The sequence below is a fragment of the Tachysurus vachellii genome, chromosome 5 (assembly GCF_030014155.1).
Source record: "Tachysurus vachellii isolate PV-2020 chromosome 5, HZAU_Pvac_v1, whole genome shotgun sequence".
NCBI classification, from domain to species: domain Eukaryota; kingdom Metazoa; phylum Chordata; class Actinopteri; order Siluriformes; family Bagridae; genus Tachysurus; species Tachysurus vachellii.
Window position 1 is genome coordinate 9,468,721 of NC_083464.1, and position 128,780 is coordinate 9,597,500.

General features: G+C 36.9%; 3 protein-coding genes across 3 annotated transcripts; 1 reads left to right on the top strand and 2 right to left on the bottom strand.

The window, feature by feature from the left end:
- Positions 1 to 70,244: 70,244 nt before the first annotated feature.
- On the bottom strand, positions 70,245 to 71,241 carry ccr12b.2 (chemokine (C-C motif) receptor 12b, tandem duplicate 2). The gene has a single exon (XM_060869174.1). The coding sequence runs from the start codon at positions 71,239 to 71,241 to the stop codon at positions 70,249 to 70,251; it is 993 nt and encodes a 330-aa protein (XP_060725157.1). The 3' UTR covers positions 70,245 to 70,248.
- Positions 71,242 to 72,120: 879 nt separating this feature from the next.
- On the bottom strand, positions 72,121 to 118,705 carry si:dkey-225n22.4 (collagen alpha-1(XXI) chain). The gene is made up of 28 exons (XM_060869404.1): positions 118,528 to 118,705; positions 114,499 to 115,059; positions 113,358 to 113,523; positions 112,011 to 112,236; positions 109,331 to 109,504; positions 108,553 to 108,630; positions 108,439 to 108,450; positions 108,254 to 108,352; positions 108,121 to 108,165; positions 107,961 to 108,014; positions 107,591 to 107,644; positions 107,317 to 107,370; positions 106,978 to 107,031; positions 105,794 to 105,847; positions 92,045 to 92,098; positions 85,445 to 85,489; positions 85,132 to 85,185; positions 80,880 to 80,933; positions 80,585 to 80,638; positions 79,214 to 79,285; positions 78,710 to 78,745; positions 78,364 to 78,408; positions 77,701 to 77,733; positions 76,527 to 76,673; positions 75,506 to 75,560; positions 74,767 to 74,958; positions 74,595 to 74,672; positions 72,121 to 72,858 (listed from the first exon to the last, which is right to left on the bottom strand). The coding sequence occupies exons 1-28, from the start codon at positions 118,703 to 118,705 to the stop codon at positions 72,668 to 72,670; spliced, it is 2,919 nt and encodes a 972-aa protein (XP_060725387.1). The 3' UTR covers positions 72,121 to 72,667.
- A 1,390-nt stretch (positions 118,706 to 120,095) lies between these two features.
- On the top strand, positions 120,096 to 120,821 carry LOC132845438 (uncharacterized). Its single transcript, XM_060869405.1, has one exon. The coding sequence runs from the start codon at positions 120,096 to 120,098 to the stop codon at positions 120,819 to 120,821; it is 726 nt and encodes a 241-aa protein (XP_060725388.1).
- The last annotated feature ends 7,959 nt before the right edge of the window (positions 120,822 to 128,780 follow it).

The following is a 128,780-nucleotide window of genomic DNA, read 5'->3' on the forward strand; positions in this document are numbered from 1 at the left end:
TCAGATTTTTGATTTTTGCCCTTGATATCCTGGTTGTTGCTCCTTTGACTGCTGTTTTTTGTTTAAGTTGGTCGGTTTGGTTAATGAACACTATACTTAGCTGCACTTGCATATTCTATCCTCTGTAAATACTATTAATTTAGGTAAACACAAATAATTGCAAAAACAATCCATTCATTTACCAAAACTGCTATCAGTTGGTGCTTTTTTTAGATTTTTTTTGTTTTGCACCTGTAATAGTATTTTAACCAGCATTTTACATCTGTGTTTTACAAATATATTTATTATTTGATTTATTTAGATTTTTCTACTTCAAATATGGCAGGTTTTTAATCTGAAATTAAGAAGTTTGCTTCTTACAGCAGAATCCATGGTGTAAACTCAAAGACTGATGTTTGCTAATACCTAGAGGGAAAGATTTGTTTCTCAGTTTGAAGCTACATGTACTTGAGAAGGCATGTGTACCTGCTAAGCTGATGTGAAATCTTTTCCCTGTAGATGTTCAGGCAAAATGTCAGCTTTGCTTTGTAGAAATGACTTTGATTCATCTTCCATGTTTGCTTCTAAACAATGTTTTGATAAAACATTGATGTTTGTCTGTTTTGAATTGGCTTTTTTTTTTTTTTTAACAGATATAGTCAAACTAGAATCTAGGGTTATAGAGCACAAATGATGAACTTGAACTATTGTATTCAATTAAATTAAACACTACATTTCAAGAATATGTTTTAGTAGGTAGTCATTGGGAATAAAGACAAATATTAGAATATTAATACATATGTTATGCATTGTTGCTAATTTGAAGCTTAAAATTGCCTTTTTTGTTATTGCCTGAAAAAGCAATTTGCTAAGTGAATTAGATATATTCAAGCTTGAAACTAATGGGCTTATTATATTTATACAATAATCATATATTATTTTGACCAAAGTATTTTAAAGGACTTTTAAAATTCTGACAAAGTGTAGGCTACAATTACTGCACAACAATATCTACTGCACTACAAGTCTGACAGAATACAGATTTATTATCTTTGTGGAGCCTTAGTGGGTAGGTATTCTGTCTAACAGCTCCAGGATCCACAGTTCAGTCCTGAGCTCAGATTACTGCCTGTGGAGTTTTACATGTTGGTGTGGGTTTCTTTATGGTACATTGATATTACTGGTATGATTCAGTGTATATTTGTAAGCTGAAGTACTGTTTTGATGATAGATAGATTGATAGATAGATAGATAGATAGATAGATAGATAGATAGATAGATAGATAGATAGATAGATAGATAGATAGATAGATAGATAGATAGATATGTAAATAGTATGTATGTCCAACAAATAAATGGCAGGTAGTATGTGCATAATAATATGTGAATATGAGCTAGTTGTATAGACGTATAGATGTGCAAATGTGATTTAGGCCTAGTAGGAACATTTTAGAAACGTATATGATTCTCTAATTTATGAGAATTTATGATATTTAACATTTCTAGCTCTTAACAGAGATTTTTTTTTGGACCTGTACTTTATTTAATAACAGGTAACAAATTTTAAACACACCCACACTCTTCATTTAATGGCTCTTCTCACAACAATGTTCAGATTATTAAGCACACTGTATGCAGCCAAATAATGACTATAATTGTTAAAGCTAATCTTATCTGATGTACAGCCTTCATTTTGCAGTGTGCAATAACATGAGAATGAAATGAGTGAATCCAGTTTTTATATGCTTACTTTTTATTAACCTCAGTAACACCACATCATCTGGAACCTTTATAGCTAAGAATTTCTTTATTATTTAATGGCCAAGGCCATGTTGGTTGTCCGTAGACTGCCTAACAGATAGAATCTTTTAGAAGCCAGTTTGTTTGTTCTGGTTTGGAAGTAAAAGATATACATGAACATATGCATGCATGTGGATTGGGATTTATATAATTTCAACCAAAATGCCAGATGAAACCTTATAATACTAATGTCACGATTTGTTATATTATGATTTAATTAAAAAAATTATCTAATTGATCTAATATTATCTTATTCAAGACATTTCACTTCCTAAAATATCACTTTCTGCAGTGTAGGAATAGGATTAGTTTTATATTAAGATTAGATCTAGGGCTATGTATTAGAAATAGGGTCATGGTCTGCGCGGAGTAAAAGAAAGTATAAAGAAAGGCTTGAAAAGAAAGGGATTTATTGTTCTTACAGAAAAGCTAAAAATGCAAATCCCCACCATAGAGAGAAACACTTGGATCACCTGAATTATCTGGCATGGGAATTATCAGTGTCACTGCGGGACCTGAATCTGCTATAGCATATGTACCATCTTCAGGCTTATTTCTGTTGAGGCAGTCCACGAAGCATAATTCTCCATGGAGGAAAAGGTCCAGAGAGGATTAAACTTCCCTGAAGCATTCCATCCCCAAGCTGGAAAGAACAACCTTTGAAATATGACCATCATTATTCTTTTGAGTTCTTTTGAAAACAATGAAGAGTAGGCACGTTTTATTTATCAATTGATTATGTTCAACAGACAGCAGCTTTCTGAGAGGTGTGAGAGAATTTGAACTATCTGGATTAAGTGTAACCTCTGAAATGATAGCCCTTTACCTGTATACTGTCGTTGTATTGGATAATATTAAAAACATTATACAGTATAGTGTGCTCTGTGTGAAAAGAACAGATTTTGACTAGAGCATGAGTTACAGAAATCATGGCCCCCGTGTTTATTCCTACCTTTTTGTTCAGGGACTTTGGCTCGTGTTGGAGTGGAAGCTGGTTGTTGAGTACGTACTCATTGTGAGACTGCAGCAGCTGGTCAATAGCGTTCACTCTGTTACAGAAACTGCACTCCATTTCTATCAAAAGTGTCCTTGCAACAATGGAAATTCATTAGTGCTCATTTACATTAGCATATTCTGAGGATTTGCATGGGGTGTAAGCTTATGTAAAGTTAGAATATTTTGTCGGAGAGGAATTGAGAAATGATGGAAAAGAGGAACTGTTCATCCTGCCTCCATTATTCATGCATAGATTCATTTAAATATGCCTGTAACAGGCAATAAATTAGAACATTAATGCTAACGCTGTTTATTTCTGTATTCTGTGAATGTCTGTGCATTTTCTGTGCATTTTCTATCCTGTCTAATATTTATTTTGTGGCCTTTTGGTAAAAAAAAAAAAAAAAAAAAAAAAAAAAAAATTCATTGTATGTTTTAGCCTCTTTTAACGAATTAGTGAAGTGGGCTGAGGATGACCTCTCAGAATAGACTAAATGAATAAGGCTATTATCTGACCCTCTCACCAAAATTAATGTAAAATTTGCTAATGTATTCCTTTCACAATGATATACACCACAATTTTCCATTCCCTTACTTGGCAAGGTGACATGAATAATTGTTTCTGGTACACAAAGAGAACCAACTAACCAACTAACCTTTTATATATATATATATATATATATATATATACATATATATATATATATATATATATATATATATATATATATATATATATATGTATATATATATATATATATATATATATATATATATATATACATATATATATATATATATATATATATATATATATATATATATGTATATATATATATATATATATATATATATATATATATATATATATATATATATATATATATATATGTGTATATATATATATATATATATATATATATATATATATACATATATATATCTGCAGCCAATAAAAAAAGAGTGCATTGCGTTTTATTAAGTTCTAGTATATATTGAGTTCTAAATTGAGTTCTAGTATATATCTGTTACCAGAGAAAAGCTTCAGAATAAACATACTATTTTAAAAAGGTTTTCATCTATTTGCTGTGTGCGACTTTTATGCAGAGGTGTGAATATAGTCCACAAACTTCTCTTGACTCTTCATTTATTGTATTACAAACAAGGAAATGCTGACTAAGAAAGAGAATTCACACACTTTACATTACGGAGATATGAAAAAGTCAGGGATTTTATAAAAGCTGAATAAGATGACTCCACCGTGGATTCATTCATGTAAAAAAAGAAACATTTATATGCATTTGATTATATAAATAAAAAGTTCCTTAAAACTGTTGTATTGTATAAAAACCAACAGGATATTTATTTATTTTTTGCTTGTTTGCTCATTCATTCATGCATGCATGTATACTGTAATGAATTCATTCATTCATCAGTAACTTTTTTAGCCAGAATACTGGGCACATGGTGGGAATGCACCCTGGAGGAGACACCACTCCAGGGGAAGGCACAATAGCTGTTACCTTGGAAGTCATTCAGATACTTGTAGACCTCAAGTGTTCAATGTTAAACTGCAGCCTTGCTATTGAATAGCAAGATAATTACTGTAGTCTTGTCCCTGAATAGCAAGAAAATAACTGCACCATTAGAGAATTTATTCATTTTGAGTTTGAGCCAAATCATAGGAAAGCCATTTTTTTGCATTTCTGCACACAGATTTCAATCATTCTCTCCTGGAATTCATTCATTTTGAAAATAAAACCTCTACAGAAGGATGCAAATCTAAAAGAAGTGAAGACAGTGAAGACACTACTGAGCACCCACAGGTTTTCTTATTCAATATTAACCTTGATAGATTCCAACAGTAAAGGTCATGAATTCCATTTAACTGACTGAGCAAAATGATTTTGCATTGAATAATCATGCACTAATACCTGAATTAATACTTACTTAAATATGAAATTGTAGAAAGTGATAACTGCACGAATCCCAAATTAATGAAGAGATAACCTAAACTTCATTCTGAATCTTATGAGTTCATGAATCAATAATGACCACCTTACATGTTAGGACATTTTTGTTAGTTATTGTATTCATTAACTCATAGGGGTCGACTAAATCAAACCTTCTCTATCTAAAACTAAATAAACACCAGAAAATGATCTTATTAAACATTTAAGAGTTAATAGATAATAGTGTGTACTAAATGAATAAATGTTGCTGTGTTAATTTCACCCTTGTGGGTCAAATGATGAACTCGGAATTTGCGCTCACCCATTAGTTCACTCAACTACAAACTGTTGTTGAAAGGACATTATTTACAGTAACATTATTTACTGTTCAGTGTCTGGTTCCTCTCAAGGGTTCTTCCTCATATAATTTCAGGGAGTTTTGCTTCATTTATTCATTTATTTACTTACTTATTTTTATTCTGTTTATATACTAATGTACAGTAAAGCTGCTTTGAGACAATGTTAATTGCTAAAAGTGCTATACAAATAAATTTAATTGAACTGAATTAAAGGATTAATAAGAAAACCTATTAAATAAATCAATTAAAGGTTTTAAAAAAATATATGATTTACAATTAATAATAAACTTCTCATATATACATATATATATACATGTACTTATTATTGCAATGGCCATGTTTGTTTGTTTGGTTTTTTTTTTTAGAAAATATTCCTTATGAAAAACATTATTTTGTTATAAATCATTTTACAGTAAATTGTAAACTGTTCATATGCAACTGATCTCTTTAATGATTTGTAACATATTTTAGGAACTTCAACTCTTTAAGTAAACTCTAACTTAATTTAGTAGTTATAATGTTTTTAAGTTCTTGAAATGATTTTTTTTTATTTACGCTTTATCCTTGCTCTGTAAATATGCATTAAATTGTTCGGTATAAAGCTAATCTAGAATTGGTCTAATCTAAAAAAAAAAAAATCACACAATCACAACTCTTCAGTTAATATAAACCAGGCCAAAACTTAAGTGAATCAAAAACCTACAAACATTTAATTCAAATCTCTCCCAAATCATCAATTAAAATAAAAACACGTTCAGCATTATGATGTACCACATCACATGTTAACCCCAGCACATAAAACCGAAACTGACACTATAAACATGCCTGTCAGGATCACACCCAGACTTTTTACCTGTCTGAACTTTAGTGGGCGTTGGAGCAGGTGTCTACTGTCCCACGTGTATTTGTTTAAGTTTTGTGTTCACGTGTCTATTTCCTTCCCACCTCATCACACCTGTTCCTTATGTGTCTAATTGTCTCCCCTCTTTTAATCCTCGTCTTTGTGCTGTCTCGTGGACTCTGTTTGATTGGTCTTGAGTTTCTGTCTTCTTTTCTTTTCCCCATTTTTTTTTTGTTATGTTTTATTTAATAAATCGTGTTTTTGCTATCCCTGCATTTGGGATCTGAATATTTTATCCATGAAGACACCCCCGCTAACCCCAACCCTAACCCTAACCCTAACCCTAACCCGCTCTCTGACAATTCCCTTATGAATTTGGACACACCTGACCATAAATGACAGTATATAAAGCAAACACTTAGCTATCCAAAAAAAAATAACGAGCAATGACAATAAAATAATCGGATGTGTCTGAAGTGAATTGTATTGATCATATTTAAAGTAATGTTGATTCATCAGAGTTTGAAATCAGACCAAAAATCCCTTAAATTAGCATGCACACAAGTTTTCTCATGTGGCTGACAAATCAGCAGTCTTATTGGACTTGAAAGTGTTAGCCTTGTGTGTGTTCTTGCCTTGACACCCCTCCCATGCAAACAAACACACAGACACAAAAGTTCACCGATCAGCCATAACATTAAAACTACCTGCCATACATAGTGTAAATCCCACTTGTCTTTCCAAAACAGCTCTGAAATATCACACATTACCTTTTATTATGTGCTGTGGTATTTGCCACCAAATAGTTAGCAACAGATACTTGATGCTGTCTGTAAGTTGTGTGGTGGGACACAACCACAGACTGCAAATGCTCAATCAATTGTGATCTGTGGAATTTGGAGACAAAGGCAACAGCTTCAATGCAGCTACATATCAGCTAGCTGTGATGCACTGTGTGTATCATAGCCAGCATGAATTTTTTCAGCAATTTGTGCTACAGTAACTCTCAGTGGGATCAGACTAGACAGGCTAGACATCACTCCCTATACGCATCATTGAGCCTTGGGTGCTTTCCAGTTCACTGGTTGTCCCTCTTTGGACCACTTTTTTGTAGATACAAACCATTGCATATCATGGAAAACCCCATAAGACCTGCTATTTTGGAGCTATTTGGTCAAAACGTGCAATTATTTAACCAGGACTTTCATTCTGCTGTTTAATATGATGTCTAATTTGTTGAAGTTGTTACTCATGGAGACTTGATTGCAAAACTGTCCATGACATTTGCAGTCCTGAAGCTATCACAGTTATTAAGCTATATAAGCATGGCAAATACCACACATGGAATTATGCAGTGAGCAAATAAAAGTGTTAAATTAATCTGTGATGGACAGCAGACCCAGGGAGTAGCAAAAGTATGCTTTATTTTGAACTTCAAATGGTGAACACAACGATAAAAAACAAAAGCTTGGTTCCAACAGCGATTCTGTGGCTCTTTTCTTTGGGCTGCACACTGACTGAGAGAGAGAGAGAGAGAGAGAGAGAGAGAGAGAGAGAGAGAGAGAGAGAGAGCACTTGTTCATATAAGTCACAAAGCAATAAGTTACAGGTGTTCCATGGTAATCAACCATACACTCCTGCTCCCTTTGCAGACTCCAGCTAAACCACGCCTACACCCCACATGCAGCAAAATCAATAATTTTTATTTTAAAGCCATGACAGTATTCCTACTGAAGCTTTGCCGTTGAAGCTTTGCCATGAATCTTTGCTTAATTCGTGTGGAGTTTTTTTATTCCATGTTTAACCAGATTTAACATCAGTTAAAAGTAATGAATGGTACTAAAGGGAAAGATTATTTTAATCAGTGCAGGGTTAAAAAAATTCCAACAGCTTTTATTGTTAGCATGACACCAATTGCAATACACAGAATTCTTGTCACTACCCACGCAAAAAGAATTGTAAAGAACAATCCAATTTCACAATCTTTGTGTGTAGCCTAGCTAAGATTTTTGTAATGAGCAATGTATCCTACAGAATACTCTCTTCTTCCAAAATATATATATTTTTTAAATTCTTGTTTTTACGATGTTCAATTGGGTTGAAATCTTTCAGTGAGCCCTCATGCCCTGTGTACGTTTACAGAGCCATTATGATAAAACATGTTTCAACACTGGGTAAAAGTGATCCTTCAGAAGAGCTTTGTATTGATCTGCAGTGGCGGTTCCATCAAAGGGGACAATTGGACATAAATAATGCAAGCAAAATGACTCCTGCAGCATAACAGCCACCATCTTTATATAAACTATATGTACATTTACTGACATTATACCTTAAATGTAATTTTTAACAATGTGACAAAAGAGATGTAAGAAAAAGGGAGTTATATAAATAATAGACAGATAAGATTATATACATGGATACCAATAGTATTATTGTATAATTATTGCATTATTAATCCAGAGAGCATTCAATTAAGTTTTCAGCATATAAAAACTGATGTATTGTTACCTGGGTGTATGTATATACTACATATACATTTTTTTATTTTATTTTTTTATAGTAATATATAGAGCAGTATTTCTAAACCCAACAATCAGCTTGTTAACAAGTGCTTACTGAGTTAAAATCAAGTCTTAAAGTTCAAATTGACATTGGTTCAAAGCAGCTTTACAGAACATAAACATAAAACAAAAAAATTATTTGAAGATAAATATGAAACAAAAATTTAAAATTACTATTAAATATATTTAAATGTGTTTGTATTTATCCTTAATGAACAAGCCTGAGGTAACTGAGGTGACTGTGTGGAGGAAAAACTCCCTTGAATGGTAAAGGAAGAAACCTTGAGAGGAACCAGACTCAAAGGGGAACCACATCCTTATATGGGTGAAACTGCAGGGTGTGATTATAAATATACGCTAATTCAATATACAGTCCGACAAATGTTGTATTGATGAGGAGGGTGTAGTCCTTAAAGACTACATGTAGTTGGCATCTCCTCTTAGTATGTCAGAATAGTTCATGTAGCTGAGTTCAAATGGAGCTGGTACATCTCTATAGATGCCTCAGGATCTTCATATGGTTCATCTCAGTGAAGGTACAAAATCTTCATGGCACAAAAGACAATCGGAGCTGGTACAATCTCTGGATGCCTCGGGATGGGTAGAAAGAGAAAAGCAGTGGAGAGGAATTAGCATAGCTGCTGTTCATAATATTAGCAAGCACTAGATGATCATGTGCATTGATTATTGGAAGTATTATGTGCACGCCTGACAAAAGAGAAGTTTTTAATCTACATTTAAATTGGGAAAGTGTCAGGAAGACACTATCAGGAAGACTATTCCAAAGTTTGGGAGCTAATAATGATAAAATTGGGGTTAAAAAAACATTCAAAAACAAAGCACTAACCAAAAGTACTGTCAGAATCAAAATGTCTTTCATTACATCACTTTGCATTGGATTTCTATTCATTATTAGACAAATATATTCTTGTAGATACTTAAAACTTGTGTTTGTGTGTAAGTATCATTTATCTCAGCTGCAAGATTGCCATGCAGACTGGCCTCTTAATGTCAACCTACCTCACATAAACACTCATGCCAGGTATTACACCTTTATCCCATCTGCCATCCAAATGGATCACCGTATGCTGGATGCCTTGTCACCACTTATTTCTACCTCAGCCTTGCCAAACACCTGTAGGCATAAACCAAGGGCACCTTTCAGACAGACCGACCAAGAGAGAGGGGTCAACGCTCAGTAGGAATCGATTAATCATTAACGTCCGCAGGCATGTGATTCGATCCCAAAGGATGTCAGTATATCTGCTAAAAAGTGAATGTTTTAGCAAGGAGAATAACTCTGACAGCATGGGTAAATATCATGTCTGAGACAGTGTAGTACACATAATGACCTGTACTGTGATTTTTAAAAAATGTGTTAAAAAGAAATTGTTTTTGCACTACTTTTTTTTTTTTTTATCAGCTCCAGTTGAATTAAACGTCAAGACGATTTCGGACCTTCATGGAGATGAGGCCAACCCTGTGAGGATCCTGAGGCATCTAGAGATGTACCAGCTCCAGTTTGACTCTGCTTTATGTAGTATTCGGACACTCTAAGAGGAGATGCCATCTCCATGTGGTCTTTGAGGACAACAACCTCCTCATCAATACACAATTGTCAGACTGTATATTTATAATCACACCCTACAGTGTCACCTAAATGAGGATGAGGTTCCCCTTTGAGTCTGGTTCCTCTCAAGGATTCTTCGTATTCCATCTAAGGGAGATTTATATTGCCACAGTCACCGCAGGCTTGCTCATTAGGGATAAATACAAGGACATTTAAATATAAGTCTGTAAATAACAATGTCCATTGTTAAAAGTGCTCTCACTCTCATTTTCTACCGCTTATACGAACTACCTCGGGTCACGGGGAGCCTGTGCCTATCTCAGGCGTCATCGGGCATCAAGGCAGGATACACCCTGGACAGAGTGCCAACCCATCGCAGGGCACACACACACACTCTCATTCACTCACGCAATCACACACTACAGACAATTTTCCAGAGATGCCAATCAACCTATCATGCATGTCTTTGGACCGGGGGAGGAAACCGGAGTACCCGGAGGAAACCCCCAAGGCACGGGGAGAACATGCAAACTCCACACACACAAGGTGGAGGCAGGAATCGAACCCCCAACCCTGGAGGTGTGAGGCGAACGTGCTAACCACAAAGCCACCGTGCCCCCTGTTAAAAGTGCTATATAAATAAATTTGAATGGAATGAAATTGAATTAAATATATGATTAAATATGTCATAATAGACTAATACAGTCCTTGAATTTTGGATATTAAACACACTCTACATACTTATACTCTACATCTTATTGGTCATATTGAGACATGAGATCAGCTTCAATCATGTATTGGTAAAGCTAAGCCCCATTGTAAAGCATGTTAAATATAGCATATTGAAATTTTTGTATTTTTATTGATTATGGTGCTATATTTTGCCTGGTGACATATTTTGAATGATGACATTCATGGTGGTATTATTATGAAATTTGAAGCTTTGGAATCTGTTTAAATAGAGTACACAAATGAGAAGGTGTGAGAGCTGGAAAGACTAAAGGATTAAGTGCTGCTGCATCTGTCTTTTTAGGCAGAGATGAAGCAAGTGCTAATTCTCACTGGAGTAACTATCAGCAGTTAGTCAAATGAATTGTGGGTTATATAGAAATCTGTTAACCAAAGTGAGAATAGATCGTTATGTGGTTTTAAAAAAAAAGGTTAACACAGAATTCCATTGCAAAATAAATATTGGAAGTTAAAACCGCAAGTTAATTTTATAGATTAATATGCAAATATACAAAATAAAATTAGTTGGTAATTATTTCAGGGCTCAAAAGCTTCAGTAATTGTTGCTCCAGAGATGCACAGTGTTTTTGTTTTATTTTTGATAATGGATTGCTATTCAAGGGCAATATTAATTCAGCAAATTTATAAATACAATGAAATCTAATAGTTAATTAATTGTATGAATTGTCCCTGTAAAGGTCAGCTTGAGTGCTTGGTTAGTTTAACAACTGATTCATTAAAAATACAAAATATCATAATGGATGCATTCTCAAGTAAACATGACTTTAATTTTGTATTTCATTGTCACACTAATTTGTATGTAACTTACTTGGAAATGTTAAAGAAAAAAAAAAGTTGGCACAGAAAAATTAAACTCCAGTCAGTTATTCTTTATTCAGTATTTCTCAACATTATACACACTTCACACTTTTCCAGTAAGTACAAAATATTAGATATATAAATATTAGATAATACAAAATAATATAGTAAAACAAAAGGTAGTTAATTATATGCTTGTACCGGCTAGTAGCAAACAAAAACAAACCCTTATTGTTGAATAGAAAAAATTGCAGTAATGACAATTAACATGATATTATAATTAGTATCATTCTAATATTTTATTGTAATATTCTAATAGTTTATGACAATTGGCCTTAAAGTATTTTCAATATATTAGACTAATATTAAAAGTTGACTTCACCAAAGAAGAACTCTGGTACCACTTTGCTAAGAAGAAGAGAAAGAAAAAGAAGGTGATGATGATGATGATGATGATGATGATTCTGAGGCTTAAACACCGTTATTTTGAAACTCCAAAATTCACACAGGTTATTTAAATGATCTGAAAGAACTGACCAAAAATAAAGAAATAAAAATAAGCACTGCTTTCTTCTAATGCTACAGTGGAATGATTACGCAGAACTTATTGAGTATACATGTGTAGATTTAAGATGTAATAACCTGATGCACACTTCAACAAGAGGACATGTCTATAGCAGGGTTGGACAAATGAGCAAGCAGATTTTGTGTCCTGGCATTTTTTTTTATTTATTTTTTTTTTAATCTATTGTTGCAGAAAAAAATCCTTATTGATATAAAGGAGGAAAAGTAAATGTTGTGCTCAATTCAATGCTGTAACTATAAAGCAAGCTTCTCTGGGTTGGCACTCCGTCCAGGGTGTATCCTGCCTTGATGCCCGAAGACGCCTGAGATAGGCACAGGCTCCCCGTGACCCGAGGTAGTTCGGATAAGCGGTAGAAGATGAATGAATGAATGAATGAGTTTATTAATGGATGATAGACATGCATAAAAGATTCTTTCATACTCAGAGTTTGGGAAGCCATTATACAGTACATTAATTATATATTGCACCATACTACTGTACTGTACATGCCACTGTATCGCAGTTAACTTACCCATTAACTTGCATGTTCTCCCCGTGCCTCAGGGGTTTCCTCCGGGTACTCCGGTTTCCTCCCCCGGTCCAAAGACATGCATGGTAGGTTGATTGGCATCTCTGGAAAATTGTCCGTAGTGTGAATGAGAGTGTGTGTGTGTGCCCTGCGATGGCTTGGTACTCCGTCCAGGGTGTATCCTGCCTTGATGCCCGAAGACGCCTGAGATAGGCACAGGCTCCCCGTGACCCGAGGTAGTTCGGATAAGCGGTAGAAGATGAATGAATGAATGAATGTTTTCCCTTCTGAAAAAGGAAGTCAAAATGACAAACTGCTTGACTGACATGCAGTACACAATAGCCTATAGCTTTTGAGATATACCACACCCTGTCACAATCTAAACACAAATTGTCAGTAGCTTAGCAACGAGTTAAATATGGAGAAAGATTACTGGGAGCCTTTTGCTCATTCTAACTTAAAGTGAACCCCGGGTGGTGTATAAATATGGAAGCAAATTCTCATTCTGTCTGAGGAAGTGACACATTCCAGCATTGAAGTGCCCGCACCGTGACCTTTTTACAAATTCTTCTCTCTTATAAATTAATAAACTTCAACCAATTTTTTACTCAAGCAAGCAATGATTGGAAAATGGTAAAGTCTGCAGGAAGCAAAAATCTCACGACAAGCCATGTCTGCTTCTAGCAAGATAACAAGCTGCTACTGTAAAGCAAGACACACCCTCCAGGGGCAGGACATAAAGTTCAATTTTGCAATCATAAAGTTATGCCTAGATATGACTCTTCACATCTTTTTGCAATGTTTACCCAGAAGTGATGAACTAGTCAATTACAATCAAAATATCAATTTGTACTTTTAAATATAGTCTATCAGAGTCCATTACACTAAGGGACACAAAGCTCTAAAACATCAATTTTGATTTCAGGGACATTTTAAACAAAAAAGACAGATGAAAATATATTTATTATTTAACAATTTTATCACAATTTATGCGCAATGAAATGAGAGAAGCCCAAATCTCATTGCTGAAATATTGGCCAAACCCCAGAGATGCTAAGCAAATGCACTAACCACAAAGGATATACGCTGAAGAAGTAATTCACATTTCAGCAAATTTGCTAGTTGTGTTAAGATTCATATATAAATAAAAGTAAAAAAAAAAAAGTCTCAGAAGAAGATCCCCCAATAGGCAAATATACTTCATGGCACACAGCTAAGCAATCTGAGTGAAGATGTTGATAGTACTGACACAGATCCAGTCTACCGTTTGATGTCACAATATATAGACATAAACGTATGTTGAAATCTCTTTCCTATCAGTGTTTTATTTTTAGACCGAGAGTGTAAAAGCCATGCAGAACTGGAATCTGTATATGGTAAAGGTCAGGTATAGTATGACCCAGACATTACGAGTTCAGCACTCAACACCGGTTTTAGTAAATGTGAAAATTTGAGGGAATGTGATAAAAAAAAAGGAAATTTACCTGTTTGTGTGTGTGTGTGTGTGTGTGTGTGTGTGTGTGTAAAAGTGTTGATTAATTTACTTCTCCAGAAACAATCTAAATGCAAATTGGACCTCTCTCTATCTGTATGTTCCAGGACATAATGAGGTTTGCATTCAAATGGCCTGCTTGTGTTTCATTCGCTGAGAGAACAAAGTTTAAAATTTAAGGGAATACCTCATCACAAACTGGAATTATTGCCAGGATAGATCGGAGAAATGGTCATATCTGTTGTCATAATAGTCAATCTAGTCTTGCATATTAGTATGCATATTGAAGGTATTAGTTATTCTTCAAGCCTGGATAATTGCCTATAGATTTGAATCTGTGGAAATGTAATAAGCAAATCACATTATCAATTTTTATTGTTTTGTTTGGTTTTTGTTTTCCACTACTGATAACTGATGCTGGCCCCAAACCCACAAATGTTTATTAGGCCATCCAGTCCATATTAGACGCAGATCCTAATTTTATTTCATGTGCTTTCTCTCTCTGAAAATGTCAATGTTTAAGACATGAAAATTCAAAACCCTGTCTAGTATTTCACCCTCAAAAGCTTTAATGTATGCTTAACCAGATTGGTGAGGTCAAATCCAACATTTTATTAGATTTTTGTCCATCTCCGAGAGTAGTCCTTCTCTGAAAAACCTCTTAACCACATGGGCATGAATGATTGTACAAGTCTGAACCCTAATGCCAGAGTTCAGCACTCAGGCCAGATCCAAATCATCACCTCTGGCTTTACTCGCACTAGCTATGATGTTCAAAGCAAAATGACATGAGAGCTTTCGCACTTTGGTTGACAATATAGAAAAAAGAATAGATGAATAAAGTTAAATGTCAGACACACTCTTAACATGCATAGACTGATAATCTAATCTAATAAATAGATGTACCAATAAAGAGATGTAATAAAGAACCAGGCTGACATTTAAAAAAAAATTGAATTATATTTGAAGAGGGTAAGGGCAAATAAAAGAGCAAATGTGGTGGTGAAATCTTTCCCGTCAGTACTTGAAAGTCTTGTTTATTAGAAAAGAAAAAAAAATCATTTACAGGAAGTAAAACTGTACACTCACCGGCCACTTTATTAGGTACACCTTACTAGTACCGGTGTGGTCTTCTGCTGCTGTAGCCCATCCGCCTCAAGGTTCGACGTGTTGTGCGTTCAGAGATGCTCTTCTGCATACCTCGGTTGTAACGAATGGTTATTTGAGTTACTGTTGCCTTTCTATCAGCCCGAACCAGTCTCTGGCATCAACAAGGCATTTGCGCCCACAGAACTGCCGCTTACTGGATATTTTCTCTTTTTCGGACCATTCTCTGTAAACCCCAGAGATGGTTGTGTGTGAAAATCCCAGTAGATCAGCAGTTTCTGAAATACTCAGACCAGCCCGTCTGGCACCAACAACCAAGCCACGTTCAAAGTTACTTAAATCACCTTTCTTCCCCATTCTGATGCTCGGTTTGAACTGCAGCAGATCGTCTCGACCATGTCTACATGCCTAAATGCATTGAGTTGCTGCCATGTGATTGGCTGATTAGAAATTTGCGTTAACGAGCAGTGGAAAAGGTGTACCTAATAAAGTGGCCGGTGAGTGTATATAAATATACCTGCAATAACAAACTAGCAGAGTTTATTTAACATCCACGAACATGTGTTTAATCGACTTGATCGTGAAAGTAGCAGCTATGGATTATAAATATAATTTCTTGCTGTTTAATTCTTGTTGCATATACTTTCACACCTACACCCCCACACACATAAAGGAGCTTGTATTGAAATACAGACAGCATCTATTTTAACAAATTACACTCTATTAATAAGCAGTTTTCTTTCTCAGTCTGTATTTAAGTTTTAAGGTCTATTCTCTAAATAAATCTGAGCACTGCCAACAAGTCCACTACTGGCAGTGATAATCAAGTCTATATAAAAACGTTATTAACATGAGATAATAGAAGATTTTCACACAATCTGAATTGTGACTTCTCATACAAGCAAAGGAAATAAAGAAGGAGGGGAAATGCCCCTGGATATGTTAGCATTTCTATTTGTTCTGCACACAAACCATAGCCTCCAGACACTGTTGGCCTTCTTAGATGGCAACCCCAGACTGTAAAGCCCAATTGCAATTGTACTTGATAAAGTGTTCATGTCCAAAAGGCTATGTTACCTGCAAAAATGCAATAAGTGAAGAAAAAGTGAGTTGAAATGTCACAAATGCAGCAGTTAGTGATCAAAGGGGAACTCTATAAATGGCAAAATCTCCTGAAATGCCATTTTGATCCCCGGCAGACATTCACTGAGAGGGGTTAAGACACATCAGCCCAGAGGGCTGGAAGGAAGACTGTTTCCTTTCAGTCAGAAAAGTGTTGAGCCATTTCAGCTAAAGGAGAGAACTATATAACAAGCGTGAAATTTTATGTGATTTCTAATCCTGAATAATGTAACATTTAAAATAGTGTATTTACTATACAGTAAAAAACATTAAATGTGATTAATGGGGATTTAATTATAGATAATGTACAAGTAAAGCAAACCATCTTCATTCCATTATACTGTATGTCTCTTCTCTGCCATGCCACAATGCCAGTTATTTGTGATGACGGTGAAGACCTTCCACACACCACAAACTGTCTTCACCTTCTAGCCCCAAGGAATCATCAAACAGCACAAGCCACTGGGAGAAGAAAGTAACTGTCTGATTCTATCTAGATGTCCAAACAGATACCCTGATTACTTGTTGCATCACTTAAAAGCACTTTGAGGTGCCTTGAAGCCAATAAGTGCAACCAATTTCACTCTCAGGGATGATTAGCCTCAGGCAGCATATGTACAAGTATTGCAAAAACCTGACTTTGGAAAGCATGAACCAAATAAGATATTATTAATTACGGCATATACAGTACACTATAGAGCAGATGTTTGTGCGCATCTGTCCATCATTCCCATTCGTGGTTCTTCAACAAACTGTTGCTGTTTCAGCATGACAATGCCCCATGAACAAAATGAGCTCCAATCTTCAACCCCATTGAACATTTTTGGGATGAACTGGATTGCTGATTGCACCTCAGGTCTCCTTACCTGACATCAATCTGGACTCACTAATGCTCTTGTGGCTGAATGAAAAATAATGACAAATCCCCACAGAGATGCTCCAAAATCTAAATAAAAGCAAACTAGATAGATCTAAAAAATTATAACACAAAGGGGGATTATATCTGGAATAAGATGTTCACATATGGTTTCAATGGTCAGGTGTAAACATTCTGTCAGAGACACGGGGGTAAAAACAGACCCAAATGCAGGACAGCTTAACAAAAAACAGGGATTTATTAACTCAAACACAAAACAGGAACACGGACTCGAGACAGGACCAAACAAGACGAAGACAACAGAGGATTCCACGCTGCACAAGGCAACGCGGCTCAACTAAGTAATACAAATAATTAACAGACATGAGGGACAGGTGTGCAGAGGCGGGGAGGAAACGACAAGGGCGGGGCAGACACGTGAACACCAAACATAAACAAAAAGGCACATGGCCAAAGTCCGGGCAGAGTCCTGACACATTCATTCATTCATTCATTTTCTACCGCTTATCTGAACTATTCTCGGGTCACTGGGAGCCTGTGCCTATCTCAGGCGTCATCAGGCATCAAGGCAGGATACACCCTGGATGGAGTGCCAATCCATCGCAGGGCACACACACACTCTCTTTCACTCACGTGCTGACACACTATGGACAATTTTCCAGAGATGCCAATCAACCTACCATTCATGTCTTTGGACCAGGGGAGGAAACCGGAGTACCCGGAGGAACCCCCCGAGGCACAGGGAGAACATGCAAACTCCACACACACAAGGCTGAGGCGGGAATCGAACCCCCAACCCTGGAGGTGTGAGGCGAACGTGCTAACCACTAAGCCACCGTGCCCCCAAGGTGTAAACAGAACATATATTTTTAAAGATATTTTGGCATTTCTTTCTATGACAAATGTGAACAGTGAAGTCAAATTTACTCAAAACAGTTTTTACTTGGTTAAATTGGTTACTTGATTGCATTGTTTACTTAATTAGATTGTCTCAACTTGAGAAAAGTTTTCTGTGTGGAGCTCCTACTGAACCTACTGGAGAAAATGCGAAGAATGTGTTAAGAATTTAAAACATGAAGTAGTTTTGTATTATTACAGTGGAATTCTCAAATCTGATTGGTCATAAGGTGCTAGCTAATTATAAACAGTATAACAGCAGCTCTCAAAAAATCTAATTAAATTGTTTTGCAGTCATAGTAGCAGAGTAGCTGAAAATTCACAGGCATTTGTATGAAGGACACTTTGCATAATCTATGCCTACTATGTTTACTGTATGGATATGTTTTTGATTTATGAGAGATTTATGTAAGAAGTCTGTACTGTCAGCCTTTTGTATCTGTAAGGCTGTAACCTTTTAAGTGATATAATGCTAATTTGTTTCATGTAGGTTCCACAATATTATAAGTAGTATAATATTATAAGTAGTATACTAATATAAGTAGAATTGGTTGGTTAATATGTATGATAATGTATGATGAATGATATGAAAGTAAATGAATGAAAGAAAAAATGTAATGTAAACCAACTGTGGTGGTACAGTATAAAAGAAAAAATATATATATAATTAATTTCCAATAACACTACTGCACATTGTGTGTTATTCCTTGGTCTTAAAATACTTTTTGTTCAGTGCATTTTCCATATGCATTATTCCATAGTGTTTTTTTTATTATTATTTAAAATAGTAGCAAAGGCTCCCAGGTGGTCCCATCGCTGTGGTCCGGGTTTAAAAAAATGATAAATTTTAAATGTTAAAAGATCATTTTTATTCATTTTATTCGAATTATGGTACAGTTTTAGAAGTGCCATTAGATCCATGGGCCATTGTAATTCATTAGTTGCTTTTTGTGATGTTTTGTGATGTTTCTCCAAGATATGATTACTAATGAGCTTAGAAACATACACCAATAACCAAAATGTATGTACTGTGAGCAGATCCTATATTTTCTTCAGCAGCTGAAATCTGTCTGACTGCTTCCTCTTTCCCTTTGATGCCTCTAATACCTGTCTCATGGGCTCTGTCCACCCTCTCTCCATCCACTAAAGCTTAGGCACCTTCGTTAAAAGATGACGTGAAGGCTCTGCCATGGGAGGCAAACTGACTGACTTCTCACTTCATCTTATCTTGTTCTATTCCTGTCTGACAGCCAGATGGGAGCTGCAGAATGTGGTCTGATTCTCTAAGATGGCTCATGTTGTTTTGAAAGAGAAATTACAATATTACAGATGTTCATTTGAGCAAGTGAATGTTCAAATCCAGTTGAGTCTGAGTTTTTTTAATGGCTATGTACAATATGACCATAAGATTTATTAGAACTTCCTATCATTTAGATATACTATAATATGTATTTTTTGTGTATTATACATTATATAATATAAATGTGAGCATTTTATTGGACATCTGAACACTAGAGGGCAGTACATTGTACTAGAGGGCAAACATAACACCTGCACATTGTGTTATGTTTGCAAGTAGTTTTTGACCCCAGGGATGTCCAAGGAACAATCTCTGGTCCACCTTAAAAATAGTAAATTGCACCCTGTGAGAAATTGATCCAAACCTGGGACTTGGCAGTGAGTAATGTAATGCATGAACTTGTGATCAGTCACATTACTTCCTACTTCAGGTTTCAATATTGCAATGAGGTGTGGTGTGCAGATGAACCAGAAGGCCTCCTAGCCAATAAGTCATCAAATAGAACTTAAGTTTTCAGAAAACAAAACCATTTCTCCGTAAACTATTATGCACGTAGCTTTGACTGAAATGCTGTACCGAAATAATAATAATTAAATGAAGGATAGATCAGTATGGTGGCACAGTGATGTAGTAGGTAGCATTGATGCAGGGACCCTGTAGCTATGTCAGTGTGGCTTTTCATACAGTATTTCCCTTTGCCTGCATGGGTTTCTTCTGGGGTTCTCATCCTACCTCCAAAAACATGTCAGTAGGTGGACTGGCTATGCTAAATTACCCTTAGGTTTGAACGAGTGTGAAAAGTGTGTATGTGTGTGTCTGCCTGCATGGTGCCTTATGATAGATAGACATACTCCCATCAAGGTAGATCTGGACCTTATCCCTGCAAAATGGTTACTGAAAACGAATCAATGAACTATTTTCCACAAGTTAGGAAAGTTTAATTCAGTCACGTCTATTAGGCAATCACCTATGCAATGTTGACACCTTCCTTCAAATGCACCCAGAATCAGCCATTCAGGCTAATTGTGAAAAAAATTCTTCGTAGTGCTAATTTTCATAATCTCAGCCATGTTCTCAAAAAATAATTAAAAGAAGAAGTCAAATGTAACATTGCAAGGACTACTTTCTACATGAGCAGACAGCGTGGTATGGAGTATAAACTGGCCCTTGCAACATGAATATTCACAGTAAAATGACTTTTTGGATAGAAGGTAGACTCTTATAAACCCATTTCAAGACTACTCTGCATATAGACTAGGTGTGGACACAGTGAATGAGAAAAAAATGATTATTATTCGAAAGTCTTAATCATGGGTTCTTAGTTCTGTAGTTCCAGTAAACGTGAGTTCCTCGTCTGAGTAGATATTTTATTAAAGGCTGCCAGTATGTGAACCAAATATTCTAAACCATGTCCTATAAACTTCCCTTGGATTTAATTATGCACATATAGTATCGTTAAATAAAATAACCTCAAGCTGCAAATTAATCACATGGAGGTGATAAGCTTGTGCACATTCATGGCTTATTGGCATTCAGACTATGCTGCATCATGAAGCCACGAATACTCACCATGCTTAAAAGACAAAACAAGTTTATCTTTGGCACATTTGCAATGACTCGAAGCTAAGAAAAGCATCAAAGAAACCAATATTTGCAATAATGATGCATTCACATAATTAATACAACCACGCACACAGCAAGGAGTCCAGCACCCATAGTGTCGATTACCCTAGGAAGCTTTCGCAGGACCACATTGTCTGAACTATACAAAAATAATCACAGAATGAAAAATAGAATATATTCTCATATATGTAAACAAAAAGAGAAAAACCAGGAGTAGTAATACAGTCTCAAGAATCAGGCTGTAAGAATTCCCCAACATTTATTACCCATACCAATAACTAAAAGGAAAAAATTGGTAACATCGCGGTCTACCAACAAGCATGGCTAGGCCATATGAATAATTTGAATTTAGATTTTTTTTTTTTTTGGTATTTTAACTATTTATGTATTTTTAGATCAATAACCTGAGTGGTGAAAATGCCTACTTCTTTTATAGATATATTCACAAAGCAGATTTAGAGAAACTGGGTATGATTTTTAGATGAGCAAGCAAAAGCTGACAGAAGAAAAATCGCTTCGAAACAACTTGAGGAAGAAACCTTGAAAGACACAGATTTTCACCAATATGAAAATTTCAGACTGAAATCGAAATCAAAATGTATTTAAAATGATTAATTTATTATATATTCAGAGCAAGGCATAATTTAAAATTGTTTAACTGTTTTTCATAAAGTCAGCAGGTCAAATGTTTTCTAAATAATTTTTTAATAACATTTTAATTAAAACAATTTGTTTGTTTTTAATATTAATATTTTATATAGGGACAGCACTAACTTAGATTTTTCAAAACGTATAAATGTACATGAAGAAAAAATCAATACTCTACCAGAGCTACTGAAGTTTGTTCTTCCATCCTGAAAAGTCTTAAAAGACTTTCATATTTAAAAGTGAATTATTTAGTTTTCAAGTCACCCATATTCAATATTATTGCAGACAATTTTACACTTTCACTTGATGACTAGACACTTTTAGATCTAATTTTTGCTTTTGTTGTTATATAAAGAGACCTAGAGTACCACCAGTATTGTTTTTCTTACTTCGCAAATATAAACTTGGTCAATTAATGTTATGAGTCAGTGTTTTGCAATGTTGTCCTTGCCAGTGGCTCTTAATGCACTCCTGCATGGATATGAATAACACTAGCTGTCAGTCACAGGCCCTGATTCACAGTTTCCCTTGCTGTCAGCAATAAAACAGTGAGATTTCTTTACCCCTGCTAGTCCATCCGCCCCCTCTCAGTCTGAATATTTCAGTAGAAGGTGTCATATAAATCAATGCTTCACTTAAGGAAATCAATAGCATTTGATTAAGGTGGGGAACGAAGAGGGATGTGTTTCAGGTTCAGGCTCGGTGTGCATGGCATACATATTTGCTTATCAGTTTCCGGGTTCTGTGGTAGTTTAAGAGGTGAAGGTCTGTAAATAATAGCATTCATGAAGGTTATTTAAGCTTCTACTACCTCAGAATCATTTTTAGCAGCTACCTAAAAGGCAGACTATAATATAACCACCTGGCAACCAAAAAAAAAAAAAAACAGCATAAAAGTCATTGTAAGAAATTGTTTAGCTCCCAAGAATAGTTATTTGTGAGATAGTGCCAAAAGGCAAAATGCTACCTACAGGCAGTACTCAAAAAAGTACCCAAAAAAGCTTCTAAAATTACCCACAATCATATAAAGAAATAATATAGGTCGCTCACTGAAATCATTGTGAAACAGGACAGAAGCTGTTAGTAGACGAAGCTCATGGGAAGCTCAGCCTGGAGGATCTCATGGTGCTGGTGCTTCAGAGGCTGGTGTGACAGAGCTATAACTCACACTGACAGCAAGCTGGATTCTGTAGCCTGGCACTTTGTGGGCACTGAGCCGACTGGTGCCAGTGGCAAGAGTGTGTTCCTCCTCACATCAGCTCAAGCCAAGCAACAATATGGTTTAGTGCATCCAAAGGACACGGTAGTTATTCTGGCATGCTGCCCCATCTGCATAGGAGAATGTGACACTACTAAGAAACAAAATTATTACGTTCTCATTTTCCAGGAACACATCATATTCAGTTTTACTTTTACATAATTTCCAGAGGAATACATTTCCTTTGTTAAAAAATTATACCACTGTGCTGCTGAATTCTATGATCTAATTTTTCAGAACGTTTTGATTAATTTGCTATAACTGCAGCTTTGACAGTAATTCAAATTGCAGGTTTACTGTATAATAATGCACTCAGTCTTATACATTATTCTTTCTATAGTAACAACTCATTTACAGATACTGTTATGGTGGATGGTGCACATAGCATAGGTTTAATAAGAAAGAAAGAAAGAAAGAAAGAAAGAAAGAAAGAAAGAAAGAAAGAAAGAAAGAAAGAAAGAAAGGCTGATGAGGGAATTATTATTTATAGCTGGTATAATGTAAATGTGTCACACAACAGTTAAAGGAACTATTACAGCTTAAAATGTATGACATTCTTAAATAAATTAAAAAACGAGAAATAAAGGACTTCATATATGTGGATTATAGTAAAATAATCTATGAAATCTATGTAGTGGTAACAGTAACCCCTCTTCATATAGGGCTTCATCACACCACCCTGGCACTGATGATTTTCCTATAAGAGCATGTACACAAGAATTTAATTCCAGCCTTACAGACAAAAGTAAGCCTATATCTATCTGCCTCAATCTGTCTGCTTTTGTGCTTCAAATTGTAGACATGTCTTAAACCTGGTAAACGTTCACTTTTTAATGATAAATCTGCGTTCATAAGGTGGAGGCACTGTCAAAATTAATTATCTTTATTCCAATACAATATGTAAGGTCATGGGGCATTTTAGCATTTTAAAGGAAAATGTTCAAATACCAAGAAAGATTTTTTTTTTTTTCTTTTTTTCAAATGCCATAGAAAATATAGCCTTGGGAAGCAATTAAATGTAAGTAGTAAGTACTTTATACCTCTTTTTTATTTAGGACATTCTAATTATCTTTAAAATGACGACTAGTGCATGTCCCTGTATTAAATCAACAGAAATCTGCACATTAAAATATAACCTTATTCTAGTGCAAAGATTACTGCGCATTTAAGCCAAGAGCAGTTAATTCCTGGTAGAAATAATCACTGTGGGTATTACTATGAATACATTTGGGAGGGTCACAAATTAATGTCACAGATTTCTGTACTGATGATATCGCTGGCAAAAATCTATATATTTATATTATCCATAATATTCCATATATTCCATATCTATTTAACTGAGGTATGTTATAAATGGTGCAAAACAAAGATTTAAGGATATTATAAACAGAAAATGTTTGGATTTATGTAAGCAATATGCCAAAACTTTCTCAGGTCTTATAGAAGCTGCCATGTTTGCCACATTAGCACTATTTTTTGAAAAGAACAGCCTCTGTCATTTGTGTGGGCCCTCAGTACTACATTCTGGCTTTCTGAAAAGAACTGGTATCATTATATTGCACTTTTCATTTTTCTCAATCAACCTCTCCATCAGGAATGCATTCAGCCATCTGAAACACCATGTGGCCTGCTTAACAATCCCACCGGGACCACAGGCACACTTTTGTGCTTCAAGTAATTAATTTCAACGAAAAAGCAGCAAACTCGATTGAAGATCTGCGGAAAGATAGATTAGGCTTTTGTGTGTGCACTGCAGTACTGGCGAATGGATGTATGGCCTTGGTTTTTGATTTGACGGAGATGAAGCCAGCTTTTTAGAATTGATTGAGTGGGTAGATGAGGGCAGCTCCATCTATGCAGATAAAGATGATAGCATTGTTTTAACCTCTTCAAAATTGCCTTACAAGAATAGAGTGGAAAAACAAATTATATACTACCAAACCTGAATAAATTCCTAGCCTCATAAATATTGTAAATAATCTTGGGAGACATTTTCCACACATAGCAATGCATACACTTTAAAAAGTCAATGTTATGGATGAATATTATTTATACACAATAAGCTTTGTAACAATAATATGTTGAACACCAAGATATATATTTATTTGTTTGGTTGTTTATTATGCACTCGTCTTCTGTAATGGTTCTGTAATGGCATGGCTCTGGTGTATCTGGATGCCATCCCAGGAACACTAGGCATTAGGTATGAATACACTTTGGATTGCCAGTATGAAAGAAAGAAAGGAAGGAAGGAAGGAAGGAAGGAAGGAAGGAAGGTAGGAAGGCCTGAGCTTGGGTAACTGTCAGTGAGGTGTTCCACAACTTGCACATATGTTACATTGGCTGTAGGTGGGAATGAGGATTTAAATGTATTTGTGAATGATGCCCCATAAAAAACTGGTGTCCCTTTCATCATGCATTCTGTTTTGCCAGGATTGACTCTAAGCCCATGACCCTGTAAAGTAGTTACAAACTAAAAACAAACAATTTCCTTCATATAATAAATATTATATTGTATTATTATCCATGTATCAGCCATCCATCCATTTTCTGTACATTCACACACTACAGACAATTTAGAGATGCCAATCAGACTACAGTGCATGTCTTTAAACTGGGGGAGAAAACCAGAGAACCCAAAGGACCAGAGAACCAACTATGCACTGGGAGAAGCATGCATGCAGAGGGTGTAGGTGGGAATCGAGCCTCCAGTCCCAAAGGTGCAAGGAAAACTTGCTAGCCACTAAGCCACCATGACCCATGTACATAATAATAATAATAATAATAATAATAATAATAATAATAATAATAACAATAATAATAATAATAATAATAATAATAATAACAATAATAATAATAATAATAATAATAGCAATAATAATTATTATTGTTATTATTATTATTATTATTGTTATTATTATTATTATTATTATTATTATTATTATTAATAGTAGTTGTAAAAGTAGTGGTTGTAATGTTTATTTGTATAGGTAATTTATTTGTCTGTTTGTTTATTTTTATTGATTTTATTTTATTATTATATTCCAAAATATTCTTCAAAATGAGTTTCTGACATAATTAAATGTATGTAATTGAAAATGTAAATCATTAAATACTTGATGTGTGTGTGTGTGTGTGTGTGTGTGTGTGTCACAAATTAGCAACTGTAAAAAATGTCTTTAAATTCACTGAATATGCTACTCACATTCACATTCACATACTCACATGTGACTTTTTTACAGTTGCCAATTTGTGACACACATATATACACTCACACACACACACACACACACACACATTTACCCCATATGTTGTATCATGGCAGCACATGCTGTTCATTATACAAGAGAATCTATAGAGGATATTTGGATTTTTTGAAGGGAATGAGGATATTTTTCATCAATGGCAATGGACTGTTGAAAATTTCTTCATAACATGCGGCTTTACCACAGCTGGCAGCAGACATGATGCTGCATGGCCAAGGCCTCATCATCGTCAACATTCTCTCCCATCTCAGTTTCTCACCACAGGCCTGCCTCCTACGAGACACACTCATGAGGCAATGGTAAGGCACACCGTTATCTGTCAGATTTCCTCCATCTCCTCACTCCACTGACTACAAAGTAGTTTAACCTTGGGTTCAAAGTCCTTCAGTAAATAGGTGTAAATGCTGAAGAGGCGTCTGCACGTTTCACTGAGCAGTTTTCAGCATGAGTGAAAACGAGCCACAGTGTGCCAGGTTCCTGTGTCTAATGTTTTTTTTATTTTCCTCGGATATGTGCTGTTGCTGATGATATCTCCTTTGTATGTGTGTTGCTTTGGGTTACTTTTTGAATACATTACCAAATCCTTAGCACCCCCACATGTGGCAGATTGCTTTGAACATCACCAGCCAAAAAAAAAAAAAAAACCTGTCTAACATGATCAAATGTATTGCCTGCAGTCTTTGGCTCTCCAGCAAATTTTCCCATCTCCCAACCCTGTATTCTATTTCCAGCTTAATATGCAAGAAAAATACATATTACATGTGAGACCTGTTTGGGTGGCACTGCGCCGCCAATATGGGGAAAAATAGCATTGTCTTACATCCGACTCCAGCATGCGTTGTGGGTGGAATGTCTATGGAATGTGTAAATAATGCAACAGACTATTTTTGGACCATTGTCAGAGTTTAATTGGATCTTTAGCATGCATAGTCAATTTGTTTGGTTAGTTATCTTGTTTATTGATGAAATGACAGTTGTCTCAGCAACACAGATTTCTCTTTTTCTTAGGCAACCTAATGGAAATTTGATGGTGGACTTTTTCATTCAGGCTGCTTCCATCTGTCGCTGTGTGAGAAAAGGGGTGGAGTGGGTTGATTCTTTCATTGCCTGGCAGATGCTACATGTAGGGCAGTGGCCATAGCTCACTTTCAGCATGTTATACCGCCTTCCCAGGAGTCTGAAGCTTTGGAGGCATGGCCTGGCTGTGGGATGCTGCTTCTGCTGCTGCTGCAGGCTAAATCAGAGCAGTCAGCCCTAAAGATGGCTGGCCCATCCCTCTCTCTTTCCTCTCATCTAACGTAGTGACAGAGCTACAGATCAATCTGTATCTTTGAAGGCAATCTTTGAAAGCAAGCTGGAGAGACAGCTTCATTCCCTTCTCAATTCTGCACACAGGGCTTTGCCAGGCCTAGAATGCATCTCCAAGCTGTCTCATTAATTGTCAAGCTTCTCTTCAGGTCCCACTGTGCAGGTGGAACCAAATTCCAGTCACTGGCATCTTCCAATAAAAGTTCTTCCCAGGCTTTATACAGTACTGTCTAGCTTGTCCAATTTTTAGCATGCAACAACATTCAAATAAAAGAAACCAATCAAACAGACCTATGCATGGATATTTAATATGCAGGTGCATAACTGTGCTTGATGTCTTTGCGTTAAAGTTGCGTTTGAAGTCTATTTTTAGGGACTAGCAAGGTTATGTGTGCCTACAAACAGAATGTAAACGAGATACTGTGAGATTAACATTTAAATGCACTTTGATTGTGTACTGTTTTGATAAAAAATGTGCATCAATTCTTAATCATGATCTTTGCAGTTTAGGTTTAGAATTAATAACAAAGACAATTTGGAACATGATTTTCAGTAGCCCGAGGTTTATGCTAATGGGCATGTAGCGACACTGGCATGCAAAAACATTTATTAAGTTCAGATCACAATACAATATAAACACAGCATTTTTGTTTAAATTACATTTAAGTTTGATGCAGGTGTAATGTGCGTTGCTTCATACTATCATTTGATTAGCAAATCAATACATTTTCATAAGTGAAGCAATGAAGGGCACCAACACTCTCTGCTATTTCCTTCTGAATATATTTTTCTTCGTAATGTCTCTGTACACGTTTAATGAGAGGTCATATATCACAGGATACAATGAAATTGCTGCCTTTTATTTTGTCTGTCAAGTGTGTGTCTTGTGTTACTTCACTTGTGTGTGAAGTAATTGCTGGCAGAAATTAAATTTGAATGACACTTCAATTAATCTTTACTCAGATTAAAGAAATATTTCAAATGTGAAGAAATTTCAGACCAAAAGCATCTCATTCAAGCCAGGTGTATAAAGTTATCCCTATACCATGTCGTACTAATTTTGCATAGATTTGAAAAAATTCCAGTTAAATGTCACTTATCGCTTTACGTCACTAATGGCTGAAATCGTGACGCTGTGATCCACATGTAAAAGGAACATGGCTGTCTGCCACTTTGTCTCTTGCTATTCTGAACATAGGGTTAAAGTAAGTCAGATACTGGACATCAGAAATGTAATTACCAATGACATTGGCAACACTCTCAGCTTTCACTGTCTTCCTCTCTTCCCAGAATCTTAAAAGTGTCCTGTGACATGATTAGATTGACCATAATGCACCCACCAGATAAATGAGTGTCCAAAATTTGTTTAAAGAACACTCCACTGAATTGCATTGCTAAAAATGTTAGTGAGTATCTTTGCATCCAAAATAAAAAATATCTTTTGGCAGAATGTAATAGTAAGTGTAGGAAGTTGTATTTAGTATGGTTGTCATTTTGCCTGCTAAGTGACCTATCACAGAATGCAAAAAACCCTGCAAGTTTAGCAAAGTTTCCTCAGGGAGAACGTAGGTGTGTACAAACTGCTGAGTGAATGTCACCTCCTCTACACTTTGCCTCTGGGACTTTTGTGGAAGTAAGCTGAAACAAACAATTTGTTTCTCTGACCTTTTCTGATTTAAATTGTGATTCAGCACATGGCACACTAGTGTGTGTATGAGAGTTTCTACAGAAGGAGGTAACGGGAGGAAATGGGCTTAGGGATTGTGGTGTTAACAGGGGCATTGTGGCAATTGTAGTACAATGATGTCATGAACTGGACCCCAATGAAACACTGTGTACTTACCTGGGAACTCGAATAAATGACTTGAGAACTAGAAAAACTCATATATATATATATATATATATATATATATATATATATATATATATATATATATATATATATATATATATATATGTGAGAATAATTGCCTAAAACAATCTTTTCTGGTAATGTTGCAGACTGTCTGTAAAGAGTACATTGATCTTTGTCCCCCACACACAGATATACACCCCCCCCCCCCCCACACACACACACACACACACACACACGCTCTTGTCCCTTAATTCTCTTGTTCCCTAATTAGTCTTAAAACAGATGGCCGTGCCATAATTATTCCTTACGTTACCAACTATGGGAACTAAGGGAGTATAGGTTCACATGCCTATAAGACCTGACCTTATTGGGGTAACTGAGAGGTCAACCTAAACATAGATGCTCATACACATAGCAACACACAGACCCAATACAACCTCCCCATTCTTGAACGACTATATATTCCTGCTTTTCCTAATAAACTTTGGAACTTCTCTTTGAAAGACTGACGCGTGTGTGTTTCATTGAGACTTCCCCAAGGCCTTGTGGAGAACAGAAATCGAGCAGAGGAACGAGAGGCTGAATTTAAGGTTATCCTGCCCAGGCGGCAGATGAAAGAGGGTTACCCTGTCCAGGCGACAGATGAGAAATTCCTTACAGTTTTGGGGGCTCGTCCGGGATACCAGTATTCGGGTAAGTGCTGATTTGGTATCTTGTCATACCTGTTAAAGTGTAGGCACTTACCTCGTGTACTGGTATTTATATTGGGGGATATCAGAAGGATGGGCAAGTGCTGATTGGTATCTAGTCATACCGTTCAAAGTGTAGGCACTACTGTGCTGATATCCATATCCGTGTATAGTTAAATCGATATTGTCGAATGTATGCACGATGTGTAAGGGAATTCGTCACTGATTATTGAACCAGTGAAAAAGCGCGCGCAACGTCTCTAAGGTTAGAGGCTATAAATTTATTTGATCGCCCTCTCTGTCTCGATCGCTGGTCTCCAATTGTGTTGTTTGTATTGTTTTGTTTGTGTGTAATAATATTGGTTGTACCTATAGTTGGACATGGGTAATTCAGGAATAAAATATCCTAAACCAGACCACGAGGAAACTCCTCGTGACTGGATGAACCGTTGTGGTCTAGGTTGTTATACTACCCCCTGGCTAGATAATTTAGCAGGATGGACCGAATCACAACCTCAGTTTTTGACATATCCTCGCGGTGGTATTTTTAAACCTGAATATTTGGCGTCTGCTTACATTAAAAAATATGACGGCTTCGGTGACTCTGATTAGGATTTTCAGTACATGACAGACGGTTATAAGTAATGGTTAGAAATGAAACTAATCTGGGATAAATATCACTCTATTCCAAACTCAAAAAAAAAAAAAAAAAAAATCGCTAATCCTTTGTTCCTCACAACCTTCATGCATAATTGTAGATTTGAGGTGCAGAAGGTTCTTAAAGATCAGTTCACAGATCATGGCAATATGAAAGTTAAAACTCTATGGGAGAGAGTGCGCACCATGGAAGGCAATGGTATTTTAGAAAGTAGACAAGTAGTATGCCTCGCTGTGGCTGAAGGAAATGTATATAATGGTGACTCGGCCCGAGGGAGAGCCCGAGGGAGAGGCCGAGGGAGAGGCCGGGGAAGAGGAGGAAGTAATTCATACTCCCGAAGCCCCGGTGCCTGCTTTTATTGTGGTAGGAATGGGCATTGGATGAATGAATGTAGGAAAAGACTTAGAGAGATGGGAGATGTTCCCGTAGGTCCCCTTCCAGCACTACCTTCAAAACCACCCCAAGCTGCACCCCGCCCTTTCACCGGGATGCAGGCAAATCCCTATCATGCATAGAGATGCCCACAGAGCGCGACCCTGACCATGCTACATTGTACATATGAATCACATCTGGTAAACGAAATGCCTTTTCTTGAGTTATGTGTAAATGGCACAGTGTATTCTTTCCTATTTGATACAGGAGCTACAATGTCAGTAATGGGGAAGCAATACAAGGGTCCTCTCTCAGGGGGATCCGTTAGCTCTGTGGGAATAGAAGGGGTCACAAAAGAAACGCCTTTTACTCCAGCCCTCCTCGTCACATGTCCTTCTGATCCTGACATTTTTTTACATCACCGATTTGTTTATATGTCAGAGTGTCCTTTTAATCTTTTGGGGAGGGATCTCATGAGCAGGCTACACGTTTCTATTAGCTTCTCTGGCTCTAAACTTGTCGTTTCTGTTCCTGAGTCTGCTCCACTGTCACATTTATCTGATATGAAGTTTAACGACTGTTTTCTCTCTACCACACAGAAATCACCATCCCCATCTTTTGCTTTACTCTACCGCCCTCATTGTGGGCTGATCATAAGAATGACGTGGGTCTTGTGCAGTGTACACCCTATGAGGCTAAGTTAAAACATTTAGACCCTGTGTTTGTTAAACAATATCCTTTGTCTGAAGCTAAATTGCAGGGAGTGGATGGAGTTTTACAATCTCTTCTTCAACAGGGAGTAGTCAAACCATGTGTGAGTTCATACAACACTCCTGTAAATCCCGTCCCTAAACCGGATGGGTCCTGGCGCTTCACACAAGATTTGAGGAAAATTAATGACATCATCATCCCTGTGGCACCTGTTGTGCCAGATGTGGCCTCAATTCTCACCTCAATTCCATGTGAACATACTTTCTTTTATGTTATTGACTTATGTTCTGCCTTTTTCAGTGTTCCTGTCAAAGAGCAGACGCAGCCTCTCTTTGCCTTCACACACAGGGGGCGGCAGTATATGTGGACATGCCTACTACAAGGGTATATTGATTCTCCGGCAGTGTTGTAAGGGATGCATTATGTGATCTTGTTCTCCCCACTGGTTCTGTTGTCTTGCAGTATGCAGATGACCTCTTAGTCTTCGCAGCCTCTGAAAAACTCTGTGAACAAGCCTCCCTCCGCCTCCTTGGCCATCTAGCTTCAAAAGGATTCAAGGTTTCAAAACCCAAGTTGCAGTTCTGTCTGCCCATGGTGAAATATCTGGGGTTTGAACTCTCACAAGGCAGTAAAAAACTCTCTCAAGACCGTATACAGGTAATCCTCAACACATGGTGTCCTGACACAAAACACGCTCTCATGGCTTTCCTGGGGCTGATAAACTACTGCCGTCAATGGATACCTGACTGTTCTTACTATGACAAATGCCTCCGGTCTGCAATCTCCCACAAGGACCCAATGCAACGTCTGCTGACATGGACTCCTGAAATGCTCGAAGCGTATGACGCTCTGCGGACGGCTCTATGTTCCGCTCCTGCTCTGGGGCTCCCGAACTATGCAAAAGAATTTCATCTCTATGCCTGCGAGCATGAGGGCACTGCCTCTGCTGTCTTGGCCCAGGAGCATGGGGGGGGGCATGAGACCATGTGCATTCCTGTCTAAAACACTTGACACTGTTGCCCAGGGCTTACCGGCGTGTCTCCGAGCTGTGGCCGCCTGTGCTGTGATGGTACAAGATGCTGAGAAAATTGTCCTGTCTCATCCCCTGATCTTACATTCACCACATCAGGTAAAACAGGTCCTTCAGAACTTACAAACTCAACATATGACGGCACAGAGGAGGTCAGGTTATGAAACTATCTTATGTTCAACCAGTAATCTAGAAATTAAAGCCACCTCCTCATTAGATACGTTAGGTCACGCTCTTGCACGTCTAATTAGAACTCAGGATGGCACACTGCACGACACTCCTCATGATTGCTGTGCTGAAATCATTCACTCTACTAGCATTCGCCCTGATTTAGAATCCACTCCATTAAATACAGGCGATTTGCTATTTGTTGATGGCTCTTGTTCAAAGCCACATGATGGTCACTTTCTGTGTGGGCATTCTGTGTGTGCTCTGCCTGATGTTGTTGTTGAAGCTTACTCTTTACCTTTTATGTCTGCACAGGCAGCTGAACTTTTTGCTCTGACTCGCGCATGTATTCTCTCTGAGGGTAAGGATGTAACAATTTACACTGATTCACGTTATGCTTTTGGTGTCGCCCATGATTTTGGACGAATTTGGCAAACGCGTGGTTTTCGCTCCGCCGAGGGGAAACTTATTTCCCACTCATCACTGGTGCAGGACCTTATCACTGCATGCCATCTCCCTCGTTCCTTAGCTATTGTCAAAACTAAAGCACACACACGTGATGATACTGTTGAGGCCAGAGGCAACTCTCTGGCGGACCGGGTAGCTAAACAAGCGGCACAAGCTCAAGTGCCCTTTCTGTCACTTTCTACTCCTATTAACACCTAATTCCTCTCCTCCACTCTCATTCCCGATTTAGATCTCCTGTCTGTACAATCTTATGCTACACCTAATGACTCCACCTACTGGCAAACGCAGAATTCGTACGTCGCCTCTGATGGCCTCTGGTACAGCTCTGATGGCCGTCTTTGTCTCCCGTCTCACTGCCTTCCCTTTCTCGTGCGCGAGTTTCACGGTGTTACACATCGCGCCCGAAGAGGGGTATGGGAAGATATGAATAAACTCTTTTGTGTAGCTAATTTAAAAGGTACAATAGACTCAATCTTATCTAGATGTCTGACCTGTGCTCAAAATAATCCTACTAAAAGCACAGCTAAACATGAAAATCTTCCAATACCAACTGCACCTTTTTCTGAATGGCAAATTGAGTTTACACATATGCCACCACAGGGGCCTTTCAAATATCTCCTGGTGATGGTAGATACGTTCTCAAGGTGGGTAGAGGCTTTCCCCTGTCAGCGAGAAAATTCTAAGGTTGTTACACGTATTCTGGCCAAAGAAATCTTGCCGAGGTATGGTGTCCCACACGCTATTGACTCAGACAAAGGAACGCCATTTACTTCTAAAATAACACAAGATCTGTGTAAGTACCTGTCTCTGTCATGGCGCTTTCATATTCCTTATCATCCCCAATCCTCAGGAATAGTGGAAAGAACTAATCGAACAATTAAGGATAAGTTGACTAAGGCTATGCAGGCGACGGGTAGCAAAAATTGGGTTGATTTGTTACCCGCTGTTCTAGCAGAAATGAGAATGACACCGCGAAAAGATGTCCATTTATCACCACACGAAATTATTTTTGGTCGTCCGTTTCCCACACCCTTGAAGAAGGGTAAGCCAGCTATTGGTACAACTAATCTTGATGTGCACATCGCTGAGTATTCCGCTGCCCTGATTGACACTTTATCAAAACACTATGAACAAATTTCAGCAGCTATACCTGTCATTTCTAAGGTGCCGACCCATCCCTTTCAAGTGGGAGAGATGGTATTGATTAAGGCATTAAAACCTAAACCATTGGGCGAAAGTAAGTATGATGGGCCAGCGGAAATAGTCGCGATAACGCGCACAGGTGTACTAACTGATCTTTTTCCACAGTGGATCCATGCTACCAGGGTGAAGAGATGTCCTCCAGGGGTCGACTCCGCTGTAAATGCATAAAAGTGTTCTCTGTGTAACACAATTTTCTTTATGTTACAGAGATACAGCCTTTTAACCCTTCCATGAGTTTTCTAGAAGGTGCTTCCAATCTCCTGGTTTCTCCTATCATCACTCTACGATGCTCAGCAGTGACCCCACAGACCCTTCTGTGCTGGTTCTTCGGACATCATTAAAGCTGCAGGAGGTGACGGAAAAGGCTGCAGAGAACTGAACGACCACCTCTTGTTGAGCACAGGACACACAACCAGTGACCAGTATGGTTGTCATCCTCCTCATCTTGATCATCTGCCTTGGGACAGGGTTACCCGTCCAAGCGCATCCTCATGACAACGAATTCTGGAAATTCGCCAATTGGACGGCCAGGCAACATACTAACGAGTCGTGTTATGTGTGTCAGGTGTTCCCAACGTCTGCCACCACAACTAGCCTGAAACCTCGAAATGACACTCTTGACACTACCCTCACAGTGATGGCCCAGATCTGCATCTCCGAAACGTGCATATCAGGAAGAACGACAGAGAAAGGACACAAAAATCAGCATATAAGATATCTAAAGAGAACTGGTGCTAGATGGTGTGCAAACAACACAAACGATGAGTTCTTTTGTATAAACGCATTAAGAACAGCACTGAAGATGGACCAGAAAGGCACTGCTTTTGTGAAGGACTTCCAGGCCCTCCAGGGACCTAACCACCAGTATACAGTTTGTGTAACAGCAAGGGGAAACATTTTCTTAGGAAATCTGACAACAAAAAGCTGTAACAAAACCTACACAGCATGTGAATTAGGACAGGAAAATGCAAGCACATGTTCCCTGATCTACCCAGGTGAAACCGGCACTACGTGGAAGCAGGACTGGTACTGGGTGTGTGGAAAAAATGTTTACCTGTATCTACCCAAAGGGTGGGGCGGAACATGTGCACGTACACAATTTGCTTCACATTTATCTATAATCAAGGGTAATCGCACCCATAATGTTCGTCACAAAAGGTCTACAAATGATTGTTCCTGTACTGTTTATTTTGCTTTTGTTGTGCCTTTGTGGCCCTTGTATTCTTCAATGTCTTCAATCAATGTTACATCGTATGATTTCTGGGTATCAACTTATCCCCAGAGTATCAGAGTATTATCCTATTCCTATGCAAGGTAAATAGATGATGTATGTATTTAGTATCTGAGAAGTGACTGAGGGTCTGGCCCAGGCCAGGGATGCAGTAATAGTGATTACTCGCTTAGCCCGGCTTCCAGAGAAAGATAGATAATCATATATGAGTTGTTTATCCATTATAAGTTTATCATGGATAAAAGAGGGGAATTGTGAGAATAATTGCCTAAAACAATCTTTTCTGGTAATGTTGCAGACTGTCTGTAAAGAGTACATTGATCTTTGTCCCCCACACACAGATATACGCCCCCCCCCACACACACACACACACGCTCTTGTCCCTTAATTCTCTTGTTCCCTAATTAGTCTTAAAACAGATGGCCGTGCCATAATTATTCCTTACGTTACCAACTATGGGAACTAATGGAGTATAGGTTCACATGCCTATAAGACCTGACCTTATTGGGGTAACTGAGAGGTCAACCTAAACATAGATGCTCATACACATAGCAACACACAGACCCAATACAACCTCCCCATTCTTGAACGACTATATATTCCTGCTTTTCCTAATAAACTTTGGAACTTCTCTTTGAAAGACTGACGCGTGTGTGTTTCATTGAGACTTCCCCAAGGCCTTGTGGAGAACAGAAATCGAGCAGAGGAACGAGAGGCTGAATTTAAGGTTATCCTGCCCAGGCGGCAGATGAAAGAGGGTTACCCTGTCCAGGCGACAGATGAGAAATTCCTTACAATATATAAAAAAACAGAATCTTTCACTTCAAGTTAAATATTATTGACCAGTCAAAACGCATAACCTGTTCACAATTTTCAAGTGATTAATGGATGATGGGCATTGTTAATGGTGGTATAAATCACAAGCCTTGCTTCTTTAATAATATTTAAAAATCATTTAAATCTTTTCAATAATTCACCCTTTATTTCTATGTTTCAACTGTGTATAAAGTGTACATCATACATAAACACAGGTTAGTCATTGCAAACCTTTTCTGAAACTATGGATTTTAATGATTGTGGTGGTGCATAATAATACATTTATAAATAAATAAATAAATAAATAAATAAATAAGATCAAGTTAGGGTTGCTTACTAGTTATCATGTTTGCCATGACATGCTTGCCATGCTTTCGGAGGTTCTTCAGGGTATTCTGGTTTCTTCCTCAAGTCAAAAAACTACATTGCAGATCGACACTAACTTGTTCATTAAGTGAACGTTTGTGAGAGTTTTGTGTGATTGTGCCATGCAGTGGATTGGGACCCCATCCAGGGGGTCTCCCTTCTTGTATCCTGAGTCCATTGCAATCTGCACTAGACTTCTAATGACTCTCTATATGATAAACAAAACAGAAAATGGATTGATATTTAGTGATGTAATTTCCCTGAGAATCGAAATTAAGCATGTGATTTCTTCTGCAATTTTTAAATTAAGCTGGAATTTGCTACCCTAATGCATTGGTTCTCAAAGTGGGTGTCCAGAGCCACTTAGAGGTCTGTGAAACATAGTTAGACGTTCCGTGATTTAATATATTTTTAACAGGAAACCACAATTTACCATTATGAATGTCATTGTTTTTGCATTCTCATAATCATTAGTATGATTTGAATTGTTTTAATCAAAATATCCATAACTTCAAATGACACGGGCCTATAGATAATGTTCATTTAGGTCTATTGTGTCTAATGTTTCTGAAAGAAAAGTGCTCTATTGTCAACCTAAAGAATCAGAATATTATTGTACAGATTCAAATGATGTGCATAATATTTCAATAGTGGGATTACAAGCATTTAAAAAAAGCTAATCAAACTGAACTAATAAAAATTTTCTAATTTCACAAATTGTTTAGCAAATAGTCATCCTTATCAAATTAATACTGTATGAAAATACTGGAATTGTGTTTTAAAAACATTTCTTAAAATTGTTTGGTAGGCATAAAGGTAACTGTTACGTAATTGTTCGGTTTCTTTTTTTTTCTTTTTTTTAATAATGTATCTTTTTTTTTTATCATGGGCAACCCAGTGTCATACTTACAATAATTGACATGCATGGAAACCTCTTTGCAAAAGTGTTTCAGGTTGCACAATCCAAAGCCCACTGCAGTCATATCACAATATACATACATTTATTTTCTACTTTAGTGATAGCTATCAGGCTGTAAAAGCTGTTTAGCTGAAGTGGTCTCAAAATTGCTTACAGGAGCAAGCAGCTTAGTCCATTGATCCAAACACAGCAGTTATCTTTAAAGAGGTATTAGAATGTCTTATTGACGTATGTATTGGAAATAGTTTGCTTGGCTCTTGAGGCAGGCATTTTCTCAGGTAAATTAAAACTGACATTATGAGCCAATGAGTGCAGAAACACATGACTCCAGACCTTTTTTGTAAATACTCTTATTATTTAAATTCTATAAGCTACAGCTCTCCAGTAGCTTTAATGGAAATAAGGCCAAATAACTTTTAAGAAAAATATTAGTCAGTGTGAAATATACAACAATTTCAAAATCCACCTTGTATTTTCTATTTCTTTTTCAAAAATAATCGAATAATGATGCAAATCAAAAAGATTTACACTGTCCTAATGGGTGGTCAATGATATTCACATATACAAAACATGGAAGAAAATATAGACTCTTTAAAGAAAGAATCTATCGATGTTTTAAAGATTTCATTCCTTCAGCAGATCCTTAAAGAAACACCAGCCCAAATCTAAAATTTGTCTTCCATCAATGCATGTGTAGTAAACATGACTATTCATGTTTCATAGCACTGATGCAGTGAGCACTGGAGCGAGTATTCCCACTTTGAATACTGATAAAACCCCTTCCCAAATCTCAGTATAACTTGAACAACGGTTATGGTGGATATTTGGGTTGTTATGTGGATATTTGCAATGCGGTAGTCACTAGATAATGGTACATCCAGAGAGGCCAGATAACTAGCTTGCTACGGTTAAAACACAATGACTTTGCTTGGTAAATAAATGATTGCGATAAAGCAAATGGTTTACCTAAGTCACATAGATCACTCAACAGATAAAGTTTTTTTTTTCAAAATGACTCTTACACTGTGACAATCAAATATGCATCGTCAAGCCAGAATATACACCAGTGAGAAGAGTAAAAGGACACAAGCGGAGAGCTGGAGCTGTAGCACTCAAATATTACACTAAGCCAAATAAATGAAGTTATCAACATTTGTAGCTGCTATAATGTTAGCTAGTGGTTATATCTTACATGATTATTTAAATCTGTTTTAACAATCTTATTAGCCATCTTAGTAACAGTTACTGTACATGCATGAAGTCATGTATTTGCTACAGTAGCAGACATTAGTCAGCTTTCCTTCCTCAGACTGGCTTCTTTTGTTCTGAACATCTGGAGCTTTCCTGCTGTTCATTTTTTATTAAATACACATGGATTTTTTTAGCATTTGTGCCATCAGAAGGCCCAGAAACTCTGCTTTCTAATTTCTTTTATAGACCTAAGGTCGAAGTACTGGCTGCACAGTTAGAAATATACATTATTTATTGGTAGTGTATAGACCGTTTTAGTTTCTGTAAACAATAGATTTCTAACCCAGATTTGCCAAGGTTAGAATCTGACTGATGTATCTATCAAAAGGTTTTAATGTTATTATCTAAGCCATTATGCTCCATATGTGTGAAAACATATAGGTCTTAGTATATATTATACTATTATTATAATATATTATGTAATATAAAATTATCATTTAGATTAAAAAGATTACTCACTGTTCATCCCTGATGGATTAATTGCAAAAACAAACAAACAAACAAATAAATAATAAAAAATAATAATAATAACAACATTAGTGGGTTAATCCTGTTTTATTTTTTATTTTTTTTTACTAAAAATTAGCTATTGGACATTGAACCTGATATGTAATCCTGGGGCTTTTAATTTTAGTTCCATAAAGAAAAACATGCAACTAGAAAAGAAACAGTAAGATAATAAAAGCAGAATGCCTCAAATGGTGAAATCCTTCAGGCATACATGTTTATCCTCTCTGTAAGAGTTCACTGCCTTGCAACTTAAAGTGAAGCTTCTAACAAGAGCTCAGTCACTGAAACAAATATTCAGTTCTCGAAACACTTAACCTAAAAGCGTCTTTTGTCTACAGCTAATGAATTATTCATGTTTGTATACCATATTTTTTTGGCTTTTATTCAAAGTTATTCCATGCTTTCAAGTAAGTTTGATATTGGGGGACTGAGCTACAGTTTTTATATTGTACGTAACAATGGGTGGAAGCTTTTGATATTTTGGAGAAGTTAATAAAACATGTTAAATATTTCAGTGGGTGTGAGTGCATAAAAGACATAATTATCTGCATATTTCCCACAGTAATCTCTAAACACATTCTAGCTGGATGTTGCAGGGTTGTTTGTATTCAGAAGTATAGACTTTCTTTCATGTAATGAGGCCAGAAGTAAGGAATTGTTTAGACTAATGACGTTTCTTGCTTCGTTTCTTCCATCAGTCGAGATCAGGCTGTTGTGCTAGAAGTGGTGTCAGGAAGTATCATATATTTAGTAGAAGACAGCATTAGGATCGAAGGCATCAAGCAATATTTGAGCCCTGTGGAACACACAAATCAAGTTTAAGCTCAATCAATGGTTTGCAGAAGTGGACTCAGATGCATTATGGCATTGATCTAGACAGTTTCAAGCTTTTAAATTGGTCTGATTGTAAAATTTAAATTTCAGTAAACTACAGTAGAAGCAGAATAAAAAAGTGCACTGAAATTATTCAAAATTATAATAAACAGCCATTGTATTTTTTCACTGTTCTTGCAGTGTCTGATCCCTGGCACATTTCTCACAGATGTACTCATATATTGAAATGTGTATGTATATTTTGAGAAAAATTGATTTTTTCTCAAAATATACATACAAAAAACATAAGATGCTCATCCTGTTAAAAATATACAGTGGTGTAAAAAAGTGTTGGCCCCTACATGATCTTTGATTTTTCTGCATGTTTGTCACACTTTAATTTTTCAGATCATCAAACAAATTTAAATATTAGTCAAAGATAACACAAGTAAACACAACATGCAATTTTTAAATGAAGGTTTTTATTATTAAGGGAAATCAAAATCCAAACCCACATGGCCCTGTGTGAAAAAGTGCTTGCCCTTAAACTTAATAACCGGTTGGGCCACCCTGGTTGGGCTTGATTGAAGCAAGAACTGCAATCAAGTGTTTGCGCTAACTTGCAATGAGTCTGTTACAGCGCTGTGGAGGAATTTTAGTCCACTCATCTTTGCAAAATTGTTGTAATTCAGCCACTTCGGAAGGTTTTCGAGCATGAACCGCCTTTTTAAGGTCATACCACAGCATCTCAACAGGATTCAGATCAGGACATTGACTAGGCCACTCCAAAGTCTTCATTTTGTTTTTTCTTCAGCCATTCAGAGGTGGACTTGCTGGTGTGTTTTGGATCATTGTCCTGCTGCAGAACCCAAGTTCGCTTCAGCTTGAGGTCACAAACAGATGGCCACACATTGTCCATCACTGATTTTTTGGTAGACAGCAGAATTCATGGTTCCATCTTTTTCTGAAATGCAGTTTTAATTTTATGCCAGATGTAATGGGACACACGCCTTCCAAAAAGTTAAACTTTTGTCTCGTCAGTCCACAGAGTATTTTCCCAAACGTCTTGGGGATCATCAAGATGTTTTCTGGCAAATCTGAGACAAGCCTTTATGTTCTTTTTGCTCAGAAGCTGTTTGTGTCTTGGAACTCTGCCATGAAGTCCATTTTTGCCCAGTCTCTTTCTTATGGTGGAGTCATGAACACTGACCTTAACTAAGGCACGTGAGGCCTGCAGTTCTTTGGATGTTGTTGTGGGGTCTTTTGTGACATTGTGGATGAGTCGTCACTGTGCTCTTGGAGTAATATTGGTCGGCTGGCTACTCCTGGGAAGGTTCACCACTGTTCCACATTTTCTCCATTTGTGGTTAATGGCTCTCACTGTGCTATTTCACAAAGGGCCATTTGGGTTTGGATTTTGTTTCCCCTTAATAATAAAAACCTTCATTTAAAAATTGCATGTTGTGTTTACTTGTGTTATCTTTGACTAATATTTACATTTGTTTAATGATCTGAAACATTTAAAGTGTGACAAACATGCAAAAAAAATTCAGGAAGGGGCAACAAATTGTTTATTAATTATTTATTTATTATTTTACTTTGTTCTTGGTAAATTAATTGATAGGTGGATAGATGAAAGGATGGAAAGATGGATAGCTGGATGAATATAAAATACAAACATAAATTGTCAGAACTTATAACAGCTTAGAACAGCTGACCAAAAGATTTATTTATTTATTTATTTATTTATTTATTTATTTATTTATTTATTTGTTTATTTATTTGCCAAAAAACTTTTTTTATGTATCTTTCATTTGAACATATTAGCCATTTTAAATTCCCACCCAGCTATTCTTTACAGCTGAATTGAAAATGTATTCATTTAATTGCTATTTTTATACAGTAGCTAAACGAATTTCATTTCCATTTTAAAGTTCAATAAATGTACATGACTTATTATAAGGTTTGAGAACATGATTTATTTATTAAAAAACTCCAAAGATGTCACATGACATTTAATTCAATTTAATTTTATTTCTTTAGCAGTAATAACAATGGAGATAGCAAAAAGCATGCTGTAACAAAGCAGCAAGATCTAAATTCAGGATACAAATTCTACAATTTAAATGTATCTCTAATAGACACAGTAGGAATCTTTTTTGAGACTATGTTTTTGGGTTTGCAGTCAAGGAATGAAAACTTTGCTGTTAGTACTGCACACGGAAACAATCATACAGGAACATTCCACTAGTTCTGAAGGAACCTGCGCTTTCAGTCTGGAATGAGAAGTAAAGGAAGTAAAATATCACTCAGAAATGGAAGAAGCACCGGCACAAACAGTAGAAGAAACATGAGCAGAAAATGCCAGAGAGCTTTGCAAAATAATCTTATACAAAGAGCAGGAGAGGCAGAGGAACACAGCTGTCAGGATGTGTACGGTGGTGTCAAGCTGGTACACATAAACTGGGGAGAACTGCATAGAAGAACATGTAATAAATTATTTACCGGTGTGTTCATTTACTTTGCACTTTTATCGTGTGCAAGTGAGAAATGGACTGTACAGGTATGTGGCTGTGCAATATATGAAATTTTGATTGAATGAAAGAATAAATAAATAAATGAATGACGATATTATATAAATATAAAATAAGCCCACTAATTGATTATGGAATTTATTTATATATATATATATATATATATATATATATATATATATATATATATATATATATAAAACAGCTGTCAGCAGTTTTATTGCTGCTATTAGTCATGTATTTTTGAATTTCATTCATTCATTCATTCATCTTCTACCGCTTATCCGAACTACCTCGGGTCACGGGGAGCCTGTGCCTATCTCAGGCGTCATCGGGCATCAAGGCAGGATACACCCTGGACGGAGTGCCAACCCATCACAGGGCACACACACACTCTCATTCACTCACGCAATCACACACTACGGACAATTTTCCAGAGATACCAATCAACCTACCATGCATGTCTTTGGACCGGGGGAGGAAACCGGAGTACCCAGAGGAAACCCCCGAGGCACGGGGAGAACATGCAAACTCCACACACACAAGGCGGAGGCGGGAATCGAACCCCCAAAACTGGAGGTGTGAGGCGAACGTGCTAACCACTAAGCCACCGTGCCCCCCTATTTTTGAATTTATACAATATAATTTTTTTTAATTGTCCTACTCCTGTCGATGTTAAGTGAGCCGTTTGTAAACATCAGCAACGTTGGTAGCGTAGTGACATGAAACCTTAAATGATGTTAATGTAATGCTGTGACAACCGAATACTCAGATAAATGCACGTTACCCTAAAATGTCTTCTTTGAACAATAATAAATGTGCAGTAAGCATTGCATTGACTGACAGGCTTAAGATTATTTCTCTGTCTTCATAAAACTCTATTATTTTTAGTGTTTCAGTAGGTTTAAAAAAAAAATAAAAAATTTAATGAGATGCATAGTTTTGGAAATGAAGTCTAAAAGAAATTGGTTTGTTCCCATAATCATGTACCACCAAAATCATAAAGCATGCAAGAGCTTGGATTGGAGCAGGCATCATGCACAGGGGGTATGTTTTTTGCCAGAATTTTGAAGGCACAGATAGTTTGCTTGTATTAGAATCCCACTTGTGTCTGGATGCTAAAAGCATGGAAAGAGAAAGAGAGGCACTGATTGATGATGTGCACAGATGCCCAGCAATGCTCTAGTCATTAATGCTCTATTGATTAATGTCTGTTGTGAGTCCTTGTGGTAAAGGGGTTTGCACGTGTCTTCTTTCAGAATAAGCACAAAACAGGTTTGGACAAGTCAAAATTTATCTATCGGCGACGGCTGGTCGTAATATTAAATGAGAGGACTAAAATCTAACGTCTATCAATAGCTTGGCAATTAAACTATTTGGGTTGAACAATGCGTTCTATCAAAAGGTCCTAATGATGGCATTATAAGGATAATGTGGGGAAAATTGCCTTTAATGCCCTAGTGGGTTTGTGCCATGTGCCTCAATGAACATGGTACACAGAATAGCTAAATTAGTGGAAACAAGAAAACAACAAAATTAACATATTTGTCTGCCTGTTTGTACTTTTGAATAATTTGTGTAGTAAATAATTCACCATGACCATAGTTTCGCATTTTAAAGAGTGAAATGTGAAGTGGGCTATAAAATATCATCTCAGATGGAGTTCACAGTGACTGATGCCTTTTTAATCTTCAAAACGCAGGATTTACAGCTTAGCCCGGCTAGTACATTTATACCAGTTGCCACTGAATGGTATTGATGTTAGAAAATGCTAACGTCTTTATATCTTAACTTAACACATCTTAACGTCTAGATCTAATAACGATAGTAAATGTGATGCTACATACCACATCAACCTTTATCCCAACAACAAACTTTTGATTAAAGGAAACAGAATAAATGTCAAGGAAAGGTCTATGATCAGCATATAAAGGTAGAGTTGTGAAAATTTTACACAGAAGAAGAATAATCTGTTTTGTTGACTCTTAAAACCTCTGATACCAAATTCACCTTGTTACTGCTTCATGCATTTATTGATTATGTACCACAGTGCAGACAGCACATAATATTCTAGTTGTTTATTCTTTGAGGTTAGTAGATTGACATTTGATAATAAGCCTTAGAACAAGAGTCATAAATTATGGAAAGCCAAAGCTTGTGGATAAACAAAGCTACAGCTTACCTTGGAGAACCCTGAGCCATAATGAGCTGATAATGTGTCTGGTACTTTGCCATGGCTCATCCAGGTCAAGTTTCTTATCCAGAGTTGCAGGGCATATAAAACAGATCTGATGTATAATAAGATGGAAATAAGGAAGATGAAGATTTGAAAAAATCTTGTCAAATTTGTTACAGAGTGAATGATGTTGATACTACAAGTCTTCATTTAGACAAAATGTAATAGAAATGTGTCAATTATTATATTGGACAGCATTTTGTCTTATCATTGGCTCACACCAGTACATTCTGAGATTAGAAAAATCACTGAAATACATCATAGCTAAGTATTTTTTTTATTATTATTACTTCTTTAAAGAATTGCTTGCTGCCATTCACCATGTTCATGCTCCTAAGGCAAGTATTATATATTTGCTTATTTGCAAACAATTAATCAATACGAATGTTTTATATCTTATTTTTTCTAATTTGACGCTTTAGAAAGTACATGAACCTTATTAGAGTGTTTTTTTGTTGTTGTTTGTTTGTTTGTTTTAAAGCTAGGTGCATCATTTAGTATAAATCTAAAATGCCTTTAGGAGATGATACAGTTGAGAATTGAGCTGCTCTATACACTGCCCTCTATCTGGCCCAGCCATACTCTAACATTAAAGCCGTATTGATTAGAATTAATGATGCTTGTCACACACTATACAAGTATATTAACAGCGAACAAAAGGCCTAGTAGAAGTGATAAGTGTGCTAGTGAGAAGCCTTTGCCATTTTGGCAGATTTTAGACAGACCTAAATAAAAAAAACTGGTTGATGTCTGTTTTTTTCATGAATTGTTGTAATATGTATAGACTCCTGTATTATCAGTTACAGTATATAGAACCTGTTTAAATTGTAAATAATGAACATACTCTAAATATTTATGACAGGAGGGCAGTACTCTAGGTTGTAAATTGTGTGTTTGTGTGTGTTTGTGTGTGTGGTGCACTGTGATGTGCTGTTACAATCATATATTCTAGTCTATGTCTGCAATACAACCAGTGTTCACAGGGTTCACTCTTACACTAACCAGGATAAAGTGACTACTAAAGATGAACGAATAAATGAAGTATATTTTCTAGTAATATAACACCTATGTGCTCGGGGATATGCCCACAGCTTTCTCAGTCCCCAGAATGATGACAACTTATACAGTAGTTATTTTTTTCCTTTTCTTAACGACTTGCCAGTGTCCACAAAGGAATCTTGGACATTTTTCTTTTCATGCTATTCACCAATCAAATGTACTGCATTTGTATGGTTGTTGCACTTACAATGTAGAGACAAAAGGCCATAGCTTACTTTTTCTTATTATCTAATCCCTTTTAGGCTGCATTTTAGTTTTTAGCAAATTGCCTAAATTGTCCAAAAACAAAGACTTCTTAGAAAAGAAAATGAGAGAAAAGTAATGCACTTTATGGAACTTAAATAGCATTTCAAAATGTGTCATTGTTCATTTAAAGTGCTTCCTTTTTCATCTCTCCTTTGGGGGGGTCGTAGTGTCCACTCCAAAACGAAGTCATCTATGTATCGACGGCTATAATAGCAGCCTCTGAGGAATGCTTGACCCTTTGCCAACATTTGCTTATGCCCTAAGGTTTACATTTTTATTTTGGGCTTCCCTTATACATTAGAGAGACCTCAAAGCCGAACACATGCATTAAAATCACAGCAGTGGTCTGTGAGACGCTTGCTCTTTCACCTCCTCTAGCACTTGTTTTTTTTTTCCTTCTGCTGGAGCATCTGACTCATTCTTGTTGAAACATACATGTGCAGAAGACACCAAGGTAATCATAAACAGTATTTTTCTTTTTCTGTTTCTTTATTTTTTACTTAAACTTCAAACACAGAATATAAACAAGTGAATTAAATATACTATATATATATATATATATATATATATATATATATATATATATATATATATATATATATATATACTATATATATATAGTTCTAATGGAATGCCAATACAAGTATATACATAACCACTGGGTGCCATTTTCCGCTCTCAACTTTACATTTACATTTCTGGCATTTAGCAATCATCCTTATCCAGAGTGACATATTTTTTTATTTCATATTATACAACTGAGCAATTGAGGGTTAAGGGCCTTGCTTGGGTGCCCAGCAGTGGCAACTTTTTGGACCTGGGATACAAACTCATGTCCTTCTGACCACAAGTCTACCACATCCTCAAGTGATTCAAAAGGCTACACTGAACAACACTGGAACAATTTTGCTTGGTTGTGTCTCATGCAAAAGTGATATTTGGATTAGAATGAGGTTAAACATATACTTAGAATACCAACAATATACTTAGAATAGAGTGGTAAGTAGCACTGTTACCAGATGATTTTTCACAAGCTGCAGGCTTACTCTGACAAAGAACACCTTCTGTGCAAGAATTGCCTTGTAAATTGTATTCACAGAAACAATACACCGATTGGGCAATTTAGAAAGCTGGTTGCCAGAAATACAGTTGGAAGAGATTTTAACAGGATACAGATGACCAAAAAAACAACACTTTTTTCTATTATGGCTATGTTAATGGGAATGGCTCATGGCAAATCACTGATTTGCTTGAAAGTAAGTTTGTGAAAGAATGAGTGAAAATGAAGAATAAAAGTCTAGGATTTCGTGATTGCGAAAATTGTAGCAAAATCAAACACCAAGAAATATTGGAGGAGCTTGAAATTTTTCAAAAAATCCACAGATTGTCTACAGATTTGGGCCAATGTGCGCAACATTCGTGTACATAAGTACACCTATCACAGAAAGTAATAACATACAGTATGTGTAGTTTATAGGAAAAATCCTGTGCTAGTTTTCTGCGAAAAGAAAAAGGGAAAATCCTTACAAGCTGAATCATAATTCTTCAAAAATGATCAAGCATTTTAAAAAAATCAACAATTTTTAGCTGCAACAATCACAAAAAACATGAAATCCTTGAGAGACTGAAAATAAGAATAATTGTAGAATGATATAAGACTCTGCTGTAAGTTAGCTAAAGTTTATTGTGTCATTTTAAGTAACCAAAGCAATAACTGTACTGTACATGAGAGGATGCAGGGATAAACTGGGATATGGATGATGTTAAAGTCTAAAACTGTACTCTGTAATATTTATTGTAGCTGGTATGACATTAAACTTTAGAGTGCCTGTCCTATCAGGCTTACTTGTACTAAGGAATAATCTGTGGAAGATTTAGATCATCTCAGGAAACATATATTTTATGGTACATGTTTTAGATGTATGGTTCTTAAAGTAGGATTAGGGGATCTCTAGTGGTCTGTGAAGTATAGTCTGGGGGTTTTAAATACCTTAATAGAAATCACAACCCACTGTCATAAAAGGTATTATAGAAATAATAACTTTGATGACAGTAGGTTGTGATTTATAACATATTTATATTGTTCACAGTGTGATAGTGGTGATTTTTACTGATTTTTATTTATTTATTTAATTATTTATTTGTTTGTTTGTTTGTTTGTTTGTTTGTTTGTTTATTTCAGCTGAAGTTGTAGAAAGAAATCATGAAAGAATCCATGTAACATTGATAATTGTAAGGTTTGACAAAATTGGGTTTGCCTGCTCTTATTTAGTGAATGTGCAAGTCAGAGCATTTGTTTAGACATGCAGAAAAGAACACAGTTTGAGCAGCTCTGTCAGAAGAAGTTTCTATCGAGGAAAGATAAAAGGACGTTTTTGCGATATGAACTCTGAAGCTGTTTTTAAGGTCATGTAAATACAGTACAAATTTCATGAACAATAACTATCCAACTATCTAACTATCTTTTTTTTTTTTTACAATTACACATATTCATAAAACATACTGTATATTTCAGAAAAAAAAAATATTATATAAATGCAACATTTGGGGATGTAACAACAACTCTTTGGTAGAAATATGTTATCCCAAGATAACTGCTAAAAACTTTTAACATTGCTTGTGTTTTTTTTTTTTTTTTTTCAGAACATTTAAATATTTAGAGTGTTAGAATGTGGCTTAAGACATGATCTAAGCATTCCAAAGCAAGCAATCAACTCTATAATGCCTCCTCATAATGTCAAAGGTGTTATAAATACATTATGAATATCAGTGGTACATTATTATACTGAATATTAGTTACATAAGTATTCAGATGTTGAGTAAGATGTTTGACTTCTGATCTGAAAGTTGTGAGATTGAATCCCAGGTCCTCCAAGCTGTCAATGCTGGGCCCCTAAGCAAGGCCCTTAACTCTCAATTGTATAGATTGAAATAAAATGTAAGTTACTTTGGATAAGGGTATCTGCTATATGCCAGAAATTAAATTTTTTTTGTATAGTACTAATTTTCAGAGAATCAGGGATTGATACTTATCCAATCACACATTGTAAACTTTTTATTTGTATTTTATTTAGCAAACTATATTGATTTCCCACTTTTGGGCCAATAATAAGAGCTAATTTGTGTAGATCCATGTAAATTCCAGGTTGTAACAGTACAAAATGTGAAAGACTTTAAGGAGGTGAATTCTTTTCTAAGGTACTGTATGTAATAGTAAATTCATTCATTCGTACTTCTCCACATCTTCTGGTGGGAGCTGCAATGGCAGCAGTCTGAAAAGGTCAGTCTAGACTTCTTTTCTCACCAGCCACACATTCCCATGCCATGTGAGATATAATCTCTCCTGAGTCTGCCCTGAGGTCTCCAGCCAGTGGAACTTACCTGATACATCTCTTAGCAGAAGCCAACCAGGGCCAAACCACAGGTTCATCTTAATTCAAAAGAACAGCCACTCTACTCTGAAGCTCTCCTGGCTTGTCAAGTCCCTGACCCTATCATGGAGAGTAAGCCCAGCAATCCTGCAGAGGAACCTCATTTCCATCATCTGTACATGTGACCTTATTTTTTCAGTCACTACCCACAGCTTGTGACTGCATCTGACGATAGGGGTGTAGATTAACAAGTTTTGTCCAAAAACCCCTGCTTCTAGGTGAAAAAGCAGCATTTTGTTAGGCAATCTGATCGTGTCCTACCTAGCTAATGGTAGTCGGCTGGCTCGCTGCTATTTGCTCAAGCTTGGGGCATGACGAGACACGATGTATGACATATCTGAAATGACATGATGTGTGCCTGAAATCTTCCACTGCATCGAAATTGATGGCTCTAACTGTGAATTATCATACAGTCTTGCAAAGGTGATTCAAAAATGCCATGCCATCGCTTCTAGCAATGATTAAAAAATGTATATTTTTTTCTATACCAAAAGGAAAAACAAGCTATAGCTTAAAATAGCTGAAGTAAAAGATTGTACAGATAAACTAAAAATAAACATGACTGTACATTTTATGATGTTTATTACATCTTAACACCATATGTAGGGCATGTGGTAGCCTAGTGGTTAAGGTGTTGGGCTACTAATCGCAGGGTTGTGAATACAATCCCTGGTCTACCAAGCTGCCACTGCTGGGCCCCTGAGCAAGGCCCTTAACCCTCAGTTGTATTAAAAAAAATAAAGAGATAATGTAAGTTGCTCTGGATAAGAGCATCTGCCAAATGCTGAAAATGTAAATACACTAATAGTTTTACATAGCCAGGAACATAATTGTTTTTCAATAGACTGAATATATTTCTGACAGACAAAATTCGCTTTTCAGATTTCACTATTGTACAAAATCACTATTTGTACAAGCATATACATTTTTCCATCTTCTGTTAGAGTGCAAAATGGATGTTATTTTAACCTCTGGGTGCTGCATTAAGCAAAATATTGTCAAAAGAAAAGTGGGGAAAGTTCTAAAAATACAGGCGTTACTGTATTATAAAAAAAAAATTAGAGAACAAAATCCTAGTAGCTGGTTCCTACACTTAAAACTTTTCTTTTATGTCTACAGTACCAGCATACCGCTTACAGCATTAACTACAAAAATAATATGAGCAAAGAAATCTTCTTACCACTCAGGTTTGACTCCTAGCACGTCCAACTAACTAATCCATTAGAACGAATGTTTAATTGCATTCTGGTAATATTTTAGCAAGAGGGCAATGGCATGAAGCTTGTATTATTAAAAAGGCTGCATCATGGTGTGGTGTTTTCCATGTGGAGTTGCAAGATGGTTTAAGCACTGAGAGACATTTGAATGTCAGCCAGTGGCGCACAGTAACTCAAAACAACAATGAGGTTTTATATTTTCTGCAGCAACTCAATTATACCACAATGACAAAGGTCACATTCGGTGCTACTTCATTCCAAACAACAGGCACCTCCCTCGAATAAGTGAGGACTGTTTGTCCCTGCACCCTGGAGCAATGAATACATTCCCTGACACCATTTTGAAACACTCCTGCCGCTGCACCAAGCCACCCTAATGATGTCGGAGATGCTGGAAAGATACCTGAAGCCCTCAGGCAAAGATTATCCATTCAGAACTGGCCTTTTCAATATTTTTTCCTTTTGCATATAACAAGTGTCATGTTTTAAACATCACGTATTGTGAGTTGAAATCACAATGAGGGTGAGATAAACACCCCCTGATCTCAGTAGTAGTATATAATCTGATTTAACAACTGAGTGTTGTCAAAAATTCATGTGTTATCCTCAATGGTTCATCATTTCTTTGTTATGTTCTACACTATTCACTATAAGCAATAATATTAAGAAATAATATTACCAAGTAATAAAGTGATTGTGAGTTTTTTAAATAAAAAGGAAACACTCCGTAGTATAGTTTAATGTCAGATCAGTAGAAATAATTAGGAGAATAACTGATTATTTTGTTAAAATATTAGTAGACCTGAATGATAGCAGTCGCCGATTAATTTCAGGGCTTGGCATATATTTTCTTGTTTCTGTACCAAATAGTGACAGTCACGTGATGAACAGCTTTGTTTGGTTTCATAAGAAAATGGGATTTGGGGATAAGATATGATTTAGTCAGGTTAAAGAAGATTTAGTCAAGGTGAAAGATCCTGTTTTTTTGTGAGAAACCAGACAACTAATCACAAGTTTTACAGTTATGTGGCAAGAGAGCAGTACAGCAGTTCTGTGATTTTGAAAGTCATGTAGTGTGCACTCAGCTTAAAGTGTAGCTGCATCTCTGTCTCTTTAGATAAAGATGAAGCGAGGGCTAAATCCTACTGGCACCATTATCAGCAGGTAGTCAAATGACATTGTGGGTAATGTGGCAGACAATTAACCAAAGTAAAAATAAACCAACATGGCAATGAACAAAGATTAAAAACATCAACTCACATTTTCATTACAAAATAAATTTTGGACTCCACTGAAGAATACAAGCTGATTATGAAGATTAATATGCAAATCATTTACGGTAGATTTTTTTCCTTTGATATGTAAAGGTTCCAGCACCATCCTTTATTGGTCCCTGTCAGGATCTATGATGATTAAAAATTCTCCTAATGTTCCCCTTAATGTTTCATAATTTGGTACAATATGCCTTTCAAACATCCTCAAGTTGTTCCTTAGCCACAGCGTAAACAGTTCAGACGGAAAGGAGTAAATAAAACGAGAGCTGAGTGCTGCCTGAGTAGATTAGCAATTGAGAAGCAACAGTGAACCTCCACATGTCCCAGTTAACTCTAACACAGAGACGCGTGACAGCTATGATACATCACCGACGGAAACCAACGCTACCTGAAAGCAATCAATCTTCACTTTAATTCAAAGCTGCTCTCTTCATCATATTGTCAAAGAGCTCGGACGCTTAGCGTAATGCCCAGGCGCACTGATGGCTAAAGGAAGCTGGTCCCAGAAAAAAAGATGATTGATAATCTGAGGGCAAAAATGCTGCCATTAGAATCTTCTCATTTGTTAGAACGCTAACGATGACTTTGATTCATTTCTGTTGACATTTTACAAGAAGCAAATTTCACTCAAAGTGAAGGGAAAAGGTCCTAAAGCGTTACACTTTTGTCTCACTGAGGATCTCCACTGCTATTTATGGCGAAACATTACAGAGAAACATTCTACATTACATTCTGAGAAAACTAGTTAGAAGCCACTGTGGCTAATTCTGTAACTGTTGAAAATTTTGTTTCAATATAGTTTATTCAAATTGACTGGAAAATTATTTTATTTTGGCTGATTTCTTGCCTTGCCATTGTGTCTGTTAGCAAAAAATAACATCCTGAAAGGTAACAGTAAATCTGTCAATCTACCTAAATATATCTTAAACCTTGCTAGATAATGAACATCATGATTGGATTAAGTTGTTGGATAATAACATGATATACAGTAGTGACAGCTAAGCAGTTCAGGTTGCGATCAGATGCAAGCCATAAAAACATCAGCAGGGCTCCTGCTCAATTACCTCATCAACACCTCAAAGAAAAGCGCTTATTCTTGATGACGGAGAAAAAAGTATTAAAATAAATATATTAGCGAATATAAGTAAATTAATACAAGATATGAATACGAAGATAATGCAACAGAACAGAACTTGCCCACAGATGCTTTTACAATGAAATTGGTACATAAACACATAGTCATCTGGAAACATTCTTTTTTTCATCACTGGAATAACATGCCATCACTTCATAATCAGACAAGAGAAAGCAAATCCATAAAATTCCCTTTCTTGATGAGCTGCCTTCAGCTAAATATTTTACATAAATGCCACAACAAAGAAAATTCTACAAAAGCCACCAAGGTCCATGATTGGAAATCTGTTGTTGCAGAATTATAGTCATTTCTCCATATATTCTGCTACGGCATTTTTTTCCAGTATTTATTTTTGATTGTGTCTGCATCCAGACCACTGACTGCCAGCTGACAAACTCTGTAGTATGGGATGATCGAGATTTACTACTGTTTATGGTGTATGAGGAGACATGCTTTTGCCAAGACACGATCAGCTCCACTGAAGCAGGCTTATAGGTCTTAAACAACAGAGATTCCAACACACCATTTAATAGCCAGTGCCACCCAAGGAGAAAATGAGAAGATCTGAAAATTGTTCAACATTATTAACTGATGGGAAATTTAATTGAGAATGTGAGATGAGAATTCAACGCAGTGGGGTAGTGATTAATGTATTATATGCAGAACTTTTGTGATGTAATAATAGAAACGACTAATAATTCATAATGTTCTTGTTGTGAATTCTACTTTAAAATCCTGGTAAGAGTCTTGTGCAAAATAATAAATCACACAGTTAAGACAGTTGCATCAGACTTGATCTCAAAAAAAAAAAAAAAAAAAAACTGGAGTGAGTGAATGGGTGTGAGAGAGCATGTGTGTGTCTGTGTTTACCTAAGCCATAAGCCCAGAGCACAAACTACTTTAGTAAACATGCGCTTGATTTATTGGTTCAATTATCCTTCATTTCTATTGAACTGATCAGCAGTGTAAAATATTCAGAAACGTAAGGCAGAGTTTAATATAATTTAGCACAGACAGGAGACATAAAAAGTCTGCTCTACATTTTCCGTACTAGGGCATGATATGTGACTCATAGAGGAACGTTTATGGCTGAATACATGAATAAAATGCTCATATGACTGAATGTTTCTTCGTAAACAATATGGTGCTCTCAAAAGACTAAAAGGGGAAGTGAGAGATTGTACTGGTACTGTACTGGACTTTAATACATGTTCAATTCAACTCAATTACTATACAAAATTCATTTTTTTTTTTTGTATTGTATTACATCGTAAGTGCAGTCAAAAAGAATTTCTTCAAATCCTTGGCAGTGGCACGGAGTCGCAATGTCAAAGAAATAGTTTAGCCAAAAATTGTATTTATTCTACCTTTCCGAAAACAGACCATGAAAGGCTTCACTGAGCCCAAAAGGCACCACGTTTTAGAAAAAATCCTGGCTTTCCTTAAGTGAAACTCATAACACTGGTCATCTGGAGCCAATTTCAAGTCAATGCAACAGCGCTGTTTTTCATAGACTGCTGAGGAAGATTTTTTTTTATTATTATTTAATGAATTTGCGGCTTACGTCACAATACAGGGCAAAAGTCATACAAGTGTTTTGCTTTTAGAAAGCTAAAAGTAAAAGTAAATGTTTTCCCATTATACGGTATAATTTAATATTGATCTGCTTATATATCAGCAGAATCGCTTGCTGTAGTAACTTCTCTTTAAAAAGGTTTAGCTTGATGGTATGCTTAGACCCTGAACTATTCAACTAGCATGAGGATTTGTTTCTGATGGACACCATTGAAGCAGGTCTGTAGGGTTTTTTTTTTGGATAAGAGTGTCTGTTGAATGCTGCTGTAAATAAAACACTGGCAAGATATTCTAACAAACAACAATAAAATTTGATTATAATTTATTAGCCATCCTTTTTGGATAGACAGATAAGATCCATGAATTGTTCACGGCTTTGCATATTCGTTGTATGTGGCTCTCAGAAGCCTTTCTGATGAAGGATAAGCCAGATATAATAAGTAAGGATGTAACGGAATACAAATACGTATGATGGAAAATTTGACTAAGAAGTTGTTTGTGAAGTTCTGACCTTCTGTGTGCAGAACTAGAAGTTGTTTGTGGCTAGAAATTGTTGTTAACAGACATTGTTTGTGTTAAATATTAGAGGGTCGGAATGAGCTGGAGACAAGATTGCGATACTCTGGCTCAAAAACAGCTTAGGCAGATGTTGGTATGGTAATCCTTATCTGAAAATGATCAGGGTTTTTTATTGAAGTGATGATTGATTATTTTTTCCTTTCTTCAGTGTTTGAATCATGTTTATAAAAACTCAATGTAACGAATGATCGGGGCACTTCCTCTCTCATGCTACTCTTGACCATGCCAGCCAGTTTGCTGTTTTCTCAAACCTTGGATTGAACAGAGCATAAACAGTTACAAATGCACCTAGAAGAAGAAGGTACACTATTTGTTAGATGTTGTTAAGCAACATCATGGATAAGTGCAAACAAATATTATTGAAAAAAAATTAACAGATATGCTAATATCTCTTGAGTGAAACAGAGCATGGTTCACATAAACAATTGTTAACCTGAAAGCTGTCATGTAAACCAATGAAGAACACTGAACCTGAGACTACCTGTAGGAGGTGGTGTGAGTTTGTTTGCGCTGGAACTGTGCAGTGATTCCCATGAAAGTAAATGCAACTTGTACTCGGGTCTGCACTCTTTCAGGTAGTAAAGTAACCTGCATGTGTGTTTTAGCCCATTGACGACGTCTTTAGTTTCCACAAAACAGGTGTACTGTGAGTGGCAGAGGAACATGGGACACAGAAGATGTGTATAATATCACTAAAATAATATAACATTGCGTTCTTCATGTGCATTTGTGATGATGTAAGATGAAAGCAAACGCACCAGGGATCGATAGAATCGAGTCTGAAAACCAAACCAGCACTGCAAGGGCCACAGGAACAAACACACTCAGATTCAGACCACAAACATTCATACCAGTGTAAAAACCTCCTCTCACAGCCAGAATTCACAGACCTGTACTAGTCTAACAGTATCTGGAAACCATTAGTTAACAAACTAATTGACATCCTGGTAATATACTTCTATTGCACTTCTATGACTTTGTGGGAGTTTATTTGCTTAATGTTTTACACAGGAAAATATTCCAGAGTACTGCAGGAAGTATAAATAAATAGCAGAATTACAAAGAAGGAAGAGGTTGACGTGTGTGTGTGTGTGTGTGTGTGTGTGTGTGTGTGTGTGTGTGTGTGTGTTTGTTTTAAAAGGACTCAGTGTGTTTACACCCAGCACATGTCCCCATGGTAGTGCAATACTTTAAAATCTTTTAGCTTTGTGTGCCTCCACAGCATGAGCAGTGTGAAAACAGGGGAAACAGACTAGATCGTAAAAATAAAGAATTAGAAGCTCTGTCAAGTTGTGTTTGTCGTAAAAAGCAGAAAACTGCAGGTTGTACGTGCTCTCTGAGGCTTACTGGGGATGTGAGGAAACTGTGCACGTGCCAGTGTATTGCATGTTGTGCCTACAATGCCAAAATCAGCCAATTTGAGTGATTTATCCATCACTGGCTTTTGTGAATAGAGAGTATGAAAAAATTGTCCCTCAATCCACAGGAAATGTTGCTTTTAGCTGACCTTGGAAAGCCAGAGCTTTAAAAACATGCTAGATTGATGTGGTGCTACTATGCTACTATCTGCTAAATGACAGACCTTCTGTTCAGAGCTGGTATGTACAGTACTGAGAGACAGAAAGGGAAATAGAGAGCCAGAGAGGGCTTGATTTAAGCAAATGATTCATCAACCACATTGCATAGAGTGTAGCATTATAGTCAGGGCTTTATTCACAGCTTGTAGGTTAAAGTTATTTTATACAGTAGGACTTTGGAGTAATGCACACACACACACACACACACACACACACACACACACACACACACACACACACACACACACACACACTCACACACACACACCACACACACACACACACACACACACACACACATACTGCCTGTATGAGAGGTAAAATCACCGGGGCAAGCGAGTGTAAACGTTTGCACATCCTTAAGATAAAATAACATTTAGTGTGTTAATGGGAAAATGTTTTTTTTAGTATTTTTTTAATGAGTAGAATTAAATTACTTTTACTTGTGTGTTTGTTAAAGAAAACATTCAACTTTGTTATAGTGTAACAAATAATACACTTAACTCTTATATTCTGCAATGCAATTAAATTACAGTATGTGCAAATTTTAAATAATTTTGAGACCCAGTCAAAAATAAATCAGTTATTTCAGGCACCAAATGCTTAGTCAGCAGCAGCAAAGTCTGAGGCAGTGGAGACAAATGAGCATGTCTTGCCCAATTTATGAAGTATCTTCAGTTTCAATGTTTCAAAAGAAATATGATAAATATCTGCAAATTATTCAAGCCAAAATCCATAAAGACATCGACATTTCACAGCTCCAACGTCCAACATGCAGATGTATCTTGATGTAAGCTATTATAGTAGCTAGCTTAATGAGCTAAACTAGCTAGCCAGTGTGAATTAACATAAGCTATCTAGCTAATCCTGGCAAGTTTCTGAAAACTCAGCAGCATGCTAACGTTGCTTTTGTTTAGATGTTTTTGATAGTTCACTTGGTTACTTGACATAATTGCTCTCAAATATAGATTTTTAAGATTAGTTGTGTCATAATTTGTGAAGCAGTTTTTTAACAGATTACTTATTTACTTGTCTGTGAGTAGATCTTGTTACTTTTATTTACTTGTGCATGCTTACCACATATTATAACCCAGTGATTTAATAGCAATTATAGAGCATCAAGTGAAACAAATCCCTGTGCTTATACATTCAGTGTATTCTGTGAGTGTATTGTAATTAACACTAGAGTTCCAACAAAATGTTTGCTATCAGTATAAAAAAAGGATTATTTCATTGCCACATGCCTGATGTAAAATTAGTCAGGACACTTTTGGCTTCAGTGTAGGATGTATTTTGTGTTTAGCTGATGCTAAGCAGGGTGATGAGAAATGGAGATAAGAGATGGGGTGGGGTTTGAGCCCCATGCTGGGCAAATAAGTCACACCTCTCCACAATAACGCTGATACAAAGACAACTCAAGCCTGTTCCATAGTAAAACATACACCCACTGCAATAAAATGTTAAGATTTAAATGATATAATCTGTCTTAAATGTTAACTTTCACCCAAATGAGAATGTTTTTCCTTCTGAGTCTGGTTCCTCTCAAGGTTTCTTCCTCTTATCAACTCAGCGAGATTTTCATTGCCTCAGTCGCCTTTAGCTTGCTCATTACGGAAAATTGTTAGAGATATATAGTAACCTAAATTTCAAACTTTAAACGTTTGAACTTTTAAATAAAATTTTCTGTTTATACCTCTAGAAAGCTGCTCTGAGACAATGTGAATTATTAAAAGCGCTATAGAAATGAGCTGAATTGAAAATTGACTTTAAACTTTCCTGTTTTTTCCTGGATTTTTAAATCGTGCTTATTTTCATCATTACATAATACATTAGTGTTATATAAAGAAGTTCAGTGTTAAAAATTGGCATCCCAAATAAGATGGAAATCTTTTGGCTTCTGGTAAAAAAAAAAAAGCTTGTTACTGTAAATGCTCAAAATCCAAAAGTAACCTATGTATTTGATTAAATGAATTAAACAGTTGTGAGTGATTTATAACCTAGACTTTATAAGCAATCAGCCAAGATACATTTGTTGTCCAAAATCTGCTTCTTTAGTATGCTCTGAAACCAACATTGCTAATAAATCAAATCTACTGTAAAGGCAGCTTTACGTCAAGCTTTAATTTACAATTTTTACTTCACCTGTGCCAGGCCTTCATTCTTTATTAGCATCCAGGACTGGTTTGTTTGTCTTAATGTGAAACAAGTGAAAGAAACCAAAAAAATAAAAAATAAATCACTATATGAGAAAAACAAATCACTATTGTGTGCTAAGTCTTTCAGTTAGAATAATTTGTAAAGAATAATTACTTTGCACATCCTTTTACTTATTAAAATGTATCAGTAGAACTGTAATATTAAAAAACTAATTTCAAAGAGTGCCGTGCAAATGAACTTTGAACTTTTGTAAATTCTCTTGACGAAATATACTGCCTTGTGTCAGACATTAATTAACAAATGCGCAACAGCACCAAATGTACATCAAGCCCATAAAAACCAAGTTGTAAAAATATGACATGGGTGCAGTATTTGGGAGCACATCCTACTAAATCAATATGATCAAGATGCTACATTAGGAATGAGAACTATACAATGCCTTGTCCTTTGACACAGCACAGTCACTGTGGAAATTGTACAAGCCAGCTTCTTCATCTCCTATATACAGTACAGTAAACCAGAGCAAGGAGCAGAAAAAGATGTGTCCGGGTTTGAATTAATATAACATGCCTGGAGCTAAGATGGCTGATTGAAGCTCACCTAAGTTTTTAGGGGTGTTAGCAAGGTTAATTATTGTTTGTGACCTCTTTTGTTTTTCGTTATAACATGCTGACACAATGGTGATGTTTTTGATGCTAAACATCTGACAAGGTAAATTGGAAAAATTATATTTTCTAATATATTAGCACTACAATCAAATGGAACACACCTCAAATGCATATTAAGAGGAGCATGAAATTTATCTTAATGTTGTAGAGTGTGTGAACCTCTGCTCAACAACACACGCATGCATGCACACCCACCACAGTATTTGACAAGTGTTGACGAGTGTTAAAGGAAATGTAGCTGCAAGTGTACCTGTATTTATTCTTTAAAAATATTTTTGCTTTTTTTGGTTTTTTTTTTTTTTTTTTTTGAGCAGTACCCATTAAGATTTTTTACAGTTATTTGGACGTTACATTTCAGATATTTTTTTCACTCAGTTGATCCCAGTTGACAGATGGTTGCTTGTTTTATACTGCGCACAGCTGTGCTGTGTTTCCTGTGGCATTTTCGGTAGGCTTCTTTTGTTCTTTATCCCTCTAACTAATTATCAGCAGCTCTCAGGTGCCTCATCTACACCATGCAGGGTGATTTGCTCAACGAGTGTGTGAAAAGTATAACTGCTACACTGACAGCGGTTGTGGATCCATACTTTCCCTAAACCCAATAACAGCCACAAGGCCAAAGTATGATATTACATAGCAATTGGGTTTCTGAATGTGTGTGATACTTAACCAGTGTTGTTAGCTGCTTGCTGCAGTAGCCTTCATGTTAATTAAAGGCAAATACTAATTAGCCTGAAAGCTGAACGTAATTTTTTTATTGTTTTGTGTTCAGAGGTTATGTTCTGTAAATAATTATTATAACAGTGCAAGAAAATGTCTTGAACATCTTAATATAATAGATTATTCAATCTAAATATAAATATAGGAATGAAATAATCTACAATTTGTCTCATTTTAAGCATTTATTTCTAGAAAGAAGCTTAATTTTCTGCCAGGTTAGTAAAATAAAATATTGTCTAGAAATAGGATTAATCATCTAATTTTTAAAAGTACTGTATTTGGTTGCTTGGTAATACACTAAGGGAAAAGTACTTTTTTATATTCTGAATATATTATTCAGAATTTTTTCACGTTTCATTTTTTGTAGTGTATTTATATTTTTTTTCTTCTATGACTAACTTTGGTTTGTTCACAAATTATTTTGTTTATTTTCTTGGCACAGCCCCTAAACTTTCAAATAAAAGGCCAGAAAAGGAACAGAAACACATGTAAGATTCTTATTTCCATGCTTCTGCTTGTGTACTATAATTTTGCAGGCTAATACTAATTAATTGTTATGCCTAATCCTTTTGGTTTCTACCTTTTGGTTGCATTCTAAATAAAATATTAATAGTTATGATAGGAATTAATAGTTAAATTCAGGGTATATTCAAGGTGGTATTTTGGTATTTAAACTTGCTAATATGTCACACCAGGGGGTCAGGGGTTATGACATTCTAAATCTGCCAACACAATTATATTTTTAGACCAAATTTTGCCTAAGAATTAAATGCACTGCCACCTGCCAAGATCTAATCTTAGGCTACTCAGCAGCAATGTTATAATTGTATTCCTCTGATTTAATCTAAAAGACTAATATTCCTCTAATATTTTTTTTTGTAAGTACACTATGTTCAACTACATAAAATGAAATGATCATTACTTATGTACCTGTAGCTCTGTAAATCCTGCTAATGGATTTGAAGTGGTGAGAATCACCTGAATACCTTCTTATGTATATTATATGTGCACATATAACCATAATTAACCATAGTGCTAACTAAAAAGTTGCTTGGAAATGACACCATCAGTACTCTGTGAAACCTCATTGAATCCCTTGTAAACCCTGAACAAACCCATCATAATGTGGCATGACAGGGAAGGGACCAGCCATCCATCCATCCATTCTTACATAGTGGTAGAACCTGGCATTTATCCCATAGAATTTAGGGCACTAAAGATCAACCCATTGGGAGGCAAAATCACACATGCGCAAATACTATGGACAATTCAGAGATGCCAATAAGCCTAGAATCCAAATCTTTGGACTCGGTAGGTACCCAGAGAAAACCTTCTAAGCATGTGAAGAGCATGACTATCAACACACACAGGCCAGAGTTGGAAATTAAACCATCATTCCTGGAGGTGCAAGGAAAACTACTAAGCCACCCAGTTCCCTGGGATACAGCTCCGTCTGCTAATTGCTAGCAAAAGTCTATTTTTAAAGCAACACATTTTAGTTGCAACATTTTACATGAGCTTTTAAGAAGCGCCTTAAGGGACAAGGTAGAGATCTCATGTCAGACTCTTGGGGAATCGTGGCAGACTGAGGCACTTTGCCCTTTTTCAGAAAGGTCTTTTTAAAAAGTTTCTAAGCAATGATAGAGTATATTCACAGTGTTGTAACATGATGCAATTTCTCCAGTTTGTGTAGATGGGGACTTGCTGATATCTAGCAGTCACTGAAGACAGTTAGTATTTTGAAAAAATCCCATTGCACCGGATCCAGCCACAAACAACCCCTGTGTACCAGGAGTGCTTGAGTTCAGGAGTGCTGGACTGTATAAAAAATACACTCAGAAGATGGCAGAAGAGCCATGGAAAAAGAGATGATATGAGCCTAACAGCAGCTTTGCAGGACAGGTTACAGGTAACTCTGGCCTCAGTAACAAGTTAATGGAAAGCTACATATAATTTATATGGCCTCAGAATGGAAGAAATCCAAATGCAATGCACATTATATAAGGGAGGTTATTATTTCTACTGATGCCTTTTTGACTACACAAATGAAGGTAATTAAACTTTTTGTTTAAACTGAACAAATCCAGTCCATTTTTACAATTGCAGGTGACAAGAATGTATAATTTTATACATTGCTACTGTAATACATTAATGCCATAATCATATAGTAGCTTAAAGAGATTAGATTAGTTTAGATTAGATTAGCTTAGATTCAACGTTATTGTCGTATTAAACTGTTTAAATCTAAATAAAAAAAAGAAAAATAGAAAGCATTTAAAGCAGAGCATTTTAACATGATTTGCATCATATTACATACAAGTAGAGCTCAGTGCCATCAGGACAAGAAAAAGTAAATCATTTTTATTTCAAGTGCCATTGTTCATTCGTTCTTTTAATAAATTCTCAGCAACTTGTCACCAACATGTAACCTGTCCTGCAAAGCTGCTGTTAGGCTCTTATCATCTCTTTTGCCATGGTGAGTATATATTTTCATACAGTCTAGCACTCCTGAACTTAAGAGCTCTTGATACACAGGTGTTGTACAGTATGCTATTATTTGGACTGTTCCACAGATGGTGATTGTGCAATTTATATTTTATAACGATTATAAAATATCCTACCGATGGACACAAGATACCATCTTGTAAGTGTTATATGTGTTTAAAATGTTCGGGACATGGACCTATATTCTCTAAAAAGGCATTAAAGTATTGCCAATACTGTAATAAATGAAATAAATCTCTAAATGTTTTCAAACTTTAAGAGAATTTATTAAAATGATAAACAAACAGAACGAATAAACATAATGAACAGTGGCACATTTTTTTATCTAAATAGCAAAAACAAAATTCTTGCTAGTTTTTCTTTAATGAGAGACAATCACAAAATTTTCATCAGACTTTGTAGCATTTGATGAATATATTAAAGCTAACTTTATTAACTTTATTGTTCTGTAGTTGTTGACTCCTGTCTTACTCCCCAGCAGTCCTGACTGCAGTGTATTCAACAGTGAAACTGGCCAATCATCGCCTTGCCTTAGGATCTTGTGTGTCTCCTATGCCCACGCGTAGACTAGCACAGACTGTTCAAAGCCCCAGGAGACATACATACACTTATATCTACAGGCAAGAAGAGAGCTGATTAAAGCATGGCTTGCTTTCTGTACACTCAAGCACACCCGGGGAGAGAAGCCTTATTTTTCTGTCTGTTCTGTGCTGATTGTGGTTTTTTTTTTGTTTTTTTTTACAGAAAAAGGGGTTGGGGTGGAGATTATCTAAATGTGAAGACAGTTTAATGAGTTCTAAGTATTAGATTTTAAGATTCCTTGTATCACCTGATTGAAAGGTATAAGTCAAGCTACAGCAAAGTGAATGCAATTCATATAAGCAAGTCTTTGGCAGCTACAATAGTGTGCAAAATAAAGAAAAATATTAATTAATAGATCTCTGATTCAGATAAATACTTAATTGAGACTGTCTGGGACTTTCTGAGACAGAAGCAAGTGAAAATGAATGTCAATTACAAGCCAATTTTTTGTAAAATTGAATCACACAAAAACCGTATACCTTTTTAGTTAAAATGGGTTGCTCACACCAAATATTCCTTCATATTTTTGTTTATTAAGAATGGTAATAAAACTTTTTAGATATCTGTTGCAACAATGTCATCTTTTATTTCATTGTTGGATTCCCGTCCATCGTTGTTGTATAAGCAGATGCTGATTGTCGCACCTAAAATCTGCACAGGGAGAACAGAGCCAGATTGCAATCACAGAGTTGACCAGAATAAAATCTGATGAGCTTTAGGGTGATAACCAGGCTAGCATCAAACATGGTGTGCATATCAAACCATAGCACCAGGGCTTGAGCCAGTAGCAGGAGTTTACCCACAAACAACAACTGATGAGGTTCTGAGCAGAGCTCGGAGAGAGCGAGCGAGCAGGTTGGTTCACTTCAATCACTGCACTGCGCCACAGCTGATTTGTGTAAATTTGAGCAGCTCAAATAGTTTGTCTTCAGGTTAGCATATAACTGCATCCATGCATACATACATAAATAATGTATTTGTTTTACTATACTTTGTTTCTCCCTCTTTAATCAAATGGAAGAATAAACATGAAATTGAAAAGATAAAAAGAAAATAATAAATAAATAAATAAATAAATAAATAAATAAAACACATTTTTGCTGTTTTTGTTGCCACTATTAATGTTTTAGGCTTTTTAAAGCACCGCCTGTATATGAATCATCCCTAAAATGTCATTCAACTCCATTTATTTTCAATTCCACAAATTTTCCACTGACATTCTTGGATGTGACTTTTCGAGGTAACTTGTGTCACATCCATCTATATCTGTCCATCTACGTACTTTAAGTGTGTTTCCACATCCCCTTACTAACATTACATTTTGTTTCTATGTGAGTGTTGCCTATGCCGAATATATATCTGTCAAATGAGGAAATATTGCTAGGAAAAATTGCTAGGCTTTAGTCACTGAATGAACCTGACCTGTTATTGTAATGGAACACTGATGGAGTGTGGCATGCAGATATGCCTTTATAATTTTCCCTATATGCGCATGTCAGAGGCAGCGTCATGGAATTTGCCAGTAGGTGCATGCTTATTTTTCAGTGATTCTTAAGAACCTACTCTTTAAAAAAGAAAAACAACTCCAAAGCGAAAAAAAAAAAAAAAAGAAAGAAAAACGGAAAACAGCTTTGAGCCTATGGTACATAGGATTCAGGATCTGAGTGGAAGAATCTGCTGAACATGAAATTGCAGTCCATTGTGAAGCTACAGGGCACTGTGCATGTCAAGGTGCATGCCAGTGTAATTAAGTGAAATTTCGTTTAGAAATACGAAAAACGAAGACAGCATGACAGTTCTATTAAAAATAAGAATGGAATACATTAAGGTGAAGTGAGCTCTCCTTTTGTATTCATTCACAAGGAACATTTTATGACCTTGCTGAATTCTGGTTTTTGTTGAGAAATGCTGTCTTCAGCATAATGAATACAATCATTTGGATTTTTGGGGGGTTCCCAAATGCCAACTATAGGTCATTGTGGGGAAAAAAATAATGAACAAATGGTGCATAGTTATGACAGACATAGGTTAATGACTCAATGACGTAAGAACTGCTGCTCATGTACTGTCACCAAGTGGTGTAAGACGCTCAGAGAAACATGCTATCTGCTTCCTTCTGCATGTATGAGCTCAGAGATACCCATATCTGGTTATTGTTATTGTGATTGACAGGAAAGGGATTATGGTAAATTTCGTTCTCTTGGACTGGTGGGATTTGAACTTTGCGATCTTCGGACAATAGAGCAAAAAGCACTTTTTTGTTTCTGCTCTAAGGAACCAAATAAATGACTTTTTAGACCTTTTAAGCATAAGAACTGCTGCTGAAAACATGTTGTGCTCATCCCAGGACTCCTGTAAGAAATCTGGATTCGTGTAAGAGGCAATGCAAATAAATACAAATACAAATTGAATTTAATAGACCTCAAATTACTGCCTAGTCCTAAACCCCAATTGCTCTGTACAGTTTTAAGTTTTCACTGCTCAAAACATTCCTTTTATTTTGAGCAATTTCCCAAATTTAAAAGAAATAGACTATAAAAAGCAGCTGAGAGTAGCTCACGGCATTCGCCCTGCGCCAGTTCACAGTTCATGCTTGGTGGCATACTGTATGTGTGTGTAGCAGGCTCTGCCAGCTATGTCACACACACACTCTCTCTCTCTCTCTCTCTCTCTCTCTCATTATAGCAGTCCCCGAAAGCACAAAGAGACACAAATAAGTGAACTGGCAGTAATAAGACACAAAGCCGCTGATTCAACCTGCTTCCTCTCTGTCCTCAGCTGGATACTCGACCACACCCCTGGTGCAACAAAATAAATCAAGTGTTGCGACTCAGTTATATAAAACGTTAAAGGGTTAAAGGTATTGACATAAGAAGATAGACTGCTTATAAAGCAAAAAGTGACAGTTATTACTGAAATGTACAGCAGCACCGTTAAATGCTTAAGTCTGATCGATCAGAAGGTGATAATTCATTTTCTATAACAGCACGACTTACACAATAGTTCAGGCTGCAAGGCGAATCCCAGGTTTATACAGTATATTATTGCAATATGTTGTCTGTTCTGTTTGTAACAGGTAATTAACAAGCAATTAGGGTTTTTTTTTTTTTTGTGGGTATTTTTTGTTGTTGTTTTTGGACTAGTCTTCACTCAGTATTTTGTAACATTCATAGGAAAAGACGTAACTCTTTTCTGTCATTGCAACATCCTCGTTGCTAATTTTGTTAACATGTAATTCAAGAGAAAGAAGAAAAATGCTGAGAAGGGAATAACTTTTTGTAGTTGTTATAATGTAATAGGAACAAAATTAATGTAAATGTATGCAAACAGATAGATAGATAGATAGATAGATAGATAGATAGATAGATAGATAGATAGATAGATAGATAGATAGATAGATAGACTAATTTGATAGACTAATTTGATAGATAGATAGATAGATAGATAGATAGATAGATAGATAGATAGATAGACAGACAGACAGACAGATGTGACGTATGCGATTTATGCTTTGAACTCATGCAGATATTTGTGAATGTTTCCTACTTAATATTTGTATATATATATATACAATGAATACTTAGATAGACCCTGTCCTATTATGAAGAAGTCATTTGTGTAAGAGATCACTTGAAAAAGGTCACTTAAAAACTTCTCAACTAACACCTGGGTACCAAAAGTGTGTGGTTTGCAATTTACAATTGACAGTAAATGTTGTGGAGGCCTATCAGTTACAGGTCTGGAGATGTCCCTGCATTGCTTAGTCAGTAGGACATTGCTTTCTAAATGATAGGCTTTTGCCTAAGGGTAGAGAGCATGAGCAATCCAAATGGGAAACACAAGTTTATTGACATGGTGGAGTTGCAGTTTCTGTAGCTTTCCACACTCAGTGTATTTATGACTCTACATCATATGCTTTTTGGCCACTGACTGGCCTGAGACACTTTAATCAATTTTCCTCATGTTCGTGGAAAATGATCTTGGCCAAACAGTACCCTTTTTTTTTACACCTTACATGACTTTGTATCATCAACCAAAGTACTTCTGTACTTTAGACTGTACCGGTCTAATGATTCAGCTCTACTTCTGCTTCCTCAATATGAAGTTCCCATTTTGAACACAGCCCTTTATTGTGGTCTTCTTTGCCCCTGATGGGTTCGGTTCTCATTCCTTCAAAAGAACCCTTAGGTCCTGTAATCTGGAACAGACAGACAGTATCTGATTTGTTGTGTTGCTCACTGTGGTTTAGTACCTGCAGTGGTATGATTTTAGCAGTTATGAAATATGTCAGTTATAGACAGTGCATATAGTAGAGAAATAAAATAGACCTCAGCATTGTAAGTGTTTAACCTGTTTAACATTCAATATCCAGTGCTTCAGAAAACAAGATAAAGTTGAAAGAACAGCACAATACACTTTGTGCAAATGCAGCATTCAGTTAATTAAGTTACAAGAATATATTAAGATTGCACACCAAACCCTCACACTGTCAACAGAGCGCTATAAAGCTGTCAGCTTTCCTAATTAGGACAAGTTAAACCTACTCGTAATTGGACATATTGTAGCATTGGAGTGAATATACATCAACAGAGAAACAACCACATGACATTAATTTGGATCAGTCAAACCTGTAGCAACTTGATTTGCATTATATCCAAAGCAGACTGCGTAAACCATGTAGATTTTAGTATGAAATGTCATTTTCAGGACAAAATCACATTTGCACACAGTTTCACACAGAGATGCACAATTTAAGGTTGCTAAACATTCTACCTGTTTTGGGGAGGTTAGAGGAAACCAGTGAACCCAGAGGAACACAGTAACCTGAGGTCAGGATCGAACCATTGACCCTAGAGCTATAAGCTGTTCCTCCATTCCTCTGTAGCTTCTGGTGCATCAGGTATAAACACTGAGTCTATGTATTTTGTATTATCAAAAATTCTTAATTCTTACATTCTATTTTTATTTAATGAAATGTTACATTCAAGAACACGCACACACACAGATTGTGTTAAATCCATTAGCAAACACTGAATAACAAATTTATAAAGTTATAACATGGCTCACAAATCAGTGCGCAAAACATCTATTATAAGCAGACATTTTCATTATCAGAATTTCTGAGTTATTTTCAGTCTACTCAGAGCTCTGTCGACATATGCGGTCTGTCAAAATAGTGACATTTTATTTACAGTTTTTCATCTTGCATTAGTTCATTTTATTTTCATCTCCCTCTCTCAATTTCTCTCTCTATCTCTCCCTGTACAAACACACAGCTGAGAACAACACATGCATTGCAACTATAAAAACATCTTAAACCCAGCAAGCACTTAACAAGAAAACATTGTCAATCAATGCACAATAACCAAAACCCCCCAATAACAGATGCTGATTTTTTTGTTTCATTTGTTTTGTATGATAATTGATTTTCCCCTTTGGTTAATATAAGCTTTTTAAAAACATGCAGTTACAAACAAAGTCTTTTGGTAATTGTGAAAGATTCATCCTAGAATCAAAGACATACATTTAAGCACAACAGAAACATTTTCTCATGATCTTTCTACATCTTGCATGGCTAAATTATAATAAGTACTGCTTCAGGGAAGTTGACTCCATTTGAACTTGTCTCTACATATCCCATGGTTTCTTTTGCAAACTCAAGCATTTCACAGATGTTATCTAAAAACGTTTATTAGTTCAGGATTAGTGGTATGATCTTCTCGCACAATCAAGGATTCACACAAATTGTTATTAGCTTGTTAACCCTCATAACTCGAATGTACTTAGGTTGAAAGTGAATCGAGATTCAGAGAAACATGGTCGTAGATACGATGGTCTTAGAAGACAAGCAAAAAAACAAAGCGTATGGATTTTAAAAACGTTCACTAAATACACAGCACACTTATATTAACTGCGTGAAAAGTTTTGGAAACAAGAACTGTACAGAGACTAACTACAAATAAGTGTCGCAAATATTGTAAATGATAAAATAACTAAATAAATTTACTGCTAAAACAGATCGGAACAGAAATAAATTGTTCTTATAAACTTTGCAGTGTTACATTTCCATCAATAATCCTATAGCTATTTAGCATTCACCTAGAGAATGATCTGCTGTTTTCACTGACATGCAGATGATTCTTTAAGCACGGGATCTCATCCACCAACAAGCGGCGTACATGATTTTGGAATTTTCTACCCAAAAAAGTGTAGAACATCGGATTGATACAGAAGTATAAATTAGCAATGCTGTGAGTGACATACTGCAGATAGACAAGACTGTAATCACAAGGGTCTCTGTTATCAATTTCTGTTAGCAGCAATATGACATTGTATGGGGTCCAGCACATAAAGAACAGAACCACAATGACAAATATCAGCTTCAGAGGCCTTTGTTTGCTCCTCATTCGAGTTGAGAGAACCCTTAAAAAGATCCTGATGTAGCAGTACAAGACAACAACTAAGGGGAAGATGAAAAAAAGTGCAAACTGGAAATAATTGCCCATTATCTTCTGTTCAGGGTCACTCATGTAGGTGCAGGTTAACCCCTGAATTAGGTCTTCTGCTATATCGTAATTGAGGAAGGTCTCCAGACTAGTAAGGCAACAAACAAACCACACAATAGTGGCTGAAATGTAGGCATAGCAGCTCTGCCTCCATTTCTCTGCAGCAACTGCATGCACTACAGCCAGGTAACGGTCAAAAGTCAGAAGAGTGAGGAAGAGGACAGAGCTGTAGAAACCAAGGTGGTAGGTACCATTCATCAACTTGCATCCCATTTTGCCAAAGGACCACTCCGAGCTATGGTACACAGCTTGGAATGGGAGACCAACGGTGAATATCAGATCAGAAACCACCAGGTTGATGAGGAATACATTAGTGACTGTGCTCATCTTTTCAAACTTGAATAGGATATATAGAACCAATCCATTGCCCAGCAAACTGATAATGAATATTGCAATGTAGAATGGTGGTAATAAATGTTTACTGAATTTAGATATGTCCGTCAAGTCACATGGTGGCATATAAGTCATTGAAGAATTTTCTAAATCGTAGTCAACAGTGGTTGATGTGTCCAACTGGTCCATTTTGTATGCAACCTGTTATGAAGAGCAAAGTTATACCTACAAATATGCAAGGTAAAGTAATAATAGTAACACCAAAGCGTTTTAAGAGATAATAAATTATACTTACGACCTACAGATGTTCAGAATGAAGAGTTGCCTTTTGTGCACAAAACACTGGTCTGTGTCAGAGGACTAAACTGACTAAAGATGGTCAGTATAAAGATAACTTTAGAAGAACTATAGGTGTGTGTGTGTGTGTGCGTGTGTGTATGTGTGTAATCTTGACTCATTCCAGGCATCATCTTCTGCTTCCTCAAAAATGTTTATTTCACAATTACTCCCTTAAGCCTACTACTACAACCATGTTTTCCTTTTTGTTCTTGGATCTGAATCTTTATTATTTTTTAAAATAATTGATTTGACTAATCTTCAAAAAGGACATACAAACGTAACAGGATCAAAACATTTTAATCAACTCCAATATCTCGATATCTTTAACACAAAGAAAAAACTTCAGCATAAAACTGTATAAGAAAATAAATACAGATTTTGACCAGAACATTTATATAAGATTTATCCACCCTTATCTATACCATTAGAAAAAAAGGTTCCTTGAGGGTTCTTTAAGTTATTTTAAGGGTTCTATGCGTAGCAAAAAATTCCATTTGAAACGGAAAAAAAAGGAAGCTCACTGAAGAATCTTTATGGTTTCCCCTGAGAAAAACAAACAAACTAAAGAACCTCTTTAGATATTAGATGGAGCTTTTTATTCTAAGGGTTTATGATTTGTTAAACAAAGAAAAGTGTATTTGTTCTTTACTCATTGCTTCAGGAGAATAAAATATATTAAATACATTACATTTTTTAAAATTGGATTACATTTTGAATATGGTATGATTTTGACATTTAAAGATAAGCAGCATATGAATACACATTTAATAAAAGGATTAAATACTCTATAAAGTGTATAAGGCATATATTTTGTCTTGTATAATGTATGTTCACATGGAGGTAGCTTCTTTTGGGCAGTGCGAGTGCATACCAGAGTCCAAACATATGTCTTTTAAAAAGTCAAAGTGTATGGATTTTACTCAACACCACTACAATTAAAATAATGATCTTACCTTGTCTTCAAAATCACCTCAGGTGGGTCAGTCGAGTCATCTTGTGTTGCATGCAAGCTTGATAGGTGGGTGATGACAAAACGGTGTCTCCGTATGCGATACATACTGTACAACAATTAATGCCCTCCATATCAGTCAGAACAAAAGGTCACTGAATCTGTTCTGCTCTGATTTTCTCTGCCACTGTCCTTACAGTATTGCTGCATGCATAAGGCCTTTCATGTACAATTGGATTCAGTCCTTTATAATTATTCCCCTAAATGCCATTGAGTAAAGAACTGATCATGTGCAGATATGGTCTGTGTATGTGTTTGCTGCTTGAGTCAAAAGTTTGGGCCTTTGCTGTAGTGCTCTTCCCTGAGGTTGTAGGCTGGGTAGCAGATGGACATGTCACACACTCCAGCTGGCCCTGGGGCACCTCGCTTGCCTGGAAGTCCTGGAGAACCAGATTTGCCCGGCATTCCCGGAGGACCAGGAAATCCAATTCCATCAGTGCCAGACAGACCCTGGATCCCTGTTGTTGCAAAAAAAAAAAAAATCATTTAAACAGGACTAAATTAACAAATACATTATTTTATAATAATATAACTCTATTACTGATGATCAGCCATGTAACTATTTTATTTTTCACATTCCCATGGTGTTAGAATCTGGAATTGGTAACATGCTATTGCAATCTACTTTCAAAAGAATATTTCACAATGTGTGGTGTCATGAGTCAAATGCTGTAGATTTCTTAGCTGCAAGTGCACAGATTCAGAGAAACTTCAGGGCTGTGTTACAAACCACATACGTAATGGCAACAATGGTGCATTGGTAAACTATTTACAGTAGTATGGTAGCTGTAGATGGAACTCCAATCTCTGTGCATCTGAAAACATCATTAAATTCTGTCATTTTCTCAATATTACACAATGGCTGAGATTAAAACATCTTTATTGTGCACATTAATTTGACTGTCACAGTTAGAGAGTAGAAGATGAAAAAGCAAAACCTTTCAGTATCTGTATAATCACTTAAATCACATGGAATCTGTGCCTAGTTCTCATCGATCTATTTGGGAAATGGCCCCAAACATCTATAAAGATAATAGTCCACCAAGTCCAGTTTGCTAGCTAAAATAAGGGGGTGGGGGGGTGGGGGGTGGGGGGATCGATCATGTGCAGTCGCTCCTAAGGTATGTGTTCTATTACCCTGAATCACTATCACAATCACAACTGGGTAATGAGGATAAATCGTCTGAGTGCAATTCAGTATATTTTAACCAATTGAATGTACAAATAAATGCATCATTTATTTCAGCAGCAAAAGCTACAAATTCCAGCAAGCCTAAATCTTTTTCTGCTTATAGTGTAATATCACACTTTCTCACTTACTGACTCTCGTTTAATTTGTTTACAGAATCTCTCTCTCTCTCTCTCTCTCTCTCTCTCTCTCTCTCTCTCTCTCTCTCTCTCTCTCGCTCTCTCTCACACTTTCTCTGTCTTGTCATATTTATCATATTATCATATATTAGAAACAAAATTCCATTCCCTGTAGCTTTAACATACCTGATCCATTTTAATTATGCTTTTAGAAGGACTAAATGTTAGAGTCAGACATGTTGAAAATGAATTATCCAGGGTGTTAAAATCAGAGAACTAGGCTTTGACTGCAAAAAGAAAAAAACAACGAAAATGGCAGTAATTTAGTGGTACAAGACTGACATATTGCTAGGTTGCTTGAGTTTACAACCGTTTACTCTGTTCTTTCCTAGCTGCTATTTTTGTGGTTGTAAATGAACACATCTGTGCTGATGTGGGTGGAACGGCGTGAGAGAGAATGTGATATTTGAAATATGGGCCAAAATTCAGCTACGATTCCCACCTGCTGAGATCGGAAATACAAAGCAAAAAAACCCTGTCCTAGTTCTTACAACCTGGCTATGCGAACAAATATTATTCTGCTGCCCTAAATAGGATTTACCCAAATGCTATATATAAATGTACAATAAATCTAAATGCAATTAAAAATGATCAAGACTTGTGATTAATTGATATACAATAAAATCAGCTCTTCTAATTACACACAGAGATGAGGAATTACACTATAGAAACTTTATGATGGAAATGAGCTTGACAAATTTGTTTTTAATAAGCTTGCTTGAACATCTCTAGAGAATATGTTAGCAGACACAGTAGCACTGTGAGCTTATATGTCTTTATGCAGTATAAAATGCGTCATAGATTTATCATGTCTCATCTCTTTTACCTCTTTCTCCAGGGGGTCCAGGTTGTCCTGACCTGCCCTCCCCTTTGTTGCCCTTAAAGCCCCTTGGTCCCATGTCCCCTAGAGAAATGACACACAGAATATGCATGTATTTATTATGCGACCTCATAGACTCTCATACCAGTTTAACAGAGATTTAGTAAGGCTCTGATACCTTTGACCCCTGGGGTTCCTTGTAAGCCAGGTGACCCTGGGTAGCCCTGAGAGCCTGGCCTGCCTGGATATCCCTGCAGTCCAGTTGAGCCTTTAGGACCCTGAGCTCCAGGTGGACCCGGGGGGCCTTTCACCGTCTCACAGGGCTCACAGCTCTGAGGATTCATCATCTGCATCAGCCGGGGGAGCTCCTCTGAGGGACATGAAGGAGAATCCTGAACATCCTTACACTGATGGGTCATGGCAGTCACAAGTTACACTGCTTCTGGAGTGAGAATGTTTGTTTAGTCTTAGAAAATTTTATAATAAATGTATATTTTGAGTTCAACGTGGTTATACTGATTAAATAAATGTTTCCTGTATTACACAATTGAAGTGTGAGTCACTACTAAGTTCATGTTGTCAAGAAATGTTTACATAGTTAGTGACAAAATTTACAATTAATAAATTAACAATTATTTAAATACTAAGATCTATGGAAGATCTATGGTCAAAGTTTTTTGGAAGATTTTTATTTATTCTATAAAAGAGAAATGCTAATTTGCAGTAAATACCCCCCAAAAACCTCTAACAACCTTTAGCTGGTATTGGCATCACTTCCTATTCTAGTTTCCTAATTCTAGCAGTTATAAACATCCTTCTTCTGGTTTCAACACAAACTGCAACAGAGCATAAACTGATGTTATTAAACCTACATATCTCCAGCGTTTGCTTGCGAAATGTCTAGGTTTGTTACTTACGTCTTAAAACATCTCCACAGAGTTTTTTTAACTGTTCATCAGAAGGAGATTTCCCCTGAAAAAGATTTGTCAGTCGGTCAAACTTGAGGTATTATTTCTTCTTTTATTTAGCATAGCTGTTGCATAACTGAGGGGATGTGGTAGTCTAGTGGTTAAGGCGTTGGCCTACTGATTGGAAGGTCATGATTTTGAATCCCAGATCCGCCAAGCTGCCATTGCTGGGCCCCTGAGGGCCCCTAACTGAGTTTATTTCTAATCATTCTGATTGTGTGTCTATTTATCAAAATAATATGAGAAACTACAGTCTAACTCTGCATATGTATGCACTCATATACACCCCTTTAAAGATGTGATATATATGAACACGGACCCAGTATACATCTGTAGGACTTTTCAAATGCATGTCTTACATGTTTACACTGCACACTGTGCACATTATAACATGCACATCATTTTCTCTCACTCATCTTCTACCGCTTATCCGGACTACCTCGGGTCACGGGGAGCCTGTGCCTATCTCAGGCGTCATTGGGCATCAAGGCAGGATACACCCTGGACGGAGTGCCACACACACACACACACATTCACTCACGCAATCACACACTACGGACAATTTTCCAGAGATGCCGGAGGAAATCCCCGAGGCACGGGGAGAACGTACATCATTTTGTTTCTTGCATTTAGCACTGTTAGTAAATTTGCGAATTTATAATGTACATCTTGTGTCTTCTTTCCTCATGTCCTTGTATTTTATGTCATAGGCTGCTGGGGGGATTCAGAGAGCAATAAATTCATTATATGGTGTAGAAGACTGTAACTGTTTCCTGTACATATGACAATAAACTCTTGAATCTTGAATCTGTTTGTTCATCTTCAGTAATCAGATCCTGGTCAGTCTCATGGTGGATATGAAGCCTAGTCAGCCTTCATGGCAAACCAGTCCTATATAATTGTGCAAACTTTCATTCAGCTATCAGTCATCACATTGATATTTGGAATAGTGAACTTCTAGAAGACTCACCGGTTTGCCAGGATATCCTGGAAGCCCAGGATGCCCTGGTAACCCATCCTGTCCTGCAGAACCACGTGGTCCAACTACTCCTATATGTCCAATGTCTCCTTTCTTCCCATCAGGGCCTCTAACCCCAGGATCTCCTGAAGTACCTCTCTACACAAGAGGGGAAAAAGCCTTTGTGTTACACTGACAATCAGAATCTGTTGATCTGGTCTTTTTTCATCAGTTTTTTTTATTCCTTGATCTCGGTTACTGTTTCATGGTTTCTCTGCTCACTCAGATCTCATTTATCACTTTATCTCTTTACAGGCTTTGATATTTTACGTCCTTTCAAATATTATAAGTTCGGTATGCAGAAAAATCTCTGATACATTTTTTGTCTTAATACAATTTGGATTGAGATTATATATAAATTAAAAAGTATAATAAATATAATATTTAATATAGAACTTTATATGTATAATCTGATATATTCATTGTTAGGTTGCTTAATTGTGCAATTAAAAACAAGAAAAAAACAATGATTATATTTTTTTCAATTTTTTCTGCTTTTTTAAGGAAAAAACTTCCTAAAAGAAATACAAGTGTATATGTTTGTCTTGTAAACCTCCCTGCACTTTAACTGACAGTTTTGCAGGCATTGCACAATCCTCTTTTGTGCCTCCTTCTACTCTTGTCTTAGGTTTGTGTAGCTGGTTAAACACATCTGCCTCCCAAACCTCACAATCTGACTCCTCACAGCTTGTTTAGCTTCAGGTCAGGTGACTGGGCATGCAGTTTCATTCAGCACTCCCTCCATCCTCTCAAATAGCTTTTTCACAGCTTGGAGGCATTTGGCTCATTGAAACTCAAGCATAAAAAAAACAACATGTCCCCAAAGGTTTGATGGGCAATCTAAGTCCTATTCATTCTGCATTTTTTTTCCCCGCAATGTCACTGTAAGTGATGGAATAGCACTAGTGGCTTCAGCACCCTCCGTGCACCCTGCACTACAGCTGAAGCTCACTCAGCCTGATACCCGTCAACCTGTCAAATCTAAAAAAAAACCACATGGACATAACTATCACTCCTCAAAAATGCATAACTATTGTGTTCCTTCAGCAGTAGGAGACGGTGTTGTTTCCTGTGGAAAACGAGATCGAACAGATTAAAATCAATTTGTGAGTCTAATTCTACAGACCTCTCCTTTGCCTCCACGGAGTCCAGGTTCGCCCTGGTAATAAGAGACGAAAAGAGAAAAAAATATGCAATTGTTAACAGTTCTTACATTAATATCAAAAGGAAAACAGTCTGCTTTATTTATTTATTTATTTATTAAAGTAATCTCTCAGACAGCTGTCCATGAGACTGAAGAAGACGAGGAGAAGTAAGAGTGAGGTGAAGGTTATGTAACCTTCTGTTAATGTCTGTTATGTCTGTTACTTAGTTTATGGTCTTACATGTTGATCTGGCATACGTACTTTTTTTCTAAGGATGCAAGTGAAAGCTATGTATTGATTATATTGTCACAAAGAAAAAACTTGTATCTTCTACCCTTGCACATTTATAAGGTCTAAAGACATTTTTTTCCACTCATGACCTAAAAGGATAGAAGACAATAACTGCTATGCAGTTAAGAGATATTGTTTCCATTTTCCAAATATCTATTCAGTGAATGTGTATGTTCAGTATTTTAATTTTCAGCAATTTTATTCTGATTAATTTTCATTAATTTAAACATTAATTTAAACCAGCTTTTGTAACCAGCTATAGCTAGGTGATAAATCTCATCCTGTCTCTGTCAGTGTCCCATTCACATGCATTATGCTGCCCCCTCGTGGACACAATATGAGTGCACTCTCACCGGCGGCCCAGGCACACCAGGTGTTCCCTCGCTTCCTCTTTCACCCTGAAAGAGAAAGGTGGTCTCTGTTAGGGGGTCTCAGATATTAAAAGGGTATCATTAGCATTTAATACTCAAAAGCATCCTGAGGCTAAGAGCAACATTTTGGAGAGCGTGCTGTGCAGAATTAAACTGGTGACAATAATACAAATCTTATCACAGGAAATCACCTGGCAACTGGTGATGGCAACACTAGTCTTTTGGTTGAAGCATGACATGTTTTTTCTAATGAGCTGACATAGCCACTGAATTCATGCATGTCTCATTTTAACTTGACAAACAAGATCAAGGATCAGAATGGCTCTACCTGAGCGCCTTTTGGACCAGGTTCTCCCATTTCTCCCTGTGAAACAGAATTAATATTATAATAGTAAGTTGAGAGAGACCATGTCAGTGGGAATTTGAGAACAGGCTGTTCGTCTCATCACTGACCTGCAAATGACATTGCAAAGTGGATGCAGTCTAAAACTTTACTGAACTGTACCGAGCACAACACACACACATACACACACACGCGCACCACAAATCAGCTGTATGGATTGCAATGCCCCACACCAAATACATCTATCATATCCATCATTTTGTCCTGCACTGTTTGCACCAGGTTGCATAGATGCACTTCATGTACCTAGGACTAACTTACTAAGTCCTTAGTTCTGTCTTTGTTTTATGTAGCATCATGATCCTGGAGAAACAGTCTCATTTCAATGTGTACTGCAACTGCTACAGTATATGTGGTTGAAATGACAATAAAATGACAACTCTGGGCTGATTTACTGATGATTTCTCCTAAACATTTATGTGGACTTACCTTATGCCCTTTAAAGCCGGGAAGACCAGCAGCACCTTGTAAACCTGGAAAACCTGGTTCTCCTTTTGATCCCTGTTAACAATTATACATTTCCAATTGAGTTTGAGAAGTCAAAATCTTTATCATGAACATGCTCGGTATATTCAAACTTTAGAATAATTACAGTGGATTGAGGAAATAAAACATAAATACTGTTTATTAAAGAAGAAGCCATGTGACTGAAATTTAATACTATTCCAAGGCAAGATATGTAGTCACAGACATAGCTTTTTAAGGTGAACTATTGATATTTAATTGATTTGGTAACACAACTAACAGTAATAACACTTCACCAATATTAACTACTAATGAACACTGGTTAATTAATCACTAAATAATAATAAACTACCAGCCGAGTACCTAAGTCTTAAGTTACCTATAAAACCTAACAGTACTGTGATGTGTTGCTCATATTTCTAGACTTATAGAAACATATCATTAAAAAATGATTAGGTTTTTCTCTTCATTTGCATTTTCTAACCCAGAAATTAGTCAGAGTGGTATATATAATGATAAGTAGTTAATATATGAGGCTTTCCCAAAAGCAAAAAGTGAAAATCCTTTTAATTTTCACTTAAACAAAAAATTAATAAACAACAACAACAAAAAAAATGTTTAATAAAAAAAAATTATTTTTTAAAATTAATTATGGGGGCACGGTGGCTTAGTGGTTAGCACGTTCGCCTCACACCTCCAGGGTTGGGGGTTCGATTCCCGCCTCCGCCTTGTGTGTGTGGAGTTTACATGTTCTCCCCGTGCCTCGGGGGTTTCCTCCGGGTACTCCGGTTTCCTCCCCCGGTCCAAAGACATGCATGGTAGGTTGATTGGCATCTCTGGAAAATTGTCCGTAGTGTGTGATTGCGTGAGTGAATGAGAGTGTGTGTGTGTGTGTGTGCCCTGCGATGGGTTGGCACTCCGTCCAGGGTGTATCCTGCCTTGATGCCCGATGACGCCTGAGATAGGCACAGGCTCCCCGTGACCCGAGGTAGTTCGGATAAGAGGTAGAAGATGAGAGTGAGTGAGTAAAATTAATTATGTTTAATAAAAAAAATTAATAAACAACAACAACAAAAAAAATAAAAACAAATTATAGTTAATAAAATGGGGCTGTGGTGGCTCAAGTGGTTAAGGCTCTGGGTTGTTGCTCAGAAGCCAAGCAGCAACTTTCAGGCCCTTTATCAAGGCTCTTAACCCTAACAGCTCCGGGGGCACTGTATCATGACTGACCACAACCTCCAAGTTGGGATATATGAAGAAAGAATTTCATTGTGTTGTAACATATACTGTACATGTGACAAAAATAAATGCTTGTATTTATAAATTAAATCTCACCTTTTGGCCTGGAATACCCAGATGACCAGGTGATCCAGAGAGTCCTGGACTTCCCTATACATGTAAACAGGAATAAGGGTTTGTGTTGGGTTTAGAAATTACAGAACAGTACAGAAATTACTGTTCATGACGGTCACAATGTCCTTACTGTCAGGCATTTGTTAGTAATCTATTTGATAAGAATACAATTTATGGAGGAGAATATACAGTATGCAATTTCTATGTAACCATTCCCACTGGAGATACTCAGTGTATTTGCATAATTGCTGAAGGTGATTTTTAATCCAAAACTAACCTTAGGGCCGATTTGTCCGTCTGCTCCACGGGACCCCGGTGGGCCCTGGATGCCCTGAGATGTTGAAGCAGAAAGGACACAGAGTTAAATATTTTGTGACTAGTGTGGTGGAAGAAGATAACACGGTCTGCTGACTTCATGCATTACAAGATGGCCATAGTTACTGAATGCAATTATGGCAGCAGCTAAAAAAAAACACAGACGGTTGGCATGGATTATTATATGCCATTTTTACATCATGCATTTGCTGAAGGTGAAGCAAAAATGGACATGGAGAGTTTTCAGAAATCCCATTATCAAATATTCTGTTTCCTGGCACTAGAAATGAAATGAAACATGCAATAGAACAAGAAGTACAATATCCATATCCATGATTAAAGGGTTCCTTTTAAAGGGAATTTGGACCCTTCTGTATGAGTCATGTGAATAATCACATGATTCACGTGTAAAAAATACACACAGTAAATACACATATGGGTTTAAGACACTTGAAATGTTCAATATTATTAAATTGGTTCACATGTGATCACATTTTCTCATTCATTCATTCATTCATTCATTCATTCATTCATTCATCTTCTACCGCTTATCCGAACTACCTCGGGACACGGGGAGCCTGTGCCTATCTCAGGTGTCTTTGGGCATCAAGGCAGGATACACCCTGGACGGAGTGACAACCCATCACAGGGCACACACACACTCATTCACTCACGCAATCACACACTACGGACAATTTTCCAGAGATGCCAATCAACCTACCATGCATGTCTTTGGACCGGGGGAGGAAACCGGCGTACCCGGAGGAAACCCCCAAGGCACGGGGAGAACATGCAAACTCCACACACACAAGGCGGAGGCGGGAATCGAACCCCCAATCCTGGAGGTGTGAGGCGAACGTGCTAACCACTAAGCCACCGTGCCCGCGATCACATTTTTAATCTAACAAAATAATGTAATAAAATGTCTTCTGTCGGCAGTTTTTAACTAATTACTTTTATTTGCAGGTCATATGGGTAGAAAAATTACGCCATTTTAGCATCGCACTATTGTGGCTTGCAATCCAGTCTCTGACCACCAAACACTGCAGCCACATTAAGGCAAAATTTGAGTCATAATTTGAGACTGGATCTGTGGACAGTAAAGACAATTCAGTTTGTCACTATGGCATGTCTCTTAGTCTACCTGCCTGGGTGTTCTGAAGATTTTCAGAACTGTCGGGTAGTAATAACTGTTTTTTCTTTAATGCCCTGTTTTAACAGTATTACATAGATGGAAAATAAAATTACACAGCTGAAAACCACATTATGTAGCTAGAAGTAAGGAAGCACATGCCCTTCAGGTTTGAATCAAACGAAATTTTGTATTTAAGGTGATTACTGGAGACAGTAGAATTTTATACAATATTCTAGAAAGAAATGGAATGCTATCAGTTGAAAAAAGGACAATCAAACCTATATATGTGAAACATGAAAGCTGCAAAAAATTGTACAATGTTTATCATTAAACTATACTACAACGACTCATTAATTTATAAATCTAATTCGTTTTATGTTGCTATCAACGGTGTGCTCATGCGTAAGGCATACGGTCATATTTAAATATGGCATGCAATCAAAAATAAATAAATAAAACATTCTAAACTGCAATTAGTAGAGCTCTATACTCATTGACCACTTTATTAGGAACACGTGTATATCTGCACATTTATGCAGTTACTCAACAAGCCAATTTTCAGTTAAGGTTCTGAACAAACATCAGAATTGGTAAAAAAAAAAAAAAAAAAAAATTGTTCTTTGTGACTGTTTGTGACATTGATGTTTTAGTATGGTGTGAAAAACACTGAGCATTATCTTTATCATAAGGAAGGACAGAGGGAATTTTCCAGATTACCTCTATCACTTTTCAAACCATGCTGAGCAGAAAAGCATCTCAGAATGAACAAAACTATGAATCATGAGGTGGATTAGCTACAAAAGCAGAAGACCACATTCCACTCCAGTCAGAGAAGAATAGGAATCTAAAGAGTACAGTTAAAGAGTAGGAAAAAAAAAACAGATATAGTTTAGTTTTCAACTGGGCCATTGGGTGACTCTGATTATTGCTCTTGGCTTAACGAAGTGGCACCTGATGTGTTCTTCTGCTGTTGTAGCCCATCCACCTCAAGTATTGATGTGTTGCTCTTGCTGAGATGCTTTTCTGCTCACCACAGTTGTAAAGATTGATTATTTGAGTTGCTATAGACTTCCTGTCAGCTCAGACCAATCTGTTTGTTCTCCTCTCATCTCTCTTATCAACAAGGTGCTTCATCCTGCAGACCCTCCACACACAGGAGATTTTTTTCACCCTGTTCTGCATAAACTCTAGAAACAATTGTGTGTGTGAAAATATCAGAAGATAAGCAGTTTATGAAACATTCAAACTAGCCTGTCTGGTAACAACAACTGTGCTACTGTTAATATCACAGTGATCACACGTCACACTGATGCTGATGTGAATATTACCCCAAAGTCTGGATCTGTACCTGCATGATTTTATGCATTATGCTGCTGCCACATGATTGGCTCGTTAGACTAGTGAATAAATCCTAATTAAGTGTACAATGAGTGTATAACGATAACATGTATTTAACATTGAATCAGAATATGAATGTGGTTGGCAGATTTACTGAAAACTATTGTTTTTTTTATATTCTCTCTGGTTCTTTTGTGCTCATCAAGAGTTATAATGTTAATATACAGAAACTTATCTTAATTCAGAAAATCATTTGCATTCTCTGAGAGGTGCTGAATAATGAAAGACCCTGTTTACACCAGGTTGTCTCATGAATCTTGTATCTGCATTGTATCCTGATAATGTTATGCATCATCCATCTGCATTGGGCAACCGACAACCTGTGTTGTTTCTTGTTTCCAGCTGTTTTATGCAAACAATGCTACAGCATTTTCATATTTTTAATTTCTTTATCCCTACATTTTTGTCTTTAAGGGCTAGATAATTAGTCAAGGTATTTATCATAAAGTGTATTAGACAGTTATTGCTATAATTTATAACTACAGTGAACAAAAATGTATACTTGTGTATATATACAGTATATATATATATATATATATATATATATATATATATATATATATATATATATATACAGTATATATATATATATATATAAATCTGGGTCAAATTCTAGTACATCTATAGCTGCCAAAGACGTAAAAAAAAATAAAAACAAAGTGTATAAAAAAAAAATCAAATCTATGTTACTTTAATAAATGCTGTATGCTCTCCTGGATATGTGATTGAGAACACCACATTTTAATCATATAAAGATTATAAATAGATGAATATAACTCTTTTTACCAGACTACTTTTTATTATTATTTGAAAGTGAACTGCAAAAACTTTTATTAATGAACAAAGGCTTAACCATTAATTATGGCTTCTGCTTCCAACACAAAAGCTCTGGATTTTGTTCTTGGATTTATTACCGGTGACTCTTTCTGTAGTCATTACTGTCAGCTATGCACCTGAAAGTGGCCTAGCCAGCTATAATGAGGATACAGCATGGGAAGTATATTACAATGGAAAATACTTTATCTGCCTTTAATAGTTCATTTTTCTTTATACGGTAGGCCAAATGATTAAGCTGCTAGGCATTTGGGTTAATTCCAAAATGTTTAATTAAAAATTCATATTCATTAAATATTCATAATCCTTTCTAGCATTTTCATATTTTTGGTTCAGGCGTTTATTTCTATTTGTACTTTTGCACTTGTATTTTGTTTTGCTTTTTATAAGGATATATGGTCTACAAGAATTAATTTAATCCAACATAAACCTGTCGTTGAATAATCTTGATCCCTCTACAAATAAGGTGTTTCACAATTCTTTATCCAATACCACAAGATGGCAGCAATGAAATCATTTAAATGAATTGAATAATCATTAAACATTGTGATATTCTATATTGGCCAATAGAGGTCAGTCAAGGGTCAGTTTTTTTCTGCCTTTCTTTCCTTTTCTTTTAGAAATCAATGCCCTGTTATTGTTTTAAGATTTCTGTTACAAATTTTGCTTAGGCTGTGTACAAATTGCCTTGTTCCACTGCAGTTGCTTAAAGAAGTAGGTTTTAGACTGAATGAATGTGAACCTGATTTTTTTTTTTTTTTTTTTTTTTACAAATTGGTCAGTGGTCCCTAACAGAAGATCAGGTAAAGAGGGAAAGCTGCAGTGCTCAGGAGATATGTTCACTTACGGGAGGTCCTTTAGGTCCAGCAGATCCTTTCGGTCCAGGTAATCCTCTAGCCCCCTAAGCTCCAGACACAAAGCTAAGATCAATACCAATGTGAAACCAACATGACAACAACAACAGAGACTTTGTGGGCATATATAGTAACTTTAATGCAGAATATTGTGTCTAGGATAATGTGCAAAGAAAATCAATAACCAGTGGATAATGTAGCAAAGTGCAGGATTTCAAGTATATAGTATACTTGCATATAGTCTATTTACATAAAGGTAGCAAAGAAAGGATTATTTTGAGTTGCAAAAGCTGCAAACTGTTGTACCTGAGGTCCACTTGGCCCCACCTCTCCAGGAAGTCCACGAATACCCTAAGAAAAACAGGCCAAATCCAGTTTACTGCTGTTAAATGCTAGTGTTTTGAATGACAGAACTGATGATGCATACTGTGAAGAACAGGCCCCATGATGGCCCCGTCATTAATCACAATCCTCTTCTCTAGTTTCCCTTATTACATTCATTGCCATTCCACTTCATTACCATTAATGACACTAAATTATTTCTACATTCTGGTTAAGTTATTAAAGAATGGGGAGCTTGCCAACAAAAATGACAATTACAGAGATACACACACACACATATATATATATATATATATATATATATATATATATATATATATATATATATATATATATATATATATATATACAGTATATGTGTGTGTGTGTGTGTGTGTGTGTGTGTGTGTGTGTGTGTGTGTGTGTGCATGTGTGTGTGTGTGCATGTGTGTGCATGTGTGTTTGAGTGAGTGTGTGAAAGTGCTGATACAACTGCACACGTGAAATAGCAGTCAGGTAAAGTCAATATAAACTCAACTCCACTTTTGTTCTGTTCATAGAATAATAAATACTGCTAGAAACATGGTTGGCTTTAAATGTATGGGGATGATCCATAGTTCTATTATAATAATTTTACCAGACATACTGTTCATTTTTGTTATATTGTCTTTAAAACTGTGACTCAGTTTGCTAGAACTTTCTGAGGAAAAAATAACAGGGATCTTAGGAGAAGTATGTTTGTTAAAGTTAAGTAGTTTCTGCAGGTGTTTGATTTAAAATGCTCAGCTTAACTCTCAAAGAGGTCTCAAAGTTGTTTCTGTTGCCCTTATAGAAGACAGACTATTGGTGTGGCATAACACAAGGGCTAAGAAAGTCATCATCTATCATGGAGTAATATAAAAGCAGTCATTAAACACATTAACATTCACTTTTGTTGTTGTTTTAAAATAAGTATAAATCTTTTGTATTTCCACTCAACCCTAAAAAAAAAGTCCCTATAGTCGATAGTTCAAACAAGTGAAGACAATCATTCCATTGAGGACATTTATAAAAATCACTGTATCCAAAAAGACACCATGCATTGCAGCTGACCCCTTGCACCTTTCCTCCAGATACTTTACCTTTCTGTCTTTGTAACAGCTTCTTCCTTGAGGCTGTCATGCTCCTGAATACCCTGCTGCCAACACCCAACTGATCTGAACTGAACCTGGCATATAAACCAGCCAGACTATTTACACTTTCTAACAAAGTGTCATCTTCTGGACTGTGCTCTTGTCCTTACAGATGATTCTGCTTGTTTGCTGCTACTACAATTTGCTGCTAAACAAATACTGCACAGTTCTGACAGCTACTCAGAATATCCTCATGATGCTCCTGTTCTCCTTTGTAGTTTGTACTGCATAATATCCAGTGTATCTGTAGTATTGTTCTGTTCTCTGTATTTATTTTCTAATACGATACAGTATCTTATTCTTTGTGCTGTGTTGCCCCATGACCCTAGAACAAACATTGAGATAGAAATATAAAACTACCTGACAACTTCAACTGACATAGTGTAGAGAAAAATACAACCAACACATGCCTCTAGAGTCATGGTTATTTGAAATGGTTAGTGACTTGCACGAAACCCTGCATCTAGTGGACTCAGATAGTGACAGTTCTGTAATATATTCTGACTTAATGGTAATTTAATGGACCTAATGGACTCTTGAGATATTAACACCTGTAATGACCCTGACCTTCAAAGTATCTCTCAAAAAGCTCTGATGTACAGCATAAAAAATCTTCAATGATGTCACTACATTTTAATTAAGCTGTAGAAAAAGAAGGAAAAATCCATCCATCCATCCATCCATCCATCCATCCATCCATCCTCTCTCTCTCTCTCTCTCTCTCTCTCTCTCTCTCTCTCTCTCTCTCTCTCTCTCTCTCTCTACTGCCTGATTAATGTGAGGCTCAAAGGCCCATTTGATTAATTCGGTAGCTCAGGGGTTAAGTCATTGGGCTATAAGGCTACTGATTGTAAGATCATGAGTGCAAATCTGAGCATTGTTACTCTGCCTGTTTTGGGCCCTTGAAAAAGACCTTTACTTGTTTAGTTGTATCCTATTTCAATTAAAAGTCGCTTTGGATAAAAGCATCAGCCAAACAAGCAAATGTCGATGTCATACTGACACAGCCCGCAGGACCTGCCTGATTCATTCTCATGTACCTCTGCTTGGTGCATATTGCACTTGTAACTCGTTTTTTAGATTGGTGTATAGTCTCACATTAGTTTATGCCTAAATACTCACATTTGTTTAAATGTATAAAAAACATCTGACAATTGTAGACATTGTAATACCTGTAAACCATACTGCAACACACAGTTTTAGAAGAGTGATGCAGAGTGAACTAACCAATAATAGAATATATCCTTGAAGAAAATAACAGTTAGAAAACAATGCTGTAAAACAATGCTGTATTCTAGTACATACATACCATTAAGTACCATAAGTACATACCATTAAGTACAAAAGCCTAATAACACTGCACGTTGTACTTCTTAAGCATGCCTAAAATAAAGTGGTCCTTACCATTATATACTGTAGGTTCAGCACCTGCTGTCTATAGTGATCCAACATAAAATGTTTCTCATAAACAGGGAATAATGATCCTTTTAGTTACATGTAGAGAAATGCAACATGAAACATGGGCCCGCTGTGCCCATAGCAAAGTTTCTAGCTTTAGGTTAATTAAGCATAACAGATCAAGAGACGTAATTTTTTTAGGGAGGAAACATCAAGAGTTCTGTTTGCTCATCGAGCATTCGAAAGGGAATGTGAGCAGACGTGTCACTTTGAAGTGATGCCTCCCACATAACATCTCACTTAATGAGTCATTTTCTGGTGAAAGAAGTGCTCAGATTCCTCTTAAAGCCTCTTCCAAATGAGGCAGGATCAAATAGGGAGACTAAAGAGATTGCTGGGGGAATGATACTGAGAGGTAGTACTCTGTCAAAGTGTGATAGTGAGAGGGAGTTTAAGGTCAGGAATTAAATTACGTGAGAGAAATGAAACTCACCATATCTGAAGAGTACAGCATATGGCATAGTAATATAATATTATTATACTGTGAAATTACCAAGATATCCTGACTATGACTCATACTGTATACAGCCATACAATTAAAAAAGATATATACTGCTTAATGCCCCTTATTTATCAACTATGTATTGTAAAGTATCTTAATAAGTAACTACAGTGAAAAACAAAATACAGGAACACTATATTACCAGAAATATGTGGACACCTGACCATCACATCCATATTGGGTTCTTCTCCAAACTGTTGCCACAAAGTTGGAAACACAATTTTATAGGATGTCTTTGTTTGAGGTAGTATTAAGCCTTTTGGAGACAAAGGGGCACAAATCAGCATTTCCATTAGCCGGTAATTACTGTTTTTGCCCAAATATTCCAAAAGCTAGTGGACAATGTTTTGCTCCCTTTGTGCTATAGCTCAGGAAGGAAAAATGGAGATAAGAGCATCAGCTACATTTGATTCCATGTACAGTAAATGTTTTTTTAACAGGCTACAGATGTAACAGTTAACAGATGTTTTTATAATAGGCTACTTCTTAGCCGGTTAATGTTGAGGTTTTGTCTGTTGTTACTGTTCATTGAATTTTCCAATTGATTTGAGGTTTGAGGTACCTGGCATACGTTCATTAACCTAGGTGTAGCTATATTACATTTCTGGCATTTAGCAGACTTCCTTATCCAGAGTGACTTACAATTTATGAGATTCGAAATCATGACCGGTCAGTGGTGCAACACCTTAATCACTAAGCTACCACATCCCTACTATTATATTTGCATTTTAGACTCTTACTGAAACATGACCAGACACCGGAACAGCAAGAAAAAATTCTCTTGGAAATCCTAGCGGAAACCCCGGCACAAACGTGTTTGAACATGACAATGCCCCTATGCACAAAAGCATTGTCCATATCATGGTCATGGTCAAGTCATAGTTTGCTAAGATTGGTGTGAAAAAGTGGATTGTTGATATATTCATTGATAGAGACTTCAAAGCACTATGGTATGTTGCTATGGATAAGGTCATCTGAAAAATGCTATAAATATAAATGTAAAGTGTCTGCACAGAGCCTGCCCTCTAACTCAGTAATGGGATGTGGTAGCCTAGTGGTTAAGGTGTTGGACTACAAATCGGAAGTTCGAATCCCAGGTCCACTAAGCTGCCACTGCTGGATCCCTGAGCAAGGCCGTTAACCCTCAATGGCTCAGTTGTATAAATTGAAATAAATTGTAAGTCACTTTGGATAAGGGTCTTTGCTAAATTCTATAAATGTTAATGTAATCACCTTGGTGGACTTCACCCCAGATTTCCTCACCCTACATCAGAGCCTGACCTCTTGTAGCTGGTGATCAAATCACCACAGCTAGTTAAAAGCCTTCCCAGAAGAGTGGAACGTATTATAATGGTAAATAAGAAATAAAACTATAAAGGGATGTTCAACAAGCACATGGACACACAACGGTTGTGATGGTCAGGTGTCCACATATTCTTGGTCAAAACGTTTATATGCAGTTAAAAAAATGAGGATTGTAGTACTAACTTTACACTGCAAGATTTTGAACATTTTCCCAAACAAAACAAAATCTTTGAGATTTTTAGCTGAGAACAGGAGTCTCAAAACACATAATGTGGCATGCTCACCAGTGGCTGATTTAGTACCACTATGACCGATGCCATCAGATGATGAAGGTCTGGCAGTGTCACAAAATTTTGATTAAAATCTCAGTGTGATCACTGTGACAACACTCAACTAAAGCCAGTTTTATATCAGGACCTGCTGACTGGTCCTATGGGTCAATGTAGGAGCAAGAAAAATAATAATGCCAACTCAGTAGGGCTAAAACAATTTTTATTACACATCAGCAATGATAAAGCAAGTACATGAAACTACTGACAGCTAATCATGAAATTAATCATGGCTGAAATCTAAAAATCTTATATTTATCAATAGTTTAGTAATGAAAATAGGTGTGAATAAGTGTGAGATTGGGTGCATGTGTGATATAATGCATTTTTTAACTATTACACAAACACACACACATTAAATATAGATTTAAAATTAAAGATAAACAATTAAAGATACTGCTTAATTTCTCATTTCTTAAGTTTTAAGTTTGTAGTTGCCATCGGGCTTCATGTTGTGTTTCCTTTAAATGCCAAACATTGTAAACATAAAAATAACTTATAACACTAACATTTTAGCTATGTTGTGTAGCTATCTTTTAAATTTTTAATTTATTCTTATTCTATCTACTTTTTATTTTCTCCTCCAAATGATTTTTATCGGGTGAAAAAAATGCTATGAGAGTATTTCATCTAAACCTTTTTCAAAACAAAATGCCCTGATACAAAACAAAATGCCCTGATGCCCTGATTGGTGTAACACAAACGTGTTACACCAATGCATGGATAACTACGGTTAAGAAATAACATTTGTAAATATAACGTACATTTAAACTGTTTTTAGACATGAAATTTTGCTTCAGTAATACAAAACCTACAGTAGTCCATAAAGTGAGAGGCTTACAATGAAGACAAAACCAGTCTTGTAAATGTTTATTTTCTGGTGAACTTCAGTGTATGTGAGCTGAGCTGGAGGGCTGTTTGCTGCCCTGTATAGGACTGTAAATGTGTTTAAACTCGATTCTGTCTGAAAGCTTTTAAATATTAAAAACTGTCTAGCCTTGTGTGAGTCTCTGTGCTGAACTCAATCTTGGCAGTCAACAAAGCTAAGACTAATTCATAACAGATGTTACGCTAGCCACATCAAGATCACTAAAGCTTAAAGACACTTGCTGCTACCACTGCTACAAATTAACCATAGAGAGAGCTCAGACATTGTACAACTCCAATAGTAATTTCTATTTCAATGCAGCTATGCAACTGTAGTCACCTTCAATGTCTCCTTTTTTGAAGAAGGTGCTGCAAATAAAATAGTACACTAAGCTTTCAGTCTACTGCTTATTTGTCATCTGCACAGGATGTTTTGACAAGCCAAGACCTTGAAGGTCCATTAAGTAAAGAGCCAGCATGTAAGTGTTGGGTAGATTGGAAAGGAAGATATTACTTGCTGACATGGTGCCATTTGTTGGTGTTTACTGTTTTGCATTTTTCTCTCAGGTTTGGGGAAAAAAATGAAGCCTCTGGCTGGAAATGCATCGACAAACAAAGGTTTGCTTCAGACTTTTATGAAACCATTACCAAGAAGTTGTATATTGGAAAAGAAACCTAACCTGAACCTTAACAATCAGCATTGAGAATAGATAGATAGATAGATAGATAGATAGATAGATAGATAGATAGATAGATAGATAGATAGATAGATAGATAGATAGATAGATTTATTTCTGACATTGGGTTCTCATCTTTTCCATCTTTAGACGCTGTTGTGTATTGTTAATAGGAATATTTGAGTATAGTTAAATCCTGAGCTGTAATCGGTTCTACTTCATACATTTAGTTGTAAGGTGGCGTGTTTGGTATTTAAGAAGAAATAAGAACTTACCGGTGCACCTTGAGCTCCATCTGTGCCAGGCTGTCCATCATCTCCTTTATCACCCTGTTAAAGAAAGGCAGGGATATTAACATTATATATTCTGAACTTCAGGCATTTTAACCTTTAGTAAAGACCTTTACAAGCAACACCAGGAGACATCACTGTTAACCACTGCACATCACTAATAAGCTCAAGTCCTCATGCAAGAACAAAGACTTTACTTCTTCATCTTAGGTCTAAGAGTGCACTATCCTACTTCAGATTCTTCAAGTTAACAAAAGAAATAAGAAGCCGCACACAAGCAGTTAAAGCGAACTCTGTTTTCACAATACAGTCCAAAGCAAGAGGCTATTTAAAGAACAGACCGTTTGTTTCTTTGCAAGATGCCAAGTTTCAGTGGACATATAAAACCAAGTCTTTCATTGTGGGACGTAGATACCATGAGCTGGACCAGGATCTTTCTTTCCCCTCTGTGTATCAGAACTAAATTATATTGCCATTTTGGTTTAGCTTTGTTAAGCTTTTAGCTTTTTAGCTTTGTTTAGATTTGTTTCCATGCAGACCTTCAGTAAATTAACACTTTTCTGGTTTTGTATACATTTTTTCCATTTGCATCGTCTTTTCACATCATGTGTTTTATTTCATGGCATGTGTTTTAATTTACTATGCCATGTGCCTCTGTTTATGTTCTAGTTCTGTCTCTGCCCCTGTCTTTTTGGGTTGGTGCCTGATTGTGTTTACCTGTTCGGTGTTACCAACAATTTTGTCTCAGTTCTAGTTCATCATTACTTTTGAATATGAATTTGGATATATCTCTGTCTTGCCTTACCTGTCTGCCTATGCTTTGACCCCTACTACAGTATGAACCCTGATTATGATTTATCATGTTACACTAATGTCTGAAAGTACTATTAACATTTATAGAGCTAATTAGATGATAGATATTTTGATAGTTAGAGTCTTTATCGTGAACATTTGACGACTTTGTGTTGGGTCTGTGGTGAACTTTGAAATTGCGCTGACCCATTAGTTCCTAGAGACCTCTAGGTTGCTTAATTCCACTCAAGTACAAACTGTTGTAAAAAGGGCATTATTTACATTGACATTATTTATTGTCCAGTGTCACCCAAATGAAGATGGGTTTTCTTCTGTGTCTGGTTCCTCTCAAGGTTTCTTCCTCATATCATATCAAGGAGTTTGCTTTAAGACAAAGTGAATTGTTAAAAGCACAGCACAAGTAATTGAATTTGGGTTAGAATACAACTGAATAGAATACATTCAGTAGCCACTCATATTGTATAGTATGAAATTAGCATCTAAACACTGAACTTACATTTTTATTAAATCTAATTCTAAATGACAACACAAACAACAACAAGAATACAAACCCTGAGATCTGAAAAGAAACCTTTTAGCGATTTTGCTGTACCAAACCCAGGTCGGTCGGTCTATAACATACAACCAGGTGAATTAGTGCAGGTGGCCTGCTCTTTATGAAGGAAACTGCAGCTCTTTCAAGATGTTTGAGAGCAATTCTCCAGTGGCATCACAGAATGTATCTAGGCATTTCAGCAAAGTTGAAGTGGGTTTTGAAAGCATGCACACTTTCCTGACAAACACTCAACATGTTTGAGTGCTTTGCTGGAAAGAAGACTAGTAATTACGATATCCCATGACGTTGTTTTCTTCAGAATTGTTTAGCCTCTCAAAGCACATAAAATGTGGCAGGCTTTTGGAACCAGTGGACAGTAAATAAATAAACACACACAAATACATACACACATGCACACACACATGGAAACACACATTTACATAAATATATTTAATGAATACACAGGCATGTACTGTTTGGGGAAGTCGTGGCCTAATGGTTAGAGAGTCTGACTCCTAAACCTAAGGTTGTGGGTTCGAGTCTCAGGCCGGCCATGACTGAGGTGCCCTTGAGCAAGGCACCGAACCCCCCCAACTGCTCCCCAGGCGCCGTAGCATAAATGGCTGCCCACTGCTCCGGGTGTGCGTTCACGGTGTGTGTGTGTGTTCACTGCTGTGTGTGTGTGCACTTTGGATGGGTTAAGAACAAATTCTGCGGAGAACAAATTCTGAGCATGGGTCACCATACTTAGCCGTATATCACGTCACTTTCACTTTCACTTTTGTGTCTTGTTTAAAGCAGCAGTTTACTAATAGCAGAGATCAACTAGAACTGCAATAAAATTGTTAATACCCTTGTTTAATCCCAGTACCCAAAAACTTGTCAGTAGGTGGGCTGTTAAGTGCCTTTTGCAATAGACTGGTGTATTCTTATCTCACACCCACATATAGCATACTGACTATGTAATCTAATGCAAATGTCGGATAGCAATTTCAGCTAAGATACAGTGTCATAACTGAAATTGGATTACAGTATGTATATGTTGTCTGTGAAAATGTAATGTAATGTTGAAAAAAGGAGTCAGTGAAATGCAGAATGACTACACTGTAATTTAAAAACACTTACTGTACTTTCAATTAGTTTCTTTTCAATTCATTTTAATTTTATACAAATGACAAATGCATAACAACTCATGTTCAACCAACCTTCTGGCTTGGGTTTATCCTCTACTATTAGACCAGAAAAGAACAGGTCGTAAGTAAATGTGCAATGGTGTAGTAAATGTTATGGCTGCCTTTACATCATGTGGGGGTAACCCTTTTAGGATTGCAGTGTAAAATTACTGAATCTATTGCAAGTAAAGATGAGTTTTCAACAAAAAGTTTAAGCTATTATCATCACTGACACCAAGTCAATGACTTACTGTAAGTTCTAAAGTTGCAATGTGTCAATGTTTCTGTGGGGAAAGACACGGAAGCAATGGGAGCAGGGATGTAACATAAAAGACTGAAGACTGAACCGTTATTTTCCTTTGCTGTCAAATGTAATATGATGTAAAAGATAAACACAAAGCCTTGAGGTCCGCTGACATTACAACGGCGTTAAAGTCTTTTGAAAGTGACACATGGTGTGGCATTCAGCTCTTGTGTATTTACAGCAATTTGTGTGTCTTTCTATTACATAGGTACAAACATTGATTTTGGCAAGCAAACAGAGTTTTATAATTGCACCCCAGTTCCACTACATAATACAGCTTCATAAAGAAAGCTCAGTGTGGCTTGGCCTGAGCCTTTCAACAAACTGTCTAAACCTCTGTTTCTCAGCCCAGCCCCTGGCGTCTGTAACCCAGAAAATGTTTGGTCTGGTACTGAGCAATTTGTTTACATGGCACAGGTGTGCTGAGAGCTGGATCTGAGAGCTGAATTAAAATGCAAGCTGTCTATAGAGAAGGTCTCAAGCACAAGGCTGCAAACGATTTTCTATACAGATGCAGAGCCAACATCGACCCTTAGCAATCCATACTATATTAAGACTGAGCAGGAGGTCCTGATCAACATGCTATAAATAGTATATAATAATATATAAATAACTGCTTCTGACAGAAGTGTTGTCCAAGTAGAAGATTATATAGCTTCAAATGCTTTATCTGTCTCTCTGAAAGAACCATGTATGATCTCTTGTGTAGCAGTGAAAATAACTTTTTATGTAATTTACAGTAACTCATTTTGAACTATTATTATTGTTAGTGTTTTATTAAGTATGATGCCAGTATCTTTGTACATTTAATTAAATGGTTTGTGAGTAGTCTTTTTATAATTGTGTACTACTGTGTTTAATTGCTTCCCCATCTGTTCTTCTTACAACTTGCTTCTGGTCATTTGGCAGCTATTCGATATTGCAGCATTTGTACTCTGACTGCTGTTTAGTATGCACAGAAGAACCACAAAACAGAACTTACTTAATGCAAATACACACCATTTCCTTGTTAATAAGATACAATGCATTAACACAATTATTACCAAATGTAAGTAAACTAAAACACAACATGTTCAAGATACATATATTACTATACTATTTATGTGGAAACATGTATGAAAATATTTAATACATTTATTCTATCACATTTCACTTTGGATAGAAGACACTAGTATAAATCGATAACTAATTTTAGACACTTTATAGAGATTTATACAATTTATATCATGTTCTTGACAGGTAGATAAACATCCTTTGGCATGCTCTCTTTGATTTACGTGAGTTCTTTAATATTTAATTCTCAAAATGAATTGATAAAATTGCATGCAATGTTTATAGAAAAACATTAATATGTAATGTTAGAAGTGTGAAAATTAGTTAAATTCGAAAAAAAAAGTAGTCTGATCTACGAAACACTAAAGGCTAAAATATGTGTTGTTAATGTTGCAGGTGTAATTCAGAGAACTGGGTATACATTAAAACTGTGCAAAACTGTGTTTGTTTTCTTCCCTCAAACCAAAAATATGAGTTTGATCCTCTGTTTGTACACCACTAGTTTCGATCTTTTTCACTATTAGCTATGCCCAATGTTCAATGTTCAAGCTATGTTCAATGGTTATGATCAATTTTCTTTATTTTCTCCCATTGATAGCTCTTTGGTCTTCTTGTTGGTTTATTCTTTTTTTAAGCAACAAATGCAGCCTTCACAGATGAAACCCAGGGCTTAAACTAAGCATAGTCATTCCTTCTGTGCCATAACTTGTTTAACGATCAATTTAACAAAGCACACCTGGGGGAAAAAAAAAAAAAAAAAACACACATACAGTATTTCACACACATATTTGATCACTTGAAAACTGGGTGGGTTCAAACAAATTGTGCCGTGTTGTAAGTTGTTCACACATGTCTACATATCTAAATGTAGTATGAAATGAAAGCTTAAATTCTGATCTATCGTGTCATTGTCATATTTGATCTCAAAACCCAAAAGCCTTCACTGAATAGCAAAAACAAAAGCACTGACTTTGCCACTCCAATACTTTTGTGGGGAATGTATACTTTATAAAGGCATGAGATAGGACTGTTTGAAATCCTGTGTGGAGCCACAGCAAATTTGAAATAGCAAACACTGCTGTTCTGCATGCTGAATTAGCAGGTGGAGAAAAAGAACTGTATTCTTTTCTGCTTGGCTGCTTAAAATGGTTCAAAGGAAAGTAATCTGTCATTTTATACCAGTAAAGTGGCTACAGTCTTACTTTTACAGAACTATTAAATCAGGTGCAAAATTACAATGGATATATATCTAAAATGCTATTAAAAGGTCTTTGAGATTAAAGCAGAAAACATGCTGAGCCCAGAGCATCCATTACAATGTAATTGTGTCAGTGTGTGGCAATTTTCCCTGTTTTTTTCCCTGTCTTGTCTTTATAAGAAGAATAATCTGATCTGTCAGACGAATTTACTAGCCAGACATTTTGTGTACATTTGGTGTCTGAATTTGCACTTTATGTAAATTTATGTGACTTTAATGCGTTTCTCGAGGCTGAATTTAAAATAAATTGTGCTAGTATGAAAAGGAAGGATGTGAAAATAGGATTTATTGATGTGTTTATGTATGTTTATACATTTCAGTTATTTACATGTCGTGAGTGTAGGGGAGATGATGAATGTTTTTACAGTGCTGTATTGTGTGTGTGTGTGTGTGTGTGTGTGTGTGTGTGTGTATACGTGTTTGCTGGGCCTGAATTGCTCCCTGCCTATAAAACCTCATCAGGAAAACCAAGAAGCCACATGAAAGTAAAATAGTCTGAAATGGTCTATTTATCTAACGCCTCTGTTTTACATGCAGATTATGTGGTTTTATAGGCTTTTTACAGTCCCACAACTCCTAAAATGGAAGGTGTCCACCCAGTATTCACAACTTGAGGTTATCTGAACTGCTACTTTTATTTCCCTGTATTAGAATCGCCAATGAAATAAACTATGCCACAGCACATTTTTGCAACTTGAGTGGGTTTTTGTTATGACTGCATTCTGAGATCAAGTCAAGCAGAGACTCATTGAACTGAAAGATAAAACTCCCCATGAAAAAAGAACCCCTAATACATGCAATCCATGGTTAGAGCAGATGTACTGTATCAGATGTTAGTCAGTAAACTCTAGAGTGAGAGTTCTTGTTTGAAAACTGGGTAAATCACCCCATGAAGGGTTTACATACTTAAAAGTACCAGTAATTCTGAAGAACTACAATTTGGAAGATTTGGGAGAAGCCTGTACTGTATAAATAAATATAAAAAATTCACGCTGGTGGCATGCTGTTGTAATATCTATGTGGATGTTCACATGTTAATGTGACTGTATTGGTCTTTTTTTTTAACCAGGTTCTAAAGCTTTCTTAAATCCCCCAGAATATACCAGTAAGTGAATCAGCTGCAATAAATTACCCCAAGGTGTGAATGTGTGTGCACATACCCATCCTATCCATGATGTGTTCAGGCCCAGTGTTCCCAGACTAGGTTTTGGATCCATCACTATCCCAATAAAGAGGTTACTGACTGACTGACTGACTGACTGACTGACTGACTGACTGAAAGAATGAATGCTCACTAGACAGAAGAAACCATGACCCTTCAGTAATACAAAGAATTCAATAAAATACTCTTGATCACACACAAACAGAACAATTTAATTGATTATGAGGTAAATTAATATAAAATTACTTCCTTTTTTCAAATATAAGGAAAATATATATGAAATTGTGACCATATACTGTATGTTTGCCATTTTTTTTAAAATGTTCTCTAAAAGGAGATGTTAAGGATATATTGGTGGAGTCAAAGTAGAAAGTGAAGCTGAGAATACAAATAAAACTGTTCAAGAAAAGAAAAGTTTAATTTAAAAAAAATAGCAAAGTGGCCAATGGTTGACTAAAATGAACACCTTCTTTGAGGTTTATTGGCAATGTTGAATATATAAATACAGTTATAGTGCAGAATGATATATGTATATCCATTCGATTTTGGGTCCAAAACCTTCCCTCATAAATGTAATTTATTACACACATTTGTCCCAAAGTAACAAAATATTCTGTAGTAAGAATCTCATGTTCATTAAACTGCATGAAGATTAATGTGTTACTATGATTACATTCCATTCATGTCCTCACCAAATTAAACACATCCTTCTGCACATTTTGCCTTTTAAATCAAGGTAATTAAAACAAGGCAATCATGGCTATCACTAATTTGTTATCTGGGTGTCTCACATTGTCTCACAAAAGCAGCTTTGAACTAATCTGGTCACCCAACTGTAACAATCTTTAAGTTTTCATTTAAACCTCACTCATATCGATCCCTGTGAGAGTGTACCATTTGTATTATGTTCCTTCTACATGTGTATCCAGGTATTTATTTATTGGAGACTAACCCTCATCACATTTAATGGAACTTACTGCTTGCAACAATCATTCATTCATTCATTCATCTTCTACCGCTTATCCGAACTACCTCGGGTCACGGGGAGCCTGTGCCTATCTCAGGCGTCATCGGGCATCAAGGCAGGATACACCCTGGACGGAGTGCCAACCCATCGCAGGGCACACACACACACTCTCATTCACTCACGCAATCACACACTAGGGACAATTTTCCAGAGATGCCAATCAACCTACCATGCATGTCTTTGGACCGGGGGAGGAAACCGGAGTACCCGGAGGAAACCCCCGAGGCACGGGGAGAACATGCAAACTCCACACACACAAGGTGGAGGCGGGAATCGAACCCCGACCCTGGAGGTGTGAGGCGAACGTGCTAACCACTAAGCCACCGTGCCCCCCTGCAACAATCAGACTTCTCTCATTAAATAACTTTCATTGTTACTTCTCTCTCTCTCTCTCTCTCTCTCTCTCTCTCTCTCTCTCTTTATACAGATTTATACAGACAAGACAGTCTAAAGCAGGGGTCACCAACCTTTTTAAGACTGAGGGCTACTTCAAGGGAACTGAGTAGTACGAAGGGCTACCAGTTTGATACAAACGTCCTCAAGAGCAAAATTGCACAGATCGCTTTTTAATAATAATAATAATAATAATAATGATAATAATAATATGGTGAAGAGACTGCTCACATGTCAATGTTTATTATTCTCCACAATTAACAATGATTTATACAACAATGATGGAAGGAATATTCACAAGTAATTTAGTCTTTTTCAAAAAAACATTTTTAGTTTAATGTTATGGTGTTTTCAATGAACACGTTATCTCTTAGACAAAGGTCTGTAAATGTCTGTTAGTGGGAAGCCTGGCACTGCATTCTGCACACCAGTTTACTGTAATCTGGTGAATAATTTGACACTGCAAGTCTGAGTGAGTCTTGTAAATGTGCATCAGTAAGGCATGTTCTGTGTTTGTTCTTGATAAAGTTCATGTTAGAAAAGGCTGATTCACAGAGATAGGTTGAACCAAAAAGGCAGGCGACTTTCATAGCTGCTGTGCATACACCACTGTACATTTCTGTGTCCACCAAAAGTTTGATGCAGACTGATGGGCTTTGAGGTGGAGGTCATTTTGCAACATTAGGATTTCTATCTCTACCTGTCTAGCATCCAATTTGAACAGAGCACTTAGTTGCTCAGCAGTGCATGTCATGTCCACTTGCATGAAGGGATTTGTAACGGCTTTTTCTGTCCTTAATGCGCCACCGGGTGGGTAGTTAGCATTGAAACTTTCGTGACGCAGACTGAAGAGTCTCGCCACATTGTGCCACTTTGCCGTCGCAACAGTCGTCCCGCAAATGAGACACACACACTTTTCTTTGACTGACATAAAAAAGAACTCTTCCTCCCAAACACTGTGAAAATGGTATGTTTTCTGTCGCTTTTCTGCCATTTTTTGGGGGGTAAATCACAACTAACTCCTCATCGTTGCTGCACCACTTCCTTGTGTTAGGAATCGGACGTGACGTGCGCGCAATATTGACATTTGACTTCAGAAAAGGCCAGAGTTCGTTATACTGTATACGTAAAACATTTTTGTTTTAATTTTTTTTAATTAAATAAAATGAAATTAAATATCGTCATTTTAAAATCTACGTTAATGCAAGCGTTTTTTATTCAAAAACTACAGCAAGAAAATTTTTTTAGGCGGAGCTATATTTTGAGCAGTGCTATTTTTAGAACGTGCCTCGCGGGCGCCTTAAGTGCTCCTTGTGGGCGAACAGGTGCCCGCGGGCACCGCGTTGGTGACCCCTGGTCTAAAGAAAGTAGAGAGAAGGATTGACTCAGTGGAAAGCAAAACAAAGTACCACATTAGTAACTCCACTGAAAATAAAAATTAAAGCCTTAAAGCAAGTGTGCAGCTTTATAAAACAGAGTAAATAGAAGTTCGAGGGTTGGATTTAAGGCAAAGAAATATAACAACATATTGTTTTAATATTTATCTTTCTCGTTTTTCCTAACAGTGTTAACAAGAGAGCAATATAGACAGATTATGAAGGGTAGGAAGAGTGAAGCATACTACGTATGAAGAGGGCGGAAAGTTGTGAGATGTAACGATAGTGAGGTATGAAATGAGGGTACGGGATAAAGAGATAGAGAAAAAGAGAACGTGGATGCAAAGGCAGAGGTAGTGTATGAAAACATAATTATATGGTGCTTTAGGCAAAACTATATGAGTGAAGCATAAAAACTTTCATTTATAGAAATCTCATAAGAGTGTTATATAATGCCTCTAAGGGAAATAAAGGACAATTAATTGCTCACATACTGTATAGTAATTGAGTTCCTTAACTGCTGTCTTGTTAATATTGCACGCTAAAAGTTCCACTGCGCTTCCTAATTATGTACAGTGTTCAATTATAATACCTGAATAGCAGCTGCACCTTCAAGCCTGTCACAGATGTAGCACTGAGTTGAAAACAATTTGTTAAGTAATGCATCTTTTCTCACTAAGATAGAAGAGAATAATGATGTCACTGATTTATTTGTATAATATGGACATGAATAAAAGGAACTGGGTTGCATACGTAGCGTTTCATCATGTTACTACTTTCCAAATTTCACATTCAAACACACTCTAACACCCACATCCATACACACACCAAACCCACAGTATGAATTGCTTTAAGTTTAGCTGTAAGAAATAACAGATCCTAAACTGGAGGGCAGCCATGACATCTGACAAACGCAACAAACCATCACTTTCCAAAGCTGTGTTAAATATAGGTCTCATTCACACCACAATCCATATGTATTGTATGAACATACACATGCACATTAAATTAAAACTAGTGTATGTGCACAGCCAGATATACAGCCCTTGTCTGGTCAGGAAACTATGATGTTTGTGTTATTTATTTTTTACTCAGCTTCTGTTGAATATACAGTAGGTAAACCATTACTATCAATCCAAGAACATATAAGAAATATAACTACAGTAGGGCCTAGCATTAATGACAGAAGTTAGTTGTAGAGGCAGAAATGTCCGAAAAATACATTTATATAGGATTCCGATTTAAAAATATTCTAAAATCCATGTCATGATTTAATAAACAGTATTATCATACAGCAGCTTCAAATTCATTAGTCTGTTTGGTCAGAACGTGTCGAGTAATTTGCTATAGCAGCTCTGATACTTATATAACAGCATAATGACTCCATATACCTGTAAACAAAGGTGTTTAACTTAATGGACTACTGATAGGAAGGTTGTGTTTCTCAAATACCAGGACCACCAAGCTGCCACTGCTGGGCCCTTGAGCAAGGCCTTTAATCCTCAACAGGTCAGTTCTACAGTATAAATTAGATAAATGCAAGTCTTATTGGATAAGGCTGTCTGCCAAATGCTGTAAATGTAAAACTAAAGTAAAAAAAAAAATTGAAAAATGTGTTATTTAAAAAAACATCATATTGTTGATATAGTAAGGTAAATAAACATTTACTGTATTTAACATTTATGGAACACATCTCTAGTGTCAAGTTAATGGTCTTCAGGACAGGGGACATTTAATGCCACATTTTGTTTTCTCCGTAACATGATTACAGTAGATTGTAATCTAATCTAATCTGTAGTAATCTAATCTAATCTGTAGTGTAGTGGTTGTATTTTTTTAATTAATTTTGAAGAAAGAAAAAAGACTGGTGAGGAAATGGCTGCTGCTATAGCTGCTATAACATAGGTAATAACAGGAACATTACATTACATTAAATGTAACTATTCATAGTTACAATGTTCAATGTATGGATTAGTAATTCATCAAAATTGCAGTTGTTGGCAAATTGTCTTTGGTACAATAAAAAAAAAAAATGCTCCAGGTTTTAAGCCCTATACTGAATTGCTAACCATAATTAAGTTAGAAAGTCACTGTTTCCTGATGTAACAGACTACAGAGACTGTTTTATGTGTGTGTGTGTGTGTGTGTGTGTGTGTGTGTGTGTGTGTGTGTGTGTGTGTGTGTAGCCAATGCACACTGTTAGCAAGCTCATCAATCATAAACCTCCATGTCTGCTGTGTTTCCCATGCCCAATACTGTAGAAAACCCTATTTCATAATTTTTTTTAGAGATTCCACTGGGGAAAATTCATCAGCGTACTGTCACATACTGGAAGCAAAGGTATACACAAGTGCAGATTTATTACTGACGACCACAAACAAACTGGAAAGACACTGAAAACAAGAACCAATTGCTGGAACAATTGGGAGAACCTCAACAACCCAGAGCCGTACCACTAATAATACTGTAATAATAATAAGTGAAAAACATGCATTTAAATTCACACTTGTATTGAATTTGTAACAGATTATCTATTTTCATATAAAAATATATTAAGGTTAATAATGGGAGGGAGTTTCTATTGTTACCTTTTCTTACTTGACCATAAAAAATGAATTAAATCTAATCACACTGCCACATTTATCAAAATCTCATCCAGTGTACTTGGCCATTTTCCTGTTCATGTTAATTGTCATACAAATGTTCCATTCTTACCTCACAGACAAAATTTCAGACAAAGAGTATAACATGTTGGTTTTAAAACAATGCTTTAAATAGTGACAGAACTTGATTAAACTTTATAAAGACAACAAATTCATTTCATTCACCCAACTTCGAATAGTCCCTTTTCTCCTCAAAAGCAGTTAAAGGTCGTAGAAATACAGCATACTGTATATAAGAACCTTCTGAGTCTGGTTAAAAATTAGCAGTGATTATCAGAAATGTTAGTAGCAAAATAGAAATTCAATCTGTCTATGTTTTTTTTCTTTTCTAAATAGTAATACAGTAACTGTTATGCCTGAATTTTGTACAAACATGGCCGCCACGGACTCGGACACACATCACACCCGTTCAAGTTCACCTGACTAGTGATTACAGTCACCTGGACTCAATTACACACACACACACACACACACACACACACACACACACACACACACACACTAGAAGGACTCTCATTTAGATTTGTTTTCATAGGCGTCAGTTCCAAACCTTGGAGCCAGGTTTTTGATCTTGTTTCTTGTTTTCTGGTTACATGATTGGAGTTTTTTCTTAGTTTGAGTTGTTTAAGGATTGCATGACCATTACTTTGTAAAGTTTTGCCTATCAATTTGGCATTGTTGGTAGGCTTTTCGACTAAATATGCCCTGCAGTTTTACTACAAACACCATGAGAAGTACAGTAATAACTTCTTAAGTCTAAAAATAATGTTTTAGTGAAAAGTTATTTTGAGTTAAACAGGAACATCACTCTAAGAGCATTTGGTTTATCTTATAGAATGACTTAAATGTGAATATTTACATGATGCATTTATCCAATCTCACTTTAGAATCTTAATGGGGTTCATTCAAACATATAAACAAATAAATAAAAACGGTTGTTTAATCCTTTACTGCATTAGTGAGTGTAATGTTCCCTGAAACTATAACAAGGGAAATGCATTTTATTTATTGTTCATGTGTATCCAAGCATTGTCACAAAAATGGCTGAAGGTTTGCAAATTAAGAAGGCTGTACTACTTGGGCTAGACTGGAGAGAGTGCAGTGTATGAAGTCCAGCCAGTAGAACACAACTGATCTTAAATGTAGATGTAGAACACAAATAATAAGAAAGGTTACAAATAAAAGCAGGAGAAAGCAATGATACATGTCAGTATGTGCACCTTTCATTACAATATAGTGAAAAGCCATTGTTTTATAAGCAGATATGTCTGTAAATAATTTACTAGTTAATCATTCTGAATGGTTTAAGTTACAGTAGAGAACATCTGTGGTCAGATATATAATGTTTTCCTACTGTATGAAAATATTGTTCTGCTGAGTATGATTAATTTCTAACAGTAGCACCAGACATGTGTTTTTCATTATTAATTAGTACAAAATCACTGAGTTATTATCGTGACACCTTCTACTCACATCCAGAAATGTTCTCTCCTTCAGTCTATATACCCCATCTCACTATCACATTAATGACAGGAAGAGCACTTAAATATCTCAATCAAGGAACATTTTGTAACGCACAACCAGACGAGCAAGGGTATGAAATCAAATCAGGACCACAATGCCTACATGCCTGCACTTACGGATGGACCTAAAAAGTCTTGTGCACATTTTCTACATGGATGCAAATCCTTCATATGTGGCTAATTTTACAGCTGTAGTCATTTAGTAAGAAAAATACATCCTAAACTTGGGTAGACATTTTATTAGACCAGAACTGCACCCACACTGTTAAATCTGTGTTGAACTGCAGTGAGCCTTGTTTGATGCTAATGACTGTGAAATTACTATCCCAGGAGTACGAAACCGATTCATGTTCAAAACGAGTCTCTACAAAATCTTGTCTGCGATCGTCTTACATATGTGTCACATTGAAAAAGTTCACACATTTTCACTTTAACGTCCTTTAATAAAGACTGACCTTTGGTCCTTTTGTGCCGACTGGACCTTCACTTCCAGGGAGGCCCGGTTCCCCCTGTGTGTGGGAAAAGGAAAAAAGAAATAGATATAAAAACGCAATAACAACTTACTTTGAAATGAGCCATAGGAAGAACAATTACAAAGTGCCTTTAGGATACTAAGTTAGCCAGGAGGAATGGGAGTAAGATGGGAATGGAATTCAACTACTTTGCTTTCTCCCACACATACACCTTGAGTTCAAATCAACACACAGGCAGTCAGAGTCATTCAGTTTTTCATTTTCCAAGTGTCTGGAAAGTGTGAAAACAATTGTGGGTATTGTGATGAGTACTAAATGCAGTGAAACACGTTAGAGAAGAAATGTGCTTTAAGTATGAAGCTGACAGCAGCTTGCTTTAACTGGCACCATCTAGCCTGAGCCATGTGTAGACCTTTTAGGTTATACAGTAAACAGACTGTTGCTTCATGGTTGCAGCTGGTATGCAATGACAGAAGAACATTGCAGACAACATTAGCATGCTGTATATACAAATGTGACAATATCCTGTATATATAATTATAGATTGTATTATAGATTCAAGTTGTAAGTTGTATTTATTACTATACAAAGCTCTTCATTATTTACTAACTACTTAAGGTAGTTAAAATTATTGCAATGCTTTTAAAATGAACAAGGAGCAAATTTAAAAATTAGTTGTGATTCTTCCTGTACGTATCCAAGATTAATACAATTATTTTTCTTCTGACTTTTCCCTTCACCCTCATACATTTCACAACTCTGTGTTCGCTATATTGTTTTGCAGCTATACCTATTTTTTTTCTCCCCTGATAGCTTAAAGCAAAAATAAAAGAAGGGCTGGTTATATGAGCACATTAGATGTGTAAGCAGAGTGTTTACACTAAAGGATTGTTACAAATATACGTTCTTGCCAATACCATTTGTCCCTACTGCCTATTACTAGCATGTAAGCATGATTGTATTGTCAGAATGATCAGGATAGCTAACATTTGAGAGATTGCAAACATTGCTTTTGCTAGTCCCTTAGTTTATTCATTCATTCTTACAGGTAAAAAACAAAACTTGGGTACAGAACATCTACCACTTCTGTTCACCTGCCTGCCACAGATTGAGAGCAAATCAGTTGTGTTACAATTGTTCAGTGTGAATAATATATGCTTGCTCACCTTTGGTCCAGGCTCACCAGAGGGTCCTTGATCACCTTTGTCGCCCTGAGGTCGCTGTTTACAAGATGTTAAAGGTTCTTTAGACAGTAAACATGCTTGAAGTTTTAGGTTTAATTATTTACTTTATTTATGAATTTGTTATTTGGGGCAGAGCAAAAGTTGAAAGAAAGTACACTACTGTTAATTTTTTGTGAAGCTTCTGACAAGGTCTTGATTAGAATAAATAGCAAATGTATCGTGAAAGTAAAACACATATTTTATGGAAGGGGACAGACCTTCGTTTCAATTCCCTTGTGCTTTTAAGATGGAAAAAGTCCAGGGATCTAAACAAGAACTTACCTTGGGTCCTGGTAGTCCTTGTTTTCCAGGCAGCCCTTGATGCCCCCTCTCACCCTGTACATAAAAAAAAAAACAAAAAAAAAAAAAAAAAGGCAGTGTCACACACTGAAAGCAGGAATATAGCATTCAAATTGCCACTTGCCTTAAGCTTTTGTTTCTATAGCATTAATTTATCACACTAAAACCAACTTGTACACTATCCTTACAGGGCTTTAAGAGTAATTTCAATCACTATGAAATTAGAACTTTTCTCTTTTCTCTCGAGTTGACGTACTTTGGAGCCTTTTTCTCCTGAGTCACCTTTGGGTCCATGGAAACCAGCTTCACCCTGCCAGGTGAGAAGTAACAATAGACATTTAGAACACAAAATACACTCTTTTTCATTCCAATTTGGTCTTCTTTATCATAACTACGAAGCAGAGAGAATGAAGGCTAACGTGCTACACTGTAAAACATTAAGCAAGCTACTGCATCTTTTTGACCTGCAAAACCTGGAGGAAAATGCTATCTCTGAAAATGCTAAATACTAGCCGATTTTGCTCACTTAGACACCTGGTCATTGACCACTCTAGCAAGAACATGGTACACGCCACCAAATACTGTAAAAAGTGAAACAAAGTTGTTAGATAGTATAGAAATCTTACCTTTTGTCCGGATTTACCCTGCTCTCCAGGCATTCCTTGTCCACCTTTAATACCCTTTGACACAATATTTTCAAAAGTCAAATAGCTATTACTGTAGATCGATGTCACAATGTATTCTTGTTGTATTTTTTGAATGGAATAAAAAAATTAGAGTACTCACAGGCTTACCATCACGACCATGAAGTCCATTTTCTCCTTTTTCACCCTGCAGAGGAATTATTATGCATTACACACAGTACTGATAATATTATATTTGTGTTTGGGTGTACTAAAAATTAAGTTGCAATGCTGACTTTTGGCCCAGTTGGTCCAGGTGGTCCAGGCGGTCCAGGGTTCCCCTGACTGCAGTCACACTCCTCCTTTTCTTCGGGTGCCTCTCGGTTTGTGGGACACTGGGGGGAGAAGTAAAAACTAGCAGCTAGGTGCTGATCCTCTGACAAAAAATGGCTACATGGGACACTGATAATAAAAAACTTACCCTCTCATCATCCTATATATGTGGGAAAATGAAGAAAACAAGTTAGATATGTAACAATTGTAGTAAAGGAAAGTCCAAATATGTGAATAAATGATGACTGTAAATATCGCTTACCACAGAATAAATCTCACATGCGGTTTCTCTTTCACTTTGCATTGGATCACAGTACAGCCTCAGTTTTTGGATTCCCAACTGTGAAAATGTAGAAAAAAGAAATGCTAAATATTGCTTTGTTTCACATTTCACATTTCACTAAAAATGTCTTGACTTATTGGTTTAATATAACTAAATTTACTAGTACTAGTATTCCAGTAATGCTGTTTTGCAACAATCTCTATTGTTAAGAAGAGCTCTCTCACTCTCATTTTCTACCGCTTATCCGAACTACCTCGGGTCACGGGGAGCCTGTGCCTATCTCAGGCGTCATCGGACATCAAGGCAGGATACACCCTGGACGAAGTGCCAACCCATCGCAGGGCACACACACACTCTCATTCACTCACGCAATCACACAATACGGACAATTTTCCAGAGATGCCAATCAACCTACCATGCATGTCTTTGGACCGGGGGAGGAAACCGGAGTACCCGGAGGAAACCCCCGAGGCACGGGGAGAACATGCAAACTCCACACACACAAGGTGGAGGCGGGAATCGAACCCCCAACCCTGGAGGTGTGAGGCGAACGTGCTAACCACTAAGCCACCGTGCCCCCTGTTAAGAAGAGCTATACAAATAAAATTGAACTGAATTGAATTTTCAGATGTTGTTGTCATGTTGCAGATTGTATATTTTTACAGTATAGTCACTGAATTCTGGGTCTTAATATTACCGAACCATTATGAGAAAATGTCAGACTTCTGCAGTAACTGCTCTGTTTATTGCTACTCACGGGAATTGTAGCTTCAGCATTGTAATGTTTGGCAATCTGAGTTTTCCCATTGATAAAGATGGGCACAACTGGCTCCAGATCCACTTCCTGGATCACCTTGTCGTCCATATAACAGATGACATGCTTTGTTCTGACGAGAATCTTCAGCTGATGCCAGCGTCGATCAAAGAGTTTCTGTAATTTAGAGGGAATAGCTCAAGACTCTGAGTAGCCGCGGTTCATATACACTTCTACAAAACAGACTTAATGTTAACTGGTTTTTGATTGAATTAACTGGTTGCATTCTTGCACTTCTTTACACAGTTTCTCAAAGAATGGAAATTATTTCTAATAACACTATCCGTTGTCACCCATTTCTTCCCTTTTGAGTCTGGTTTCCTACCGAATTTTACTTTCCAACTTTATTTGCTGCTCGTTATGGATAAATTGCTTAATTTATATGAATGAATATATTTCTATAAAGGTGCCTTGTGAGAATGTCCATTGTTATTGAAGTATACAGGATAGTTTACAGTAGAGCAAAGTGTAGACAGTTTAGAAAATTAAGAACGGCAGATGTGATACAAGATAATTTAGTACTGCTATAGTACAAAGCTAAAAAGAGACTAAACTCACACACTCTTTCTTTACAAAATTTGAAACATGATGTTCTACACTGTGTTCATTGGGTCATTATCCGTGGTGGAAAGAGATTATTTGAGCATTCCAGAAGACTTAAAGACTTTAAGTCTCCCAACTCATGGTATCCATATGCAAGACAACACCCACATCATTAGTATTTGTAAAGAGGTATGTACATCTGGCTGCTTCAGCTAGCTCCTTAACTGGAAAGGAAAGTGAGAGTAGATTATTCCTGTCTTTTTCAATGTATACTAGAAAGCTATTAGGCTCTACACTGACTACAAAGTGCAGCTTATGACATCTAAAAGCAGGTAAACAACCCTTGTCTCATATTTACTTAGAGCATCATAAAAGTTCTTAGCTTATTTCTGTGAAAAATTTTAAATTAAAATTAAACATGTGCTCACTTGCAATAAAGAAAATTAAATATTTGTTTCAAATCTATTATTATCAATTATAAATATTTTTCTGTGAACTTCTGTGTAGACAGTAGCAAAGTCTGCATTTTTTTAATGAAATTTAATTGAATTATCGGTTATATAACAGCTGAAATTCATCTGGTACAGAGCGCTTTTGTGCACTCAGCAGACTTAACAGGAGCCACACTTACTCAACTTAAGATTTCATAAAAGACACCTTGTTCATGGCTAAATCTCTCCAATGGATGCAGCTACAATGCTGAATCACACTACCGTCTCTGTTCAAATTGATTGGATTGAACTTCACTCTTCCTAAAACAACCAGGAACTACTGCACATCCTGTTCCTTAAATACACAGCCAACATGACAGCTATGTAAGTCTTGCAGTGCCATAAGCTAAAGTAACTAACTTTTTTCCTGTAAGGAAGGGAGATGGAAACTCTATTTCTGTTTCTTCATTACTCTTGGCTGTACTTGGTGTAAATCACCATTGCAAATGCACATTGAGAAAGTTAAAAAGAAAGAAATATGGAACAGAATCAAGAAGACTGTCAAGTGTAATAATGACAGCAACCAAATAAAATGCATTTATAAAATAGGAAACATTAAAGTCTCAAAAAAACCTTGAGTTAGAAAAAATTGAGAATGGAAAACCACAGCAAGCATGAGAACATGGATGATTTAAGGACTACAATTTCACCTGCTGTCATATACCTTAAAAAGGCCAAAAGAAAACTCTTAATTTTATTCCTTTTAATGTCACAGCAATTTGGGAATGATTCTTCTTCTTCCTCTTCTTTCGGCTTTTCTCTCCAGGGGTCGCCACAGCGAATCATCTCTCTCCACCTATCCCTATCTTCTGCATCCTCAGCACTTGCACCCACTAGCTTCATATCCTTATTAATTACATCCATATACCTCCTCTTTGGCCTTCCTCTTTGCCTCCTGCCTGGCAGCTCCATGTCCAACATTCTCCTACCAATATATTCACTCTCCCTCCTCTGAACATGTCCAAACCATCTTAATCTGGCCTCCCTAACTTTGTCCCCCAAACGTCCAACATGAGCTGTCCCTCTGATGTACTCGTTCCTAATCCTGTCCAATCTTGTCACTCCCAAAGAGAACCTCAATTTGGGAATGATTACAATTTCATATTAATTAAAGACGCATATTAGAAGATTTTATTTAAGTCTGAATCAGGTTTATTGCCAGGTATTGTAGGGTTTACAGGTGCAGGAATTTGTCTCACAATTTAGTAACCTTTAATGTTGTGGAAACATCTCAAAACACAGATTTTTGTCACATATATTATAGCAGCAATAAACAGTTGTTCTGTCACTAGCCTCTATATTTCTCTACCTTCAACTCAAAAAGACAACAAAGCAGTTACCTCGAAGGCTTTTGTCATTAAATCTTTTCCAGTGTAAAACCTTCGTGGAACATTTCTACCACTGGCCAATCAAAATCGAGCATTCAGCAGAGTTGTGGAATAAAAATAAGTTCATTTATGTTAAAAAGTAATATGTGGCAATATGAAATGTAGTTTGATGTATTGCTGTGGAACAAACTGAATATATCAGCTGACATATGCAACATGTATACACTAGATTATAGGGGGTTATTGTAGTACTTTACAAACCTGAAGGTCTTGATCATTAAAAGTGACCACCTGTACCCCACTTGCCATGTTTGTGGTGGTAAAGGTAACAGAATTCTCCTGTCCATGGAGCGTCACAGCCACTTGGACTTCATTATCTTTAGAAATTACCCTCCAGAGGTCAAACCTTTCCCTGCTTGCTGTGCCTTTCAGCTGCAGAGTGGCCACAAACACATAGGATGGAGGAAGACCCTCTGGAAAGATCTCCCTGGTACACAATGTTAAAATATTCATTAAAGACAGTATTATTATATGTGGATATAAAATCATGGTTTTATTTACAAGAGATTCTATACCTACACTACCAGTCAAAAAGCTGGACACATTCATAGAAAATGTTTCTTCTTTTTACTATATTTTTAATAGTTTACAATAATAATGAAGACATTTTTTATTTTAGTTTTTTTATATTTGCATAGGGGTGCAATGTGTAGCATTTCTGTCTCTCACAACTAGAGTACAGGACTTTGATCTTGAGCTTGGTTTAATGTCTGTATAGAGTTTCTGTTCTCCCGATATACTTATGGATTTCCTCCTGGTTAATTGGTTCTTCTCACTGTCCAAAAACATGCAGGTAGGTGGACTGGCTACTCAAAATGACCTGTAGATTTGATTATGCATGTATATGGTGTCCTGAAATCAACTGGCATCCCATCCAGGATGATTCTCTAATCTTCTGAATATAGTGAATGGGACAAGTCATTTTCTGTTTTCCTTTCTGCTTTACACACTTGGCACCTTCTTAAGCAGTTTTATAAGGGACCCACCCAGGATAAATGTACCAAAAATAGCTAAGTAATTCTTTGCTACCTAGTCCAAAAACAAAACTGCTTGTTTGGGGGGAAAAAAATATTTTAAAATACTATTAAATTGCATTTTGATTCAAAAGCAAATCATTATTTCGGCTTAAACATTTTTGTCTTTCAGATTTCTACCACAGAATTTTATAAAAATGTCTTTGAGGCAATGGAAAGTAGATTGGTAGTGTACATATACATGTATTTGTATTGTATGCAATGTGCTTTGCTGTTTCTATATGGGAGAAAAAATAATAATAAATATAATAAAAAATAATCATACATAATATAAAGTATTATATATTTGCACAGCACGTTGCATTATAATTACAATGTATTATGACATCTTGCATACCTAAAGTTCATCTATTGCTTAGAAGATTTAAGATGGACAATTCGGCAATGTTGCAATGTTGAAAAGCTTAATAAGATGTACCAGATAATTCAACACCCTCGCAAGTGAATAAATAATGACAGAGTAGACCTATCAGGTGAGACATGCCACTAATACAATATAACTTCATGATCTTACTTTGTCTCCTCAGTAATGTCCACCCCTTTGTCCAGGAAGTAGGCTGTCTCTGACAGCAAAGAGCCTGATATCCTCTTGGCTTTCTCATGGATTTTCATCCCGAGTATCAGCTCAAAGCCCTTCTCATCCCGTGAGGCTACTGGGATACGTGTGGGACATACAGATTCTACAGAACACCACAGAGAAGTGTATTTTATAATTCCCTTTATGGCAACTTTCTTCTGCATGCCTTCATGCTTTATGTACCTTGTGGGCAAACCATTATCTTTTATAGCAAAAAGCTATTGAATTCTTGTATCTGATAGGTCAGAAAGTGGTATGTAATTTGTTATAACAGCATAGCTTGGTGAGTAGTTCAGGAGAGTAGAAAATAAAAGATGTTAAAATAGTAACAGTCAGAGATAAAGATGTTTCTGTAGGTTTTTAAACATGGGAAGGTCTTCAGAATAGAGGATTTGCAGTTTCTCTCATTATCTTCATGAGAGTAAGAATGTGGCAGGTGTTTAGAACTATTATAACGTTAACGTTATAATAATTAAAACATGCATTTATTAAGAAAAGCATTAAAAATTAAAACATGCATTTATTAAGGAATGCATGTCTTTAATTCTTACAAACTATAGAATAATCTAGAGCTACATATAGAGAGTTAAATGTCCCTTCTTTGGGTTCAACTTCAGAGAGAGTTTCATGTGCAACCCCTTGAGGAAGCTAAGAACCTTTAAGGAGCCCAATTTTCAAAGAGTGTGCTCTAAGGCATTAAGAAAAGTAAAAGATATAGTTGGAGAATTTGGAGAAAATGTGTTGAAGTTGGTCATTTTAAAACTCAAAATACAAATATAGTCCCTTCTTTCATTGCTCCCTCAAAAGCCAAGCCCTGTAGATACATGCATTTTTTTCTGTCCAGCCTAGAGTGTCTGAATACTAGTGGGAAAATTTCTGAATTGAAAAGCAGCAGGAAAGTATAAGGGCATTTACATATGCTATGGCTGGTTAAATTTTATTAAAATGAGAGGGTTGTTTTTTTTTAGATAGCTTACTGAGAGTTTCTTAACTGTGAAGAGAACTTCACTAAATATTACTAAAAGAACAAACTGTCACACTCACAATTCACCATGTTACTATCTTTCCCAGGCCTCACCTTCACAAAGCTTTTGTTCCATAGAGTCTCGAATGCGATCAATGGTGGTGTAGTCCTGTGCATATAGCACATAGAAACTGGATGGGGTGTTAGCAATGGCCACCAGCTCTGAGGTGGTGATCTCTGAGCCCACTCCCACAGCAAATATAGTGATTCCTTGCGCTCGAGCCTCTACGCTAGCATCTACCACATCATCCTGAGATTTCCCATCAGTTACCACTACAGCAATGCGATTCCTAGCGGTGTCACTGCGCTGTGATGAAGAAAACACATGATCTACTGCAAACTTGATGGCACGCCCCGTCTGAGTGTTTCCTCCCATGTAACGGATGGCCTGAATAGCTTTGATGAGCTCTTGGGTACGTTGATGAGCACCAAGTGGGATCTCTAGCCGAGGAGTGTCACTGTACTGCACTACAGCCACCTGGGAATAATGGGGACCTACATCAAAGCCACTGGTGATGTTAACAAGCCAGCGCTTGGCAGTGTCAAAGTCCTTGTAGCCCACACTCCAGGATCCATCAATTATATATACAAGATCATTTGCAGCTGTACTGCAACCTACACAACATCAGATATGAAGAGGATTAGTTTTATGCTGACAATTAACTTTTATGGGTGACAATTAACACATACTAGACAATGAAACATAGTTTATTTACACATACACACTATTCTGTTAATAGAAAATGGACAGAATTGATCCATACCTGCTCGAATATCCTCCTTTTCTGTACAATGTATGTAGGCAAAGACCATCAGCATTGACAGCAACCTTAAAATTGACATCCTTAAAAGTGCCGTCCACCACTTTCGGATTTCACTTTCCTACAAAAACAATACATCATACTGACATACATTACAATGCAAAATATGTTTAAATGCCGCAATAGCAGTGGTTCAAGAAGACAAGGACTAAAGATTTTCCAATGGAGAGCCACATAGGCCGCAAAGTATACAGTATATAAATCTGAAAATAAACCTTTTGTAAATATTATTCGCAGACATGCTGTTCAATAAAAGCAAGACAACAAAGTTTTTCTATTGAATTTAATCTATAGTCAAATTTTAGTTTCACATTTTTGCGCAAGTCTGTAAACACTACATATTAAATGAATTTATTTCTGTCTGTGTTTGCAATTACAACAGTGCACCTTTACTGTTAACACTGCTCATAGACATATTTTGTTTGTTTTGTTTTGTTATGTCTGAAAATAAAACTTTTTTAAATATAAAAACAATCCTGCCTTATATAATATTTCAGTCAAATCAAGTCACACTATCTAGAGCACTTGTAGCTCAGTGGTAAAAGTGGTGCACTACCTTTGAGAAGGTTGTGAGTTCAAATCACAGGATCACCAGGTGCCACTTCTGAGCTCTTGAGCAAGGCCCTTAACCCTCAACTGCACAGTTGTACTGTATATAAGTTTCTCTGCATTAGGGAATCTACCAAAATGTATTAAAATGAAAAGCAGAAAGCTGGTGAGTATTACATGAGACATGACATATCGTGTTAGTTTATCCATGGAATCTCATGTATTTGAATACTCTGTCTGGCCAACAGTTTGTGCACACCTGACCATCAAACTTATGCTTGTTTAACATCCCATTCAACATGGGGAGTTCCATCTAGAGAGAGTATCTTACCTCTGCTGTTCTAGGAAGGCTTTCCACTAGATTTCAAGCGTGGCAGTGGGGATTTGATTTTGTGATTTTATTTTTGATCATTCAGCTATAGATCAGACTGATATTGGGTGAGGAGATCTGGCATGCAGTCAGTGTTCCAGACCATCCTAAAGGTGTTCAGTAGGGTTCAATCAGAACAGGCTTTGGGCTCAGGGTTAGGCTCTGGCTCAGGACACTGACCTTGGCACACTACTGTATGTCTTCTTGGAGCTTTGTGCACAGGGGTATTGTCATGAAACATGTTTGGGCCTCTTAGTTCCAGTGATGGGAAATCATAATGCTACAGTCTACATTACAAACATTTTTAAAACAATTGTGTCCTTGTAATAGCTTGTGGATGAACCGCATATGAGTATGAAGGTCACGTGTAGTTTTAGTCATGCTATAGAGTTTGCATATGTAGTCAACTGTTCAGAACATTTAAACATTTAATTTAGAGACAATTGTCTAATTCAAGGTTTTTCCTTAATACTTTAATAAAGCTCTGTATTGGTTCAAAGGAAAGAAGCTTGTAAGTAGAAAGCCTTTCCTGTTCCGGACATACACTTCTCCAGCGCTCCACCACTCCACATACATTCCCATTTCAAAAGTTACATCTAGATGACTTGTAGGTCATTGGGTTTTTCTCTCTTGAGGTAATTTTTTTTTTCTTTTTAAAGAAGTAAATAGTTGGCCACAGACTCCAGCATGTTATTCACCTACTGCTTTTCTAGTTTTACAGTTTCAACCCCATCCACAGACAAGTAACATGCTTTATTTCCACAGGCACTTTATAGGGACCATTTGAGATGAATTACTGTACAGCACAGAAAACAGGTTAGAAGCAATACATTCTTCTACACATCCATCATTCCTGCAAAGCATAGTGTGGAACAAAATAAAGCAGCTATGCAGGTGTCCTGAGAGGACATACACAACATCCCTAACAGAATACCAACTCTGGCAAGCACTTCAGTTTAATACCACATAAAGTATGACAACTGTTAAATTACCCCTGCTGATGCCAAGGAATGAAGCCTGTGCTAGAAGAGAGCATGACCTTTACAACAAACTGAGAACTGGACAGGACACAGGCATGTACATTAACCTAACTTGGCAGAATTGAAGCTTGGCAGATTGAAGCTTGTTTGATATATTTTTAACTCATCTCTGTAGACTCCCTACTGAAAACTGAAATACAGAATTACACATGAATTTGACAGAATTCATCTTTAGTCTTCACATCCTGCCTTTCTCCTAAGCAGCATGACACTCATAAAAATCTAATTCATGAATCCACAAACATAACATAGTATGCAAAGAACATAGTGGTTCTTTATAGCATCAAGCATAGATGTTGCAAATCTGCAATAAACAATGACAACCACTTTTTTAAAAACATGTAAATTTATGTAGCAGAAGCACAATGCAAAAAATAAATAAATAAATAAAAACAGATACAGATACAGGTAAAAACTTCAGTTAATGTTCACATCAAACATGTGGCTTGTCATTAATATTGGTACCAGAATGGCTGGTTTGAGCTAAAAACATTGAATGAGTGACAGAAAGAGGAAATTACATGTTGATTAGAGGTCAGAGGAAAACTGCCAGATTGGTTTGAAGGATATAATAACTTATAAATCACACTTTTTAACCATGGTGATCAGAAAAGCATTTCAGTATGCACAAAACATAAAACACTGGGGAACAACACACTTTGGGTTCCACTCCTGTCAGCCAAGAATAGAAATCAAGCATCGTGTTAGTTCAGGCAGGCCACGTAGTCTGCTAATCAGCTGTCCACGACGCGCACAAATCCGGTACGACTTCCGTAATTTCCCCTCCTTTAAATCCTCACCTTCGAGCCGCTCCTGCGCATCGCCCCTGCTGCGATCCAACCTAGCAACGCTGCTCCCTGTCATATTCATACTACTCACCATGTCCGATCCGAGCTCCGAAGAAGAAGACCCGGGCCCTACGGAAAAGCCCCAGGGCCCATCGGTCCGCAGAAGCCCTTAGCTGGCCTATAAAACACCTCCACTGATTATAGAATGACCTGTCGAAAAAAATCCTCGCAACCCTGTTCAGCCAAAATCTCCAGGCACCGCTCGGATTCGATAATGGCCAACTATTCAAATTTTTCCTGGAAAATACCTCGACCCAATCTACCCCTACCTCCGGCCCCAAGAAGGCCACCGCAAAAAGAAAACACTGTCTACGTGCAAACAACCTGTCAGCTCCAAAAAGAAGGACCGTTCGACCTGATATCACCTCACTGGTCCTAGAAGATCCCGTGTTGACAGAACATCCATCTATCCCTCTCTAATCTCGACACCAGGATCCAAGCACTGGAAAATCTACCTTCATCTGTCCCCAACATGGCCATCGCGTCTACAACACCCGCTCCACCGGTTCTCGATGCTTCCGCCTTCTCTTCACCAGCCAACATGGACCTAAATCTCCTCCCGCGCGGGACATAACTAACGGCCCTTTCAGCACCTACCGCCGGCGCTCCCTTCTTTCCACCTGCTGCCGCCATCTCTCCCCATCTGCGCACCCAGATCCTCGTAGGTAACGACGATAATTTAGTTAAGATCCTGTTGTGCTCCGAAGTCCAGGAAAAACATATGGTCGACTGGGGGGACGTTTCCGTATTCCTAAAAGATAACGACCTAAGGCTGTCTAACTATGCCCAAGTTCAACGTCGCTTTCTGTGTTTTTAGAGACGTTATCTGCGACACGTATCCAGAGCGCAGGGCAGAACTCGACACCTACTTAGCAATCATTTCAGACCTTGCTATGACCTACGGTAGGACTCTCTTCTACGAGTACCATAAATCTTTCTCGGCCAAGTCAGCTATGTACATCCAAAGGCTTAACCAAAGACTGGATTGGTTGGCCGTGGACCTAGCACTCATTAGTAGGCATTTCACCGGACATCGCGCACTGTCTTGCTCTCTATCCGGCGCGTTCACGCACACCCCTTCTCTGTGCCCGAGATCCACTAAATTCACTATTTCGGCCGACCACACACCTAAAGCCAAAGACGAAGAACAGCTACTTCGGAGACAGGCATCCAAAGTCCGTATGTCCCCGGAGAATGCACGCTCCCTCCAAAAAGAGAAAGTAAAGCCAACGCCTGTCAACATCCAGGAACCCAACAAAGCACTGAAGAAGCATCCTAACCGCTGTTTTGTTCATTATTTGACTCATTCAAGGTTTTCTGGCCGGTCTAACAATGCATCCCCTCAACTCCTACATTTGTAACAACCTCAAGTCCGCTCTCAAAGAACCCAAAGTAGTTCCTGATAATTTTTTGGCTAGAGAGGTAGATAAAGGATATATGATCTGCCCCTTCGATAATCCCCCCTTTTCAGTCTTTAGGATTAACCCTCTAGGCATAGCGACAAGGAAGTATTCTGGCAAAAAATGTCTAATCATAGACTCATCAGCTCCCCATAACATCGAACATGTCCCAAGCATTAACAGCCTGATTCCTCTCCCCAATTTTTCCCTGTTCTACGCCTTGGTCGACAACGCTATCCAATTCATCAAAACAGCCGGAAACGGGGCTTGGCTGGGCAAAGCCGACATCGTAGACGTCTTCAAAATTATGCCGCTTCTTCCATCCCAATGGCACCTGTTCGGAGTACAATGGCGTGACAAACAGTACTTTTCCGTCAGACTCAAGTTCGGCTGTCGTAGCAGCCCGCGCATCTTCGTTACTTTATCGGAAGCACTCTGCTAGATTCTCCTAAATAATTGCAAGCTGCCATTCGTCCTCCACCTATTAGACGATTTCTCGTCGTCGACTACCCAAATTGACAACCAGAGCGAAGTATCAACATTTTGAAAGAAACCTTCAAAAAATTGGCCATCCCCCTCTCAGACAAAAAAACAGTTGTTCCATCAAATACATTAGGGAAATCATGAAAGACACCTTGGAACGTGACTGCATCTCAAAAAAAGAACTGCTTTCTCTTTTAGGACATCTAAATTTCGCTATGTGGATCACTCCGCAAGGTCGCGCTTTCATTTCTAGGCTCCTTGACATTTCAGAATCAGCTGAGAATCTGCACGATTCTATCAAGTTGGATGCAGGCTGCAAATCCGAACTGCATTTCTGGTCCCTCTTATGCGCAGGATGGAACGGAATTTCTTTTTTCTACAACGATGAGGTAGAGACTTCCGTCGCGCTCAAATTCTTTACCAACGTCGCTCCTTCAAGAGGATTCGGAGGCCTTTTTAATAATCAGTGGTTCGCCAGCTCTTGGCCAAAAGAATTGTCAACTCTTCCCCCCAATGCTCTCTCTACAGCTTTGTTAGAATTATATCCCATTGTCAAGGCGTGCATCCTCTGGGGTAACCTGTGGTTCAGGAAACAAATTCTCGTGTACTGCAATAACGAAGCAACTGTCCACATCATTAACAAAGTGTGTTCCTCAGTCCTCTTCATTAACAAGTTTCTAAGGCGCCTTACGTGGACATGCATTACCAGCAACTTCATACTGCGCGCGGCTCACATACCCGGCCTTGACAATAAAATAGCTGACTGTCTGTCTCGTTTTAAATTTCAGGAGTTCAAAGCACTGTGCCCAGATGCCTCTCCTTCAAGCCTGCGTTGCCCAGCATTTGCCCTGACCATCCTCGACTAAGCTCCACTCTGCGATCTTACCTTTCCGCAGCTTCACTGTACATGAGATCAAGTATAGCCAAATCCACATTAAAGGTCTATGACTCCGCATGGTTTCGCTTTACCAGCTTCAGCGCTACTTTTTCAGCCCCCGTTTTGATCGTCAACATCGCAATCGTGAGCTCTTATATCATGCATTGTCTTCAAACACAAAAAATGCAACCCTCCTCCATTAAAAGCCAAGTCTCAGGCATCCAATTCCAACTAAGATGCTTGGACCCATCCGTCTGCAGTCTGCTGGGGCATCCATCTATCCGCCTGCTCCTCAACGGCATCAAAAAAGGGACACTAAAAGGCAAAGACAAGCAACTTGCTCTCACCCTACCTATCGTTAAAAATGGTTACTAAACTGAGACAGGGGTGCTTTAGTCCTTATGAGGATTCTCTCCTGGAAGCGGTGTTTCTGTGCGCTTTCTATGGTTTCCTCAGGGTGGGTGAATTCACGACATGCAATAATATTTTTGACGCCTCCTATGACCTCACGGTGTCTGATATCACCCTTGTTGAACATTATTTTTCCATTTTTCTAAAGCACTCAAAATCTGACAAAGATTCTAAAGGTATTCCCGTCGCAATTGCTCGCACTAATACAGATTTCTGCCTTTTTTATTCCATGTCCCGGTATCTGGGCCTTCGCCCTCACACACGTTCCGACAAACCGCTGTTTATAACCGAAGAGAGCAAAGCCATGTCGAGATACTGGTTTGCCGGCTGTCTACGCATGGCCCGCCCCCCCGGACGCCGATTAGCGGACCTACGGCGCTACGCATCAGTTATGTTGGGGGGTCCCCTTCTCCTCTCACCCCCTCTCCCTTTATTTTCATTTTCATTTTCAAAACATGTAACAAGCCTGTACAATTTCGGTTCTGATTCTGCGCAATAACGGGGGTCTATTTATTCCCCAGCGCTGCCTCCCCGCTTACATAAATTGCATGCGCACAGACAGGTGCGTGGGAAATTTCTCCCAGAACAGAACCATCCCGCCAAAGCTAACTGTATGCTCGCAATAAACCTTCATTGACAAAGTGGTCCTGACAGAAATCTAAGGCAATTATGTGCCCAGACTCACCAAAACTGGACAGTTTTTTGTCCAGTCTTTACCTCTCAAGGTTGGGTGAGTCTGTGTCTATGACAGGTGCAGACTCGTGTTCTTGGCTAACAGGAGTGAAATCTTATGTGGTCTATGGCTGGTGTAGCCTATTCACCTAAAGGTTAGATGTTTTGTGCTTGCAGAGATCCTTTTCTGCTCAACACAGTTCTTAAGAGTGTTTATTTGAGTTATGTACTATACTTCCTATCAGTTCAGGACAGTCTGGTCATTCTCCTCTAATCTCTCTCATCAACAAAGTGTTTCAGCTTGCAGAACCTCAGCTAACCATTGCACAATTCTGATTTGTGACTGAAAATCCCAGGCGATCAGCAGATTCTGAAATACTCAACATATTGAGTATTATACAATACTCAATAGCCCATATTGCACCAACACAATTACTGTTAGCTAATCTTACTAATTTGTTCTAATTTTTACAATATACTATAAGGCCAGTTTTGTCAAACTGGCATGAAAAATGAATGACCAGTGCAGAGAAATCCACCTTGTGATTTACAGAAGTCTAATGCGATAATGAATCAAAATATTCAGCAGCTCAGCAACAATTATTCAAGGTTCAAATAAATATCTAAATATCTATACTTTTCAGTTAAGCTGATTGAGTGTTGTTAGTGACAGGTTGCTGAATTTACAGTAACAGTAAACAATTGCTGTAGATAACGGTATCATGTAGAACATTATGGAAGTGTCATCTCGTCATAATCAGTTAGAAAATTTTAAGCACTTTATAACAATAAGATTTTCAACCACTCACTCACTCTCACTCATTTTCTACCACTTATCTGAACTATCTCGGGTTACAGGGAGCCTGTGCCTATCTCAGCGTCATTGGGCATCAAGACAAGATACACCCTGGACGGAGTGCCAACCCATCACACACACTCTCATTCACAGAGGCGGGAATCGAACCCCCAACCCTGGAGGTGTGAGGCGAACGTGCTAACCACTAAGTCACCGTGCTTTCATAACCAAAGACAAGCTCCCATCCAGAAACCACAGCAGGTTCAATCCTTAGGTACTGGAGTCAAATAATGTCGAGCCACATAAAAGGTCCTACACACTTGTGCCTGAAGGGATGCTGGAAGGAATATTGTATGCTAAAAGGGAAAAACAGGAGGGGATTTAAATAAACAAAGCTTTATCTCTAATAAATAAAACGCTTACAAGCAGATTGCCACAATGAACTAAATCACATATGGTGTTGATATGAGACTTTTAGTGTCTTATCGCAAAATGTAGCTCCTAAAGTGCCAGATTTGCATACTCATCACTGCACAACCAATATCAAGAATTAATGAGCTAATAAAGATCCACATCTGTACATTTTCCCATTTCCCATGTATGTGTGTACGTGCAGTACATACTTCAGGTACATCTTTGTAGAAAAGTCCTCTTCTATTTAACATAAGGGATGTGCTCGTTTTATTATCCGATTTGACTGCATTACACCTTTATTAACTACAGTTTTTTGTGGGGTTTTTGAAATATAGGTCACATTGTACATGTAGACTTACATTGCGGTCTACAATATGCTATGCGTCTATCCTATGGAAAGGCACCACTACAGAACCATTTCTTGCATGGTATCATCATGCAATCTAGTATCAACTAGTCTAGAATCAACGTCCTGTGATCAGAAAGTGACACAGATGAAAAGCTTAATGATGATTAAAACACTATGACTCGAGAGAGAAAACCTCAACAACTGTGTACTTACAAGCATAGATTAGACCGGCCAACCAATCCAGTCTAGTTCCCCTAGACCAGACATATCCGACCCTGGGAAAAAATGTGCCCTGCCAACAGATGTTAACATGCCAACAAATGTTAAGTCTATGTTATATAATATGTGGCTTTGTTGGGAATATATATATATATATATATATATATATATATATATATATATATATATATATATATATATATATATATATATATATATATGTATGTATATATAATATAATATAGATAGATAGATAGATAGATAGATAGATAGATAGATAGATAGATAGATAGATAGAGATATATAGATATGTACTTTAACAATATGTACTTGTTTTCTTAGAATAAATATTTCAAGTAATGGATTGATTTCTCTAATGAATGAGGTGTTATTTATAAATTGGTTCCCTCAGCAGTCTCAGAGGGAAGGCTGACACTGAAAACCCGTTCATCAAGAAGTTGGATTTTATGTTACCTTCTTCATCTTTGGGAAATATTTGGATATGAACAGCATTTGTGTAGCATGTTAAGCATTTTTAAATACTTTTTTAAAGTCCTGTATTAGCTCTGTGGTGCTATTATGCTTGGACATGGTTTCAGAAACATGTACTGTACTTGCAAAGCAGGATATGGTTTAGGATGTAGCCCATAAATATATGTCTTTGTTTGGGGTATTTTCTGGAAGCAGGCGTCAGGATCCAGTGCCATCTGTAGAAACATCTGTAGACACTGCCTCAGCTGTATCATCAATAGAAAGTGTTCCAGTTGTAGAAACTGTTCCATCAACAGATTGTGGCCCAGCTGAAGAAGAAGAAGATCCTGTTTTCCCAAGATTTACCCAATCATCTACAGTATGCAGGCAGATGGCCAGATTTAGAAGGAAAATTGAAGTTCAGTCCATCCCAATATTGACAAACAGGAAACAGTCTTTGGTAGTCCAAGCCCACACCTCAATGGACAAAAACACAGTCTCACCAACAGTCATCTTTTTTTGGAGCAGTGGCTTCAAGCACTCCACACAGGATAGGTCCAGCAGGGTAGACTGGTACTTCTTGTTAGAATCAGAGTTCCTGAAACTAGACTATCTAAAATCCCATAACAGGATAGTAATTGGGATTTATCTGAAATATAACACAAGTCTCCCCCATCAAAACATCCTTGTCATGAACTTTAGGACATGAGTAGTAATGTAAACATACCTCACTCATTTTCTACCGCTTATCCGAACTACCTTGAGTCACGGGGAGCCTGTGCCTATCTCAGGCGTCATCGGGCATCAAGGCAGGATACACCCTGGACGAAGTGCCAACCCATCGCAGGACACACACACACACTCATTCACATACTACAGACAATTTTCCAGATGCCAATCAACCTACCATGCATGTCTTTGGACCGGGGGAGGAAATGGGAGTACCCGGAGGAAACATGCAAACTCCACACACACAAGGCGGAGGCGGGAATCGAACCCCCAACCCTGGAGGTGTGAGGCGAACGTGCTAACCACTAAGCCACCGTGCCCCCCCTGTAAACATACCTACACCACAAATATTCCACAGGTATTTGAATATTTGTACTTCCTGTCCTTTAATACCTCACTGTGTTTAAGTAAGTGTAAGTAAACATAAGACCTGATTGGCCATGTCAGAGCATGAGTTACACACACATATACACACAAACATACCCATATGTATGGCTTAAATACACGCCTGCTCTGGAGCTCAGCATTTTAATCCACTTTTTTTGCCTTTTTTATTACAGCTTGGTAAGTGCTTCTTGGGTAAACAGAAAACTTCTACAAGCACCTGCTTTCAACTCCTCTTGTTTTTGTTACTCAATAAGAGTATATAGAAAGAGTCTGTTACTTGAGTCCCTCCCATGTTACACGATTGGTTTGCAGCAACCATTCACTCTATCTCTTAATCCACCCAATGCTGGCTAATTAGATGGTCTAGACACTTTTTTTAATTCTTAAAAAAAAAAGGTGACATTGATGAATTACCATCGGCCATATGGAAACAAAATCCCACCCAATAATCTGCCAAACCCCCATGTGGGTGTTTGTTTTTAGGTGGATGAAATGGAAGCTCTCCTGAAGGCAAGAGAAGCTGGTGATGATTTAATTAAAGCTGGATATGTGCAGATAATCGGTTATGTGATACACATCTATATTTTGTATTCTACTGATTTCACAGCACAAATAAGTACACACACACACACACACACACACACACACAATATGTAGTATATGTAGAAAGTAAACTTAAATGACTTTAAGATGCTCTATAACAAAAATGAAGAGAAAGAATAAGTCAGCAGTGCACCCGACTTTGTAAATATTATAACAAGTCTTACTCTTGTATTAACTGAGGGGTATTAAAATCTTAAGTATTTACTGAGAAAAAGAATTACGAATTAATGGTAATTTGTATGAACGAAAGTGGGAAATTTAACTGTCCATGAGGAAGATTTCTAACAACATAACACCACAGAGTCAAAACTTAATTCTGTTATATGGAGATTATGTTGCAAATGGTTAAGGTATATAAAGATAGAAGGTTCAGCTCTTGAAGGATTGTCAGCATTTATGGCACTACTCCAGCCAGGCACAATCTGATTGGCATTGGTTAACTTATATGCTGCCCATGATTGCTAAGGCTTTGCCAAGTAAATGGAATATTCTTTAAATACTGTCTTGACAAATCTGAAAATAACTTCCTGAATAACCCACGAGCACCTTAGTTATTACAGAAATCTGAAATGTATCACCAACAGAAATGGAATCATCAGTAACTTTAAAGCTTATCATAACCTAGTTTGTTGGATAATTTAATTTAAAAATGAAATGAAATATCTCATTATTGTTTAGTTGACCTACGATTTTTTGTTAATAACACGTCTCAAAAATAACTCACAAGTCCCAAAGCTATCCAATGTTTGGCCCCAGGGCCAGATGCAGCTGTTAACTCGACTACATCTTCTCAATTAGAATGAGTTTACTCAATTACAGTATGTTAGATGGCCTGACAGCCAATATATTGCATTTTTTTCTTTCACCTGACAGTGGCAGCAGACTGCCTTAACACTGATTTAGATTTAGATTTACAGCATTACAAACATTTAGCTATAAGGCATAAGGCCTCTACAGTGGCAGCTCAGTGGTGCAAGAAACTTTTGATCATGGCTACAAGCAAATATGAGGAGGGGAAAAGAGAAGATTTCAAAAGAGCTGGAAACGAAGAAAAACTTAGAACTAGATAGATTCTTTTTTCAATTTTTTTCACACAAAATTGGTTGCTCTTTGCACACCTGCCATGGGATTAATGAACATAAATCACCAAATTCAAGTGCATAAGCTTAAAATAACAGCACAAATTCCCCATGCATCCATAAGAAAACAGCACATACTTTCTAGCAAATCCTGCAACTACATCGAGTGAGCGTGCCATGTTCATATATTTTATATACACCATTCAGTCATAACATTAAAAGGACTGAGAGGTAAAGTGTATAACATTCATTGTTTCGTTACAATGGCACATGTCAAGGGGTGGGACCAATTTTCCTCCTTCCTGCAACCCATCAACCTCAAGAAATGACTGTTCACTAGCTGCCTAATATATCCCACCCCATGACAGGTGCCACTGTAACAAGATAATCAATGCTATTCACTTCACCTTTCAGTGGTTTCTGGCTTGTTGGTATATATGTATATATATATATATATATATATATATATATATATATATATATATATATATATATATATATCATAGTAAAGTCTTTTAGAATCGTATGATTTTTTTTTTTTTGTCAAATCACCCACATCTCATTGTTACCCCTTAAATAAGCAAATGTCCTAAAGAACATTTGGGTTTTCAATACTTACAAGCCATAAACATTACACAAATGAGATCATGCTAATTATTTGGCACTATCTACCATTCCCTGTTACGTGCAGAATGATTTTGGGTGAAGTTCTCCTTGAAACACGTGCATCTGGCTGAAATTAGACCATACAGCAACCTTTATCAAATAACAAATAAACAAAATAGTCACTTTATCTTTTTCTTGTGATCGTGACTGAATGAGAGGCACATTTGTCTACAGCTGGTGCACATGTGGAGTGTGCCATGCCTTGCCCCTTTCTTTTTATGCTCCTGGTCACACCCACTGATGGGCTTCTCCACTGAGAGAGAGCTTGTTGAGTGTTGACATTTCTCTACACCAGATGTTCTGTGGTATGGCAAAGGCTCCTATAGAATGTGCATGGGTGATTTCTTTTTCTTTCTTTTTTTTTTTTTTGGTTAGTCTAAACATTTCTGTTTTAAATGAAATTAAACATTATACTTTAGTACTTGTGTTTTTCGGAATTAATGAAAATGATACTACAAATAGTTCAACTTGGGGGGGGGGACAAATTCATATAGTGGCCTTTAGAAACTGAGATGCATTGAGCTGTTAAGACAATTTAATAATTGAATTCAGTCCAAATTGAATGGAATTGTAAGGTGCCTAGAAATTCCTACCTGCACTGCTTCCGACAAATTTCCAGATTTTCATCAAACACACTTGAAGAACATGGGTCATTGTCCTACTAAAGAGGCCAGTGAAGAATTTGGATTACAGGCTACCAAGCATAGCATGTATGCCACTCGATTTCAACAACATACAAACTGTCTTCTGTAGGAATTTGTTTAGCAAGAAGACTGCATACATACGGTAAACAGATTCACTTAAACCATTGTTTGAACATGTAGGAGCTCTGTTTGATTCTCAAATCCAAGTGAAATTATGCAGATAGTTAGCTGTTAGTTGGCTGCAACTTTGAACTTTATCTCCTTCTGCTAAGATAGAAAGCAGGGAAAAGGGAGGTCAGTCATGCTACAGCTCAGATCAGATAGATCTCAACTATTACACTATTACACTAGCCAAGGCTTTTATTTATTATTAAATAAAATTAACCATTGTGAATTACAGCCAGCAAACAAATAGTAAACAGGCTACGGGTTTCGAAACACTTCTATTACATTTAGTGACAAAACACAAACTGTACGGGAAAAAAAATGTCTGATTCAAAAATGTCCA

What these genes read in the sequence shown, in the direction of transcription:
- LOC132845438 (XM_060869405.1), top strand. Translation starts at nt 120,096, where the DNA reads ATGAAAGACACCTTGGAACGTGACTGCATCTCAAAAAAAGAACTGCTT.
- si:dkey-225n22.4 (XM_060869404.1), bottom strand. Translation starts at nt 118,705, where the DNA reads ATGGCGGCAGCAGGTGGAAAGAAGGGAGCGCCGGCGGTAGGTGCTGAA. An exon ending in CATGTTGGGGACAGATGAAG is followed by an intron (nt 115,060 to 118,527) that starts GTAGATTTTCCA and finishes GATGTTGTGTAG; the next exon opens with GTTGCAGTACAGCTGCAAAT. An exon ending in CTGGTGTGCCTGGGCCGCCG is followed by an intron (nt 77,734 to 78,363) that starts GTGAGAGTGCAC and finishes TCTTATTACCAG; the next exon opens with GGCGAACCTGGACTCCGTGG.
- ccr12b.2 (XM_060869174.1), bottom strand. Translation starts at nt 71,241, where the DNA reads ATGGACCAGTTGGACACATCAACCACTGTTGACTACGATTTAGAAAAT.